Source organism: Mauremys reevesii, linkage group 1, assembly GCF_016161935.1.
Source record: "Mauremys reevesii isolate NIE-2019 linkage group 1, ASM1616193v1, whole genome shotgun sequence".
Classification (NCBI taxonomy): domain Eukaryota; kingdom Metazoa; phylum Chordata; order Testudines; family Geoemydidae; genus Mauremys; species Mauremys reevesii.
This window is the reverse complement of record NC_052623.1, coordinates 233,825,124-233,969,302: the sequence shown is the minus strand read 5'-3', so window position 1 is coordinate 233,969,302 and position 144,179 is coordinate 233,825,124. Positions and strand designations below refer to the sequence as shown.

The 144,179-nt window shown below is 38.8% G+C and overlaps 2 long non-coding RNA genes across 8 annotated transcripts; both read right to left on the bottom strand.

Moving 5' to 3' along the window:
- Nucleotides 1-33,406: 33,406 nt before the first annotated feature.
- Nucleotides 33,407-63,989, bottom strand: LOC120406299. 4 transcript variants are annotated; one of them, XR_005599205.1, is made up of 7 exons: nucleotides 62,234-63,989; nucleotides 53,658-53,723; nucleotides 50,814-50,934; nucleotides 48,403-48,619; nucleotides 47,756-48,041; nucleotides 34,745-34,860; nucleotides 33,407-33,630 (listed from the first exon to the last, which is right to left on the bottom strand). It is a non-coding gene; the product is annotated as an uncharacterized LOC120406299 (long non-coding RNA). The 4 variants fall into 4 exon arrangements; XR_005599210.1 differs by lacking the exon at nucleotides 50,814-50,934 and having other exon boundaries at nucleotides 62,234-62,288; nucleotides 63,270-63,989; XR_005599211.1 differs by having other exon boundaries at nucleotides 63,270-63,989.
- Nucleotides 63,990-66,366: 2,377 nt separating this feature from the next.
- LOC120406306 lies at nucleotides 66,367-90,089 on the bottom strand. 4 transcript variants are annotated; one of them, XR_005599215.1, is made up of 4 exons: nucleotides 85,275-85,389; nucleotides 76,333-76,405; nucleotides 73,907-74,054; nucleotides 66,367-66,626 (listed from the first exon to the last, which is right to left on the bottom strand). It is a non-coding gene; the product is annotated as an uncharacterized LOC120406306 (long non-coding RNA). The 4 variants fall into 4 exon arrangements; XR_005599216.1 differs by lacking the exons at nucleotides 66,367-66,626; nucleotides 85,275-85,389 and adding exons at nucleotides 69,237-69,539; nucleotides 90,027-90,089; XR_005599217.1 differs by lacking the exons at nucleotides 66,367-66,626; nucleotides 85,275-85,389 and adding exons at nucleotides 69,237-69,539; nucleotides 86,956-86,979.
- Nucleotides 90,090-144,179: the final 54,090 nt, after the last annotated feature.

Genomic DNA, 144,179 nt, shown 5'->3' with positions numbered 1-144,179 from the left:
GGGTTTTCATGGAATGGTTGGACTATTTCTTCATTTGTAATTTCAAGGAAAGTTGAATTTCATTGGTTAGCTGGTGGTGGTTGTTTTTAATAGAAGGCTATGGGCCTGATCCTGCAGGCTGTAAGTGTCCTTGGCTTCCAGTAAAGTAAATGGGAGTTGAGGATGCCCAGCACCTTTGCTTGAGCTCAACCTAAAAGCATGGTGTGGAGGTTCCTTATTGGCAGACTTTGCCTAACCTGTTTTTGAGTTAGCTACACTATTGCCTTCGATTGCTGATGCTAATTGGCAATGAACCACTTTCATACCTCACTAAATTCCACTCGAAAGCTTAATTCATGCTCATATTATGGTTTGGGGTGGGAGGTGGAAGATGCTCCTCACTTTCTCATCTAAACTCTGCAATCTTGTTGAAGTAATTTGTGTGTGCATTATGCTGCAAGATGACAGAAAAATGCTTGTTTTTTCCTGTGCTCCAAATCATCTACAAATTATTCCAGGTGCTGCTTGCATTTGTATTTATTATGAAAATGTGGGAGCAATTATAAAATAGTGTATCATATGTGATATAATGAAGGCTTTGAACATGTTCTGCAAAACATCCTTAACTGTTCTTTCTTACCAGCCTGTTCTTTAATGCCAAATATTAAAAAGGATACAGATCTTGGGCCATGGACCTGCAGTCAGTTGCACACATACATTGAATTCAATGTGACCACTCTAGTGTGTGCGTGCTTGAAGGACCAGGCCTTAATTTTTATAATTGAATGTTAATATTTTCCCAGTGCAAGTTTGAATGCAACACAATGCATGGGGTTGAAGTTGGAGGCCAACGCAGCTCCAGCTGGCAGAAGTTGAGGGCTCTGAGGTGACACTGCAGACTGCTTTAGGGTAGGATAGGGGCATACTTTGCCTTGCTCTTTTTAATCTCTTTGCCCAAAACATTAATTTGCATAACAAGCTCAAATGGAAGTAACTCCAGGAATGGTGGTTGTTGCATAGAGCATCTGAGGGTAAAATAAAAGGGCATTAAAGCCATGAGGAAAAATGCAAAGGATCCCCTATTCCGCACCAAAAATATTCTTCTCATCCACATAAAAAATGCAACCCACTGGTACCTAATTTTGTCTCCTTCACAGAATATGCTTTATCATCTTCTGTATTACTCTATGCATTAGTTTGGTCTTTTTCTGTGGTGAAAGATGAGCCCACAACTAATCTATGCAAGTGAACCACCCCATCTGTAACTATTATTGAGACTGAGACCTCGTCAAGGCCATTACAATAAAAGCCTTTGGGTATCTTTTGTCCCTTTATAAGAATGTGTAAGGACAATGATCATTTTAAAAAAAGTATCAGAGGGGTAGCCGTGTTAGTCTGGTTCTGTAAAAGCAGCAAAGAATCCTGTGGCACCTTATAGACTAACAGACGTTTTGCAGCATGAGCTTTCGTGGGTGAATACCCACTTCTTCGGATGCAAGTGGTGGAAATTTTCTGGGGCAGGTATATATAAACAAGCAAGAAGCAAGCTAGAGATAACGAGGTTAGATCAATCAGGGAGGATGAGGCCCTGTTCTAGCAGTTGAAGTGTGAAAACCAAGGGAGGAGAAACTGGTTCTGTAATTGGCAAGCCATTCACAGTCTTTGTTTAGTCCTGAGCTGATGGTGTCAAATTTGCAGATTAACTGGAGCTCAGCAGTTTCTCTTTGAAGTCTGGTCCTAAAGTTTTTTTGCTGTAGGATGGCCACCTTAAGATCTGCTATTGTGTGGCCAGAGAGGTTGAAGTGTTCTCCTACAGGTTTTTGTATATTGCCATTCCTAATGTCTGATTTGTGTCCATTTATCCTTTTCCTTAGAGACTGTCCAGTTTGGCCGATGTACATAGCAGAGGGGCATTGCTGGCACATGATGGCATATATTATATTGGTGGACGTGCAGGTGAATGAACCGGTGATGGTGTGGCTGATCTGGTTTGGTCCTGTGATGGTGTTGCTAGTGTAGATATGTGGGCAGAGTTGGCATCGAGGTTTGTTGCATGGATTGGTTCCTGAGCTAGAGTTACTATGGTGCAGTGTGCAGTTGCTGGTGAGAATATGTTTCAGGTTGGCAGGTTGTCTGTGGGCGAGGACTGGTCTGCCACCCAAGGCCTGTGAAAGTGTGGGATCATTGTCCAGGATGGGTTGTAGATCCCTGATGATGCGTTGTAGGGGTTTTAGCTGGGGACTGTATGTGATGGCCAGTGGAGTCCTGTTGGTTTCTTTCTTGGGTTTGTCTTCCAGTAGGAGGCTTCTGGGTACACGTCTGGCTCTGTTGATCTGTTTCCTTATTTCCTCGTGTGGGTACTGTAGTCTTGAGAATGCTTGGTGGAGATTTTCTAGGTGTTGGTCTCTGTCTGCGGGGTTAGAGCAGATACGGTTGTACCTCAGTGCTTGGCTGTAGACAATGGATCTGTGGTGTGTCCGGGATGGAAGCTGGAGGCATGAAGGTAGGCATAGCGGTCGTTAGGTTTTCGGTATAGGGTGGTGTTGATGTGACCATCACTTATTTGCACCGTGGTGTCTAGGAAATGGACCTCCCGTGTAGATTGGTCCAGGCTGAGGTTGATGGAGGGGTGGAAGCTGTTGAAATCGTGGTGGAATTTTTCCAGAGTCTCCTTCCCATGGGTCCAGATGATGAAGATGTCATCGATGTAGCGTAGGTAGAGAAGGGGTGTGAGTGGACGGGAGCTGAGGAAGCGTTGTTCCAGGTCGGCCATAAAAATATTGGCATATTGTGGGGCCATACGGGTGCCCATAGCGGTGCCACTGATCTGGAGATATATATTGTCAGCAAATTTGAAATAGTTGTGTGTGAGGATAAAGCCACAGAGCTCAGCAACCAGTTGTGCTGTGGCATCATCAGGGATACTGTTCCTGACAGCTTGTATTCCATCAGTGTGTGGGATGTTTGTGTAGAGAGCCTCTACATCCATGGTGGCTAGGATGATGTTTTCTGGAAGGTCACCAATGCATTGTAGTTTCCTCAGGAAATCAGTGGTGTCACGGAGATAGCTGGGAGTGCTGGTAGCATAGGGTCTGAGTAGAGAGTCCACATATCCAGACAGTCCTTCAGTGAGAGTTCCAATGCCCGAGATGATGGGGCGTCCAGGATTTCCGGGTTTGTGGATCTTGGGTAGTAGATAGAATAACCCTGGTCGGGGCTCTAAGGGTATGTTGATTAGTTCTGGTGTTAGTGTAGGGAGTGTCCTGAGTAGATGGTGCAGTTTCTTAGTGTATTCCTCAGTGGGATCTGAGGGAAGTAGCCTGTAAAATTTAGTATTGGAGAGTTGTCTGGCGGCCTCCTTTTGGTAGTCAGACCTGTTCATGATGACAACAGCACCTCCTTTATCAGCCTCTTTGATTATAATGTCAGGATGGTTTCTGAGGCTGTGGATGGCATTGCGTTCTGCACGACTTAGGTTGTGAGGCAAGCGATGTTGTTTTTCCACAATTTCTGCCTGTGCACGTCGGCGGAAGCATTCAATGTATAGGTCCAGACTGTCATTTCGACCCTCAGGAGGAGTCCATGTGGAGTTCTTCTTCTTGTGCTGTTGGTGGGAGGGTAACTGTGTATCCGTGCGCTGTTCAGTGTTGTCCTGAAAGAATTCTTTGAGTCGGAGACGGCGAAAGCAGGCTTCCAGATCACTGCAGAACTGTATCATATTGGTGGGGGTGGCAGGGCAGAAAGAGAGTCCCCGAGATAGGACAGACTGTTCTTCTGGGCTGAGTGTGTGGTTGGATAGATTGACGATATTGCTGGGTGGGTTAGGGGTACCACGGTTGTGGCCCCATGTGGCAGGTAGGAGTTTAGACAGCTTACAGTCCTTTTTCCTTTGTAGAGAGGTGAAGTGAGTAATGTAGATCTCCTGTCTTATTTTAGTGAAGTCCGTTTGTATGGAAGTTTGGTTATTGATGAGAGTCTCCAGGTTGGACAGCTCTTTTTTGATGTTTTCCTGTTTGCTGTATAGGATGCTGATCAGGTGGTTCCTCAGTTTCTTCGATAGAGTATGGCATAATCTCTCACTGTGGTCTGTGTAGTATGTAGATAGTAGTGGATTTTTTACCTTTAGTCCATTAGGTATGATGTCCATCCGTTTGCATTTGGAAAGGAAGATGATATCTGTCTGTATTTGTGCAAGTTTCTTCATGAGGTTGATGGATTTCCACTCCATACGGCTAAATGCAGTGCCTTGCATGGTGTCAAGTATCAGAGGGGTAGCCGTATTAGTCTGGTTCTGTAAAAGCAGCAAAGAATCCTGTGGCACCTTATAGACTAACAGACGTTTTGCAGCATGAGCTTTCGTGGGTGAATACCCACTTCTTCGGATGCAAGTGGGGGAAATTTCCTGGGGCAGGTATATATAAGCAAGCAAGAAGCAAGCTAGAGATAACGAGGTTAGATCAATCAGGGAGGATGAGGCCCTGTTCTAGCAGTTGAAGTGTGAAAACCAAGGGAGGAGAAACTGGTTCTGTAATTGGCAAGCCATTCACAGTCTTTGTTTAGTCCTGAGCTGATGGTGTCTTTTTTAAAAAAAGTAGTACTTTAATATAGACACACCCTGTCCCAAAGTGTAATTTAGTAAAATTCTAATACAGTTCACTAGAATGCAACAAAATTACTTTAATTTTGGACTAGTGTTACATTATTTACTCTAGGTTTGCAGTTATGTCATAGTATTTGGCTGCTGACACTCAAGAGGACTTTAATAGATGCAATTTCTGCTTTGTCTTTTGCAAATTCTCCAACTATTTTAAGATGGTGCACTTTTAGAGATTCTCAGATACTTTTGTGGTGTTTCCATGCTTTTATTATGGCTTTTTAGGTAAAGAAATGTGATGAAGGAAGATGGTTGTTCCCTAATGCATTCTGCATTTTGTGTCTGTCAAGTGCTTTTCTAAAGCTGTTTTTTCCCAGACTGTGTGTTTTGCATGGGTGGGACAGTGGGTTATTGTTAGCCTGTTAGACACAACTCAGTTTGAATACCCTTCAGTAGTTTGTGAGGCAAGTCAGCTCTATTTGCATTTGTTCCAGTCACAAAGGTTTATAGGTCAGCAAAGGCTGGCTGGAAAAATTCAACATGCCAATGCACTATTCTTCTATGGTTGTCAGGAATTTAAACGTGCTGATTTTTATATTTCTTCTTGGTCATGAATATATGATAGCACAGTCTGAAGTTGCTTTGTTTCTTGTGAGCTTGGTACCAGCTGGGACTAAGATGGAGGACGTGACTTGATGCCAGCTTCCCTCCCCCCTCCCCTTCTTCTTTTGCCCACACTAATCAGCAGCAAATCGAATGTCAGTACATCTGGAGGCAGTGAGAGGGCAGTGCTCACCAGTACACTGTATTACAGCTGAAAAAAGGATAACATTTGTCCTTTCAGAAGACATTGCACTAGTTTAATCTCCCTTCTATTATTTCCACTTTGTATTTAAATACATGCAGGTTACATCCCAAAGTGTTTCCTGTTCACCTAGGTACAAAAGCTGCATTCATCTCATCCTTTCTGAAATGACAGAGTAATAACAGATATATTCTAAAAATTAACATTCTAACAATAATTCACACTGCTACGTCCGTAACATCAAGTGCATATGAGGATGTTTAATTAAAATGATTTTAGGGTATGATATAACCAATTGCCTGATCTTGAGAAAATGGCTTGCAAGCAGATATTTCCAACACAAATGTAATAAAGTAGCATCCGCCAAAATGCAGCATTTGTTTGTTTGTTTTTTCACAGTGCTAGTTTTAAAGGCTGTTTAGTCTTTAACAGAAATGACAGTGTTATTTTTTTTATTTTAATAAATGTGTCTTTTACACCCCGTAATTTGATTTCTTAGAAGCTAAGTTTTGGAATTGAAATGTGTCATTGAACACATTTTGAAGGGAAGGTCTCTCAAAGAGGCTGGCGTCTAATATCCAGGGGTGCTTCGGCAAAGTTACAGTATTTCCATTAGTTTGATTTTTAAATAAACTCGAGCTGAGCTTATTGATTTCAGTTACAAAGGTTGTTCGTCTCATAGCTGTAGCTGGAGTTTTGAGATTTTTTTTTTACAGTTGTATAAAATGTGCTAAACCTGCTTTAAATGCTCTCATTTAAATGCAAACTGTACCCCCTCTCCCTTTCTGATTGAAAGAGGTTTTCTGCAAGACATAGACTGTTTTGAGTAAGAGGCTGCATAGACAAGGAAGGTTACATCTGTAAACTAGTGAGACTGTGGCTAAATCTCATATTGATGCCTCCATTTGAAACAGCCAAGAAGACCCGTTTACATTTGAATGTATGAATTGCTGCCAGGTTGGTGCTGTCTTTCATGTTTATAGATTTAAATTCAGCACATGGCTTTAACTCTTCAGCTGCACTAGCTACAAACAATTACTCCAAATAAATGTTGAGGTATAATCAGTTCATTGTCTTACCCATGCCAAGATGCATGCGACCATTTAAAAATATGGTTGAGAGTATTCGTTTAAAATGCTACAGTTGATGGAAGCCATGCAAATAACAAAACCATGTTTAAGATGGAAATTTGTACAAATACTAAACACTAGTCAGTTTTTGGCTGTTTTTACCTTGTTATCACATACAGGAGCTCATTTCTAGAATGTGACCATGATTTTATTTTTAGAATATTTTTAACTATTTGTTTTTGAACACTGAAAGGTGCATATTGCTTTTTTGACTTTAACATGCACTAAGGGAACTTTTAAAAGTTTAAACTTAAATGTAATCATCCTCCAAACTCAGATTTGAGTCCTAGCTTCATCACTGGACAAATAAACATTTAATTCAGATATGTGAGTGACTAGAATCTCGACATTGAGGCCTCATGGGAAGTGTGGATTGAGTCTCATTGGCCCCAGCTACTATTAAAGTTGCAATATGGACATAGAGGCATATGCTATTTTAAAATTTATAACTGCAGGCCTTTTACCCAATCCTGATTTTTTTCTTATATTTATGAAATATTCCCATATTCCCAATTGTATGTTTCATCCTTATAAGGATCTGTGTTATGACAGCCTGTGATATATGGATATTACCATACTTTTGCTTGCAGCTATATTAAATCCCACAATAATTACCATGACTATGACAGTGCCTCTTCTTGTTATAACACTTAAAATGCTTGTTTTCCCCAACAACATAGAGGGAGTAGAGTATTTCACATATGGTAAAACAATCATTTCATTTACTAATAATTTCATTTAGCATTAGTTTTAGATTCATGCAAGTGGTGAGATGGTGAGATATGTATAAAGTGTTCACTGTAATTAAAATGTGTTTTGCTAAATTAGAAAGTATGTCTGCACAGCCATATATTCTTGCTATGGTTTTAAATATTTTCGTAATTGTGGGTGTAATTCAGGATGCCGGAGGCTCCTTATAACTAGCTTTGGAAATGGTTTGAGATCAAAAAGAAAAGAAATCCAGACTGCGATCCAAACATAAAAATAAACTTCTCTCTGCTCACATATTAAAAAATTGTCTCTTATTCTTTACTGTCTTTAGAACCATGAGAAGGGCATCAATTGACCCGAAAAGACCCCTCATAAACATCATATAAATGATCGTAAATCGTATTTTTGTCTTAAGTCATTTCGACTCTACTGTGCAACCTGTACTTTAAAAGTAGCTTTCTTTGGCAGTTCTTTTACTCTCAAAACTCAAAATAATTCCTGCTCAGTGGATCAGATTTGCCAAGTTAATTACTTGGTATTATTCTTAAAAAAAAAAAAAGACATATATACACGTGTGTTTGTGTGTAAACTCCAGTGTTTTTAGAAATTTAAGGAAGCATTAAAAGTGAATAGTTTTATACCATGTAATGGCTCACTCATACAAAAAGTGTTGTTTTTTAATACACACCATTTTCTGGATTGGATCTGAAAAATACTTAATTTTTTAAGGCCTCTATATTGGAAAAATGGCTGTCATGTTCCTATCTCTTTCTCCATTCAGACAGGTTCGGCCAGTTACAAAACTCCTGGATTACTGCTAAGTGAAGGCTAAAATTGAAGGCAGACACTGTTTGGATGCCTGAGTTGCAGCTGGGTGCCCTGGAATTAGCATATCATTCAGAGGTTACCACCGATGCCAACAGTTTTTTTTAATGGGTTCACCCATGAGTGGAGGAGGGAAAGAACAAAAGCTGCTCATTGTATTTCTTGTGCCATAGAAAAAGGCAAGAACAAAACACTTAAACATTTTAATGTTTAGTTGAAAATGTATACCTCAAATGAAGTGCGTGTGTTTCACAAACATCAGGAGAGACTCCATAGTTAATACTGTGTTGAGCTTTTTGCTTTTCCAGAGAACAAATTTAAAAATCAGTCTTTTTTTCCCCAAATTTGGTCCTGATGCTCATTCTTCCTTGTCTCCCTCCAACTAAATGACCAGATTCATTGCTAACTCCAAATTTCATACACATGTTGTAATCACTTCTCAGAGGTAGGCAACGTTTGAAATTTTACAGTTAACTTTTGTTTTGTTTATTCCTCCTTATTCATCATAATGTTTCATAGGCATTAAGGACAACCAATGGATAGCCATGTATTTTCATGCTCTGATGCAGCCAGCCTGTCTACCCAGCTCCGCTTCTCCCATATACCCCACTCTTCCTGACACAGGAGAGGCCGTGGTCCTAACCCCTATGCAACCTGGCTCTCCAGCCTAGTGTTCTGGCTCTCCACAGCTCTGCTATGGAGTCAGGTCAGCCTCTTTTTCTCTGCCAGCTTGGCTATCAGAGTTGCAGGTTGCTCATATAGGTAGAGAGTGACCCATCCCAATTCTGATCCACCTAGTCTCCTGCAGACAATACGAGTCACTGGTGGGAGTCCTGGATAGCAAAGGTTTTTTGCAGCCGGAGCTACTCCATAGTGAAGCTCATGAGATGGAATATGTGCCTCTGCTGTGGAGATTAGAGCTGTGTTTGACAGGCAAATTTGCATGTTGCCTCACCCTTTCCATGCCCCCATTGCTTTTGCAAGGATGTGGTGGGAGACTTGCAGGCAAATTTGGCTGACAAACATAGAATCATAGAATATCAGGGTTGGAAGGGACCTCAGGAGGTCATCTAGTCCAAGCCCCTGCTCAAAGCAGGACCAATTCCCAGACAGATTTTTACCCCAGATCCCTAAATGGCCCCCTCAAGGATTGAACTCACAACCCTGGGTTTACCAGGCCAATGCTCAAACCACCGAGCTATGCCTCCCCCCACTGTAGGCACATCTCACCATCTCACACCAGAGAGGACCCTTGATCTGATGACCACAGTGCATGTTATTATATTTGCTGCCAACTATATTTTGAAAGCAATACACCCCAGTCATCTTAGTGAGAAAATAGTTCAGAAAAGCACAGGTGCACACCTGTAGTTGGTAAAAGTCAATATTTTAATAGCCATCCCTGTAGAGAATGGGTTGTGTTTTCATTTCCGTGCATGTGGGCCTTGGACACAAAATTGCGCTGTGTATTTACATGAGACTTCACACACAAATTTTTTGTCTGAATACTACCATATTCGAACATTACAAAATAAGAAGTACGTCTGAATAATGTAAATGGTGTGCTGGAAAGACTATACCAGCTTTGTCTTGTGTAATCTTACTTTTAAAACTACTATCATTATGAAACAGAAATGCTTTTAAAAGAGAACCTTGTCTCAATTCTGTAGAGATCTAAAACCTGAATTTTCCCAGCATTTTCTATTTGACATGCACAAAAATGCACAACTCAAGTCAAATGATGAAAGCTATAATTTAATGAAGCTATATACTTCAAACAAAACAACATATATATCACTTCAAGCCTGCATGTATATTCATACTTTGGTTATAAATACTCAGTACAGTATATTCTATACTTTGATATGGAAAAAATTAAAGGTTAGGCCTCTTTTTCAGGAGCTGTTGTGGAGAACAGTTCCCTTCAAATTGTTTTCTGTGTGAGACTGGATGGGCCTGCATTTTTTAAAAATTTAATTTGATCCAGTCAAAGGATGATGTAGGTAGAATAATAGTTAGATCTGGAAAAGGATGTCTTAGGCATTGCATTTATCTTCTGCTAATGAAGAAAAGACAGCCATAAGGAACAGTGGATGGACAGGGTTGGTACCGTTGTAGCCCACTGGATTTAACTTTTCCACTTAAGAAATTCTATCATAATGTCTGTTAGTTAGTACAGTTCTTGTTCTGTGTAATATGTGGCATCATGATGCCTTCTGTAAAGTATTGGGTAATAAAGAACTATTTATCCAGAATAATGAACTTGGGATGTGAGGGTGAGCCTAGTGCCTTAATGATATTGCATTGTGTAACACAGACACTCTGGGCTCAAAGCCTGAATGATTTGGCGGGAAGGCATTATTTTGTGGAAGAGCTTTGGTTGCTCCATTTGAGTTGTAAACCTGAGGAGCAAGTCTCATGCTTCCAGTGGGTCTAGAATTCTTCCTTGTGCTGTATAGAAGGACTAGTTCTGTGACCTGGTTAGATTCTGGTTTTCACCGTGGAGAGAATTGAAGATAGGTGTGGAAAGACAGGGTAATGTGGTTTGTCAGTGAATCAACAGTGTTGAAAGCCTCTGACCCTCCTTATTCCTTATATTGCTGTGGAACTCCAGATCCTTGTTCACAACAAGAGCTTGCTGCAGTGTCTTCAAAAGGACCCCATTTGTGGGAAGGTAAAAGCACATAGGGATTCCAAATGGTAGATGTGTAGGACAGGCAGGCATAGTAGTAAGTGAGGGCACCATCATCCCTCTAAATTTCATATTTTTAACTTTAGAAAGAAGCATTGCATTGATATTGCACTTGTTGTAGTTAGGAGTTGTGTATATGCCAGATGCAGGATTGAGTTAGATATTGTATATAGTACTCTTGGGGTTTTGTTTGACATATCCAAAGGATTTTCACTTCACAGGAAGAGTTGGTCCAGCAGGTGGCCAGTTCCGACGTCTTTGTATAAATTTGGGGTGTCTGTGAAAGGGAAGATACAATGCTTGGTGAAGCCTACTTCTGCCATGTACTGGAAGGAGAATTTTATTCCATAGGTTGGGTTAGGATGCTGTTCCTGGAGGAAAGATCAATTTTTCTGTTATCAGCTTAGTCCTTGTAGCTGGAAGGGGATGTTAGGTTAGGTTAATAATTACCACAAATAAATAATATTCGGTTTTTAGTTACCTTTGATAGCCATAGGTCTAAATTTTGCAACATTTCGTGTGCGTGTGTCATTTTAAATTACACAACAGAAGTGAAGTGAACTGAGCCTTTAGAAATGAAAGGTACATTGTGAGGCTTCTCTTTAAAACTATTCTCTTTCAAACCTAATGACTAAAAAATAAATTAATATGTTCTTTCCCAAAGGACATAAATGTTTGATAGTAAATGTATATATAAATTATGTATGAACATAAGAACATAAGAACGGCCGTACCAGGTCAGACCAAAGGTCCATCTAGCCCAGTATCTGTCTACCAACAGTGGCCAATGCCAGGTGCCCCAGAGGGAGTGAATCTAACAGGCAATGATCAAGTGATCTCTCTCCTGCCATCCATCTCCATCCTCTGACGAACAGAGGCTAGGGACACCATTCTTACCCATCCTGACTATAGCCATTTATGGACTTAACCACCGTGAATTTATCCAGTCCCCTTTTAAACATTGTTATAGTCCTAGCCTTCACAACCTCCTCAGGTAAGGAGTTCCACAAGTTGACTGTGCGCTGCATGAAGAAGAACTTCCTTTTATTTGTTTTAAACCTGCTGCCTATTAATTTCATTTGGTGACCCCTAGTTCTTGTATTATGGGAATAAGTAAATAACTTTTCCTTATCCGCTTTCTCAACATCACTCATGATTTTATATACCTCTATCATATCCCCCCTTAGTCTTCTCTTTTCCAAGCTGAAGAGTCCTAGCCTCTTTAATCTTTCCTCGTATGGGACCCTCTCCAAACCCCTAATCATTTTAGTTGCCCTTTTCTGAACCTTTTCTAGTGCTAGAATTTTTTTTTTGAGGTGAGGAGACCACATCTGTACACAGTATTCGAGATGTGGGGGTACCATCGATTTATATAAGGGCAATAATATATTCTCAGTCTTATTCTCTATCCCCTTATGCTTATAGACCTATATATCTGATATATATGTTTATATGGTATGAATTGATTATAGACATACCTTACAACAGTATACACCATCATATATCTGGTTAAGAAAGCCATGTGATAAACTGAATTTATCATGCGTCTTTGTTCACCTTAATCTTTTTCCTGCAGGACTACTACTAATGTTCCAAATCTCTGACAGGGATTTAGGGTCTGATACCATTTAGAGCTTTTGTACCCTTGGAGAGGCAGCTTTCCAGAGGGGGACACAACACTCTTGTTTCTAGCTTTTGAAGATCCTGAGATATCAGATTTTAAAATTGACATTTTGAGGAATTGGATCTATTTTAGGTATTTTAGAGGGTTTTTAAAGTTACGTCTTGCTCTGATTCCTGCATGGTTGGAATTATGATAACTAAGGCACCATGTATTACAAATGAAGAAACATAAGACATCCCAATAAACTGTTTACATCTAACACATTCCTAAAATATGTTTTCTGTAATATATTTGGAATATGCAGAATAGGTGGTGTTATGTTCATTTTACCAACACTTATTTGGAATGGCCTGCATAACTTATTTCTGACAACATCCCAAGCCCATGTCAATTAAAGCTTTTGTATTACATGACCACTGTGTGTGTGTGTGTAGTTGTGCATACACATACATATATATGGAGAGCTCCCACTGAAGGTTAATTGTTGTGTTGTTGCTGTGTTGGTCCCTGGCTATTAGAGAGAAAAGATGAGTGAGGTAAAATATTTTATTGGACCAACTTCTGCTGGTGAAAGAGACCAGATTTCGAGCTTACAGTGTTCTTCTTCAGGTCTTGAAGATTAATGAGAATTACTTGTTTAATGTCCTAATTGTGCCTTAGAAGCTCTTCCCTTTCAATGCAGGTGTGTATTATTTTTGGCTGAGGAATAACTTTAAGGGATTGTACGCATGTGTGTATTTGTGTCTGCAAAAAACATCTTTATCTGCATTTACAGCATGGGGTGTAATCTGATGTAGTTACTGATTGCAGAGGAGTTCCATATGATGCACAGCATCAGTAGATGGTCGATGCTATCAGACTTCATTGTGGCATGTCAGATGTCCAAACATTAGCCCAAGTAATATTGTTATCTTAGGCCTGGTCTACACTAGGAGTTTATGTCGAATTTAGCAGCATTAATTCAAATTAACCCTGCACCCGTCCACACAGCGAAGCTATTTAGTTTGACATAGAGGTCTCTCTAGTTCGATTTCTGTACTCCTCCCCGACGAAGGGAGTAGCGCTAAATTCGACATGGCCTCCCCGGCCGTTAACCCGGACCCTGAGTCAGGGGAAGGATCAGTCTGTAAGTGCTTTAAACATGTAAACATTTATTGGCCATGTCGAATTAGGCTAGGTGTGGATGGAATTTGACGCTAATAGCTCCGGGAGCTATCCCACAGTGCACCACTCTGTTGACGCTCTGGACAGCAGTCCGAGCTCGGATGCTCTGACCAGCCACACAGGATAAGCCCCGGGAAAATTTGAATTCCTTTTCCTGTCTGGCCAGTTTGAATTTCATTTCCTGCTTGGACATCGGGGCGAGCTCAGCAGCACTGGCAGCGATGCAGAGCTCTCCAGCAGAGGAGTCCATGCAATCTCAGAATAGAAAGAGGGCCCCAGCATGGACTGACCGGGAAGTCTTGGATCTGATCGCTGTGTGGGGCGATGAGTCTGTGCTTTCGGAGCTGCGCTCCAAAAAACGGAATGCAAAGACCTACGAGAAGGTCTCCAAAGCCATGGCAGACAGAGGATACAGCCGGATCCCAGCCCCAGACATGCCGCTTCTATAAGGCACTGCATGCCATTCTCGGTGGGTCTGCCACCACTGCCCCACCAGTGTGCGTGGACTCTGATGATGGGATAGTGTCGACGCCCGGTTCCTCGGAGATGTTTGTGGACGGGGAAGATGAGGAAGGAGATGAGGAGGACGAGGCAGTCGACAGCGCTTACAACGCTGATTTCCCCGACAGCCAGGATCTCTTCATCACCCTCACGGAGATCCCCTACCAACCCTCCCCGGCCATTAACCCGGACCCTGAGTCAGGGGAAGGATCAGTCAGTAAGTGCTTTAAACATGTAAACATTTATTTCTAACAGAACAGGAATATTAACTATGCAAAAAGAAGGTCTATATATATGGGGATAGAACAGAAATCCTCCTGGGAGATCTCCACGAAGCTCTTCTGGAGGTAATCGAAAAGCCTACACATGAGATTCCTGGGGAGAGCTGCCTTATTGGGTGCTCCGTGGTAGCACACTTTTCCGCGCCAGGCTATCATCAGGTACTCTGGGAGCATTGCCTCCACGAGCATGGCAGCATAGGCCCCCGGTTTGTGCTGGCTTTCACGCAGCATGCGCTCTCTATCTCTTTCAGTGATCCTCCTCAGGGTGATCTCGCTCGGCGACTCCTGCATTGAATTAGGTGAATTAGGGTAATGTTAGTATTGGGAATGCTTCACTGTTCCTTTGCATAACAATAAGCGTCGGTTTACAGCCATGTGGTGGAGGCTGCAGAGGGGCAGCATACAGGGATCTTTCCCGGGGACAGCCGCGAGGGGGTGGAACAGGGGCCGAGTTCATGCTTTCCGGATTGCCTGCAGCAGGAGGGCACTGCTATACATTAAGTTTTAAGCAGCCAAAAGTCTACAGCTTACCATGCCTGCCTGCTCCACGGATTCTGCTGTCCTGCCCCGCTTGTCTGATCTCCAGTGCAAGACCCCAGGCAATGAATGCGAAGGCCGAAAATTCGAACTTGTCCTGAGTGCGCATGAGGTGCTGTGCATGGTCTTGTTCACAGAGACAGACTAGACTATGTTCATTGTTCGCAAAAATGTATCTTTGTAAGGAATTCACTCCCTTTTTCCCATCACACAGCTGCGACTGTCTCCCGACCTGCCCCAGCATCCCCCTCACAGAGGCTGGCGCAGATTAGGCAGCGAAAGAAAAGGACACGGGACGAGATGTTCGCTGAACTTATGGGCTGCTCCCGAGCCGAGGCGGCACAGCAGACCCAGTGGAGGGAGAACATGTCTCAGTACCAGCGCTCACACAGCGAACGGGAGGAGAGGTGGCGTCAAGAAGACCAGCAGGCGACTCAAATGCTGCTTGGACTAATGAGGGAGCAAACGGACATGCTCCGGCGCCTTGTGGATGTTTTGCAGGACCGCAGGCAGGAGGACAGAGCCCCCTTGCAGTGTATCTGCAACCGCCCTCCCCCGCCACAAAGTCCCATACCCCCCTCACCCAAAGTAACAAGAAGGAGGGGCGCCAGGGGCCGTGAAAACTGTCACTCCACCCCTGTAGAGTGCTCAATTACCAAAAAGCTCTCATTCCCTAAATTTTGAGAAGTCCTTCCCTTCCTGACTCACCCAAGCCCCAATCCCAGTTTCATCCCCTAACTGTCTAGTTGATTATTAAAAATACTTTGCTGTTAATTACTGTTTCCGTCTTGTTCTTGTACAGAAGACTGTGTTTGAAGGGGGGAGGAAGGGGGTTGGTAATTGCATAGGACAGTCACCTTTACCAGGGTGCAGACACTGGGGCAGGATCAGCAGCAGGTCACACACACAGTACAGTCAGTAGGCACCCTGGTTGGTCTGGGAGGTGGTTTTCATGTTCTGTGTGGGTGGGGGGATACGTGACTTTGTGGCGGGGGAGGGCAGTTACAGATCATATGCAGCGGTCCTTGTCCTGGACCACAGAGCCACGCAGCAGGGGAATCTGTAACCGTTTTCACCCTGCCGCAAGGTCACATAGCCCCCGCACACAGAGTCCCGAAAAGGAGGGATGGCAGGCTCCGTTGAAACAACCAGACCGGCACTGCAGACTGCTCTAGGAGCAGGAGCCTGTCATTCCTCGAGTTTAGAAGCGGTCTTTACATCACTACACACCCTACCCAGCACAGTCTGTGTCCCAGTTTCAACCCTTTAACGCAAAGTCATTAATAGAGAATACGTTGTTAATTAACAATGTTCCATGTATTTTATTTTTAAACGTGTGTTGGAAGGGGGAAACGGGGTGAACGGGGTATGTAACTGCAGAGGATAGTCAACAGTAACTGGGTAAAGAAACAGGGGCAGGTTCAGCTTCTCTGTAAAGAAACTGAACAGTCACAGGTCACGCTGCTCGCTGAGGAACCTAGCTTTCAAAGCCTCCCGGATGCACAGAGCTTCCCGCCGGGCTCTTCTAATCGCACGGCTGTCTGGCTGAGCGTAATCAGCAGCCAGGCGATTTGCCTCAACCTCCCATCCCGCCATAAAGGTCTCCCCCTTGCTCTCACAGAGATTGTGGAGCACACAGCAAGCTGCAATAACAATGGGGATATTGGTTTCGCTGAGATCCAAGCGAGTCAGTAAGCTTCGCCATCTCCCCTTGAGACATCCGAAAGCACACTCCACCACCATTCTGCACTTGCTCAGCCGGTAGTTGAAGAGTTCCTTCTCACTGTCCAAGGCGTCTGTATAGGGCTTCATGAGCCAGGGCATTAGCGGCTAGGCTGGGTCCCCGAGGATCACTATAGGCATCTGCACATCCCCAACAGTTATTTTGTGGTCCGGGAAGAAACTACCTTCCTGCAGGTGTCTAAACAGACCAGAGTTCCTGAAAACACGCGCGTCATGAACCTTGCCCAGCCACCTGATGTTGATGTTGGTAAAACGTCCCCTATGGTCCACCAGTGCTTGCAGCACCATTGAAAAGTAGCTCTTTCGGTTAATATACTGGCTGGCCTGGTGGTCCGGTCCCATGATAGGGATGTGAGTTCCATCTATAGCCCCACCGCAGTTTGGGAATCCCATCACGGCGAAGCCATCTATGACGACCTGGACGTTTCCCAGGGTCACTACCTTTGAGAGCAGTAGCTCAACGATTGCGTTACTTGCATCACAGCAACCCCCACGGTAGATTTGCCCACGCCAAAGTGGTTCGCTACTGACCGGTAGCTGTCTGGCGTTGCAAGTTTCCAGAGGGCTATGGCCACTCGCTTCTGCACACTCAGGGCTGCTCGCATCCGGGTGTCCTGGCGCTTCAGGGCAGGGGACAGCAACTCACAGAGTTCAAGGAAAGTGCCCTTACGCATGCGAAAGTTTCGCAGCCACTGTGATTCATCCCAGACCTGCAGCACTATGCGGTCCCACCAGTCCGTGCTTGTTTCCCGGGCCCAGAATCGCCGTTCCACAGCATGAACATGACCCATTGCCACCATGATGTCCACGGTGCGGGGTCCCGTGCTTTGTGAGAGGTCTGTGCCACTCTGACACTTCATGTCCTCACCACGCTGCCGGAGCCTCCTCGCCCGATTTCTCAGCATCTGACTGTGGAAGAGGTGGATGATAAGGTGCGAGGAGTTGACAACGGCCATAAGTGCAGCGATGATCGCAGCAGGCTCCATGCTCGCAGTGCTGTGGCGTCCACGCTGTCACTCACCAGAAAAGTGCGCGAACTGATTGCCTGCCGGCGGGAGTGACGGTTGAATGGCGACAGTTACCCAAAACCACCCTTGACACATCTTTTTCCCCCAGCAGGCATTGGTTTCTCGCCCCAGAATTCCAATGGGCAGCGGGGACTGCGGGAACTGTGGGATAGCTGCCCACAGTGCCCCGCTTCCAATGTCGATGCTTGCCCCATTAGTATGGACTCACAAAGTCGAATTACTGTCCTTAGTGTGGATACACACGTTCAACTTTGTAAGGTCGATTCCACAAATTCGAGTTAAGTTAAATCAAACTACTCTGGTAGTGTAGACATACCCTTAGTTTATTCATTTTTCAAAAGGATTTTGAAACAGAAAAATGTATTCACTCATAAGAATAAGAATATAAGAATGGCCCTATTATGTCAGACCAAAGGCCCATCTAGCCCAGTATCCTGTCTTCTGACAGTGGACAGTGCCAGGTGCCCCAGAGGGAATGAACAGAACAGGTAATCATTATTCCCTGTCGCTCATTCCCAGCTTCTGACAAATAGAGGCTAGGGACACCATTCCTGCCCATACTGGCTAATAGCCATTGATGGACCTATCCTCCATGAATTTATCTAGTTCTTTTTTTGAACCCTGTTATGGTCTTGGTGTTCACAACATCCTCTGGCTAGGAGTTCCACAGGTTGACTGTGCGTTGTTTGAAGAAATACTTCCTTTTATTTGTTTTAAACCTGCTGCCTATTCATTTCATTTGGTGACCCCTAGTTCTTGTGTTATGAGAAGTAGTAAACAACACTTCCTTATCTACTTTCTCTACACCAGTCATGATTTTATAGACCTCAATTATATCTCCCCTTAGCTGTCTCTTTTCCAAGCTGAAAAGTCCCAGTTTTATAAATCTCTCCTCATATGGAAGCCGTTCCATACCCCTAATCATTTTTGTTGCCCTTTTCTGAACCTTTTCCAATTCCAGTATATCTTTTTTGAGATGCGGCAACCACATCTGCATGTGGCATTCAACGTGTGGACGTCCCATGGACTTGTATAGAGGCGACATGATATTTTCTGTCCTATTATCTATCCCTTTCTTAATTATTCCCAACATTCTGTTTGCTTTTTTGACTGTCACTGAACAATGAGTGTATGTTTTCAGAGAACTATGCACAATGTGACTCCAAGATCTCTTTCTTGAGTGGTAACAACTAATTTAGACCCCAGCATTTTATATATATAGTTGGGATTATGCTTTCCAATGTTCATTATTTTGCATTTATCAACATTAAATTTCATCTGCCATTTTCTTGCCCAGTCACCCAGTTTTGTAGCTCTTCACAGTCTGCCTGGGTCTTAACTATCTTTAGTAATTTTGTATCATCTGCAAATTTTGCCACTTCGCTGTTTACTCCTTTTTCCAGATCATTTATGATTATGTTGAATAGGAATGGTCCCAGAACAGACCCCGGGGAACACCACTATTTACCTCTCTCCATTCTGAAAACTGACCATTTATACCTACCCTCTGTTACCTATCTTTTTACCAGTTACCAATCCACATGAACTGGTGTCATGTTCTCTAATATGGTTGAACTGCTGTGGCTTCCTACTGTGTGTGTGCCGTAATCACTGGAACTCAGGAAGGATCACCAAAGACTCAGCTGAGTGTGTTTAAACTATAACTCTTTATTAAGAGAAATCAGCAGTATGAGTGTACTTGGCCTATGTTGGTTCTTTGTGCCTCCTTACTGTATCCCTGCCTGGAGAGGGCTCTGTAGGCATGAGATATTTTAGTACTCTTGCATATGTAATTTTAAAGATACAACACACAAGAAACTACATGTGGTGCTTGAAAACCAGTAAATCAAGACCCCCAAATTAAAACTGTGACTTACATACACTGCATACAGAACCAATTCTCTGATAGCCTACATTTTCCATTTCCACTTTCTTTTTCCACTTCCACTTTTCCCACTTCCTTCATTTCCACCCTTCTCCTAGTACGAAGCAGAGTATTCATCAGAGAGACTCTAACATATTCACAACAGTATTTACTGGGAGCACTTGTTTACTGGGAGCTCTTGGTGGTTACTTCTCAAACAGATAGCTCTTTAAAAGCTACACATTAAGTGGGAAGCTAGGCCGTGATGTTTGGGTGTGGCCAAGCTCTGCTGGGCCACGAACTGGCTGGGGAGGGAGTTCGAATCCCAGAGCAGCCGGAGGCTAGTTCAGCACTTGGTGTATGTTAGGGAAGCCTGAGTTTTGCATGGTTCTTTTCAGCAAACACCAAAAAAAATCTGTCAATGTGTATATATAGTTGTTTGTATTGCAGTAGAGCCTAGAGGGTAATGAAGAGCAAGCCCCCTTGTGCTAGGCACTGCACAAATAGATAGTCCCCGAGGAGCTTACCATCCAGTTAGAAAAGACAGAAAAAAGGTAAGGAAAAAGCGTCTTGCAGAGTGAACAGAGTGAAGGTTTAATTTCATTTTAGTTCCATGACTTTTTGTTCATTGGAGGGCAAGTGGAGTGAGGCTGAGGTGAAGAGACTGTCAGGGAAGGGACAGGAAAAGATGGGAATGAACAAGCCAGTCAACACAGGGCAGAGAATGTCTGGAGTTAAAGTGGTAGAAAATAGTCTGATGATATCATCAGTGTCAGTCTCAATGGATGCTGTTTCTGTATCTGCAGCTGCTGGCTGGAGAGTTTCTTTGCCCCTGGGATGAGCTGCTCCCTGGAATTTCCTTCCCCTCCACCCACCAAGACCACATTGGGTAGCAGGCACTACCAAAGGGGTCTGGCGGCCCTGCTGCGGAGAGAGGCGGTCACCCTGGAGTGTTCTGGTATCTAGTGTATTTGGAGATGTGCGATAGATTCAGTTTTTGCAGATTCATAGCATTATTTTTCTCTGTGATGCTGTATTAGCCCAGATTTTTAAAGCATGTTGCAATGCCTTTGTCTCATTTTCAAAAGTGACTTAGGCATTTAAGCACCTTCAGTGACACTTAGGCTCCTAAGTCACTTTTGAAAATGAAACATACACTCCTAAATCAGTTAGGCACGGCAGTGCTGAGCCGAGCAACACCTCAATACCTTTAAAACTCTGGGCCATTGTCTCTCATACATTTGAGAGTTGCTGCTGGTGCTCCATGAGTTTGTCCTCAGGGGGATTCTTTAACATGGAGGACATTACAATAGCTTTTGGAGGGTTATCTGCTCAAGGATTCCTGCTCCACCCATCAGTCTCTGGTATATTTGCTTGCATGTAGAAGTAAAAATACTGCTCTCTAATGCCATGTGAATGAGTTCCTGCCTCCTTTCAGCTTCCAGAAAGTCTTAATGAAAGGCTAGTTGTACAAGTACAGTGGCGACACAGGTTAAGTAGCCTGTTACTGCATGCCATTGTTTCCATAGAAACTGAAGGTTCCTGGCACACTGAGATGATGATGATGTCACATGTGTTGGATGACAAAGATGTTGCGGGTGCGTGTCACACACACAAATGGTAAAAGTTCAATACTTAGAAGTCAAGAAAACAGCCTGATATATGAAGGAAAACACTGTGTTGCATTTATATTTTTACAAACACATACAGTGCTCAAATAAGGGTGATAAAGAAGGAGGCATTTTTAATTTCTCTTGGTCCCCCCATGCAAACCCAGAATTAGAAATATCATTGATTACTGATCTAGACATTTGCACAAGTTGACCTTACTCAGCCAGGAAAGTAAAGGGATTGGCTCCTGGGCAATGCTCAAAGTGCCATATGTCAAGCTTCCATGGCTAGTTTTGATTTTAAATCATGAAGAAAATACTCTGTATTTTCTGCAAATACTGTGGACTTAGGTGATTAGCAGAAATACATCTGCTTATCTCAGTTCCCTCCTCTTTCATTTTTTTAAATCCCAAAACATTTATGGCCTGATTTTCATTTACACTAGGACCCTGTTACACTGTTCTGGCAGTATGCAGGAGCCTTAAAATAGGTATAAATGTAATTTATCTCCACTTTATGGTGTCATTACACTATCAGAGAAATAGGCTTTGTTAAAAGGGATATTTGAATTTGTACTCTCCTTTTAGTCTCTCTTTCTTATTCTGCCTGCCCAAAATCATTGAAACTGCAGAACCAAACAGCCCTTGTAAACCCTTTCTCCTTATTCAATTACTGCCACGTCCCTATTTTGGGATGGTGATCATTAATCAAATCGGGGCCGCCACTGTTTCCTGCATTATAACACTACAAAACAGCTGCAGTAACACAGGAGAGGTAGATAATGAAAATAAATTAAAGCTACGTACAAGGCTAATGCCAGCAGTACTGGCATTACTGTGTCAATGCAAAGGCAGCCAGTGGTCTTGTCCTTACCCCATGCTCTGACCAGATTTGCACATGAGATATTCTGAGATGGTTGACAAGAAAAACTATGACAACCTGTAAAGTGAATTTGTTGCTAATGAAAGATGCTAAATTGATGATACTGGATGAAAGCCAAACTAATGATGCTCTTTATCCCACAGAAGCAGCAGTTTGGAGACTGCAACCTTTCCCAGATTCCTTCATACCAGTGGGCCCAAATTCTGACCCTGAAGGACCACCCTTTGGGGCAAAGGCATAGTTTTACACTGAGGCTGCTAACACAGGAGCCAATTGTGTTCATGATTTTTGTTGTGTGATGATTAAAAACTCTTCTGCGACTACCAGTTTCACAGCCTTTGAGAGGCAGCATGGTCCCGTGTATAGGGGACTGTGCTGGGACTCAAAAGATGTGGGTTCTATTTCTGCCTCTGCTACTGACCAATTGTATGGCCTTGGGCAAGTCATTTCACCTCTTTATGGCTCTGTTTCCCCTCCAATCCTTTTTCTACATTGTCTGTTTAGATTATAAATGCTTCAGGTCAGGGCCTACCACAGTGGTGCCCTAATATCAGTTGGAGCCTTAAAGCATCACTATAATGCTAATAGTAATTAATAATAAACTACTGAATATATGGCAGCTGGTAACAGTAAATTTATTGCCAACACAGTCCAGGTTTGAAACAATGACATATATTGTATCAATCCTCTTCACTATCTAGTTAAACCTTCCTCTCCCTCAGTGACTTTAATAAGCGATGGATGTCTCTGAGTGGTACACATCTGAAAACATGCCATTTTGTGTTGAACCCACAATTCAAATAACACACACACAGCTATTTTGCACTAAATATTAATATTTTCTTTTTTGCACAAGTTTTGTTTATGTCTTTCATTTCTTCATTATTGTACTGTGCATCCAAGTTCTGACCAGGGAGCATTTATAAACATGTGTAAGCTTGTATTCCTTAATCACAAACACTTGTTTTTGAACCAGATGAATAACTGAACAAATTTTGAATGGCAGTGTTAGCCTACATCCACAAAAAACAAAACAAAACAAAAACTGAAGGATACTGAAGTTGGAATGACTGCTACCTGCAACAAAAAAAACATGGTTAAAGGTTTGAGCTATGTTATTGTGGCCATCTGTGCCAGATCTACAAGCAATGGATATCTGCTGGCTATATATTACCGGTTTTTCTATTTATTTTTTGATCTGATGTCACAGCAAATCATTTGTATTATATTATTGTATATTAGAGTTGAATGCAGAGAGGCATTATAGCAGAGAAGGGATTTGACTGCCAAGAGCCCAGGGGCTGGGCTGGCCAGTAGAGAGAGGCCTTACCCACAGCCCTGCAGGCAGGAATGGGTTAAGCTGGGATGGGGAAGCTGGCCAGCATCTGCAGGGGCCTGGCTCTTGCTGAAGTTGTCTAGGGATAGAAGAAGTTTGTGGCACTAGGCAGAGGCAGCAACAGGGCTGGCTGGGCTGCTCCACTCTGTTCCCTGCCAACCATGGCATTCTACAGACAAGCCAAGAGTTCCTGGTCCACAACCACGTGTGATAGCAAGTGTGAAAAATTGAGACACTTTTTTTCATGGATGGGAGGTATACTTGTGTAGATAAGACAAAGGTCCTAATATTGGGATGGTCTTGTTAATATCAAGACACCTGGTCACCCTACACAGGCACTGATTTCTGCATTCAGGTTTGGGCCGGTCTCAGATTTGGACAGGTCTGAGTGCTAATTGATTGGGCCATGGCCCAGCTATTTTTAGACCCCTGATTCTACCAAAAGGGGAAATGTATTAATTAACTGTTAGTTGCTAATGTTATTAAAACAACTGGAAAGAATCAGAGATCACTGTATATTTCCTTGCTTGGGCATACAGAAGTTTAGGATTCTAACACAAAAACTTTAAATTGAAGCTGAAGCAGTAGGATCCCATCAGTGGGTTGAATGCCTGTTACCTTTCGAAAACATTAGGATTTAAAAACAAAAAGCTTCCAAATGTAAGACCAGGAAATACAGAGTTGAAGTTGTGCTTCTCAGATAAGATACCTAAACTACCTTAACTCTGCCGCCATGCTGCTGTCAGTCTTCACTTCCTTGCATGTATACAGCTAAATCCTCAGCTGACGTAATTTAGCCTACTTCCAATGGACCTGCAGTGACTTTTGCCACCTGAGGACCTGACCCACAGTAATGAAAAGGTGTACCATAGAAAGCTGTTTTTTTTTAATATGCTTCTCTGATATTAATGGTGCTCTTTTGTCACTGCGCCATAAGTGCTGTAATTTCATAGGGTGAAATCCTGGTCCCAGTGAAATTGATGCAAGTTTTGCCATTGACTTCAGCGGGGTCGGGATTTCACCCGTGATCTGAGCTTATGAAGTTGTACATGGAGACATGTTAGTTTGGTGTCAATTTTGTATACCCCATCATATCCATAACTTCAGCCCTCCTTAGAAGCCCTAGCAAGTAGATCGTCTTGGCAGTTAGCCCTAAGGTTAACAGATTTTGGCTATTTCTGACCAAGTATTGGAGCAAATTCCAGACCCAGCAGCTCCCTCTTTTCTGTACTGAGGGGACAGACAGGTAGGTCTCAAACCATTTAGGGCTCTACAGATCAAAAACAATGTTTTTAACACCACCCAGAAAACAATAGGAAACAAATGCTGATGAAGGTTCAGAAAAGAATGCTGTTAAAGTTGACTGTAGGAGGAAAGTTATATGATGCCCAGGGTGCATCATGAAAAAATACAGACATCATTTACATGAGGTATTTCATATACTTTAGTGGGAAGGTGGGGCAGTGGAAAATGTTTTTTGAATAATTTATTGTTTTGTCTTTCATTAAATCTACTTTTCACCAGGTGTAACTTTCCACCTTTTTGAAATAAAATACACTTGAAGAACAGATCAGAGGAAAAAATTATTACACCCTTTTGTAATGTCTAAATATGCTTATTGGGTGAAATACATTGAAATATTGACAAAAAGCAGCCTGTTAAATTCAGGCTGGATACATTTTGCGTCGTTTCTGTGACTACTTACTCTGCTGTTCAGTATATCAAGAACTTACAGTGCCACAGCAATCACAGAAATGTATTTTGCTACTTGTGAAGTATACCTCAAGGGGGTTTCAAAATAACATGAACTTGTTTTCCCCCTTGCCATATAAAGTGGAACATTCCAACAGTGATGTCCTTTTATTCCTCATAATAAAACTGAGATTATACAATTTTAACCCAGTTCAAATGGGAGTTTTGACTGAGTAAGAACTGCAAGATTTTCCCTTATAAACAAAAATTCACTTCACCCCTTCTTGTCAACTGTTGGAAATGGGCCACATCCACCCTAACTGAATTGTCCTCGTTAGCACTGACCCCACACTTGGTAAGGCAACTCCCAGCTTTTCATGTGCTGTATATTTATACCTCCCTACTGAATTTTCCACTCCTTGCATCTGACGAAATGGGTTATAGTCCACAAAAGCTTATGCTTAAATAAATTTGTTAGTCTCTAAGGTGCCACAAGGACTTCTCGTTGTTTTTGCTGATACAGACCTTGTTGGCCTCTATAGTTAAGTAATTATAATTTTAAACAGCATATTATAAGCCAGTACACTGTGTTATTTAAAATGATGAGAGATGAAGAAAGGTCATATATAAACTTGCACAAACAGAATTGTATATGAAACCCTGAGTGATTTTAGAAATAGTTGCCATAGCTGCCTCCAGATAATTCAGATTTTCTATTCACTTATGTGTGTGAGTAGCTGCAGATTAAGTACAGCAGAATTTCTGTGATTGCCCTGAATGGGAGAGTTCTCTATAAAGGCAATCTATTTCAAGATGGCTTTGTCCTTCATAAGGCCGTATTATACTGAGATTTGACTCCACATTAGTACCTTTCTAGAGACAGAGAGCACACAGTTTTGCATCTGTAATACACTTTGTCTACAAGTGTGTTTAACTAAATACTGTGTTGCTTTGTGCTGAATAAACTGTGTGCTGTGAACTCTATTATGCAGAGCTCTGTAAAACCATTGCTGCTTCTATTATTTTGGCACTCCAGGAAAAAAAACCTCCTCATGTATGCAGCTTTAAATCTTTATATTCCAAGCATAACTTTAGTAATACCTTCCTGGGTTAGGTTGCCCTTTGGTCAGTATGTTTCCTCAGAATAGGCAGTGAAAGCCCCATAATTCTCACTAATTCTCACTTAACGAGGTTTCCTTATATAGCCATGTAACTAGACTTGGGTAGGTATTTTTTGGATTTAAAAAAATGCATCTTAAAATAGTGGGTGAGGAAATATAAAAGTGAAAGTAGAAAAACCAATAAGACATAAATCATTCAGTAAAAATAAGATCTAACACGAAGTATATTATGGTAGAGTTAAAGAAATCTTTAATGTATTGTTTTTCATCACCTGTTAGTTTTGCAAATATAAATTCAACAAGTTACAGCTCTTGGAAACAGATTTTGATTTGCAAGATTTATATCTGCATGTGAGAGCTTTATTCAGAAGTATATTTAGATTGGGAGTAGACCAACACAGATTTATTTTACAACACACAGGATACCAGGGGATCCCAGTACAAGCTTGCCCATGAGTTCCTGACAGATATAGCTGTATAAAAAAAAAGTAGGCAGAATGTGTTTGACCACTTGTTTAAACGTAAAAATAATGTTAGAAATGCTATTGAATTAACATTGATCTCATTACCTTTTCCTCTTCTTATCTCTTATTTATTTTATTTTAAAGTAATTCGGTAACAAATAACCTCTCTGGTCTAAAACAAGTTTGAAAGAGAGCTTTGTAGTGTCCTCTTGTGTAAAAAACTAATGACATCTGACAAAATGCGTAAACACTGCTTGTCAAGCAGTTCTGTGTTAGAGGTAAAGTTTATAAACATAAAGCCATATTTCAGTAACATCGAGGTTGTGTCAAAAAGCAGCAAAAGCCAGGAAATGCTACATTAAAGCTGATGCTTGACTACACTGGTTTAGGAATTATTTTTAAATACAGGAGGGGTCTTCCAGGATCATGGTTTTCCCCTCCTCCATTTTCATTAAGAGTCCCATATTGGACCAACCTGTCTTCCCAGTCAAGAATGGCTTGACGTAGCTTGCTCCAAAGATGGTTAAATGCTGTTCTTTGGTTGTTCAGATAAGAATAGGAGTTGATTTCAGAGTCTATATAGGTGACCAGATAGCAAGTGTGAAAAATTGGGACGGGTTGGGGTGTAATAGGCGCCTATATAAGAAAAAGCCCCAAATATCAGGACTGTCCCTATAAAATCAGGACATCTGGTCACCCTAAGTCTATGTGCCATCTCTACAGGGCTCTCAGCCACTGTCCACTAGAAGCAAGCTCAAGTAAGCTCATCACCATCTCCCGAATACTCGTGTTTTTGTTCATTTGCCCTCCCCACCCTCTTCCAAAATAAAATATACTGTGTGCATTGAACACATAATGTCAGCTTTAACTGTGAGTTCTCTTGCTTTCCTTGGTTGGTTCACTCATCAAATTTAATTTTCGTTTAATTACCAGGTTGAAGACTGATGAGCCAGTGTACCCTTTTCAGAAGAGCTGACTTTCAAAAATGAACACTACATCACAAACATACTAAACTTCAGTAATTTAAAAAAGAGAGAGAAAGGGGAAAAAAGCTGCTTTCACATGTAGGTCTAAAAAGGCTATTTTGTTCACTGGAATGTTTTCAGAAACGCCAAATAGTCAACACTTCAGTTTAGTTTGGGTTCCTTCATCTTTTTAAATCAGCTGCTTGGCTTGTGAGTGTCCGAACCCTAGAATGTAATTTGAACTTATTTTTTCATGAGTGAATTTCCTTGGAGATTTTACAGTCATTTAATAAAAGTAAAAATAAAGAAAAGAAATGTTGTAGGAAAGAGTATAACCTATTATTTGCTGAACATCAGAACAGCTCTTCATATAGTTGAATTAAATAATTTCCAGAACTGCTTTCCTCTAGACACACTGTTAGGATGGTGCAAATTTGCATTTAGCAAGGTTCCTTTCAGGCTCTAGGACTGGGCTATGGGCACTGGACAGCAATTGCAACCTTGTTGAGGAAACATTGGTCAACATTTTCAAACCTAGCTGCTTAAAAGTAGGCACCTAAATCCAGATTTAGACTCCTAAATAAAAATGGTCTGATTTTCAGAGATGCTGAGCACCCTCAGCTGCAAAAGTTATTCGGAGCTGCCCATGCTTATCAGGACACTTTTATTTAGGAACATAAATATGGAGTTAGATGCAAACTGTATGGAGCTATGTTTGAAAATCCGGGCCTGTGTCATGACACCTTTAGGGCAGAATATTGGCGCTCAGATGAACATTTGCCACACCACTGAAAAGAACAGTGAATCTGTTTGAAAATCATTACCCATCTCCACCCAGCTCTCCACACCTTGATTTAAGATCCCTGCAGTATGCAACATGATAGTCTCATCTAATTTCTTACTCTCCTATCCTTTGGGAAGAGTCCCTTATGCAAGTGCCTGCTGCCTGATTCCCTCTGCAGCCTCTTGTTGCAAGATCATTCTCCACATTCTTTATTGGTTTTGGATTCATCCACTTCCTTTCCTTCAGTTGTCCTCACATTTTGGGTTTACCCCCTTCTTAACTTTACGTCTGTGCCTAAATTAAAGCATTGTTATAATTTGAAACTCTTAAAGGTTACTGCAAAAATGACACCTTGGCATGAATGTTTGTTCAGATTTATATCAATAATTGATTCCCAGGAGCTACAGATACTTTTCTAAACCTAGACAATTTTTAAAAATATACAAAACATAGTACATCCCAACTAGAATATTTCCCTGAACTAATAACAAATCTCTACATCTAAACACCTCACTTCCCTCCATTAGCTCCCCTTCTCATAAAAGCTCAAGAAAACAGATGAATTTTGCAGTATGCTCTGACAGTGCAATTCACTCCACCTGCCCAAAGCCCAGATACTGAGGCTGTTTGTAGGTATGGTGCGAGGATGCTGGAAAGATGACATTCATCCTTCAGTCCAAGGTGAGAATGCAGAGCTGCTCCTCCAGGGAGGCAATAGCAATGCCTCCATGCTGTTGAGTGGGACACTATGGAGATTTCCAAATTTGCTGCTGGGCCACTTCCAACTGAATCAGCCCCACTCAGCTCACCCAAAACAGGTAGGGCATAGGCAGCAGCAGTATAAACTTCCTCATGGTGCCCTGCCAATGTACCTCAGTCCAGAAACACCACCTCTAGGGGTAAATAGGTGGTTACTGCATTCTCCCTATTCCTTCATGCTTTTCCTTCTGCTGAGATTGCCAGTAAAGTTGATGACAATTTGGCATAATAGTGTTAGGGCACCACTATGCTGGGTTCCCCCACACCGAGACCTCTTCCACTCAGTTCCCAAGAACTGAATACAACTCCAGTCTCGTCTCTCTGATTTCTTTATTTGGCATACTCTGAGTTGATCAGACTCAAGGTTAGGGGTGGGTATTGTGGGCACCACACAGCCAAAGCTACAAGCAAACATCTTACTTTATATGCATTTACACATTACATTGCATCACACTTTTGGAATTGGCTTGGTAACTTTGTAGGAACCAATCCCTATACAGCCTGCTCCGTCCATGCACGACTTACTCTTTACCTCATCTTTATGTTCCCAATTTATCTTATCCATTGTTATCTTGTTCTTTGTAAATGGTTCCCTGGGTATGCCCCTTCTAGCCTTAGCTAGCTCAGACATTCTGTCTTTTAGCTTATTGGCCTATTTACTTATCTTAGCTCAAACATTTCATTTTCAGCCTGCTGCTTTAGTTACCTTCCTAACCCTGTCTTCCAAGAAATGAGGCCTTCCCCATGTTTAATTATTCTTGTCAAGCCAGCCCTACATTCCATGGCTTTTTTCTTTTCTACATAATCATTTGTTTCATTTTCATTATACTCCCTCCCCCCCTCTCCTTTTTAAAGTGTATTACCCAGCAACACATTTCCAAGACCACAGTAGTTGTAGTCATTTGAACCACCATAAACACTAGCTTAAAGTACGAACCTCGGGGTGCAAGCTCACCATCTACGGGATAGCGCACTGGGGTGTAATGCCACAATATAAATTTGCTCTGTCTTTAAAGCATCCTCCTGTAATTTTAACTTTGTTTTTATTTGAATTACATTTTTAAAAACTGGTACAAAATATATTTTTCCATTTATCGCCACAGGAAATCTAAGTGTGAAACAAAACATATGTCAATTATAATAACAGTCCTGGGTCCATACCAGAAGTGGTCAATTTCAGCCGCCACTCTATGCTTGTTATTACTGCATAGGGAGTTTTTACTTTACCCAGCATCCCAGCATCTGAACCGTATAGTGCAGTCTGGAGACTGTTCTCCCAGAGTGAATTCACTCGGCAGGAATTCTGTCTGTAAGACATTACACCTGCACATGTGATTGCCCCCCCCCAGCTGCAAACAGCAGTCTGAGTCTGGGGGTTTCCAGACCTTACTGTTGCAAGACAATGCATTTGAGGAGGGAAAACAAACTTCTTCCACACCATATGAGCTGCCGTGGCATCACGTTTCACTTCCTGGTGTTGGAACGTTGTTAATTTTCTTACTCTGCACCAACTGATGTCACCTCTCTTATATTAAATATTTAACTTTTCTGTGGTGATAAGGGCAAGTTTTCTTGCTCTATATTGCTTAATGCTGCTTTTACTTTGTATTGCTTGTATCCCCCACATACGATACATGATATTATTATTAAAACACATTGACTTAACACCATACTTTTTTAAAAGCAATGACATTTAGTATTTTATATACAGTTAACAAAGCTTCAGTAATGAGTCCTTGGTTTAGCTCATTCAATGGATAGCTTTTGCTACCATCTTTTTTTGAAATGCTTGGTCATGTTCCCACAGCATACATGGCGCTCACTTTGTGCTGTGGGCACGTGACATGTCCATTAGTTACTGGACTGAAATCACCAGATTAACTTCACACAGACCACTCAACAGTCATTGGATGTAAAAACCTTTAGCCATAGTCAATCTGTGCTAGATTCAGACGGGGAACCTAGAGATGGAAGGCTCTATAGCCCATTACCAGTCCCCTGAGACATGACATAATCAGTATCGCTAACCTTTAACATTAAAAAAAATCATGAGTCAACCTCCCCCACCCACCTCCTAAAATAATAATTGTCTTAAAAATCATTTTTTTAAATGCCTTTTGGTTTCTGTTTATTTACCTTTTGGTTTTTTTATCCTTTTGAGTAAACTCTGATGATGTTTTCAAGCTTTCCTCCCTTACCATGAAGGCTAGACACTAACTTAAAAAAAAAGAAGAGCTGAGATTTTTGCATATTGGCCTGACTTTGGGGGCTTGCAGGAGTCGGCAATGCTGTGGAACAGGTTTTATAATGTTAAATGCTTCAAAGAGGCATATTTACACAGGCCCCCTACATTTAGTTAAAGCAAACTGCCAAATTAAGAGTATGAATTCAGGGAGGGGAAAGAATTATTTCAAATGAGCCCTTCTCTGTCCCACAGACAACTTTCTAGATTGTGCAAATAGTCTGTGTAGTAAGGGCTGCTTTGGAGGAGCATTGCCCCACAGAGATCACCTGGAGCTACCGTTGTGCTTGGGGAGCATACACACTGCTGCACTACTTCCCGGGGTGTTTTCTGGACACTGTTTTCTCCTGCTGAGCTGGCCAGCTCTCTCTGCCCTCTTTTGGGGCATTATGTTCCCCCAGCTGGTAGGAAGGGAGAAATCTTGGTGCTCCCTTGAGCTCCTGGACTGAAATTTTGCCTGGCCCTTATGGGGGTAGAGCAAAGGGACCATGGAATCTGGTGCTTAGGCTTATAATACTTCTGCTCCAGGCCTCCCCTGTATTTAATGCTTTGCACTACTCCATCTCAGCTCATTGTTGTCTGGCAAGAGAGACATCCATGAACGCTCCAGACACCCATCTAGCTGATGTAGGAGAGGTGTCGAAAGACCTCAGTGGCCCAGGAGCCCAATCCAGCCTAACTCTGCATAAGGAAGGATGATGGTTGGAGCAGTGAGAAAGTGAGAGAATAAGGGAATCACAACAGAGATTCCCTCCTTCCCTCCACTCGCTCACATAAAAAGCAACCAAAGCACATTCCTACTGCCACACTCTTCAATACACATTTCTAAAGAAGGAGCTGGCATGTTTTAAGTAACTGGTATAAAAAAAGCTGTATGCTCTATGACTCTGATGACAAACTCTGTAAGTAATGCATTCTCCTTGCTGTCCCAGCCGCCATTGCTTAGTCATCTCATCCTGGTCCTAAAAAAAAATGAGGAATCTGGTGATACCTTAAAGACTAACAGATTTTGGCTTTTGTTCTCTCTGAATTTGAATCAACCAGCTTCCTCATCCATGCTACTCTCTGGTGCCAGCTCAAGAGGAGTCACCATGACAAGGAAAATCCTTCTGAGCCCCTGGAGCCCTGGACTGGTGCATGTTCAGTCACTCTGTGGAACTAGTGTATGCCTAATAGCAGGCGCATGTAGGAGCTGTGAGGGGATGAAGCATGCTTAGTGAGCATGGAATATTCTGTTTCTAGCGTTGTTGTAGCTGTGTTGGTCCCAGGATATTAGAGAGACAAGGCAGGTGAGGTAATATCTTTTATTGGACCAACTTCTATTGGTGAGAGAGACAGGCTTTTGAGGACCTGAAGAAAAGCTCCGTGTGAGCTCGAAAACTTTTCTCTTTCACCAACAGAAGTCGGTACAATAGAAGATATTACTTTGCCCACCTTGCCTTGCATGGAACATGCTAATATTTTAGCCCGTAAGCTCTAGCACGTCTCTGAGGATGTGTGAACCACAGTTTTTCAAAGACATAACTTGCCCAGATTTGGACAGACTTTCATGGTGAAGTGAAAGGCCAGATCGTATAGGCTGGATAGAGTACAGAAAAGTTTGAAATTCCTTGTACCATATATAGGAAATAAAAGAGAAAATATTGTAAAATGTGTAGAGGTTGATTTGTGCAGTCTTAACACTATCAAGGTATTTTTCATTATTTTAAAATCATGTTATCACATAATTTATTAAAGTAAAAATTAGAAACCTGAAATTAAAACATGTTTTCTCTATGTGCACTGAATGTTTTATTATTATAGCCTGCTTATCAGTGTTAGGTTGCTACAGCTGATCATTGCTTTAAAAAGGAAAAAAGAGCATTAACACAATAACTTGGGGGATTGCAGAAGAGCCATGTACAATAAAACTTCACAATAAGGATCGCTTCTGGAGATGTGGCTGCAGTTTGTCATAAAGAAGAGTTTGTTCTAGCAACTACACTTTCTGTTAATTTTAACTGGTTTAGTTTATCACCATTCATTATTGCAATATTATAGTATTTAAAAATTACATGAACTCTGCAAACAAATACATACTGAAAAAGCAGATCACATTTTGAGCCTGCTTGCCTTTTATTTATTTATTTTATTATTTATTTATTGAAATATTAAGGACAAATACAAAGTAGTTGGATGCAACAAGTTGCACTTTGTATTGTACACCAGTCATCACTTCTAATAAACGAAGATGTCCAAAACTTTCTTGATGTTCATGTAGGCATGAATTGACTTCACCGATTTGCCCCAGGTAACTCTATGTAAAAAATAACCAAAGCATGCATAACAAGATTGCCCCAAACAGTAACTTCTATATAATAGTAATACCTTGGATTTGAACATAGGAATTGCTATGGCAGGTCAGACTACAATTGTTTATTTATCCCATACCCGATCTCTGTCATTGACCAGTTACCAAATGCTTCAGAGTATGTCTACGGTATGAGCTAGGGGCATGATTCCCATTCCCATGTATACATACTTGTGCTAGCTCTCATTAAGGTCCAAGTTGAGAATTGACCACATAAAGGAGACGGGCACCATGAGCCAAATGTAGATCTGGTGAAAGTGGGAGTGTTGGAGGTGCCTTGATATATACCAGGTCTGAATTTGATGTCCTATTTACTGAAGAGATGTTGTTCTTGTTTACTGATTTAGACTTTGTATAGGAGTTCTGTGTTCTATGGTGCTTAAAATCTTTATCTTTATCTGTATTTTAAATGGTCCCTATGTATCATCTGCCTAGCCAATTATAACCAGAATTCAGTCTCTGCAAATGAGTTTTGCAATATTTTCTTTGCCCTAAAAAGAAGATGGCTGGTATGCGATATACATTTTGGTATATGCCCTGCCTGCTTTATATATTCCCCACTCCAAACAAGGTGAGAACTAGTGTGATGTTTAGTGTAGTGCTAGAGACCCAAGGAACTCTCCTTTCCCTGTGGAGGCTGAGCACCAGAACATATATTCTTCAGCATGTTCTCCCAGAGCATCTGGTAAAATGAATCCATGGTGCAACCACATTTAGGGCAAGGTGGGGGAAATATTCTGGCATATTTAACTGGAGCTTTAGATGTGTGCAAAAGGAATGCTTGTGATTCTGAGTCTGACTGGAAAAGATACCCATTTGTTGCCAGCTATAGCCTGTAACAATCACATTCAGTGAAGGGATAGTTTGTAATAATGATGACGTTTCTGTTGTTAGCAATTTCCATAACTCTTTCCATTCCAGGAACTCAAAGCCCTTTACAAACTTTAACACCACACATGTGAAGTACTGTCATAATTGAAAATGATGATGAAACTAAGGCAGAGAAAGTTTAAGATATTTGTTCAAGGTGTCACAGTAAGTTTGTGGTCGAGCTGACTACCTTGTTCTGGTGCTCTAACTACTGTAGGTTATTTCATTTTCTCCTTTTGGGCATGGTCAGTCCATTGCTTGCGAACATCTATTAGTGTACTCCTGAAATGGATTCCTTCCTCCTGCCTGAAATAGAAATTGAGAAAAAAAATTGCGGTGAACCCAAACAACATTTCAATACAACACAACTCAATGTAGTGCATTTTCTAAAGGTAGAGAGAGGGATAAATTAAGACATGTATAGACAAAGGAGAGAATGTGTTTTCAGGGGAGATTTGAAAAGAGGTGGAAAGAGAGAGGCAGATTATTCCAGACGGCAGAAGTTGCAGAGGAGAAGACCATCATGACAGCACTGATGGCATGCTAGGTTAGACAGAAAGCAAATGCTGAATCAGCAGAGGGAGAAATTCCAATTGCAAAATGGTTCCAGGATTTATAAGCCCCAGGACTTCTGTGAATAATGGTATATCTGCAGTAGCAAGGTAAAGTCTCTCTGGAATCCTATGTAAAGTATCTGTTGGTATAGGTTATTCCAGAACAATTGGAGCGAGATATATGGGGAACATCGGGCCTTTTGGTCTTCATACAGACAATTGAGGATACAGTGTTTAAGTATGAATTTCAGATGGCTGTCAAATTTTACTCAGCGCCATAGCAGTTCACTAAGGGCTTGCCTCCAATTTGGTTTGTAATCATGTTTAAACTGACACAATGGTAAATTGTAGTGTAGACAAGGAACTGGCATTTGTTGCTAGTTGTTTTTAACTATAGGTTAATACATGATTAAAAAATCATAATGTTGATGAGGCTTAAGTGTATTCCTTGGCCCTGATCTAAAAGCTGTTTTAATCAACAGGACTCTTTTTCCATTGACTTCAGATCAGGTCGTTTGAGTGTTCTTAATTTGTACACCTGCTGTGTGACCAGGTAGGGAATTATTGGAACTTGTGATTAGCTCTCCTTCCATAAGCTGTAATGGTTGCTAGATTTATGTTGGTTATGAAATGTTGCTCCACACTAAAATATCTTGTTTGGATCAGTTCTGATTCAGTGCATGGTATTCTATATCAGTACTGCCCAGTTTGGCGCAGGATTTGATTTTCAGGAAGGAGAAGCCACTCTTGACAAAAGCGCCCTGATATGCAGATCTGCATTTTGTAGTAATTCCAATAAGTAATGTGCATAGAAGGACTTAATCTTGGCAGACTCTAATGGCTAGCATAAATTTATTTTTGTTTCTTTATCCCTTCCCTCTTTCTAAGCAGTGCACAGTCATAATGGTTTGTCTGTTTTCTAGTACTCTATCATTGTCTTACTAGTATTGTTCCTTTCTAAGGACCTGATTCAGGAAAGTACCTAGGAACATGCTTTAAGTAAAGCACATGTTTAAATCAATGGAACTTAAGCACATGCTTAAGAGTTGAAAAGGGATGGATTTACGCATGTGCTTAAGTGCTTTTCTGCACGGAGTCAAAATCAGTCCAGGAGGCATTAAAGTTTTCACTTTTGCTGCATAGTGCCATATACTGGTCAACAGTATTTCAATAGCATCAAGGCTGAATGAATACCCAAATGCTCAGACTAGGATGAAATTCAGGAATATCTGGAATCCTGTAGAAATAAAAGGGTTAAAATGTGAGCTTATGATGGGCAGGGAAATTAACACAGTAGCAACAGGGATCAGGCAGTGAGGAGAACTGAGATTTTTTTTTTCCAACATGACTGCAAAATGCTGAATCACACAAGTCATGTGACAAGAGTCTAAATCCAGCCACTGATGAGCTGGGATAGCCACGTGAGACATCTCATAAGATTCAACCATAGCCTCCCCTTCTATCCCCCTCAATGGATGTGCTACGAAATACTCAGATCTGAATGTGCTCTGATTACTATTCACAAATGTTCAGCTTCCCATAGGGACAGTATTAAAGAAATTGTATTCTAGAGGCATAACCCCAGTTTTACCCCCAGGTGCAGTGTGTGTAGAATCGTCTCAGAGACGGAGCTCATAACCTCTGGAACTCTGCAACCTCCCCTGGCCCAGCATGGGCAGGCTGACCAGGACTCCCTGGATTTCTCTCTTAGTAATAGTACAAAGTGCTGGATCAATCCAGCACTTGAATGTTTTTGGATGAAATGTTACTTACGATTTCAGTGGATGACTGGTACTGAGAATTATAGCCTTTCTCCCTAAACATCTCTAGCAGTCAAATCTGGAAATTGTATGCTTTTGGAAAAACAGAATAATCTGAAGTTTACACCCTAGTAAATTATTGTTAAATATTTTCACATCTGTATATGATGTGTTTATTACCTGCCATAGCTTATATTTAATGAGACTCTGTAAGATTCTGTGCACAGGTTAGTCACAGTGTTCCAGTATTAAATATTTTCATTGTCTTAGAGCACTCAGATGAGTTTAAATTATAAATGTTACTGGATTTTAATAGCAATATCTCTTTGCATAAAATAGTAAATAATCTTTTAACACCACTATCTGAAAATATTGTAATATACAGTCTTGCTAAAATCTGTAAGTAATTTTTTTTCCAAACAAAAAGTTAATGAGAAATGGACTGCAGTAAAGTCTCTTCGTTAGTACGTGGCTATTTGCAAAAGGACTCACACATCTGCTTAATTGCTGAAAATAACATAATTAATATTCATTTTGAGTTTCCCATAAGCCCACCAGAGCAAAGGATTCTGGCAAACTCTCTTGACATCCATGCATCTAGCAAACAAAGAGTTAAAGCAGGCAGTCTTTCTGGCAAGTAAGATTGAACAGAAAGCACAGGCCTTTCCTTTTTGCCTTTTTCTTCTTAATTAATCATACGCTGCTTCACAATTTAAATATGGAAATGGAAAGCCATCCGCAATTATTAATGAGCCTCCAGGCTGTCCTGTGGCGTCTCAAGACAAGCTGTGTCAGCCTGCAGAAAGCAGCATGGCATCTCCTTTCTGATGTGTGTGAAATTTATGTGCACAAAGGCTCCTCCTTATCTGTGCGTGAACTAAATAAATAAATAAAGGCTTTTGTTTGCCAGGCTACTTGCACATGACTGTTTTGACTAAACCACTCCATGTTATTTGTAGTTTACAGTGCTTAGAGACAAGAAGAAGAAGAAATCCCTAAACCCAGCTACCTGATTATGCTGCAATTAATGGGAATCTGTACATCATTCTGATTGTTGCTGAGATTTTTGAAGACTTTCTTTTAAAAAATAAAACAAAAGCCCCCAAACCTTTGCCCTTGACTGACACCAGCCTTACAACGGTAGGATTGGCATACTGCCAATTTCTCACCCGATAAGACAGGGCAGGAGGGTAGAGAAAAGCACTGACAACATGGCCGTTGTTTAGTCTACACTCTTAAGACCTTAATAGGAAGGAGCAATTCTTCAGTGTCGCGAAGGGTTTGCCAGTATGCATCTGCTGCAGTGGGAAAATTAAGGTGATGGCTTTTAGGATTAAAATTGCAGTATCCCCTCTTTCTGTTTTTATTTTGGTATGTGATCTACCCATTTAATACAGTGGGACTATATAAAAATAATAATAGCCAAGTAGTTATATACATATATTTTCAAGACCCTTTGTATCTGGAGGAGATTTGGGGAGAGGGGAGGAGGTAGGAAGGAAGAAAGACAGGATCGATGTGTGATGGGAAAAGGATAATAAAGAGCCAGGTGCAGTACAGTATGTTCAGTCGGTGATGTTTAGATTTTTTTAAGGCTTCCTATTGAGGTTAAATTAAAAAAGAGAAAAAGATGCAAGCAAAAGTCAGGTTTCTTATTTCAGCTACAGGTTTTCAAAGATGTATGTATTGTTCCCAAACCAGACTGTTTCTGTAGTGTGGATAAGAACAAATCATTCTGTATATTAGGAGAGCAGAACATTTAAAGATATGCCTGACAATTTTTTTCCTCTAGAATAGTCTGCAGTGTCATTGTGTGAAGGTAAAATCCTTATAGCTCAGTTACAAGTTTGCCATGTTAGATAAAAGCATGACTTTGTCTTGTTGTAGTTTCAAAGTGAAACAAACTGGAGCAGAGGCAATGATTTAAGCTACAGTGAGGGAAAAAAGGCAGGAAGATTGGAATATGATAAACAACATTGAAAAATGGCAGGAGAATAATGTTTACTTTTGAATATAAGGCCGACTGCCAGGTTGGCGCTGGTTTTTAGGTTAACAGAGGTTGGAGGAAGGGCCAGAGTGAGGCGTGGCTAAATGCTGTCAAGGAAAAAAACGGTCTGCAAATTGCTGTTCTCAGCTTTCCCCCCCCCTTGAAAAAAAGGCAGTGCTTCCTCTTAAGACTATTAAAAATTATGCAGAATTTTAACCATCTAGTGTACTGGATGCTCTTCCCTGATGTTGAGAATTCTGATTTTGCAAGAGGATAAATGAAATATTTTAAATGATCAAACTATTTTGAAGGTATTTTAAAATGTAATAAAAACAGTAGCTTTACATTTCATAAGAAATTATTTTAGTTTACTTTTGATGTGTTTGCCTGTGGGATAAAGTTTAACAAAGTCATTTGAAAAATGTATCTGTTGTTCTGCAGACAGCTATCCTGCTCTTACAGCCCTGCCACAAAAATCAATGGGGTTTTGCTGATTGAAAGAGAGGATTAAGAATAGTTCTAATAAACCAGAACATGATTCAGGCAAGATACAATAATGAAGGCTGATAATCATTTTCTTACTTTAATCAGGACATTTTTTAGAATCCGTATCTGACTTAAAGTGTACAATACATCCAGGACATATCTCAAGCAGACAACGTGACAAAGTCATTTCATACACTTGGACTAGCTGTTTATAGAAGTTTAACAAGTTCTATATTGTCAATAATAAAGGGCACAGCCTAAGAAACCCTTTTATTAACACATCATAATTCGCTGCATTTATGAATGCATCTAGTTTCTGAAGAAAAATATATTTCTAAATAGAGCTGAAATCTGAAATGTGGTATTCTTACATCCCACAAATTCGGTTAACTGTTTAAATTCTGCTAAGTGTGAATAAAAGATAAAATATCAGTAAATCAACATTTAGAGGAAAATTTAAGAAAATCAAAGGCAAGGTTAAAGCTTCATAGTAATTATTATTGTTCCACTAAATATTTAATAACACTTAATGGCGTCTTATACTTAAAATGAGAAAGAAACTGAGACTGTTATTACTCTTTGGAGACATAGTTACTTTGGAAACCCTTTAATTGTTTTCATGTTTTATTTAAAGAGCTGTAAATAATATGTTTTTGATATATTAATTGGTGATTTGTTTTTTGTTTTATTTTGTTACTGAGAACTCTATTTTCTTTACATGAGGAATCTACAATTTATAAATAAATATTAAGAAATATGTTTTCTACATAAAACTAATTTAGGGACCTCGTCTGGCACTCCTCTTTCTTTTGTAAAACCTCCATTGATTTCAAGCCTTGCAGGATCTTATTGGTGTTTCATTCAGTAACTAAGGTTTCTTGTGGCCCCAACTCATGCTTTAAAAATATTTTCTCACCTGTTAGCCATCACAGATTGTAAAAACTGCTCTTACTGGTCATGCAGGATTTTGCATATGTGTTAGACTGATAAAAAGTTGTCTGTTGGACTGCTGTTGTATAGGGAAAATAGCCCCTTTCCCCCCTTGATTTTAGGTGCCATGTAGAATTGTACAATAAGTTTGCTTCAGAAAGTGCCAGGAGAAGCATAATGAGGCAGTTAGTCACAGTTTGAATGTGGTGTTAGGGGAAAACAGTGCAGGAACTATGGGTTTGATTTTCAAGGGATAGCCCTTGCAACCCAAGTCTGCCTAGACCCTTCACTGGTATCCAGGCAATACTTAGACACTAAACTCTGGGTTCACTTTTTGTCAGGTGAACATTTTTGTCTGCTGAACAGTTTTTTTCTTAAAAGATCTCCTGTCCTTCTGTTTTTTCATTAACTCTTGGATTTCTTCGTCGGTTTCTTGCAGACCACCTTCGTGTATCTGAATGCAAACAGTATGTAGCAAAAGTCCCATTCTGACAGGGAATTTGGGGGCTAGGGATTAGGGAGGCAGGTAGGGGGAATGTTATAGTCACTGGTTAGGCAAAATACACAAAATACTGTCATTCCTTCCCCCGATGTGTACAGTGTTTATGTGTATCTGTAGTTTATATCTAGTCTATATATATAGAACTTATTTAAATTCTGTACTAAGTAGAAGAGGGGATTAAAGCAGAGCACTTCAGTATGCTGAGACCCATATGCTATTTTAGAGTTTTAAAGGAGAATAACTTGTACATTAAGAACAATTTATATGTAAAAGGTACAATATATGTAATGTTCTGTAATGCAATTGTAAACTTTTAGTCAGTAACCTTTTAGTATTTAAAAAAATAGATAAAACCATGCACTCCACTATAAATACGGAAAGTGGGTATAAAAAAATTACACTAGTTTTCTGTGGGGTTTAGAAATATATTGGAGGCGCTAAATAATATGCAATAAGATTTTAGGAATCTTTAAATTTGGCATGTTTGTGCATATAATTATATTTAGTATATATCTGCAGACCATCTCTTCATGATACATTCTTAACATTTCTGTTATATTGTCGAAGTGTATGCTCATTTTTCAACAATTAAACTAAAACTACAGGAAGCTGTGTATCATATATGTTTACATGGTTTGTTTTAAATCCAAACAAAGAAAAAGCAGTTTTTTAAATATATTAATGTTCACTGAGGTAATGATAGTTGAATATTAAAATCTTTATTTGTCCATTAAGTCACAGGAACTAAGATGGGTTAATTATCCGTAAGAATTGTAGGTTTGGTTTGTTACTGAATATTTGGAGTTGATCTTCAAGATACCTAGTTTGCCTGAGAAATTTAATTATATTTATTTAGTATTGATTAATAGAATTAAATGTAACATTACATACAGTATAATTTAAAGAAGATAAATGATAGAGTGCACAGTATTTTATTTATACTATTTTTTTAAAAATATATTCATGATAATTACAATAACATAAAACTATAATTTGAAATAGAGAAATGATGCAATACACTGTAACTTGTACCAGTGGCATTGTATGAGATGTTAGTTCAGACAAGATTTGGCCCATAACTTTGCTTTTATCAAGTGTGAATGAAACAAATTCTACCCTTATTTACATCCATACAACCTCATTGACTAAAGGAATGAGAATTATCATGTGCACTTATTAGTTTTCTGTATTTGGTGTCTGGGCTTCTCAGATGTTCTCTGGAAAGGTTTCTGGAATTATGAATTCCTTCAGTACCTATGGAATAGGGATCATTTTAAAATTAAATGATAGAAAAGGGGAGAGGGCCTCATTCTACTCTCACTACAGTGCAGCTCCATTGCTTTCATGAAGTTACTCCTGATTTAAACAAACTTTTTTTTTTTACTGTATTAATGTTCACTGGGGTAGTGAGAGTTGAATATTTTTTTAAACACAGTATGATTTACCTTTTGGTTAAATCAGTTACACAAAATCTGCTGTGCATTATAAAATGTAAATTTTCTGGTCTGATTTTAAGAAGTGTTTATCTTTTGCTGGGAAAAAAATGATGTTACTGCTGTTGCTGCTCTGGCTATTTATTTAGGTACCTGTGGTGTCTGAGTTCTTTTGAAAATCTGACCCATGATCATTACAAAATGAAAACCTGCTACAGTTTCTGCTATAGATGAAGTAAAAATACTTTTTACTAGAAACAAAGCAATAGGTCAAAATTCCTACTATAGCTTGGTGCAAATTTCTTAAAGATTGTCAATTGTTCTCGCTTCAGAGTGGCAGCTTCATTTACATTTTGTTTTTTGCCTCCTGATTTCTCAACTGTTTCACTAATTACAGAAAAAAAAATCAAAATGAGAACATTGCCAAGTTTTTTTTACACTGATAAGGAAGTGATTATTTATTGTAATTATCAAATACGGGACCAATGGCACACATGATTATTCCCATTTATTCCAGTGCAGAACTGTTGCAGGATCCTATCACTACATTAGCAAGTAATAAAACAACACTCTCTCCCTCTCTCTCTCCAATCAACAACCAAAATCTCCAGTCAAAATCAAAACCTTTAGTTCAGTATCTTCCTGAAACCATTTGCAGGAATATAAAAGTTGAGGGATTGGACTGAAAGAGAATTACATTTAAAAAGAAATATATATTAAAAAAACCTAGATTTTTTTCTCTCTCCATAGTGGTTATTTTAAATGTGTTCAGATAGGAGATACATTTTAAAGCTATTTGTCTGCAGTAGCATGAATTTTATCCCCTCACTATATTCTTCAGTACTACAAATGCCCAGGTAAACTTCTGATCTTGCAAATGTGTACATAAGTAGCTTTACTCATATAAGTAGGCAAACTGAAGCTGATGAAACTCCTTCATTTATATAGCTACTGACGTGTGTGTGTGTGTGTGTGTGTGTGTGTGTGTTCCAACTCTGCCCTATCTCCCTTCTTATGTTTGAACACATCGTCTCTTAGCTCTGTGTCTTTTTGTTCTTAGGGGAGTGCAACTGTGTGTGAGTTGTGGTCATGTATTATCACAGCTTGAGTGAACTGTTAGACATAAGACTGAAAGCCAAATGCAGCAAGTCATCCTGGATGTGGAAATATCCCAGTATGTCACACACCCTTAAATCTCTTATTGTTATAAAATGGCCCAGTGCAAATATTGTTTGGGGGAAAGTTAGCAATAATAATAATAATAAATTAATGTATTGGTCAATCAGAAACCATGTCACCATAGTTTACATTAATTCTAATTATTTCAATGCAAAATAAACTAAGAAAACATTAGTTTTTGTTAAATTCAAGTATAGAATCAATAGTGTATTGTCTGAAGCATCATCTTACAGGGATGTGTATGCTTCAGTTACAGAAGAGGAATTCAATAACTTAAAGTGTCTTTTCCCTTTTTCTTTAATTACCATTGGCCATGTAAAACATTAGAACACAGGAATTACTACACTGGATTGGGTCAGTGGTCCATCTAGTCCCATATCTTGTCTCTGACAATGCTACTACCAAACACTTCAGAAGACAGTGCAAGAAACCCCATGGTCGACTGCTTTAGAATAACGTGTCCAGATGGGAAATTTCTTCCTAGTCCATTAGTCAGTGGTTGTATTATGCCTTGATGCATATGGGTTTATATCCCTTCTAAAAATAATTATCCTATCTAACTTCTCTGTGGATATTCTCATGATCCATATAAAGGCCTACTCCTTTTTTAATCCTACTGAACTCCCCGATGACATATTGTGGCAATGAGTTCCACAGGTTAATTATGTGCTTTGTTAAACAAAATTCACTGTATACGTTTTTAGTTTATTGCCTTAATTGAATTTAATTGAATGTCCCAATGTTCTTGGAGAAAAATATATGAACACTCTATTCACCTTCTCTATCCCATTACAGTAATTTGTGTATCTCTGTCATGTCTCCTTTTATCCATCTCCTTTCCAGACTAAACAGTTTCAATTTTTCTGCTCTCTCCTTATATCGATATCTTTTGATTCTTCTAAATCATTTTTGTTGCCTGTCTCTGCACTCTTGTTACTTTTTTTTAGATAGTTGACAAGAACTAAAAACAATTTACCATTGATTAATATATAATGGAATTCAAACATTATCAGTACTACTTGCTGCCCTATTCCTTATGCAGCCTAACAATCTGAGTTTGAACCACTGCTGCAGAATGAATGAGGTTTTAGCTGAGCTGCCCAGGTCTTTTTCTTCAATGGTTATGCTTAGTTTAGATCCCAGCAATACCTTGCATTTGTCTTGAGTAACCTAAATCTGAGTCATCTGAAAATGTTGCTACTTCATTCACCCACTTTTGCAGACTACTACATAATATTTTAAACATTGATCTGAGTACAGATTCCTAGGGCATACACTGTTAAACTTCCACCTTATTGAAAATTGACCTTTTATTCCTACTGTTTATGATCTCTTAGCCAATTTCTAATTCATGACAGTATTCCCAACTCTCAATCATAACTATTCTGTTTCCTTTGCAGCCTGTTACGAAGCACATTTTGAAAGTCCATAAATGATATCATATTCTTTGGTTGAACTGGTAGAAGAAAGCTAGTAGGTAAGAGAGGCATATTTTTCCTTTTTGTAACCCAGGCTGCTTTCCCCTGATTATATAATCTTCATTTTGATATAAAAGTTATAATATTTTATAAAAATAATCTTTTTAGTCAGTTTACCTGGTAGTATAGTAAGGGTCACTTGCATGTAATTCTCAAGATCATCCCTAGTCTTTTTAAAGGATAAGTGCAACACCTGCTACGCTTTGGTATATTCACTGATATGAGAGACTTTTGTGTTAGAAACTCAGATTCTTCATTCTTGAGTGTCTTCGGAGTGTGTGTGTGTGTGTGTGTGTATAGATAGATATATATGCACCTTAACTTCTGACACTCTCTCTCTTTATTACCTGAGAAATTAGGCTAACAGAGTTTAAGGCTAGTCTGACTTTCTGTATTTCACAGGCCGCCTCACCCAGTTACCCCTGCATTGAGCTTGGTAACTTGTGTTTGGTTAAAGCATATCTTCCAGAAAGGTGTCTAGGTCTGGGGTAGGTGTCATCTGTGGTGGAGACTGGCACAAAGAATTTTTTAAGACAAGATTAAACCATTAGGCTCAGCCCAGAGTAAGAGGCAGTGTGGAAACTGCTCCATCCCAAAAATAGCCTGGGCAAGAATTGTCTCTCATTCAGTCATATTTTTTCCCTGGGTTTTCCTTCATCTGAGGAGGAGTATTTTATTTCTCTGCTTTTTGGGATGCAGCTTAACTCCCGCTCCCTCCTGGCCAGTGTGAAGGTGAGGGAGGGACTGAAAGCTAAAGCTCCATCCACTCCCTTCACACTTGCCTGCCAGGAGGAGTACTGCTGCTGGAGCCTGGCTAAGAAGCCGCGCTAATGTGGTCATGGAGCTGAGTGAGAGAGGGTGTGCTTACTCTTCTATGTGAGCAAATAGCTCAAGGTCATAATCAATATTTTGTGCAATGCCTTTTATCCACCTTATTCGCTCCCTTTATTTCCTGGTATTCCAGCAGACCTGCCATTTGTCTCACAGACTTCCTGCTTCCCATAGTCATCAGTAATTTGTTTTCTTTTTTTTTTTTTGGTCATTGGCTTTTTTAATCTTCATATTTCCTCTTTATGCTCCTAATTTCCATCTGAAATTTTACCCACAAGAGTTTATGCTACTTTCTACCTGCTTCACATGGACTGCACTTTAGTTTTTGGAAGAGGATACCTGTTTACTTTAAATAATCTCTTATACAATACATTTTTACCATATGTGGGTTTTTTCCCCTTGCCATCTTTCTTCTCTTTTAAGGTACGAATACCTTGGATTTTTTAACTGTGTTTCTAAGTTTTGCCTAAATAACCTTCCATAGTTATAAGCAGAATTCTTCATGTAAGTTCTGATTAATAATCAATAGCACAATATGGCTCTGTGATTCCATGTCAGTTATTTTAAAATACATAATGCATATATACCTTTCTGCTTTTCCCTAGCTGACTGTCTGTAGTCTGTTAAGGCTCTCCACCTCCACTCTTTTCTTTCTGCCTCCCTCCATAATAAAAGTATCAACATGTTTATATTGGATTCGAAAAACTAAATCACTGGGAGCTGTGTGCCTCCAGATTCAGTTGTGCAGGGAGAAGGTGCCAGACTTTCGCCCATCCATAGTGTGAAGTGTCTTGGAAGTTTCTCCTTTTACACTTGCCACTTTGAAGCTGCTTAAAACCATCTGGAGGCTTAGTTCCCAACAGCACAAGTGAACTGAAGGTGCTCTTCCTATTAAGCTTTCCTCATGTCAATGAGTCTTACTGCTCTAACAGGAAGAGAGAGAATAGACTGCAGCAGGGGTCGGCAACCTTTCAGAAGTGGTGTGCCGAGTCAACATTTATTCACTCTAATTTAAGGTTTTGCGTGCCAGTCATACATTTTAACGTTTTTAGAAGGTCTCTTTCTATAAGTCTGTAATATATAACTAAACTATTTTGTATGTAAAGTAAATAAGGTTTTTAAAATGTTTAAGAAGCTTCATTTAAAATTAAATTAAAATGCAGAGCCCCCTGGACCGGTGGCCAGGACCTGGGCAGTATGAAAATCAGCTCACATGCCGCCTTCGGCACGTGTGCCATAGGTTGCCTACCTCTGGACTACCGGTTGAGATGGAGGGCCTTAAGGCAATGAATGTGGGTGAAGGAGGGAACAGCTGTCATTATCTAGAGCAGGCCTGCACAACTCGTAAAGCAGCGAGGGCCATATTACTCCAAAGAAAACAGCTGAGGGCTGAAATACCCCGGCCCCGCCGAACCTCCCACCCAGTGCCGCCCAGCCCCCCTGAAACACATCCCCCACCCCAGCGCTGCCCGGCCCTGCAGAAACAACCTGCACCCCCTCAAGTATAAAGCCTCGCTGCCACTGCCCGGCCGCCCGCTCAGCTTGTTATCCCCCCTGAAATAAGGGGAGGGGACAAGGGCGACAGTTTGAAGGGATTTTCTGGAGCTATGAACTAAGGGGAGGGGAAAGGGGGGCAGTGTGAAGGGATTGGATGTGACTGTCCAACACTCAAACACAGAGGCCACAGCGAGCCCGGGGGGAGTGGGGAGGGGGAAGGTCCCTGGACCAGGGAAGGGGGCAGCAGTCGGGGCAGGGCAGGTGCAACACACACACACACACACACACACACACACACACACACACACACACACACACACACACACACACACACGTCTCCCCCAGGGATTTCCTGGCTACCCACAGACAGTTCAAACCCCTCCCATCTCCTGGATCACTACGGAGGCCACCCTGGGACCAACCAGCGCAGTAGCCACCCCGCCCCCAACCAAAGGGGGGGAATTGGAGGGAACCTCAGCGCAGTTCCCCCCTCCGCTCCCCTCCCCTCCCCTGAGCTGCGGCTCGAGCCCAGGCCGGGCGCCCTTCCCCTTGCTCGGCACTTACCGGCTCTGCCTCGTGCCCAGCGCTTCCCGCCTCAGCGGGCCCCAGAAGTGACGCACTCGCTGTACACCAGGCGGGGGGAGCGGGAGACAGACACACGTGTGGTTCTGGCCGTTAGGGCGGTTGGAGCGCGGTGCGTGTGCGCGGGGCTGTGAGGCGGGGCCCCCCCGGGCAGGGGGCGAACCCGGCAGCCCCACCCGCCGCTTGCCCGGGGGCCGCATGTTGTGCAGGCCTGATCTAGAGCAATATTGGAGTATCATGAAATGCATGGGCACCACGTGTGGAAAACCTTGTGAAAAAGAAAAACTTATTTGTGAAGCCTCTTGAGGCAAACTGCATCTTCCTAACATCCTCCCTCTATTCTATGGGGTAGCAGCCTCATGGAAGAAGCAGGAGCAGGGCCTGCAATGTGCAGATTAGGGTTACACAGGAAACTCTGGCCCCACCTTTGAGGTATGGAGCAGATATCTGTGAATTTTGGGTCTCTCCTCACATCTAACAGTTTGGCTAGCTAGCTCCTTTACGCAGTGCCAGTAGCTCACTCTCTCTTGAGATGGACCCTCCGAAACCCCTTCATGGGCATCTTGAATATCTAATGCTAATTATAGCCAAAATTAAAGTCTGGGTTTTCGCTGTGGTGTTTTACTCACTGTTATAGGCTCTTTACCAGTGCAAGTCCCCTGCCTGGCCTTGAATCCCATCAATTTCCATTGGAACCCAACTGTGTGAAGATTACTCAAAGAGCTTCTGTGCAATAGTGGAGCAGTGGGAGCATTGTGTGTAGGCACTGCTCCCCTCCATACAGTCTTCTCACTGTTTTTCCTCATACATTGGCTCCTCTCCATGCTGTGTAATTGATGGGAGCACCTGGATCATGATGAATAATATCACTATAGGATGTATTGTACTGCTGATGTATTGCAAGACAGGATGGTGTTACGTGTCTTAATGTACAATGTTAAGATATCCACAATACATTGAATTATAAAAATTCAGTGCTGTATAGGGCCCAACTCTATCAGCCTTATTCACCCTCTGTAGCACCTTACCACACAAGTAATCCATGATTTCAGTGAAACTACTTGTAAAGCAAGGAACTGTATAACATGAAGGCAGAAATAAGCTCACTGAAATTTAACTACAGAGTAGTAAATAATAGTAATATTTCTACATAGCACTTTTCACCCAGAGATCTCAAAGTAAAAGCTCTATAACGGAGGTATCATTATCCCCATTTTACAGATTGAGAAACTGAAGCACAAAGGAGGGAAATGACTTGCCCAAGGTCACCCAGCAAGTCAGTGGTAGAGCGAGGAATGGAGCCCAGATTTCCTGAGCTGTCAGTCCAGTGCTCTTTCCACTGGGCCACACTGCCTCCCATAAACATAAATACAGTAGAGTCAGTCATTAGTTCCATGGTTTGATAAGACATTGTTATCAGTAATGGCGTTCACATATAATGTTATAAATAAATATTAACATTTTGTAAAAGTTCATACCAAAAATTATAGTAGTTAATTTAGCCTGTGTAAGCCAAACTAGAAAGATGAGTAATTTCTAATATAAATTGTATTTGTCCTTTACAAATGAAATATTTTATATTAAATGTCTAGGTATTAAAGTGATGGGCACTTTAAAAAGACATAAGATGTATTAAATCATATGATACCAGACCAAAACGTTTTCAGTTACTTTTTAATAATTATTTTTATGATATGTGCACAATTTTACAAATCAACTCAGTACCTATCAAAAGATAATGGAGGAAAATTATATTTTTATTTAAAATACTTTTGGCTCTTTTAAAAATAAAAAATTGGATCTGCTAACAGCGCAGAAATGCACATATTTAAAAGATTATTTTTTAGATTTTTTTAAAAATGTATTTGTTGCTTTTAAAATGATATCTCATTGAATCTTAAGTGAATAAGGTATTCCTGTATTTTTTTTTTAAGTCAAATGATTTGGTGATTAAAGAGAGTTGCCACTTGCCTGAGCTACATCCCTAGGGATATGACCTTTTTAATCCTCTTTAGTTAATGTATTGGTGATCTTTACTTAGGCAAAGTAAATAGTGCTGTTCTGAACAAAGAGAAGGTCATGCTTCCTGCATTACACTCTGACCCAGGGGTCATGGCCTTTGTTCACTTCTCAATAGGAATTGCTCTCAAAGGGCCACCACAAAATGGAGAACTAATTTAGGCACGTGCTGGCATAGAATGGCAGAGTATCACATTTATTTCATGTTAAACTCTTCAATATTTGTACTTATACCAACAATAAAATACAAATTAACAAAATTGATTAACCCTTTCATTTACCAATATGTATGTAATTACTCCTTTTTCACTGTGATTAGCTTTGTCCTGGCAAAAATACATTGTTCAATTAATTCCAATATAACATCTGCAAGTGCTTTATTTCTCTGATTTGAAAATCTTACAGCAGTTCACATTTTTAAGTAGCAGTAAAAAAAATTGCAATTATTTTAACATTATTTTCTGAATTTGCTAATCTTAATTTTCTAATCAGAGATTATTAGATAAGAGAAAGTTACTGAATTTGTCTAAAAAGTGAATCCTAAAATATGGTAACTGAGATACTAAATCTGGACATTTGGGGCAGAGACCTTATCTCAAAATATGCACTGTTTTTCATCTTGCAAAGAAATGTGACAACGTACTCCGTCAGAAGATTTTATCACCTTATGCCCATGACATCCTCAACATGTACGGGATATACCGTGCAAAGGTAGTGTCCTTACTTTGTCAAAACACACATTGAACTCCCTAAATAGTGAAGGATCATGTGAAATGGAGTTGATGATGATGTAAAATGTAAAGGCTGGCGTAAAAGTGGACTAGATTCTTCTGTCACTTGCATTGGTTTTACAGCAATATGACTCTGTTTGACTTCAAAAGGTTACTCTTGATTTACTCTCAGTCTGAAAGCAGAACCTGATGCATCATTTTAGCTGCTTAATGTGACCACTGATCATTGTGAAATTTTTTTCAGGTACTTTACAGAGCCATTATTTCCTTCAGAAAAAAATATTTCATACATTTGAAAGATGTATATTATGTTCTGTTACCCACGTCCATCTGTTTCTTCTGTATGATATTCTCCATTCATCATTGAAATCGATGAAATAAAACAGTTAGATCCCCCAAAAATTACTCAACCTGTGAACACATATATCTTGAATAAAAATATGGTCTTACAAATGTTTCCTTCTTTCCAAAGATAAACCATTAATCTCTGATGATTTAACCAAGTTGCTTAAAACACAGCAGGGTTAAAATTGAGCACAAAGGAATAATAATAATAAAAAAACTTACAATGTTACATTTATAAAAATAAATAACAAACAGTATATAAAACTTTATGACTTTTCCTCCTACCTACAAGAATAGATTCAAGTGCTGGCTCAGGGCTAAAATATGTTAAAATAATTATTTACCCTCAAACTTTGATAGATCTAGTAGTACTGACTTTGATTCTCCACCCTGTTATGCCACATTTTACACCAGTGTAACTCCCTAAAAAACAATGGAGTATGCTGGCTATAATTGGTGTAACGGAGCAGAGAATTGCATCCATTATGTTGCTGACAACACTAGTCGAGCCTGACAACACTAGCTGCTGTAGTGTTTGCTACTTGTATTTCTACTGACTACAATTGGACCACTCCAGTAATAAGCCCTACACCTTGTACTAGGTGCTTGTATGTCTGTGCCATTAGCATACTGTGGGCAAATCTTGCTTGCATTTGTTCATGCCACCATGTTGGGGGGGAGGGCCTGGACCATAGTGGATCGTGTGTGTGTAGGGAGGGAAGGCCTGGACCGTATTGTTTCTCATGCAATACTGCGGCAGGAGTAGGGAGGAGGATATGGAGAGCCTGTGCAGAAGTTAGAGACCCACAATGTACTGCAGAGCACAATTATGCTGGGACTTCCAAAAAGCAGTTGAACAGGTTAGGTGCTTTGGGCAGGGGCTGACAGAGCAGTTGGAGCAGTGGATTTTCAACATAGATTTGTCAATTGTGCAGGATTCTTCTCCTTGAGGAGTGGGAGTGTACCAGTTACCAGGGCCAGTTTCTTTCAGATGCTGCAGACCTCACCAGCACACTCCATGTGACTGGGCTGTATGCTATAAGTAAGGATTTGCCTTTTGAACAAAGGAAAATATAGCCTGGAAAATGTAATGCTTCTATAAGATTGCAAATAATCTATCATTTATTATTGACTGCTCTTTTTAAAATTTTCTTTTCTTCAATTCTATCAACCTCAAATAAAAAGTTTCTTGTTTTTCAAAGTAAAGAACATATTTTGGGAATTGTATGTATTCAGATAGAGACAGTCAAATACTTTTAGGTCCAAAATTTGGATTGAGTAATAAAACAAAAGAAAATAAGATGATTTAAACAAAACCCATTGTACATAGAATGTTTATGATTTTTATTTGATTTTAATGAAAACCGCTCAGCTATGGAACCAAGCAAGCACAGCCTGGTGCTAGTACATGAGAACCGGCAAGTAAAACTGACTACATACAACACTGAAATGGGCAAATATCTTTTCTTTGTCCAAATGAAGTGAAAAATAAAATATTTTTAAATCATGGAATATAAATTAGATTTTAAAAATCTTTCAGTTTAATAACTGAGGCTTTCATAGAAATCAGAATTTTAAAAAATGTAGGTTATGTCCATTTTAAATGTTGCCTAATAGAAGGAACACTGTCAGATCAGAAATCATATATATTTAAATTCCTTCTCTGTGTTAACAAGTTATATTTAAATGAATATTGAAAATACAAAAAGTTACCTTTGCATAGAGGCAGTAATATTGTTTGCCTTTTACTGTATATTTAGCTTGGAGAGTGAAAATAGATGAGTGAGTTTCACTGTGCCTTATCGTTCAGTTAGTGATTTTTCATCTTTTGGTTCTAATGCACTAGGACAGTGATGCAATGTTTGGGTTGCAGACACAATAGGGCAGTGGTTCTCAACCTGCAGCCCAATCAGCACACAGCTGCAGCCCATGCAACATCCTCAGCATCATACAGGTAGTATTGGATGAGGCCCAAAATGATAAATAGGTTGAGGACCACTTCTTTAGGGAAATGTTTATTCTGAACAAAAAGAGTTCTAGAACTGGAATTTTTAGAAAAATGAAGGAAACATTTCTGTCAATCTTAGGTTTTATAAATGCTGCTTTCTTTTTAAAAACAAAAGTGGGATCCTCAGTTGATCTGACAATGTCACTTTAAGATTTGGGACTTACTTTTTGTTAGTAAACAAGTTTTTCTTCTATTAAGAGCTGTCTTGCAATTAACTTTAATTTTCCCAATAAATAATCTATCCAATATAATATATCTAGTAGTAAGGGATTTTTAATACATACTGAAAGATGCCACCTCTTAACCTTCAAAATGCCCCCACTCAGTTTGATGATTTTTCTTACTGAGATGCCTTCTGAACTTTTAACATGCTGTCCTAGTTGTTGATTCAAAGGTGGTTTTCACTCTTTTAGAAAGAACATTATCTCTAGCAGTGTGCACGAAAGTGACAAACACTCCATTACAAGTGTTAAGTTGATTCTGTAGTATTAGCATCCCTGTTAATGATTTAATCATCTCATATACATTGTAGATCTCAATAGCAAGGCTGGGTTTCCTTCAAGATAGCTGACATTTAATTGCCACTACAGAGATAGATGTTATATAAATTACAAAAATAAATATACATAGCACGTTAACAACGTTATGGTGTCAGAATTATTTCCGAATGTGATCTAGACAGTGAAACTTATGCAAGAGCCAGTCTTATTAAGCGACCTCATCAGATGAGACTCCCTTCTCAAAACAATCCCCAGATGTATTTAGTTCACTCTTGTTTTACCTTTATTTTGACGGCCAGCTCTATTATGCAACTGACTTTTGTTGGTCTCTTCAGTAGTTACTCTCACTGTAGTTGACGTGGAGAAAAAGGAAGGGGAAAAATGCCGTTAGAATTGGCATTTGCAAGGTTTGGGGTTTAAATACGAAAACTGCCGAGTCTGTTCATTTTTTTTGTTAGGGAGGTGAGGGATTTCCTTAACACCAAATTGCCTGGAATACATTTAGGCCTGTTATAATTGGGCACAATTCAGTTGAAATTAATGGAAATGTGTCGACTTTCCCCAGGGTAGAATTTGTTCCTTTGGCCTTTTTACCTTTTACTTATTTGAATTAAAATACTGCATGTGCACATGTAGCTGCATGTTGTATGTTTACATGTTCATATTTATTTTTCTATGAATAACAGACGTGTATAGGAAATAGCACAGTTCAAATGTGCTATTTATGTTTGTGCCATTACATCTCTGAAAATGAAATAGTATTCTGTACAAGTGCTGTCATTTCAGTTTTTTCTGCAGTAGGAGAATTACATCCTTGTATTTTCCACAGCAGAGATTCACCCTAAGCAGATCTGCTTTGTAGAGAAAAATAGTATACGCTATTCAAATGGCATTCTCTGCCAGGATAACAAAAAGACAATGTTAGTACCAGGGCCTATATATTCAAAGGCCAGTGTAGCATATAGTGATGTAAACACAGAATAATCTTTTTTGAGAGATTAAATTTTTTTGGACTGACCTAAATTCTCGTCCATTTATTGGCTATGCTCAGAATGAGTACAGAGAGGGTCAAACTGGCATGGGTTTGGTTAATTTTCCTATAAAAATCTTTCCATGTGTAAATAACAGACATGCACACACATCTTTCTGTGTGTCAGTGTCTGTATAAGTACAAAACACACAATACAATTTATCTTCTGAGGATCCACATGTTTAATTTCAATCTTGATATCCTGGTCTCCTTACACATGTAGAAAATGCATCAGTGTTGCCAGTGGAAGTTCTGTGCACAAAAGGAGAACTTTGTTGAGTTTTGTTGTGTGGAACTCAGAATAAAATTTTGTTCTGGATGTATAGGTGTGCAGTACCCCATTAGACAAAAATGTCTGTTTTTATGCCAATTGCCTTAATTGTTTCAGTGCTGCTGAATGTATGAGATCTCAAGTGCCATTAATTTAGATTAGGGGTAGGCAACCTATGGCACGGGTGCCAAAGGCGGCGCGCGAGCTGATTTTCAGTGGCACTCACACTGCCTGGGTTCCTGGCCACCGATCCAGGGGGGCTCTGCATTTTAATTTAATTGTAAATGAAGCTTCTTAAACATTTTAAAAACCTTATTTATTTTACATACAACAATAGTGTAGTTATGTATTATAGACTTATAGAAAGAGACCTTCCAAAAACGTTAAAATGTATTACTGTCATACGAAACCTTAAATTAAAGTGAATAAATGAAGACTCGGCGCACCACTTCTGAAAGGTTGCCAACCCCTGATTTAGATAATAGCTAAGTATACATATACTGTGGATCTAGTAATGAATGGGTTAAATTAGTGTCAAGGGTTAAAAGATTACTGATGTGCTATAATCGGTTACTTTGTGATGACATCAGTTATTAGCTTTTGGAAATAGTACATGCACAAATTCAGGTGCCATGTTTAAAAACTATTACACTCTTTATTTGAAATTGCCTAAGCTTACTATAGGTCAAAAACATTTCTGACATTTCATGGTAATATTCAAATGTTTTTAAATTAAGTTTTTAGTATAGTAAAGAAAAAAGTGAGGTGGAATTAGGACCAAGAAAGGGCACATTTGTATTTGTATTTTGACAAAAAATATTGTAAATTATATTAGTAATTTTTGTCATATTAGCAAAATACTGTAATTTATATTAAACAGGATTGTATACCCAGGACATGATACTGCAGGCCTTACACTAGGAAACGCCTCAAAAATGTGTGGGCATATATATATGTATAATTCTGTGTTAGTGTAGATATTCCATTGGTTAAATGCTGCATGTGTGTAAATAGATGTATACACACATATGCAGGATATATAGTGGATGTGTGTAAATACACACATACATTTTAGAAATAAAATATCAGCATGGTGTTTTGTTAAAGCAGTTTATGGTAAACTTTCCGTTCCTATCACAAAATTGATAATGATGTTAAAGGACAATTATGATACTAGTATTAGCATAAAAAGCTCTCTAAAAAGCAGATGTGTTTATAAATAAGTCAGAGAGGTCTATTTTTCTACCAAAAGTACTCACTGCCTTGTTGCCAAGAGACAAAAGGTGTTTCTGTAATTATGCAAGATTACTTTAATATGTTACTCATTTTCACTAGCTAACTTACAGTACAATTGTCTTGAAATTTGTTTGGTGGACCAATAAAATGATGGGATACCATTGCTATAGCTAAAATAAGTGTGTTAAAATAAAAATGTTGAAAGGTGCAATTTTGAATTTATCTTTTATTCATTTAAAATATATCTTATTGCAATTTAAGAGATGGATTTATGCCTAGCAGAAAATGGTTAATTTTTTAAATTGAGATTTTGCATGCTATTTGTCACGAAGGTCCACTGAGGGCCTTCAGTATGCTGAAAAGGAATTATTTTGAAATAACTGTTTACTGAATAAATCTGGTAACAGGTTTTCATGGCATTTTTTTTATTGATGATGCCAATTAATACATTTTATCAATTTATGTAACATAGCAAAAGTTTGTGGAAAATCTTCCTTACACCAACTGTTCTGTTACCTTTGTCTGGATTTTATGCTGCACTTACCTTTATTAAAATATCAAATACCTTTAAAGTTACATGCATGCTGATTAATTTTCAATAAAACTAAAATAAGAATTAATAGGAAACAATTTTTTTGCAATTCAGTTAAAGTTTGCTGCAATATCACAGAAGAATGGAAATTCTGTCTTCTTTTGGTATTGTAGCACATTTAAAAAAAAACATATACATATGCAACATTGATTTGTGTAATTAACGCTTCTTCCTATAGGACCATACATTTTTCACTTCCAAAATATAATAGGCTGAGTTGAAGCCTTTTGGCTAAATCTGCTCTCTGTTACACTGATGTGAATCCATCATTAGAGTCAATATCAACAGAGCTCCTCTGAATCTATACCAGTGTAACTCAGATCAGAATTTCATCTAGTATTCACATTTCCTATCTTTTTGGGGGTAATTTTTTCCAGTTCTTAATGCTCTTTATATGTTTTCTGTCATATCTGCTAAATGTGAAATATGTGTGTACATTTGTTAGAAATTGTATAGTTTTTTCTGTGTGGGTACACCTTTATATATTAAAAAAATCTGATCATATATGTGTATGTTATCTTATTTATTGAATCTCATCTCATACAGTATGAAGTCCATATATACAGTATGAAGTCCATTCATATATTCATTACTAAGCGTAAGGGTTATGATGATGGCTGAAATTGCTAACATTTGATAACATTGGTACATATAATATGACTAAGGAGAAAAATAAATTCCCCCTCTTATAATATAATAGAAGACAGAGTATAAAAATGATTGAATTACTATGGTGATCTTTGATTAATACCTAGCTTTCATAATTGCTGTCTGTGTTGAAAACTAAGCATAGCCTTTTAAAATTTGAAAAGATTTGTGGTTATTTTAAAGTATTTTTAATTAGGTAAAAATAATATGTATAATGGGATTATTTTTTCTCTTGGGATGAGGTTTTACTTCTTTGACAATATTGTGTCAACATAGTACTTGTTAGGAGTTTCTATTTGTGAAAAAGGATTTAATTCCACCACTACTAAATATTTTTTCTTTATAATTTCAGATTTGAGTTTCAACATTTTATACACCAAAGCTAGCTAGATAAAGTTAAAATGTATCTTGTGTATCATTTACTATAGTATAAATTGGCTAAAGAGAATATATGTTTACCTGAGCTTGGAAAGCTAAAGTTAAACATATAATATATAACAATATTAATAATCAATTTGCAACTGGATAACATGTTAAATCATAAGTTTGTAGAATCTTGCATAAATATACATATCTGTAAATAAACGAAGAATTATAATTATTTAATGTATGTTTTATTGTAATGCACATCCACATGTTACTGAAGTTTTCTTGTTTAAAGACATTTATAGTAATTGGTACTGTATCTTATCTTCTCATTTATCATTATAATTACCTTTGTTGAAAATTTTACTCCTCTCCTCAGAGAATTTACTATCTTGTTTGAAAATATAGGATAGTTTACAGTATAAAACCATTTTAATCCTGTTTTTGTGGATTAAAGCATATATATTTGCTATCCTATTGCAGCTTGTCACGCATTGTTTAACAGTGAGCTTTTTCTTCTTCAGAATTTGTTTCTGTAGGCTAGCTAAAACACCATAACATTTTAAGTAGAACTCCTGTTTAAATCAGTGGAGAGTTCTGTTTAAAAACCAATAACTTACTGTGGCCCTATGTTCACCAGTGATATCAGGGTAGAAATTTTGCCATAGGCATTAGAATAGAACAGAAGATATACAGCCTAAAAACTAGGTAATGTCAGTCACCAGTGAAGGTGTAAAAGTATTATTGTGCAGTATAATAGAGATCTTTTAATAATTCTAAGATATTAAACTTGGTGCATAAAATACGACATTCAGTAGCTGTCAAGATAGGTGGCCTTTGCACCATTTATTTCATCCCCTTTAATTGTGTTTTGATTGCAGTGGGGCTACTCAGTGAGTAAGGTAGGGTGGCAGAATTTGGCCCCTTGGTGTTTATTTTAAAAAATGTAACTTGTCTGCTCTATTTCCTTTATTTAAAAATCATAACAAAAAACATCTTTGTAAAACAAACAATGCCCCCTCAACAATCACTTGCTTTCAAAGGAGAAGTAGTAAATGCTACAAAAGTCCACTGCAAAATACATTTTAACAACTAGTAATGTCATATTTTATGCATGAAGTATAGTGTCCTGGAACTTGTAATGGATCTCTATTGTTCTGTATAATAATACATAGATGCCTTCACTGTTAATAGAGGTTGCTAATTCTTATACTGCAAATCCTAATATCTATGATAATTTTTATTATGTAGCTAATTTGGGAATATAAACCTATTGCAACTAAAATCTCAAAAATAAGGAAACAGACTTTTTTGTGTAGATTGACTTTTAATATTTTTAAACTATTTATTGCTTTCAGTGGGACCCCTGGCACTACTCAAATCGGAGTGAGCATGGTGGAAAGGACCTTCAGAAAACTTCAGAGCAGACATGTACGTTTTATATACATTATATAGAAACTTATATTGTATTATGCTATATTTCTTTCTATGAAAAGGTATGAAAGGAAATGACTTAGACTATCAGACAATGGCAATAATCCATACTGTAAAACTATATAGTCCCATCTCTACATTAAAAATAAACTATAGCCCATCAGACCATGACTTAATATATTCTAGTGTAAATGTGAAAAGCCATGTGGAATATAAAAAATATGCTGTTTAGTTACTGATTTAAATTTTAGTAAAATAAAATGTATCATGTGCTGTAAGAATTCAGCTATTCCCTTGTCCTCTAAAAATAAAAAATACACTGCTTTATATAGTTGCTTAGTTTCAAGATTAGCCCTCCATCACAAATATACACTGCTATGAAATTAGCAGACGAAAACTTTGCAGCATATTTATGGCAACTAAACAGAAGCCAGTAAGCAACATTTAATCTTGTGTTTTGATTCTATGCCTGTGGTGTGATCGTTCATCAATACGGTACATAGGACAAAATGTTGATACTGTCAGTTTTAAGCACACGGCTATGTACATTTAAAAATAGTTACAAAAGAACCAAAAATGTGTTGGTTAGCACACTTTTTAAAACTGCTAATGCAATGCACTGTTTAATGCTTTCTTCCTGAAAAAAAATTGTCCTCCTGCCAGAGTTTCATTTGTGTTGATACCATTTTAATGCCAAGTTTTCTATAAAACATTCCTGTTAAAATACAGTGTAATGAAGGAAATGTTTTTGCAAAATGGTTTATTATGTTTTGAAGGAAAATATCTTTGAAATGCATTCTTATTCAAGCCACCTTTACACATTCAGAAACACTTATTTCAAAATTGTCTTTATTTGGTGTATAGGTATTTAGGGGTCTTTTCTCCCCTGACTAAACTGCCACTGTTCCATTGACATTAAAGGGTGTTATACAAGACTAGGTCAGAATCTTATTAAAACAGGACTGTACAATATGTAAATACTGAACAGATTGTAAAATGTACAGTAATTTTGATTTTGTATGTCACCTTGAGTCTCATTGGTAAGACTGCTTTACTTTTTTAAGCTTTATTTTTAACTTTTGGTATGTATCTTTAAAAAGAAAAACCTTCTGTTATATAGGAAGCATTCTCAGTGTTGTCAGTTATGACAAAAATGAATATTTTTGGACATTATTAAAAAATATGTTTCTAAGACATGCAATTAAACCTTTCTGCAGAAACTTACTGTAGAAAAATAATTTGCTTGATTGGGTCAGCTTTCTCCAATTTATATGCATATTCATTTTTAATTTTATATATATATATATATATATATATAAAAATCAGAGGTAATTAGATGCTACCGATTATTACATATTCAGTTATTGTGTACAAGAAAATAAAAAAAGTACTGTTTCTTTAAATCTGAATTTAGTTTTGGTACCTCTACTGCACTGAACCAAGGTTAAATCTTTGTTTTAGGTAAGCTAAGAGCCTACTGTGAATTAAAAATATAAGCATACAAACAGAAGGGATAAAAGGAGGAGGTTTGATATTGTGTTTCCTACAGACTGGTCTTGTGATAAATGGGAAGAAAAGGTTATAAAAATATATAATAATGTTAATATCAAAATATGACCTTCATGTTAACTATTTACATTTTTGAACTCATTCATAGATAATGGACTTTAAAATAATATTTCCACTTCCTTTTTTTGAATCCTTTCTCCATTAAGAACAGAGTACAGAATTAAATTTATTTTGTTTGTCCTTATCTCTTCTAAACCTTATTTTTTTCTGTTCAGTGATCTAAAATTTGGTTACTTTCACTCTTATTTTAGGGTTATGGTAACAGATGTAAGGACTGAGATAATTCAAAAGAATGTTAAACTATGCATTTGCAGCCATAATTGCATAATGGAGATTCATTTTAGTCCCCCTCTCCTCCATCCCCCAAAAGTTCTCCCAGTTCAGATACAGAAAAAAGATGAGCTTAATTGTCTTCAGTTTCTTACTTTATCAAAAATTGGAAGATGGAGAAGAGGGAGATCTTTATTCTGACATAGAATGGACAGGAATTACTAATCAGATGTTGAGAAACAAAAACTAACATGCATTTAGAGAATTAACATAAGTGAAAGCAAAGGTCTTTGTATAATTTAGTCCAACCATTCAAAAAAATCTGAAATAATATTTGTATTTGTGTGAACAGTACAAAAATTGTTAGATACACAGTGGAATATAATGTGCTTTCTTTTGTGAAGGGTTTATAACTTTTGCTTGCGTGTGCTGACAAATGCATGCCACAGTAAATGTCATGTTATCTTCCACTGTTTAATGTTAGCAATAAGAAATTGGATAAAAATAGTTCTAATGTCCAATAGGTTTAGAGTCCACAGTTTATTTTTCTTTCAGTTTTTAACTGTCAGGAAGTTGTCTGAATTGATGGCATATGTGTCTGCACGTATGCACTCTGTATGCAATGGACATATCATTTATAAGCTACTACAGGCTTGGCTCATGATTCTTAAACATGATCTTATTTCAGCAAAAAGAGGGATAGAAGATAGTATTTGGATGTTTTGTCATCCTGTGTTGTGATAGTCACATAAAAATTTTGCATTGTGATTCCCCAAAAACAAATACTAAAAACATTTTATGGTTTCATATTGTTAAAAAAAATTGGTAAGGGTAGACCATAAAGCATATATTTGGCTTAATTAAGAAATATTTATCCTGATGAGAATACTAGTGGTTGAGTGAGCACTTTCTCAAGATTTTGAGGTTGTATGAGAAAGTTGGATATGAGCGAGTCTTTAAATATTTCAGTAGTCATTCAGGATGTAGCACTGCACAGCACAGCTCAGCTATGGCTCATTGTGTAGAAAACCACATGTACTTCCCTAGACTTTCTAGAGCTGGCTGATGCATTGCTTTAATAGATCAAATGTGATAAAAGTTATGTTTGAAAAAGGGAAGATGGTTTTCAGTATACTGCATTATATGTAGCAGGAAAATATGTACTGTCAAGTACAGTAGAGGCTGTGGTTTTAATTAGTGTAATATGGGTTCTTAGCAGTATGGCTTTTGCTAGTGAGCAATCAGGCAGAGTACATCCTAGGAGTTTGAATGGTAGTATCGGAAGCTATGCTGTCTTTAAACAATGTTAAGTATAAAATATCTTGAACCATTTTGATAAGTGACAGTAAGTCAGACCATTGAAATACTGTATGTTTGAGTCATTGAGTTTATGAAAAATGAAAATGGAACTGCCGTTTGGAAAAGCTATGACTTTAAATACCTTTACTCCATTTTGCAGGATAGTAAGTTTTTCAGAGAAGGCTGGAGAAAAGTCTCTGGGGATGGAAACCGATTGTTGCAAGGAAATAAAATGTTACATCTCAGCTTTCTTTTTTTCATCATATTTCTTTTCCTGCCACTATTTCCTAATCCATATTTTAAGGAACAAAACTTCATTAAATATTTTTATCAGGAGTATTTCATAAGACCATTGAAATATATTGTATAAACTTCTAATTACATGAAACCTCATAACTGGTTTAAAGTCCAGCCATGATAGAGATGATGGCATAAGCAGAATAAATATTAAATCAGAGGGACAACTATGGCTTTCCTTAACTAATCACCTAACCCTCTTTTTCTTATGGTAAAATTCTTTCAGGAGGAGGACACCCTCAGGTTGAATAGTGTAAGATCTCTTTTTTTCCCCCCATGGTAGGGCAAATAGAACATTTTGACAGCATTTTTGGAAGGAAAGCATATAAAACATTTTTGAACATACCAGTAACAGAATATATAGATATAGATACACACACACACATATATATTATTACAACAGGGAAAATTCATTGGTTGACTGAAATGGCGAGATGTGACGCAAAAGGACACTTGGACGGGTAAAAATGCTGATGGATGCCAAAGCAGGCGTACCAGGAAATGCTGTTGCTATGAGAGAAACACAGAGAGAGAGAGAGCGTGAGAGCAAGTTGTGGAGGCCTTATTTTTTACCTTTTGGTTACACCAGAGAACTGCAAACATCTCTAGTTTTTAGCAGGGAGAGGGAGGTTTTGGATGGGTATTTTCATTAGGATAAATTGAGAGGTGGGGAGAGTGAAGAGGAGCGGTACAGATTAATTTAGAGTATAAAAGCAGATGAAAAGTAGGGGGGGGTGCTGCATATACTAAGCCAGCGATCTGAGTTATGATAGATATACAAATTAAATACAGCAGATGAAGCAGCTTAGCATGTTATCAGTGCTGATGTTAAGACTTACAATTTAAAATAATAATTTAAAAAATGTATATAATAACCCCACCTTTTAAATTTATGAATTATCCAGCTGGTATACGGACGTCTCTTTTGTAACAGTGTTAAGGGGACTGCAATAAATTCATCTTATGAATCCATTTGCAAAAAAGAGGGCAAAATAATTAGCAAGGATTTTTTTGTCTTGGTTCTTCGGCAAGGAGAAAAAAAGTTTGTGCTATGAACTTAGCCTAGCAGATTCTGGAACTTGAGCCAAAAGGGGCAGGAAGTTGTTTTACAATAGAGTTACAGTGATCTGCCACAAATGGAAAAAGCCAAATGTTGGGTTCTGGGAAGAGGAAAAAATATTCTCCCTTCCCCCCCCCCACCCCTTCTTTTGCCCCCTCAATAAAAAGGAAAGTTCAACTGAAAGTTGTTTTTAATTGCTTTTCTAAGTAATGGAAAGATTATCTCACTTGCATATTCCACAGCAAGCATGAGGGAAAGAAGTATCAAAGGGACGTTTAAAAAAATGCACTTGGTAACTAGCAACGGGACTTTTGGCATGATTCCTCGAGTTTGCTTGAGGTTATGAAGGGGGGGATGGGAAGAAGAAAAGCAATTCTACGTAGTACATTTTCTTAAAGAGAGAGAGAGAGAGGAAAAACCTTATAATACTTATATTTTTTTAAAGGAAATGTGTGTTGATCCTCTAAAGCTGAATCCTCAGGCATTTGTAGCTCGTCTTTGCCGTCCGATGTGTTTTTGTGTGTGTGTGTGTGTGTGTGTGTAAGCGCTCTCAATCAAACAGCAATCATGGCAGCTGTTTTTCTTCCAGCACAGCAGTTGAGCTGTCTCGCCCAAATGCTTATCAGCTTTTGACTCTGTGCCAAGATAGTTATAAGGGCCAAGCAGCCTCAGCTTGGCTGTGCAGCTGGTTTAGAAGTAAGGGCATGAGAAAACAAAAATCACTAAGTTTTTGTCACATATAGTATTTACTTTTTCTAATCCCCATTTACTACACTGATTTTTCTGTGCTGCATTTTGATGGTGTTTATGGATGGCTTAATATTGTAACTATATTTTGTTTTATTGTTTTAGAAGGAGAACCTCATATTTTTTATCCCTGCAGATATTTTCTCATGAAAAAAAGCTGTAATTAAAAGATTAATTTGACGAACTGCCTTTTTAAACTTATTGTCACATTCTCCATGCATTAAAATTCCTTTGCTGTGTCTCTCTTCTCCCCTTTTTTCTTCCCCACCCCCGTCTTAAACACAAGACTGCATTGTATTAAAGAAAAATAGCTTTGCTGGATTTGGAGGCAAATGTAGAAGAGCTGAAGCAAGTGTTACTGTATGGAGGGGTGCTTAATTTCATTGTTGATGCTTGCTTGCACTGTGTGTGTATGTGCGTGCGCGCACTCGTGTGTGTGTGTGTGTGTGTGTGTGTGTCTGCGTATGATGAAAACTAGCCTGCTCACGCAGGGCCGTGCCTCTGTTTCATCATCAGCTCTAGTCTTCTCTGTTTCGCTAGCTCATATACTCCTCCTCTTTCTTAGCCAGATTGCTCTAGTCGCTCACAAGGGGGAGATTGGACTATGAAAAAAGGTTACTGCTGCAGCTTGCATTCCTGCTGCAAGGGCCTCCTCTTCAGACAGCCTTTGCCAGAGCAGAACTTTTCAAAATGCTACAAATAGGATCTTCTTTTTTTCTCCTTTATTTAATCCTTCTCCTTTTTAAAAAAAAAAACGGGACTAATTTTTCTTGTTTTCTGTGCTGTGCTTGGCTGTACAGTATATCGCAATGTTGAGGTTAAAGCTACAAGTATTTCTACCCACCCCCGCTGATACATTTTTTTTTCCGTCTTGGTTAAAGAAATTGATTTATTTGACTGAGCAATGAATCAGGATTTGCTAGTTTGTATGCTGTGAGAATGATGGCTTTTATTTGCAGTTTTTTTTTCTGAGTGCCAATGCCCTGTGCTGCTTATGGAACCAGCTTCTTTCTTTCTGTATATTTTTAATTGCTTCAGGTATCTGTGCCACATGAACAAGGATGGATGATAGCCCTCCAACCCCCTTGTAATCTGACCATGGCTGAAATGGAAATACTGCAGGGCTTTTTTGTCCTTGCAGGGTCCCTCCCCTCCCTTTCTTTCACTGTTTAGGAGGGGAAAGGGGTGTGCAGTACAATGCTGTCTCTGGGACAGGTGCCAGCTCCAAGACAAAAGGAATAAAATAGGCGGTAAACGGGGAAAATTAATAGTCAACAAAAATAGGAATTGTAAATGTGTAAGTGGCAACATTGGTAGAAGTGTTGTCGGCTACCCAGCCTTTCTGTTGAATTTTATCTGCAGATATTAAGCTAAAAGAAGAAAGTTTAGGCATACTTTTTTATTCATCCCCTCTATAGGCATTTGAAAAGATAAGGCGGTCTTTTTTTTTTTTTTTTTTTGGACTACTGAATTATTCATAGTGTCAGTGGTGAAGCCAGGACCATTAGCATGCATCAGACATGCTGTTTGTCTGTTTGCTAACATTCTTCATTCAAGACTTGTTAACTACCAGACAAGCTTAACACGCTTCTCTTTTCCCCCTCCCCTTCTCTCTCTCTCTCTCTGTCTCTCTCTCTCTTTCTCTCTCTCTTCCTTTCATGCCACCCCTTTAGTCTCCTATTGTTGTTGCTGGGAGCTGGCAGCCAGGGGTAGTTGTGGCAGGGAAAGCATGTGGATGAGAAGCTGGAACCCGTTGCTAGGTAAGGACCGCCTTCCCTTCTTCCAGGCCTGCATGCACTTGCACAATCAAGAAATGCCATGGAGCTCACTCAGTGTCTTCCATCTGCTTTTACAGGAGACTGCAGAACTGCAAGGTGAACACATTGGCATCCTCTCTCCATATCTGGTCCCTGAGGCTTGTTTCCCACCATTCACAGGGTAAGATTCTTTCTCATCATTTAGATGCATCTGATTGATATGCGGTAACGTTTCACGTTTATTTGCCTCCACAATGGAGTGAACAACTGGAGTAATTACCAAGTAGGAAAATTAAGTTTCAGAAACTCTTAGTGGATATCAGGAGATTGCCTTTTGACTACGTATTCATTTATTTTTAACCTGCAATACATATTGGACCATCAAGGTTCAGATTAATTTAAAATGATCACTTGCAGGTTATTAAGGACGCAGTACAGTTATTAATTTTTTTGGGGGGGGGGTTCATTCTTCCTCCCTCTCAAGTCTACTCCTCCATTCACCAGTCTGTTTAAAACCAGACAAAGGTCGATCACAGCGTTTATTTCTGAATGCAAATGTTCTAGGACTTGTGCCAGTCTTGCCTTCATTGATTACACTGTAGCTTCTTTGTTGAATGGCACTTTTTTATTTTCCCCCTTAGGTCTTTTTTTTTTAAACAGAAGGAACCTCAAACCTGAAAAGAAACAAAACAAAGTTGTGTGGTGCAAATTCAGATTTTAATTTTAATTACTAATAAGTTGCTAGACAATTATGTTCGGACAATTATAAAAATAGCTAATCTTGAGTTATATTAGCCTTTGTCGTGTGTGTGTGTGTGTGTGTGTGTGTTTACGCGTGTGCATACGTGCATTTATTAACTGGTAGTTTTGAATGTTACTCAGTGATGACCATTAGTAATTGCATCCCACTACAATTACATTTTCCTGATTGTCTTAGCAATGTGCATTTTGGCATACGTATTTTCTGCTTTCATATGTATTGTTTCTGAATGCTCAGAATTGTCCTAGTTTAGGGGACGCAAAATATGAATGAAGGAATTTATATAAGTATAATACTTTTATAATGTAATGCCATTTATAGATCAAAACAGCATGTGGATGTAGATGTTCTTGTCATAACCCTGAAACACTTAGTCAATTTGGCAAACTCTGCACAGTTAAGATATATCAGTACTATGAAAAGGCGGATATCATATTTAGTTTGTATTATTCATGCAGCCAAGTAAAATGTACATGTGCAAATACACGAGAATATATCATTGTTCTGCTGGAAAGAAATGTACTTCAAAGACATTTTGTGCAAAACCTATTCCTTCTGTATAGGCTTGTAACAGAAAATGCTTTCCTTTACACTGCAAAATATGACGGCTTAGTAAACTATTTTAATGTTGCTCATTTTTATTTTATTTGTGTCAGTGCATTTAAGTAAAAAAAAAACAAAAACAAGTAAACCTGAACTAATTTATTTTTTAAACAAAATTAATGAGAATGTAGCAACTGACTCGTGCAAAGCTAGTTTTAAATTCAGGCCACTGACAATATTGGATTGAAACAATCCACGTAATAGCATTGCATTTGTACTCTTTTATGGCAACAAAAAACAACTAATAACTTTTAGTAGTAAAGCTGATTAACCTCAAAACCAGAGTATGTATTGGTGAATTGTATAGATCAAGAAAGGAGTTCAGGAATGTATGACTCAATGGTAGAAAAGCTAAACTTAAATTCTTCGAAGTATTATTTTAGAGGCCTGTGTAAGTTCCATAGAACAGTGCAAATAGAATAATAGTTGGGGAGTTTTAAGCTATACTATTTGTAGTAGTTATAAAATCAGAAAATGATAGTTAAAATAAAATTCACATCAAGGGAAATTCAAACTGCTTCATGATACATGACCTTAATAGTTCTATATCTATAGAAGTTTTTTTTTCTCACTAGCTTGTAATACTGTTGTTGTTCTATTGTTGATAAGTATTTTTACAAGAAACATAAAATTATTTACAGTGAATTTGCTTGCATTGTTACATTCTAGATGACTCGCTATAAATTATAGATATGAAAAAGGTAATAAAAGCAGAATTATTGGTTTATTTCATAATGAAAATTTTCTTGCGCATGGTATGAATTGATTTAGTAAGGCATAAAATCATGTACTTTGTACATTAATCCAAAGAAGGGGAGATGAAAATGTATGCATTAGGTGGCTGATCTCATCCAACTTTTTAAGTTTCAAATTATTTTTGAGTAATATTTAAAATAAAAACCAGTGATTAAAAATTTCAGTAAGACCCTCAAATTAGTGCTATAATAGGAATTATGCTCAGGAGCTAAAATATTTAACTTGTTAAAACATTTTATATTGGACTGTGAAGTATTGATCTGTAGCTTGTGGTAGATGGATATAAAATGCAAAGATAATACCCTCCATAATTAAGAATATATCTTTCTTTATATCAATCAAGTTGTGCGTTTTTATATAATAGTTTCAGTTAAATCTTTTTTTAAATAATTTAAGGGTATGCTGTTGTCTATAACAGGTTACTAATTTTTTTTTTAATTCCTCCTAAAAGTGGTTTGGTTCATGTTGATAGTGTTGCATGTAAATGAGATACATACAAAAATCCCAGTATTCCCTTTTCAAATCCCACATATCCCATTTCAAAATATTTGTTCTACAAAATACTATTGATATATGGGGAGAAGAAGATGCAACAGCAAAAGGTAAATATGTCCTAGGATTGTGAGTAATGTGAAGTGCTGAACAGAGAGCAGATACTATGTAAAAGATTACGAGTAGATCGCAATACAACAAAATGAGCAAAGTACACAATACTTTACACAAATGGATGGATTATGATAGGGTAATTACTTTCAAAGGTAATAAATTGTACTTAAATCACTGAGAGCCAAACCCTGGTGTCCTTACTCAGGCAAATTTGAAATTTTTGGAATTTTGCCTGGGTGAGACCTGAAGGATTTGGGCCAGTATGAATTAAAGAGGGTGTTTTGATTTTGTTTTGGTTTGAGGCATCTCTCTGAATGCCTTGTAGTTCCTTGTTCTTGCCCATATTACGTATATAATATGATATAAACCCTAGGCTATTTCATACGGACATAGACAGAGACATAGAGCCCTGGCCTCTTTTGACACGTGCCAAATATTATTAAACATTCTTTAGAGACTAAAAATAAAATTAAAAAGGAGTGAAAGGAATATTTTCTTCCATCTAGATTTATTTTGAAGAGATTTGCATATAAAACATAGACACATTGAATCAGTGGTATGTTTTCAGTGACTTCCTCACAAGTGGAATGACTTCACTGTAATCTGCCTTCATTCCATGTGACACTGGCTCTTGTGACATAATCAAGCTATGGTGTCTCCAAGGCTGAACCACAAGGTTTAAAGTCCCTCCTGCACATAGTTGCTTAAGGTGTGGGCAGGTCTATGATTGTGACACCTTCTCTTCAGAAATCTGAAATGTGTTCTAATGAGGCATTTTGCTTCTTAACTGCATCACTTGCTCTCAGCTTGAAACAGGTGCAGGTAATCATCACTTTCTGCTAAACTGGCTGTTCTGATGGATCTGTAACAATGCAACACCATGTCACAATTTTAATTTTGATTTGTATAGTTATGTCTGGCAAAAACTACATTTTAATTAGAAACACCGATACATTTCATTCTTCAAACGGTACATGCCGTACAACTGAAGATGAAGAAACGTGTTCTGTGTGTGTTGATATACTATATCTGGTATTTGATTTGTGCAAAGATATTCATTCTGTTATTCTGCATGCATACAGCTAGATAAACTATTGATTGCAGCAAGAGCACTTAGACAATGGAGTAGTACTGATACCCAGAACCACTCTGGTAGGCACCGTCGACATGCATAGGTAAGTAGGTGCTGGCAAATAGGTAGATATAAAAGAGCAGGGCTAGATTTTTAAGTGCATGTGCAAACTTTTGCAAGCTTACATTAGCACAAACTCTAATGCATGTGTAAACCCCTGTTTGCTTATGCCTGTAATTATGGGCCTGATCTAAAATCTACTGCCATCCATTGACTTTAATGGGATTTAGATCAGGCCCTATGTGCACAAACATCAGGATTTAATGTATTGGCATTTGCATGCCTGCAAGTCAGTGGGCACAGTAAATCTGTTTATACGCCTGTTTGTAAAACTTACCTATATATTAGTGTTTGTGAACAAATCCATATATGATTTTCTAAAGAAAGAAAATCTTGTAAACACCGCGGCTACTCCTGCCTCAATGTAAGTCAGCAGCAAAACTCCCAGTGACTTCAAGTAGGATCAGGATTGTGGTAAAGTATGTCATTTAATTAGTAAGATAGAACAAAACTCTGATTTTGGCTCCCTCTCCTGATGGCCTTACTCATGAGACTACACATGTGAATGAGAGCTGCAGAATCAGGCCCTTTCATAGTTCAATCTCTTTTAAAGTATGTGGTTAAATCTAAACCTTCATTATTTTGGGTAGTCCTTATAAGAACCATTATTTTCTGAAGCTTAGTGCTGCTAATTACTTAATACTTACACACTCTTTCCTCTTCAATAAATTTGAAACTTGTTATGTCAGACCTCTGGAAACAAAGGGTCTGATCCAAAGCTCATTGGAATCATTGGAAGTTTTTCCATTAACTTCAGTGGGTTTTGGATCCAGCCTGTGTATGTAGCAGTTTTAAATTATGGTTCAACCATTAGACTGACTTTCTCTTCCCTTTCACTGTTTTCAGGAGTCTGGTGGAATTTATGCAGGAATGTCATTCCCAAATATTTCTTAAAAGACGTTATGTGTGTAAATTATAGTTCCCGAAATGATAAAGAGGAGAGGCACTGGGTCCTGACCTTGGTGCACTAAATGAGAGTTTTAGGAAGAAGCGGGTGAGGCATTGGGTTCTCATTAGGAACATAATTAAAGCTGTGGCTTCCTACAAAGGAATTCTTCATTTAAGTCAGAGAAATGTTTTTTAGAAGGATTCTAAATATTAATAACACCTTTGAATTACTGTTTATTGAATTTTGGCTGTCTATAAGACTACCATTACCTTAGCCAGTTATTTGCCGGAGAAACATCCAGCTCCTTCCTGATCTTGGAGAAGTATTCAAATGACATGCTTTTTTTTTAGATTTGTTTAAAAAAAAAGAAAAATAAATTGCCTCAAACACTGATCATAGTTTTTGTAAGAGAAAAAAAATTAAGAAAATATTTTTATTACAAGTAATAGGACTTAAATATTAATTGAGAAAGTGTTCATTTTCTATAGCTCTTGATTGATTATATATACACTGCTGACTGATAATTCCGCACATTGTTCTAGCTTGCTGAAGTCTTGTGTGTATTTAGCATGATTAGGGTGACCAGACAGCAAATGTGAAAAATCGGGATGGGGATGGGGGGTAATAGGCCTCTATAAGAAAAAGATCCCAAAATCGGGACTATCCCTATAAAATCGGGACATCTGGTCACCCTAAGCATGATGTACGTGCATATGCTCATGCACACCTGTGTAGTCAACATGGTATCTTTTCATATACCGAAAAAAGACAGGAATTTCTCGCCGTATTTCATGGAAAAATCAAGAAGAGGAAATACATCCTCATTTTTAGTGATCAAAAGTCTCATATGCTTTCTGTTTACATTTTTGAGAGAAAATGTGAGCTACAGTGTATAACTACAATTGCAAATCTGTTTAGATGGTAGGATTAGAAAAATACTTGTCATATGTGGTCTTGTTTTCTTTTTATTTCCTTATTTTATTTTTCCTTATTTCTGCTAATTTAAACAAAAAGGAAAACATACCGGAAAGAACTGGCTGAAAAAGTTAAAAAGAAAATGCAAACAGACTGATTTTGTGTCATTTTATTTACTTATTTTGGGGGGATGGCTGAATAGAAAAATATTTGGTAGTATTTTGGTATTTTGCAGTCATGGTACATCAAGCTACTTTGCATTCATAATTCAAGTCAGTATATGTCCTCTACCACCATGTGGGGGTTGGAATGATGTTGGATTTTGTTTTTGGTTTTTTGTTAAGACTGTCATTGTTTTTCAACACCAAGTATATTAGGTTTCTGCTTAAAACTCAAGTTTTCACTTAAAACTTAAGTTTTCACCTACCTGGTATAATCAACATGAAAAATTACAAATATTTGCTGTATTTTGAATTGATAATTAATTAATAATTTCAGTCTAGTAGGTGCTTTATTGATACACAAAAGCCTTTTAGACTTCTGAATGCTTTGGCAGCCTTTTGGTATTGTTTTTAATTGTTACTCAGTTAATGTGCAAAAGGATAGGGAACACTGTTTGATTGCATTCACAAACTCTTGGTCTGTATCTTTGTTTTTACATTCATACACAAAAGATTCTTATTTTAGAATTACTTTATTTTTCCTACTGTATACCACATCTCATTTTAAAAGTATTATTAATAATATAGCTCTTGTTCTCTGTTTGTTGTCATTTACCATCTTTTTTTTTAATCCTTATCCGATTTTGCATATCAACATTTGTTGCACCCAACAATTTATATTTATTGTCTGGTTCGTTTGTAGAAAAAGTATGTCTGGTCCTTTAGGGCCTGATCCAAATCCCATTGAAGTCAATGGAAAACCTCCAATGGATGTCAGTGAGCTTTGGATCAGAGTAACACTTATTTAAATTTAAATGATTGATACAGGAAACCTAAACTTGAATGGAGAGAGCATTTAAAGTGCATCTAACTAATATTAAGTGCTGTCTAGACTTACACAGTGCATATTGTGTCTGTATGGTTTGACTGATTTAAACAAAGGAGTGCCACCGTGCTGCTGTCTTGTTTTAGAGGACATGGCATCCATATTCTCCCTCCGCTAACGTGCATCTCTGTGTTGTAAGGTTCATGGTGTGGGATGAATATGCACCAAAATGGATGAAAACTATATTAAAAGGCCAAAGGAAGGCCTAAGGCCCCAAAGACCCAAGGGTCATATATTCTCATTATAAACTTTGCTGCAACTTTTTTTAATGCTGTGTGAAAGTTTAAGCTCTTCCATCTCTGTTACATAAACAGCATGTTTAGATTTTTTAAATTTAATTTTGAAATACATAATTTATCTGTTTATATAATCAAATGTTGCAAAGTTAATGACTGATTTTTTTCCCAAATGGATGCAAATTTCTCATTTAGAAAAATTCTATATTTAAATTATATAGAGGGCGGAATTATGCTGAAATGGTCACCTATATATTTTGTTTCTTAAATTAAGATTTACAATGATAGATTTAAGGTAGATTTACATTTTAAATTATAAATAAAATGATTATGCTGAAATTTCAGTTCGACTGGAATATCTTAATATTAATTCAAATAAAATGTAAGTTACCCCACTAGAATGTGTGTATCCTGTATCTGTGTGTGTATATGTGCATCTTTGCCATCATATATACACACATTTATATACATAGATCCACACGTATATGGACACACACACTTTCATTGTGTGTAAATTTAATTTAATTTGAATATTATATAATATGTGTGTGCATATACATGTATGTAAAATCATATTGAATATGTAAAATATTTATTTAAAATGGTAAGTCTTCGACTTACCTCTGGATAACCCATAAAAGCTCAGTTTTTCCTGTTTAACAAGTTAAAAATATTAATTGTCAGATATTTGTATTTTGGCCCCAAAAATCATTTTTAGAGTGACAATTTACAGGGTTAATTAAGCTTAAAGGCAAGGAACAGTTTGCTGGACCATAGCCTGGTATAGTGACCTCAACCAACATGGTTTATACATCCCTTTCTTGAATCTACAAAAAGAGGAATAATTTGGGGAGTGACAGCAGGTCAGCAGGAAGTTGTATCTGGTGTGGGAGAGCAGGCCATGACGGATGCAGGGTAGCACATCCAGTCGAGGTTTTGCTTCACTTAACTGTGAAAAAGGGATTTTTCATCCATGACTTCTGTAACATATGAAGGATGATCTCACACTTGTTGATGACATTGTACATCTGTATTCCATAATTAGAGAGTCAGCAGCATGTCATACCATACTCCATATATCAGTATCTGCAGCCCTGGCTAGTTAAAAAGAACATCAAGAATTAAACAGAAATACATTCTTTTCCCAAAATAGGTCTTCTCTTGTGAGTAAGGTAGGGCCATATTGCATACGGTTAAAGCCTATGGCCATTTACAAAATTCCTTGTTAGATACATGACCATCAAAATTCCATCCTATCTTATTGGTTTAGGTCTTCGTATTTCTGATATCTGCTGAACAGAATATAGTGAAGAGTACACAGAAAAGAGGATAAGTGAATAAGTATTAAATTCCAAAAAGGAATCAGAAACTGTAACTTTCTGTGGTCATATGGATGTTCCTCAGCAGAAGTAATCAAATCCAAAATAAAACCTTAAATAAAAAGCAGCTAATAAGCTTCCCTGGAGAGGAATTAATGAAAAATTCAGCACTTTCTAATTCTGAACACTACTTTAAAATTTCTTATAAAGAACAAACAAAAATTCTTAAAATCATCTTTGCATTTAGAGATGAATTTTGAAAGCTAGTTGGACAGTGAATTGTGCAGTTGGTTTCAGTTCCTCACTGGTTCACAAGACACACTTTCATCAACACAAAAGTCTACAGGTGATTTTGCAAGAGGTTTTTCTTAGATACATTTCACAGCATTCTGTAATGTTACAAATTCTGAGCACTAGTTTTTTTTAAAAAAGAAAAGCCATTGGTTACTACTGTACCAGTTACTCTAATAGGGTGAAATTCACCCGTTTCTCAAAGGGCCAGTTCCAGGCCTATATATCTTTTAAGTCTCACTAAAGTCAACTTATGTATTGCGTAGGCCATATTCTAGCCCTCTGCACAGGACCTAAACATGTAAACACTTATTACTGGGTAAAGTGCTTACTACTGTGAGAAATCTCACTGTCCCGTTGATTTCAGTGGGGCTGGTTGTATGATTGGGCCAACAAAGAGATTGTGGTGCTACTTTGAAAAACATGGTGAGATTTATTCTTTGCCATTCCAACTTCCATAAACAAAGTGGAGCACGCTAGTTAGAACCTGGCCATAATTTCACATATATGGGTGTGTTTGTGATCTGGAGGCATGAGCAAAGGGTTGGGAGTTGAGAGAGCCCTAAACTCTAAACCCAGCTCTAGAACCGACTCACTGTAGACTCAGTCAAGTCATTTCACCTCTCTACCTAAGTTTCCCCACCTGTAAAGTGGGGATAATAATTTTTACTTTTTGCACAGGGGCTTTATGAGAAATAGTTAATGGTTGAACATGCAGAGCATGATATATAAATGCTAAGTTGTATATCTTAGTGTGGTTTCTATTTATTTATTTATTTAGTGGAAGGAAAGGTGTAAGGTGTTTTGAAATGTGTGAGTGCAACTAATGCTCATGAAATTGAGAGACTAACAACATTACTTTGCACAGGGCTGCTAAAGTATCTCAACCTTTATCTCCACTACAGCTGCTATTCTAGTTCTTGGTTAATTTTGGGTAGGCACTTCCAGTCATACAAAAGTATGTGATGGTTTTGTGATGGGGTCTAAAAGAATACTCCTCTTCCTCCTAAAAATCAGTGTTAGTCATGGTCTAAAGTGGACTATGAAACCAAACGTTCATAGGTGGAAGATTAGTTGGTGCCCTTCCTAAGCTAGCATGTTTCTATTCTCCACCACCATCTTGTAAAATTATTCTGTTTTGTACATACATAAGCAGTAAGTGTGGTTACAAGGCATGTGGCATTTTGCACACAGGTACCTGAAATCAAAAATCTAAACCTAAATCAGAAGAGCTGGAGATAGAAATGATCTGTTAAATCACCAAATCCAATCCCGTTCCAGTGTAGAATAGTTCCTTCCGACTCATTAAAATACAGTATGCTGTTAACATTCTATTAAAGCGTATGGAAATAAATGAGATAATTGATTACAAAAAATGTCCTTTGCAGGATGCATTTCAAATGTTTCCTCTAGTGTAGCCATCTGGGAGGAAACTTGTTAAAAGTAACGTCCTCTGACATATTTTAGATCTTTTGTTTGCTGAATTTTTTTTTCCTGATATCTCCATTATTTTCTGCCTCGTATTGTAACCCATCCTATGTTTCCTGTTAGAAGCTGAACTGTTTAGTACTAGTAGAACTAGCGAGAGTTCTTGGTCAATACAGTATTGGCATTGTGTAGCAAATTACAGTCAGCTCAAATGAACAGGCTTCCTCAATCACCCTGTCTCCAGTTTTGTGTTGTTGTTTTTCTCATCAAGGGCACAGCTACACTCAAGAGTGCCTCCAGACACACATGTGGTGTATATAATTAAAAAACAGACTTACAGTGCTTAGAATTTTACCAAGTGAAGGGAGCATCAGTAGTTCCTCAGTATGTTCAGCTTCACGCCAGCAAAACCTATAATATTTTTAAGTTAGTGTTTAAGATTAAGTGTATTGTTAATTACTATTTTAACAACTAATTAATCTTTCTATTGAGCACGTTACTTACATCCAGATCCTGAAGACACTTGTGCATGTGATGTGGCTTTACACACATCAGCATTCAACTCAAGTCCAGAAAAATTCCCATGAAATCTACAGGATTAGCACTTTGCTTAAATAACAAGGATAATTTCAGTGAGTAGATAAAGAGATCTGTTTTGAGAATAGTGCTTCTTATATTTATAAACTAAAATATGGAAAGCCTATAGCTGGAATTTTCAGAAGTGTTCACTTATTTTTGGATCCTGCACATGAGATATCTAGGACCTGATTATCAGAGATGTTAAAAATTTTCATCTGGGAGCTTTGGGTTCTTAGTTCCTCTAAGAATCAGCTCCTATATGTCTCAGATTGGAGACTCAAAATTCTGAAAATTATAATTATTTATTTGTAATTTTTTTTTTAAATGGAGATATCCTATCTCCTAGAACTGGAAGGGACCTTGAAAGGTCATTGAGTCCAGCCCCCTCTTGCCTTCCTCAAGGATTGAGCTCACAACCCTGGGTTTAGCAGGCCAATGCTCAAACCACTGAGCTATCCCTCCCCCTGTTGTTTTACCAGTTACAGTTGCTATTATATTAAGAATTGTATAATACTCAGGTAGACAGCCCCTACACCTTAGAGCTTAAAGTCTAATTTGAGACCAGATGGAATAATGGAGCGTGAGAAATGTAAGGAAGGACAGGAGTGGGAGGATGAAGGCTATTAGTTTGGACTGTTCATTTGGACAGATTTTAGGACTGTGTCAAGGCAGCATGTTTTGCTTTTTTTTTTTTTGTCTCATTTCCACACTTGTCCTAAACTCTTGTATTTTTTTTAAATTGACTTTGCATTGCTTTTTCTTTCTTCACTCCTCATCTCAGAATACCCACAGATATTTCCAAAATTATTAGTAGGCAAGACTATGGCTGCACTGATTGTTCTAGCTCACGCATCTCCTATATAGTCCTCCTGCAGCTCAAATCAGAAAAGAAAACAAAGCTGTATTTTTCCCCCTCCTTCAGTTAGATGGGTGGAACATTCAAAGTGATCGGCTTGCTCCACCATGTTTTGAACTGGAGATCTGGAAACTCATTGGAATATAGTCTCAGAGGCTGACTGGCAGATTTGGAATTTGAACTTTATATTCTAAGAAACAGATACTGGCCACACCAGGAGTTCAGTTCCAGCAGTGATGAGATATTTCAGTTTAAGTCTACCACTGAATTAGATATCCAGTAAAAGGATCCAATAGACCAGAAATCTACAAATCTACAGTCATAGTGAATAATATACCTATTTCACTTTATTCTAATCAGCAAAGCAAAACTCTACTGTCATGCTACTACTGACACACGTAGTATGGGACTGGTAATTCAGTAACTTTCAAGATAAATTATCAGTATGACATGGTGAGGCATTTTTTAATCTTTTTATTCGAACAGTGCATACATATTCTATTTTCTGTAAAGTCCATTATGAGGTTTTTTGTTAAATAATGAAAGGCAATATTGTTTTGTGGGATGGGGTATTTAAATAAATATTTATCCTAAAACCATATATCCAATGCATTGTTATCACTACTTTTTATTGTTCTTGTTTAAATAATATGTCTTCTTGTGATTTTCTTTAAATAAGAAACACATTGGATATGAATTTTCATGTTCATATCAAGTGTTATTTTTAAGTTATACTTTTAAAAAAAAGCACACAGAAACTCAATTCAGATATATTCAGTGAAAGGCCTGAGCCTGCATCCATTGCTGATAAAGGCAAAACTCATTGAATTCAATAGTTGTAGGATCAGGCCCTAAATAACTGTCCAGTGGTATTGTGTCAGATCAAACATTGTCAGATATGTACTTTTCAACAAGCGACTGTTGAGTTTAGAGGGGAAAATAAGTCCATAAATAACTCTGGTTACATAGTTAGTCAGAATTTTATTTTTGGAGTCATGTACGGACTATTGTAATGCAATGCTATTGTATTATACTAAATTGTATGCAATACTATACTGTTACAGAATAACTTATTTAATTTGCCTCATCTGTGATGCAGTCTGTATTAAAGAGTTAAAGTTGTAGATTAAAATGTAGTTTTCAAGAAGAAAGAAACTGCAATAAAAGTACTTGGACTACTAGTTCTTCCAATGATTAATAGCAAGACTTGCTTGGAACTTAGTCTTTGATTTCCTCTGTTTAATTGTAGCCCTAAGTGAAATAGGGTTTTGATTTACAGAAAATGTAGAATTGGGTACAGAAAGTTTTAAATTTCAGTAACAATAAAATTTCCCACAATAATCATGTCATATTGTTTCAATTCAAAAGAGCTAAGGGTTGATTTATGTGGGGAAAAAACTATAGCAGCCAAGTTTCATATTAAAAACTTGAGAAAAAAATTAAATAAATGTCCTTCTTTTGACTAATATAAAAAGTTGATTTTTGTCTTATAATAAATGTAGCAAACACACATACACATACACAAAGTATACACCATCTACCTTAAATTTTGGAATAATGTGCATACTAATTAATTTCTAACCATTTACAAGTTTTGCAAAACTACATTTTTACTCTGACAATCAGTATGTTAAATTAACTAGAAAATTGTAATAGCATATATTAGAACAATGGTGGAAAAAATAGTAGGAGCCATAGAAAAAACAGCATCCTGAAAACATGATTTGAAAATTTATTTCAATAGCTTTTTGTGGGATATTTACATATGTATGGAGAGAATGATATATACTGTATGTTACTGAGGGTTTAATAATAATTAGGGCCTGTTCTAAAATTCCTTTTTGGGAGTTTTGCATGATTGGGCCCTTGAGAACATATTCTTGCTTCAGCCTGCTTTAGTTGATATTTTTTCATTATACTGTAATCAAGAACAATGATTAAAGTAATAATCCTAAGCTTTAGAATTCTAGATAGTTTAAATATACATTGAAACATTCAAGCTATTAAGAGCGAAATGAATTAACCTTAGCAACTTCAAAGCAAATTTTGGGATAAATCCGAAAGAATGCCCCTGACTTCAGTGCAGCTATTTCAGATTCATACCACTGTAACTGAGAACTGATTTGGGCCTTTGTGTTTAATTATATATATGACAAAAATAATATTAAAATAATTTTAGAAAATGATAAAATAATTGTTTGTTCCCATCACTTGGGTTTTAAAGTGCTACAGCACAGTCTTTTCTTGGAGACTTTTTGTTTGGAGTTTACAGTTCGAATAGTATCTTCTGTAAAATGATTTTCTGCTTCTATCACATCTGAATAGTGCCATTTGGCATAACCAAAATGTAAACTAAAAACATAAAATACAGAATCAATTAGAAGATTTTTAAAATATGATGTAGTACTGTACATTTCTTGGATAATTTAGTAAAGTAACTTTTTAAAATCAGGTAATCTCTGTATTTGTGCCACAGTCTAACAGTTTAATCAAGATACAAATTCAGAAACAGATCAGCACTGTCTTTTATATAGTGCCTCTAACTCCAAAGTAATTGGTACCAGATCTTGGTAGAGGAAAAGATTGCAATTTTCATCCGACCGGTACCAGTGGGTGTTTTTCCACATAAAAAGAGAAGATACAAGAGAAATTGAAAGGTCCAGAATATGCATCCTTCTATAACATACCTTTTCATCAGAGTATGAGGTTGATGAAAAAATCCATTTAATTCAGTATGACAGCATATTGTAAATAATGCATTTTACTTTGCATTCTTTATCCTTCCTTTCTGGTGGTGGTAGAGAATTTTAGTTAAGCTCCCCTTACTTTTAAGAATAAAATATACACTCAGAAATAGATAAGGAAGAAAAATAGCTTATGTGCTATTGTGATAAGAACATGGTCATTAGCAAAAATATTTTAATTGTTGTTTTTGTGTGTTAAAACATATAGTTCATTTCAATGTACAGTATAGGTTGTACAGTGTGCATTTCCAATTGTATGGTTTTTTTTAAAAGGAAGCATAACAACATTTATTTATATTTATATGAACATATATAAGCTATAGACTGAAAATGTACATTCTAACAGCACAGATGGAGTATTCTGTCATTAGAATTGTTTGTTGCTTGTTGGAACATGGAGCATATTTTTATCGTGGCATCAACAATTTCTAAGAACTGAGGTCAAAATAAGCAGGTTGCACTTGGATACAAGAACAATCTGGAAAATACCCTAAACTCCCTCCATCAGCATAAACATGTATTTAGATAGGCACACATTTTTTTATATCAAGGTCTTGCCTTTTATTTGCTAGAGTGCATGTGCAGTAGGTTTTAGATGTACAAGTATATATGTACACAACACTGCCTTTATTTTAAGTACCAAACTAAATTTATATGTGACACCCTTGCAATATTTCTCTAAGCATATGGATTTTTTTATGAGTAAAACAGTGGTGATGTCATGGTGGATGCAGAGCATTTTTAAATAATCACCTTGAAAATTATTCCTGTGGTAGGGATTGGATCCTGCAAACAGACACATACGTAACTTCATTTACACATGTAGTCATTTCAAAGTCAGTGGGACCTCTTGCGTGAGTAAAGGTAATTACAAGCGTGTTTGCAGCATCAGACTATTCATAAACTCCTATTGAGAGTGAAATTCTGACCCCTTTGAAATAAATGTGTGTTTTGCAGTTGACCTCGATGATATCAAGATTTCATCCCTAGTGTTTAAAAAAAGCCAAAAAAGTTACATATAATGGGACAAAGACTTACAAGAATTTTGGCTTGAGTAGGGGCATAAATCATTAAGTTTCTTCAATTCAGGGAAAGTTTCTATAACCACATTCATTTATAGCTAGCTACTAAGATTTGCCTATTCATGGTACAGTTATGTTTCTTTTCTTGGCTTTTAAAAATTATAAGTATAATTATCTCTTTTGATTATTATTCTGAGGTTTATGCATTTGTTCTAGCACGGGCATGCATGCGCACATAGTGTCCTTTACAATAAAATCAGTTTTCCCTGTCTCCTACACAGAATAATCTGATTTATATGTATTCAAACAGCTGTTACTGCAGGTTAACTATTTATGTGCAGTACAAATACTGCGAGAGATATGAGAATTTACAAAACTACCATGTTTATTTAAAAGAAAAAACAACTTTTTTGGATTCTCCGTTGTTACCAGCTTCTCACATTTGCCTCTAAAGTAATTTTTGATGCCAGCAATGTCTCCTGTGGACTATCTGGTGCCAGAATGGCTTTATCATTCCTCCTTACCTTCCATGTCCCTCTTTCTACCTTAGCCATCTCAGGTTTAGTAGATCTTCTGGAAAACTTTTTCATAAGTTCTTCTTATTTCACTTTTTATCATGCTTTCTCAGATCTTGACGCTATTGTTCTTTTTTAGAATTTTTCCTTGTGCAATGACAATTCTTGTACACCCTGCTTCCAGTTTCACCCACAGTCTCTCTCTCTCTCTCTCTCTCTCTGCCAGTTCCTGACTCTCAGGGACTTCAGTGACTGCGAATGTAGCTGCGGACCTGCCTCCTCCTTTATTTTTTTTAATTGTCTCTCTGAGCCCACTGCAGATGGTCTGTTCCTCCTACATAATAAGGAGGGTTTTTTTTCTTTTGAGGCAGGTCTCTGTGAACCTGACAAACAGATAGGCAGGCAGGGTTGAACCTGGATTTTTTTTTTAAAGAGCCTGTGGGGATTTTTACCAGATTTAGGAATTCTCTAATATCTTGTTGCAGCTTTCTAATAGCTTGGTAACAAAAGTAGGAATGCATTTGGTCCACCTGATTTTTTCAGTGGGGGGGAAAACATACATTAGCAAAACGAAGTTTAGGGGCAGCTTGAGAAGAAAAAGAAATGAAGGAAAACCATGCTAGGAATTGGTGAAAATCAGTTGCTGAAAGATGGTGGTCTTACAACAGAAGTGTAGTAGATTTTGCTAAATGTGTTCAGGGTTACTTTGGTGCAGTCTGTTATGATGGTATGTTTCCTTATAAGAGTGGTTCCTTCTACAAGTTTAACTACATTTTTTTATAATTGTGTATGTTAATTACTAAAATACACCTAAAGCATTGGAATTTCAAGCTTTTGTGCAGGAGCTAAAGAAAGGAGCGATGAGGCCCTCTTGATTAAACCACATCCAATGTGTCCTGTCCTTCCTGTGTAGCCAAACTGTCAAACTGTAGAAGGTTTAGGCCCTAAAGACCTATAAATACTAGGTTTGTAGATGCGTTGATGTGCCACCTTTATGGCATCTTTAATTTCTGGGTATTATAAAACCACCAAAGTTGCTGGATCTGTGGGCCTCTTTAGTGAGTGTGTTTACATGGAAGAGACCTATTTCATAGGCATTCATTGAAATGTCTTGCCATAATGGCAGTTCTGGCTTTGTGTTGTCTATTGAAGCCCCAGACTACTATACACAGCCTTTCTGATCTCAGCTGTTCCCTTTAAGAGAGGAGAATATGGAAATAACATTCTATCCAGGGGCAGTTTAAGCAGTTGATGTGACCAATGTGAGAAATGTGCATCAGTGTTAGAAACAAGGCAGTGTTCCTTGAATAGACAAAAGCTTAAAAATCATCAGAACAAAATTAGATTTTGTTAATAATAGGAAAAAATTTGTAAGATAATTGTGTTCCTTCCCTACTCTGTGTGTTAATAGACTAACAGGGCCATGCATTGGATAGTGACCGTTATATTTTAGAACTGGCTGTTGTACTTCCATGCGGGCCCATCAATCTGACTATGTGGATCACATTGCTGATCACATTGTAGGATTATGGCCATAATGAGCAACTACTGCTTTAGGATTTACTGAATTTTCATTTTTAAAATTAATTAATTAGGCTCCAGGTTAGTACAAAGACTCCTACTTTTAGAGATCTGGGTTCAAAGTGAAAATGGATTTCAAGGTCTGAACCTGCCATAGCAGACATTAATCTGTATCACGAAATTATCACACAGTTTGGCACAGTTGACATTCAGTGCTCCAGGCAGCCCCTGGAATTAAATACAGGATTAAGGTCAGACCCCAGACATTCATTCAAAAATCATGAGACTGGTTTAAATACCATAAGACGTTAATAATAATGTTGGGGTTCTTTTTATCTTCCATCTGGTTTTTGAGCCTTTAGCATTCACATTTTGAAACTTTTCTCCACAGCCATGAGGAATAGAGATTTGGGGGGGCAGGGAGGAGCAATAAGGCAGCTGAGAATGAAAGGCGTCTATTCACATGACTCCGGGAGCTGGGAATTTAAAACCAATATCAATTATTCTGGGAATTGGTAACACCATGATCAGGCTCTAATCTAGTCTAGTAGTCCCATACTTTTATGAGACACACAATCACCTAACAATTTTTTAAAAAAATCAGGCAATGATCAATGTTTGTATATTTCTAAAATTATATTTGAGTCTACTTTTGTTATCTGCTTGGTGAAGTAATTAAAGTATAAGATGCTGTTTTAAGGTGTTTGTAACTAGTTTGTTTGCTTTAAACTGAAATTAAACAAACTGCTACCATATAATTTGTCAGGTGAGTGCAATGGTATTTTTAAAAAAAATCTCAGGTCACCAAAAAAGGTATGCGGTGAGGTTTTCTATATTTATTTTAATCGGTCCTGTCTGAGCCTGTTCAGTTTTAAACCTCAGATTGTACAAGCACTGAAGACTAAATTCTACAAACCGGGAGATCCATTTGTGGATCTCCCAGTTGTCCGTGAATATCTGTGCATGAGCAGGGCAGCAACAATCAAGCTGAATTCTTCTCTGCTCACGACATTTGTGTTTGGCTGGGGTTGGGTTTCCACATATGCACTAGAAACAAGAATGAGTCTGACCCAGAATATCAGACCTGACTGCAGAGCTTCGGGAAAGTTTGAATTAAAATCCAGATCTAAGCTTTGTGACTATGTCCTATGTCTAGTTAAGTGTGATCATTCCTCAACCAGTAGCTAGCTAGCTTATCTGGGCCTTGCTTAAGCTTGTGGTGTTGATTCCAGGTTCCTTATTCTGGCTTCCTGAACAGGCTCCTTAGTAAATCTCTAACTTGAATTTACAGGGTATATAGTTAAAACAGGGAGAAACTATCATCATCAGAAGCCCAGTTGTTTGGAAGACCAGGTGCACAATAGATAATCCACAAGTAAAAGGTTATGCTGGACTGTCCAGCACAGCAGTAACAAGTCAGGTTTACTGTGTTATTTGACATGTAAGTAAAACAGATGTACTATCCCTTTCACATTGCTGGAATGCATGCCGCTTACAGTACCAAACAATACTGCTGTTCCACTTTACAGTGCAGATAATTTCTATTCTCTTATGTTTTCTCTCACACTGGTATAGCTAACTGGTTGAAATTTATATGCACGCTGGCTGATCTGTTGCTCTCTGCTCTATAGTATAACTACAATCTCCTGGGGCAGACTTGTCATTACACACAGTGTGATCACAAAGAGAGTGGGTGCAGTTAGAGAAAGATCTAGCAGTGTGTTAATAAAAGGCCTAATGACGAATAAAAATTCCCTACCAACAATACTTTAAGAATTGTTGCTTGTGGGAAATTAAAATTATGCACCAAAGAATACATGGTACATCCTACCTCAATGCAAGCTCTCAAAAATGGGGCCCAAGTTTTAAATGTAGGTGCCTATATAGCATGTTTGAATGTTCAGATTTGCACGTATGTGCCTAAGTGTATATTTGGGTATCTAAATGCAGCATTTAGACCTCCTATATTAGCATCCTTTTAGAAAATTCATCCTGTGAAGTTGAAAAATGTAAAAAATAGGTGTGCAGCATTTTCACTCTTACCAGAATCTGTTTTTTCAGGTATTGATGAATGAATTTCCATACATATTTTTTTAGTTTATTTTTGCTGAGAGGTGCTTTCTTTCTTTTGAAATTTCAGTATATTAGTCTGAAGATATGGGCACAACCTCCCTAGAAAGAACATGAAATTTATGGCACCATAATTATTTCTGTTTTAAACTAACAAACCACATCTCAATCTTCATGTAAGACACAAACTGAAACCTAAAATAAGGGAAGATTTTTTCATTGACTCTATCTGCAGGCATTCTGGGAAAGCGCCTTTGAAATTTTAAAGGTAAGAAAAGAACTTAGTCCTAAAGCAGAAATAGATAGCTAGTTTAGATGTATGATTGTAGAGTAGAGAAGGGATGGTTTGTGTATGCACATCTATGCCAAAGTGTCCCCTGAAGCAATTCCATTTAAGAAAACTATTGTAATTTTTTTCCACAAATGAAAAAGGAAGCAACAGTAATTCCAAAATTATTTCCAGGATATTCTCATGTAGAGATATTCATAGATAGAGATAGATTAAGATAATTGCAGAAATATTTTGCTGTGCAGTTTAAAACAGAAAATACATACATTCCCATTATCTTTATTTTGCAGTATTTTATACCAAAATAAAAAATGTTTAATCCTCACAAAAAAGTTTTAGTGCAGTATTAAAAAGTCTCATTATCATCACAAAACAATGCAATATATCCAATTTTGCTTATTTTACAACGTAGCAAAAAGATTTGCACTGCACAAGAGAATTACCCTTGCTTTGCTCATAGCATTTTTGTTTTAATTTTAATTTTGTCATTAATCAAGTTTAATGTCAAAATATACATAATTTGAACAGTAATAGCCATATCCATTTTTCTATGCTTAGTGAGTGAAATTGAACCCCCGTATTTAAGTCTATATACAGTGATGAGCTGCTAAAATCTTAACAACCGGTTCTCTATAAAGTTCTGATTTAAGGGATGTGCCAGAGCATGTATTTTTTTTTACCAGTAGGGTTACCATACGTCTGTATGTTCCCGGGAGGATTTTTTAAATTTTAAAAATTCCGCCCAGACAGCGATTTAAGAACCGAAAAGCCTGACATGTCCAGGAAAATACAGATGTATGTTAACCCTACCTAAAGTTCTTTTTAAAAAAGATGGGTCTGAACTAGAAATGAGCTCCTTTTCACATGTATGGGTCCCCACCACTCCCTTGGGGTCTGCTAGGGTGACCAGATGTCCCTATTTTATAGGGACAGTCTCAATTTTTGGGTCTTTTTCTTATATAGGCTCCTATTACTCCTCACCCTCTGTCCCGATTTTTCACACTTGCTGTCTGGTCACCCTAGGGTGTGCACATGTGTGGGTCCCAGCTGCTCCCTGCCCCCCTCATTGAAGCAGGTATGCAGGGTTACTGCCCTGAGAACTGCAGGGCACCAGTGGACATGGGGCTGGCTGCAGACAGGGGCATGGGGCAGGGCTAGCTGGAGGCAGGGAGTGTGACACGGGCTGGCTGCAACAGGGGCTGGCTGTGGGCAGGTGATGCAGACAGAGGCTGGCTGCGGGTGGCTGTGGGCAGGGGGTGGCTGCGGGTGGCTGTGGGCAGAGAGTGGCTGTGGCAGGGGCTGTGGCAGGAGACACAGACACTCACACTGGGGGAGCGGCTGGGAGCAGCCCCCCCGGGGACTCACCAGGCAGCAGCAGGAGCCCCAGGGCCAGAGGTACAAGGAGCAGCAGCAGCAACCGGGTCAGGAGGCAGCCCACATGGCTCCCGCAGCGCAGCGCCCCCCGGCGGCCGGGAGGAGGAATTACACCCTTCCCAGCCAGAGCCCATCAAAGCGTCCCTCGCAGGGAAGCCAGTTAACAAGCGGTTCTAAAACTACTTCTAAATTTAACAACTGGTTCGTGCGAACCGGTGCGAACCGGCTCCAGCTCACCCCTGTCTATATATCCGTTAAGTACTATTAGTTGTGACTCTCAACAAGACACCTTGTCCCACTGGTTCTTAGGTGCTGCTGAGCTCATCATTGCAATACATAACTGATGTAGGATCCTAAGTCTCATTTTACAAAAGGATTTAGGCACTAAGGAGCCAAAATCCCCTTAACAGCCCATGGGATTTAGGCTCCTATATGCCTAAATCCCTTTGGAAAATGAGATTAAGTTTTCTAAATCGGGCATTGCACTGCTGAGTGCTGCAATGCCTAAATACTTTTAAATATCTGGGCCTTTGTCTATCTCTGCATCTTAGGACTTCATTAATATATAGCGAGAGGGGAGGGAGAGAGAGAGAGAGGTTTCATAAGGGTACCCAGATTTCTCCATATTCTTGAATCTATTTCTCCCACCTATTACTCAGTTCATACATTCAGGAAAAACAAACCAAGAATCGGATCTTGTAAATCACTGTTGGGCATGGTGTATGCTACAGCTTGTGCTTCCATTCACTCCAATGTTAAAATATTTCTAATTATACCTTAGTGCTCATTTTGTATCTTCAATATTTTGGCCTTGGCAGACAAAGTAGCAATGTCTATAGATTTATGGACAATGGACTTATTTATAGCCAAACATAGATAAGAATCATACAGCCAGAAGCATACCCTCAATCTTTGTATACCCCCAGTTCTTGTTAACATTAATGGGATTATCCATCGTAGAAAGCATTGTAGTTGGTATTGTTTGCAGGATTACTTAATCGTTTCACAATATCATTCACATCTGTATATTTTATCTGGCTATCCCCACCTGTGTATCTCTAAGAAAAGGAGATGCATCCATATTGCTTTGCTCATAGCATTTTTGTTTTAATTTTAATTTTGTCATTAATCAAGTTTAATGTCAAAATATACATAACTTGAACAGTAATAGCCATATGCATTTTTCTATGCTTAGTGAGTGAAATTGACCCCCCGTATTTAATGGTCTATATTGTCTGATAATCATTCTGAATGCAGTTGGTAAAAATGGGAGCTGTACCAGTTATGGGTCCAGAGCTACATTTCTTGCACACCCAAAACCCACATTTATGTTAATGAAGATCCATAGAAATCTCTGTAAATAAATAAATCTGTCTGTAAATCCATTGACACTATTTCTCTGCCTTCCAGGGCCCAAATAGAGATTAAGATGAACACAATAAAACTAGTGGTGTATAGGAAGCTTGGCTTACAGCAGCATTAATTTCTCTAACATAAGCAATATTATACATGATTCGTTTTCTTGATTCAGTGTGTATGCCACCAAAGCCCTAAGTTTTGTGGGGCCTCTTTACTTAACAAGCCACTTCTCTCCTTGGGCATTACTGCAACAGTTGACATCAGCAGAGAGCCTGATGCTGGAACTCCTTGATCTATAAGAACGAGAACTGCTGTGAAAGCAGTCTCTGTGAGGACCCTTTGGCTCTGGATGTTAATTCCCTAACTCCACTTCATTCAAAAAAGCTTGAAGATGTTGACCCTTAGGTTACACTGTTAAGCCATATATTTGTGCAGACCTCTGAGGGAGTTTGTATGGGGCTTTGGATTTTTATTTGGTATGAATTTGGGTTTTGTGGGATTTTAGGCATGGAAATTTTATTTGTGTGAACTGGCTTCTTTCTGGTGATGAAAGGTTATTAGTTTGGTGTTTTTTGTCTTACTTGGATTATATTTTTAATTATCTGTTAGAGGTGTGTCTAGGCCCTGAGATTTGATGCTGTCTATACATTGCAATCAAATTAAGAAAAGAAATAGTTCACAATAAGAATCATGTTATAACTAGAGCTGTTTGGGCCTGAGGTAAATTTAGGCCCAAAGTGGGAGTATCTTTTTTTATTGAGAGAGTTGCAAAGTATACTGCTGCCTTTTGATATATGTTAGTCCAAAAATACACATCATTTTAAGGCAAGGCCAGAAAATAAATTTAAAACATATCTTTATTAGGTTTATTAAAAATGGGGTAATCCATTTTGAGAACTTCTATGCATAGGCCTTGGGTTGGCCAGCTACAAAATGTTGAATTTCAATCGGGGGGGGGGGGAATCTCTGGTAAGCAATAAAACCAAATACAATGCCCAGTAATGTTCCTAGAAATAATTAAAAAGATACTTGAAGGGAATAAATCTCCAAAATGCATATAGCAGGAATTGACCCATTGAATAGCAGACCAGTACTCTTTCTTTTTTTCATAGAATATCAGGGTTGGAAGGGACCTCAGGAGATCATCTAGTCCAACCCCCCTACTAAAAGCAGGACCAATCCCCAGACATATTTTTGCCCCAAATCCCTGTATGGCCCCCTCAAGGATTGAGCTCATAACCCTAGCTTTAGCAGGCCAATGCTCAAACCACTGAGCTACTCCTTGATACCTCAACTTTCCTAGTAACAATCTGATTGCTTGAAAAACTAGCCAGTGTTTCTGTGGTTAGATATATTACATTCAGTATTCTCTTAGTTCTAGATGCATTTTCTTCTCCAAATGGTTCCTCTAACACTTCTCTCTTGGGTATTCATAAGAAGCTTTTGCAGAACACTTCCAATCCCATTACTGTTCAATAAATCTTCCCTAAAATAAAGTATCCCTGAGTACTCTTGAGGAAAAAATGTTCTTCTATGCCTCAAGTTCTCTGCATAGGTGAAGTCTAGTCTCCCAACAATCACAAATTGAAACAGCATAGGATCTAAATAGAAGAGGAAGTTTGTGTAGCTGAACTTATCTCACCTGCTGTAAAGTGAGAAATGAGGCATTTTGAAAACAGCTGCAAACATAAAATCAGACTTACTTTGATCACTGGCATGTCAGCTCTTGGTTGCGCGGAGGCATGTGCTTAACTACCTAAACCAAGAATAAAAGGGTAGAGTGGGCGCAGTGCGTGCTATATTTCTTGCAAGAGAGACAAGGAGGGGTGAGGTAATACCTTTTATTGGATTAACTTCTGTTGGTGAGACAAGCTTTCCAGCTTACACAGAGCAATTCTTCATGTGACCTGAAGAAGCGTGATCTGTAAACTCAAAAGCTCGTCTCTCTCACCAACAGAAGTTGGTCCAATAAAAGATATTACCTCATCCACCTTGTCTCTTTAATATGCTGGGACCAACAACAACACCACCACGGTGTTTTTCTTGAAGTTAATTTAAATGTGTCTACAGCAGGAGATATGTTTGGTTGCACTGCTTTTCCTCTCAGCTGCAATTTTCTTTATAATTACACAATAAATTATATAATTTGAACTATTCATACCAAGAGCTTTGGACCCATCTGTGAAAAAGTAGATTCTTTTGTACACCAGGGATCTAAACTTGGCTGGTGAGAAATACATATGGAAAATGGACAATGCAGTTGATCCAATACTAAATCCCTCTGGCAAGCCTATCATTTATGTGCAGGCTCCTTTGCAGTCCACAGGAAATGACTGATAACCCTCTTTTGTTCAGAAAAAGAGCATGCTGGAATATAAATAGTGTAGGTAACATAAAGAATAAGGGTGTCCTCAAGTTATCTAATTTATTTTAAAGGTACTGGCCTGCCCATCCAACTTAAAGATGGTGATACTAAACCAGAATAATAATCCGTTGGTAACATAACCTATTATTAAGGTTTCATGACACTTCCCATTACAAGACTCTGTTTTCAGTTGCTTATAACTTTGCCAGATTTAAAGGTTTTCCTGAAATTTTCCATGCTCGGTTGTCTGTCACAAGCTGAATTGTTTTGGAAAACTTCAGCCAAAACAGTTTAGCTGTTTCCAAGACCAAGGCTAGGGAAAAATAGACTTAGTTCTGTCTTTTGCTAACTTTTGAGTGCATGACTTTGCAACCTTAATAATTTTCTTTTAGCATAGGGTTGTGGGGTTTTTGTAAACTTAAAACAGATCCTCTAAACATAGCTATATTGCTGCTCAGTAGTCTAATATTTTGTCTCCTACAAAGTAAGGGGAAAATTCTTTCTTTAAAAAGTAGAACTATGGTTCTCTCAGAATAGGGGGAAATCTCAGCTACTTCCAAAACTAGAGAAAACAGAAAGACTTTTGGGGGTCATGTTAAAGGGTTAAAAGAAGGAAAGGAACTTCATTTTCCAAGAGAGGAACAAAAATGAGGAGACATATTCCCTTGAAGTATCTTGATGGTATTCATACTATTTGCTTACAAACATTATATATACATAAATCACGAGTACGGATGCCAAATATTTCCACAATTTTGCAATCTCTTCAGTCTCTCCAATATCTTGTTTGTATAAATAGTCAATGGAAGATGATTGAAAAAAGCAAAACAGTTGTATTTTTCACTGGATGTGTCATTATGTTAGAGATCATAATTGGGAATTAATACATCCTGTGGCCACATTCCCAACAGCAAACATATTAAATTGTAGCAGTTTATTATTTTTAATAAAAGTCCAAGTATTCATTTTCTAGAAACAATGTTCTTATAGCCTGATCCAATGCCTATTAAAGTAAATGGAAAGACTCCATTGATTTTGATAAGAGAAGGATTGGTTATCAGAACTATCAGCCACATAGATGAACACAATTTGTTGGGGAAGAGTCAACACAGCTTTTGTAAAGGAAAACCGTGCCTCACTGATCTATTTAGAATTCTTTCAAGGTGTCAACAAACATGTGGGCAAGGAGCAAACAAGTGGATATAGTGTACTTGGACTTTCAGAAAGCCTTTGACAAGGTCTCTCACCAAAGGCTCTTAAGCAAAGTAAGAGGATAAGAGGAAGTCCTCTCATGGATCAGTAACTGGTTAAAACATAGGAAACAAAGGATAGGAATAAATATTCATTTTTTTCAGTGGAGAAGGTCCCCCAAGGCTCTGTACTGAGACCTGTACTGTTCCGTGTACACATACATGATCTGGAAAAAGCGGTAAACAGTGAGGGTGGCAAAGTTTTCAAATGATACAAAATTACTCAAGATAGATAAGTCCAAAGCAGACTGTGAAGAGGTTCGAAGAGATCTCATAAAACTGGATGACTGGGCAGGAAAATGGCAAATGAAAATCAGTGGTGGTAAATGCAAACTAATGCACATTGGAAAACATAACCCCAACTAAACATACAAAATGACGGGGTTTAAATTAGCTATTACCACTGAAGAAAGAGATCTTGGAGTCATTGTGGATAGTTCTCTGAAAACATATGCTCAGTGTCACAGCAGTCATAAAAGCTAACAGAATGTTAGTAACCATTAAGAAAGAGATAGGTAGTAAGACAGAAAATATCATAATGCTACTATATAAATCCATACTATATTCACCCACGAAAGCTCATGCTGCAGAACGTCTGTTAGTCTATAAGGTGCCACAGGATTCTTTGTTGCTTTTACAGATCCAGACTAACACGGCTACCCCTCTGATACTATAAATCCATGGTATTCCCATACCTTGAATACTGTTTCCAGTTCTGGTGACCCCATCTCAAAAAAGATATACCGTATATTCTCGTTCATAAGCCGAATATTTTTGGTAAAAAAGTGATGCATCAAAGAGCGGGGTGTGGCTTATAAACGGGTCTACACCTAAATTTGATGATTTTAAACTCTATGGAATCATTGAATTGAATATCTAATACATTGACATTTTGTTTACCTGAAGCGTCTGCAGGCATGGAGCCCCTCAGCTCCCTGTAGCTGCCATTCGTCACGCAGCTCCCATTGGCTGGGAACAACAACATTTGTGGACACTGGGAGCTGAGGGGCTCTGTGCCTGCAGATGCTCCAAGTAAACAAAATGTCCCGACCCACCAGCAGCTTACCCTGACGGGCCAGGAGGCAAAGTTTGCCAACCCCTGAAATATAGGGTCGGCTTATGAAAGGATCATAAGGTTTTTGCTATTTTTACCTAACCATCTTGGGGGGTCGGCTTATAAACAAACGGGCTAATGAACGAGTAATACTAATTGGAAAAAGTACAAAGAAGAGCAACAAAAATGATTAGGGATATGGAACAGCTTCCATATGAGCAGAGATTAAAACAACGGCCTGTTCAGCTTGGAAAAGAGACAATTGAGAGGGGGTATGATAGAGGTCTATACAATCATAAATGATATGGAAAAAGTGAATAGAGAAGTGTTATTTACCTCTTCACAAAACACAAGAACCGGGAGTCACCCAATGAAATTAATAGGTAACAGGTTTAAAACAAAGAAAGGGAAGTAGTTCTTCACACAACACATAGTCAAACTGTGGAACTTGTTGCCAGTGGATGTTATGAAGGCCAAAAGTATAACTGGGTTAAAAAAAGAATTAGCTAAGCTCATGGAGCAGTCCATCAATGGTTATTAGCCAAGATGGTCAGATGCATAACCCATGTTCCGGGTGTCGCTAAACCTTTGACAGCTAGAAGCTGGGGCTAGATGACAGGGGATGGATTACTCGACAAATTGCTCTGTTCTTTTCACTCCTCCTGAAGCATCTGGCACCAGCCCCTGTCAGAAGACAGGTTATTTGGCTAGATGGACCATTGATCTGACCCAGTATAGCCACTTTTATGTTTGTATGTTATTTGAAACATGATTGACACGTGTAAATGTCAGCTCTCTGCTCATGTCCACTTGGGTAACATGAATCATGAAGGGGATGAATCTCTTCTTAAAACAAAACTAAAACATTACTCAAGATAGTTAAGAAAGACAAGAAACAAAAGAACATTGTTACTTTATTGCACTGGAAGATACAATAGTGAGAGTTTGGATATTTAAGATGATTAATTTTGCATTTTGTCACAAAACCAAAACCTTTCATTCTATGAGATTATATGCAGAGTGTCAAGGATGAAAGGATCCAAATGAATAAAAGAATGTTGTCAACATATAATCGTAGTGTGTTATCCAACCCTGACATTCAAAGCGCCTAGATGTTGAAGCTTTGTATTTTATTTGCACCAGAAACCTGATTGTTAAAACCAAGAAGAGAAGTGATGGTGGTTGGGTATCCCTGACAAACATCACACTGAAGATCAAATGACTGTTAAATTATTGCTAACGTGCGAGCTGGGTACCCTAATGCAGATTGTTGGCACTGCATCTTTACCCAGCTAGTGAAACTAGAGCTAAATTAGTATCTGTGCAAAACCTAGAGCCAGTGGAAAAAAAACGAGAGCTCCCTTCCAAGGCATTCTGTTGGGAGGCCCTCCTCATCCACTTAGCTGCAGTGACCAATATTCATTATGAAACCTTCTCTCCCCACCTGCCCTCAATTCTTTCACATGGTAGAAGAAAGCTGGGAATGAGAAGGGTAGGGGAGCAGTAGAAGGAGGTTTCCTGGAAAACAAATGGGGGAGAATCTGTGAGGTAGCCACAACTGGGCCACCAAAAAAAGTGATACCCTCATTTACTGGGGGCTCAATTTATTGTCTTCACACTCTCCAAGCAGCTCGATCCTGTTCCAGTGCCACATCTTGTGCAGGACCAAGCAGCTAGTCCTGTACAAGATATGGCAATGGAAAAGGAACAGTAAACATTATTCTAATCTGTCAACCTGTTACTGGCAGGGTGCACACCCTGGTATCCAGGAAGCCCTGTGATAGCAGATTTTGCAACCTTTCTGAACTGACTCTGCCAAGACCAAAAATAAAAACTTTCAATTGATCTGGTCTGATTTTGTTTTTAGATAAAGTAGCATATGCTGTTGATGACACACTTCAGTTTATCAGCAAAATGATTTCTAAAGGTAAAATGTGGATCTATTATCGTAGGCATTAAACTCTTTAGTCATGAGGACTCTGCTATAGCCAGTAGCTTGACACTTATTTAGGTGTTTTGGAAGGCATACTTTTTTTTGGCAAATTACCTTCCAAAATAATTTCTTATTAGAATGGAATTGCAGTGCATCTTTGTAGGTGCCTGCTGTCTAGGGCCTATTGGGTTGTCATAATTTTTTAAAGAATCATTTGGGGATCAATTCTGTAAGGAAAGCTGAGAGATGATACAGTGAAGCAGTGTGGAAGTCATATCCATACAGAGGGCTTATCCACTCCCCTTCCACAGGTAACCACACAACGTCACTGCGCCAATGGTTAAATGAAAATATTCATCAAATGCATAGTGCGCTTTTAGCCTTGTTTTAGATGCTGAAAATGTTGTTTAGCATCTGAAAATGAGGAAATCAGCACTATGTGACCAGCCAGCTGTTTTTGGATTGTCAACAAATGCGCCGCAGATCAGCAGTGTATCTAGCTTCAGTAGCTCACAGAAGGATGGACATAATCTGGTAGTCCACCTGCAGCATACATTGACCCGTTCTGTACAGTCCAGGAATGAGCAAAGGCCTAGCTTTTTTGTCTTTTGTACTCGGGACTGAGAGAGAGAATTGGCAGATGAATTACCACATCCCCTGAATTGAGATTATTGAGGAGATTGTCTACAGACACCAACAGTAAGGAGGGTCAGGGTTCAGGGCGGGGAGGGAATCACACAATAATACCATCTCTGAAGTTTTCCAGAACATTGACTCTGCTGGAATACTAAGCAGTCTTTAAATCTTACTTATACAGTATTGCCATTGACTTCAGTGGGACTATTTGGTTGACTGGGGATTGCAAGATTGTGCACAAAGTTTCCATATTGTTGGGTTTTAGTATAAATCTCTGCTTTATCTTTTATGAGTTCTGTCTGAACACTGTGCCTTCTCCACTGAGGAGTGGACTATACTCCACCTTGTGAAGTCTTTGTTGTGATAAAACAAGTACCATACCTTGGTACAGGATCTCTCATTTCTGAACTGCAAAGCACTTGATTCTAACTTGTTCAGTAGGAACTGGTCAAGAAAGTTGTAACCTTGTTAAAAATTCCACATCCAAGAGAAAGGGCTTGATTTTTTTTAACCAAGCTTCAGTCCACTCTAATTTCATGGATGCAATTTTGCACCCTCAAATAATTGTGCCTACAGTTCACTATGAGTTCACTTTGAACCCATCTAATTACCTGATCTATGGGCATAATTATTTGCAGACTCCGAATTGCACTTGTAACATTAAAGAGCATTGCTGGAAATCAGGTCCCATCTCTTGGCCATTATAAAGTGTATATCTGTGCCACTTGTTCCACAGTACAACGCATAAGGATCTGAGTACCTTTCCGATAATTATAATATCCTACTTATTAAGAAAAACTTAAAACAACATTCATTAAGGTGAGGAGATAGTTTCTCAGTAGTTAAGGTTGAACCTAGCTTCCTATTATAAGACCACTTTTAGCCTTGCTCCATAATTTCAATTGCCGGATGTTTGTTCAGCAGAGGTTTGGTTTTGTTTTTTAAGTTTTAAGCAAATTGGACCAACATGTTTGCACTTTTTGAAAAAAAAAAAGTCTGTTTTTTGGCACGTATTTTCACAATGGTTTGACCTAAGAACTTCATGTTTGTTTTATTCCAGTGGTCCTTGTGAGGAGTAGTGCAAGTGAAGTGTTGGTTATTCATTTCTTCATATATTAACTGAAGTTTTCACATATGTAACAAATTTGGATGACCCAACAGCACCCTAACCCTCCACTTCAGGCAGGTACATACTTTCTAATGATTCCTTCTTCTAAACAAGGAAAAAATTCACAGCTCTGCATCTGTGAAGCAACTAATGTGAGCTGGAGGGAATGAAGGGGAGCTCTGTTTTTATAGAGTTTAGTTGCTTTCCAGGAGCAGAGCCTCAGTCTGTTTTTCAGAGCTTAGGTCCTCCATTAGAGCACAATTTCCCCTCAGCATAATTTCCCCTCAGATCCATCTCTCTCTTGTAGAGTTCAGGTGCTCCTCAGGGGCATGAGTAGTAGGGAGACAGATTGTCTCCTGCAGAGCTGAGGAGCCCTGCAGGAGAAGGAGAAATTGCTAGATTATTTGACAGATTTAAACAAAGCCTCTGGAAATTCCCAGGCAAAAAAAAAATTATCTGCAGTCAAGATTGAAAGACTTTGTCACTTTTACTTAAGCAAACTCTCTTTCAAATAACACTGCAGTTTTCTTGAACATGATTTTCAGAAAGCCTAGGAATTCAAAGTTAAGGTTCCACTTTAAAAAAATATAGAATATTTCAAAAGTTTTATAAGTCTTTGTTTAGCTCATCAAAACAATCTGAAGTTTGCCACATAGTGCCATCCAGACAATAATCAGACACTGTGAGATATCTTAACCTATCTATCACACATGTTCAACTCATCAGTAGGCTGATGACTACTTAAAGCTGTTAGGAAAAGCTCTTGGATACAAAACCAACAAAACTTCTGTCGTTGGTACAAGGAACAGAGAAGCAATGAAGAATGGATGATAGCCTAAATGGATGTAGTTAACGTGGTTTGGGTAACCGTAACTCTGTATTGCCCATTTACAGATGTGTTTGGGGACCTCAGCTTTGAATTTCCAGGCTTTCCAGTGTCTGTGTATTTTCTTGATCAAATTACTGTGCTACAGTACATTTTTGTTCAAGAACATGATAGATTCTTTCAGCCTTAACTGCAAGGTAATGAAGGTTTGTTTTTTTTCTGGACTAGGAATAGAATTGGGTTAGGTCTGCATTATCATTTTCAGTTTCCTTAATTATTTTAGTTTATGCCTTTAAGTTATTGGCACAGCAGCTAAAACAGATATGCCCTGGTTCTTTTCTCAAAGTATGTGCTTTTGGCTACTATTACTAGGTACTGTGGTTTTAGTTGTTTTGTTTTTCTTTTAATGAGGGATTGATGTAATTTTCTTACATGAACAAACACAAGTACGTTATTTAATTTCATAGACGAATCATCTGAGGTTTTCCAGTCCCTAGCTCTCACCTCGAAGAGAGCCTTTCTCTCAGCAAACCTAAAGCAAAACCTGCCATCTCACCAGCTCCATTGAAGTCACTTAGCAAGGCTGCAAAAAGTAGTGTACATGTTGTTTTGAGTATCAGAGGGGTAGCCATGTTAGTCTGGATCTGTAAAAGCAGCAAAGAGGCCTGTGGCACCTTATTGACTAACAGACGTATAGGAGCATGAGTTTTCGTGGGTGAATACCCACTTCATCGGATGCATGTTGTTTTGAGTTAATAGGCACCCGTCTACCACATTTTTAAAGGACACGGAACTATTTTTTATGCTGAATCTATACCGACATTTAAAATGTGTTAGCCTGTATTATATTTAGGGTGCTAAAGCAGTTGCACATGACTACACTAGTCATAGATGATATTTGTTAAAAACTGGTTTACAAAACCCACTCTGAAAATCAGGCTTCCTTAAAATGTCTTAGTCAGGCATCCAAAATTTCCAGTCACCAAGGTCATCAGATTTTGAAATCTACTCAGGCTAAAACAAAAAAAGTATTAAAAAATTATTTCAATCATTACAAAGGATCCTGAGTTCTTATGCCAAATTTTGTTATTTTAAAGTCATATATTTCTAACTTGTAAATGTTTCAGTGTGAAAGACTCATGCAGACAGTCAGGGAACCAACGGATTGACTCTACAGGAGAAGCAATGAAGCTGATTATACACAAAGTGAACAAATAGCAAAATATTTTTCTATTCACTTTCTTATACTGTGTACCTACATATTAGTTTTAACAATAGTAGATAAGAAAAATTCTGACAGAAGTGTGTTTAAAAAAAAAGTGTAATGGTGTCTCTTTAACATAGTGACAGGTTTCAGAGTGGTAGCCGTGTAAGTATGTATCAGCAAAAAGAACGAGGAGTCCTTGTGGCACCTGAGAGACTAACAAATTAATACATTTATAAATAAATAAATTTGTTAGTCTCTCAGGTGCCACAAGGACTCCTCATTCTTTTAATATAGTTGCCTAGATCCAGCTTTTAAAGAGTCAGTTATATACTCATGGGGGAATTCTGCACCAAAAATATAAAAAATCTGCACACAATATTTTAAAATTCTGCAAATTGTATTTGTCAAAATAACACTATATAATCATGCTAGTTTCAATTATTTTGGTAATTTATTTCAAAATACCTGTCAGCAAGTATGTCTGCAACAATACAGAGACACACAAAAATTCCCCCCGGAGTAGAGAGTTAAAGAAACCCCTATGACAACCCAGTTCCTGTTTCTCTGCCCCCTTCCCTCCCCACCCCAGCCCAGCTGGGGGGCCAGACATTCACACTCGCTTCCCCCCAGAGCCCAGCCATGCCCCTCCCCCAGACCAGACACTCACACACCCTTCACTCCCTCCCCCAAAGCCCAGGGATCCAGAGGGAGAAACAGCCTGATGGAGGGACCTGGGCTTGCACAGAGTTTCCTGCATGCCACCCTCTCCTTCCCTCAGGGTATGCTGGAACTGCTCTGCTGGGAACTCTCCAGTTCTCTCCCCCGCCCCCTGGCCTTGTCTTCTATTTGTGAGCTGGGCTCTGCTGGGTCCAGTGACCCCTAGTGGCAGTCAACATCTCTGCAGCCCATTTCTGTGGGAGGGAAAGGAAATTCTGCATGCACAACATTAATTTCTGCAAAATTCTGCATTGTGCAGTGGCACAGAATTCCCACAGCAGTAGTTATAACAGTTAAAGCAGTGGACAGTGTTGAAAGTTAAGAAAATGCACTTTCTATTTCATTAGCAAATAGCTTTGGAAAACCCTGATTCTTTGTACCAAAGAGTTATCACATAGCACTGCTGTTTGACTTTTGGTAGTGCTTAAAAAGTTACTTAAAACCTAAAAGTATGTGAAAAAAGCAAATAAACCATAGCATAATCAGCATATGGTGCTAAACTATCAATCTTGGTTGCATATTATGACTGAAATGCAGCTGATCTCATGAGGAAAATATTATTTGTGAATAAATTATGACGTAATTCACGGGGGGAAATCATTAGATTATTTGATGAATACCTTTTGGACACTGATAAGAGCTGACCAGATATGAAAAATGCATTTACAAATAAACTGTTTGCAACAATTATTTCAACCAGCTCTAGACTGAAGATTTGCTCTCTTAAGTCCTGATCCAATTTCTGTTGAAGGAAGTGGAAGGACTCCCATTGACTTCACTGGGAGCTGGTTCAGGCTTCTGGGCTCCATGTGTATACACATTGTGGAGGGTTCCCCCCGGGGTGACACCTGGAACTGGGGTACCAGTGAGCGCCTGACCCACCAGCTAGGGCTCCATCTGACACTGTACAGCTGTGACAAGCTGCAAAGCCCTCTAGCCTACACTTTCACCAGTATACATACAGGTAGGGACACACCCAGCTGCAGTTACATGCTGGCTCTCTGACCAGCCTCTGCATAGGAAGGCTACAGTTAAGGCCACTCCCAGCTCCCCAGGCGCACAGCCCCTCTGGAGTATAAACCCAAAATTATATCATCTTGCACTGCACAGAAAATTGTACAGCATAAGCTCATAAAATTCACCCCCTCACTCAATGCGGAGAGGAATACGCAACAGCATTTGCCCCGAGTTATGATTCCCACACACTTCACTCCAACTCACTGGTTTAGATAAAACAAAAACAAGTTTATTAACTACAAAAGATAGATTATAAGTGATAGCAAACAGATCAAAGCAGATTACCTAGCAAATAAACAAAAAAAATGCAAACTAAACTTAATATACTAAATAGATTGGATATGAATAGCAGATTTTCACCCTAAGAGATTACACAAGCAGGCTGCAGATTCTTAAGGGGCAAGATGCACTTTTTTACAGCTTGGAATCCTTAGGTGTTTCATTCACAGGCTAAAAATCCCTTTAGCCTGGGCCTAGCACTTTCCCTACTTCAGTCTTTGTTCCTCAGGTGTTTCCAGGTGTCTTCTTGGGTGAGGAGTAAAGAACACCAGACGATATCACTCTCTGCCTTTGTTCCCAAAGCTTCGTTCCCAGACCAGTCTGTGGAAAAACACTGGCATCCGAAGATGGAGTCTAGAGATATGTGGTCTCATCACATGTCCTTGTAGAGTCATAGCAGCCATTTCTCGGAGGCTGTCTGTAGAGTTCTCAGGAAGGCTCCTCAGGTGGAAGATAAGCTTCTGCTAAGGCCTATTGTTTTTCCTAATGGCCCATTACCCTGAATAGGCCCTTCCCCACCCATTATCTAGACTGAAAGCATCTTGTGCAGTGGGCGTTACCCAAGTGTAACTACATTTGAATACAGATGCATAGTCAATATTCATAACTTTGGATCCAAAAATGATACATGCATACAAATAGGATAATCATATTCAGCAAATCATAACTTTTCCAATGACATCTCACATGACTTATCTTGCATAAAATACATGATAATTATGTCATAATCATATCATCATCATCATATCACTGTGAAGTATATGGGTTCAGTGTCACACACGTTATTTACTATCACTTGGAAAGGAATCTTATTCTTATTTTGAAATTTGAAAAAACAAAATTGATAAATAGTTTTTTGTTAAGGAAGTCCCCACACACAGGCTTTTAAAAAAATAATTCTGGCTGTCTCCTGACTATAGCATTGCATAACCCTTCTAGTGTTGTGAAATTCACCCAAATGTCTGTGAACTTGATTTTTGGAAAAGTTCTTCCTAGATGGTCAGACTTTAACAAATTCATCATCTGTAGTGTAATTCAGGATACTGTATGCTCTTCTGTCTCCTTGGGGCCAATTTAGATAGCTACAGTTTTGTTTTTAGGCTAGATGAACTATCAGAGGCTACATATGGCTGTGGAATGTGGTGCCTCATATAAAAAGTCTTTATAAAAAGAACTAGGAACTTTACTTCTATGAACAGCAGATGTGAGAGGCAGCTATTTCCCAAGAAGCTGCATGTTACATAAGGAGTTTAAAGCACCCTCTCTATTCTGTATTTGTTGTAATAAACAGTCACATTCATAATCATTAAGTTTTATTTAAAACAACATATTTTAATTAATTAAAATAATATTTCCTATTTAAAAACATTATCCCATTGAGGCTAAACATACATACGCAGATATGCATTGTGGCATTATTGTGCATGGAAATATTGAAACACTTGTATAGTGATACAGAAGGAAATTAAATATGAGGGGGAAAAAGAATCTGATATGGCCTAATGTTTTCAGTCAGTAAGCAGGGGCATAAAGGAGCAGTTTGCAGGCCTGTGAATGAAAAGGGGGCATGTCCATTTCAGGTGTAGGTGGAGCCAGGAACCACTAAAGCTGGCAAGATATTCCTTCAAGTCCCCCTGGATGTCTCAGGCCATTACCTTCCACAGCATCCCTCTCTTTTTTTATTCCCATTTTATTCTGTAAAGATGTGGGTCATTTGCTCTTGCTGTTGAAATGTTGCCACCCAAATAAAACCAGGCAAACAGGATTTCTGGAAAATGAAGTATAGTATTTGTCTTGGTAACCTGCTGGTGGATAAAGTGTTTCAACTCAGAACATCCATTAATAAATGTGAAAATTTAGCTGGAATAAATCATGGGTTATACAATTTGTCACATGTAGATTATAAGGAGACTTCAATTAATGATGTACATTAAAAGTGAACTCTAAAAAAGTCTTTCACTATTTAAAATTATTAAGTAATGCAGTTGCCAATAAAACCTTTACATTTTTACCTTTGCAAGTATTTAATGTTACCCCAGTATTCGTGGTATTTATTGTAGCAACATTAATTCCTAGCAAAGATAAAATTGTAAAGAATGTAATGGTGACCACTGTACATTTAGCATTGTTTATACATTCAGAGTTTGTGTCTGAGGAAATATAATTAGGAATTATTTGCTAGCTTTCAAGAAGAGCAATAATTCTAAAACTGAAAGTGCTGATGTAGCTCCCATTTGGAAGCCCAGTTAAAATTAGTTTAATTTTTTCTCAAAAAATGGAAATGCTAAGTTCAAATACTAGTATTATTTAATGAACTAACTGTGCTCTGACACTGGACTAAATTTATGCTTTCTTTGCATTAATTTGATTTCCAAAGTATTAAAGTTAATATAAAAGGAAAATGTTAAGGGTAGGATATTTAATGAAGGAGGGAAACACAAAACTGAAGTCAAAACTGTGTATTATATGTCAGAGAGGGCACAATATGAAATAGAAAAATACTGCATGTGGGAAAACACAGCACAAAATGCACTTGTCCTCCTTGAATCTGCTTCAGAATGAATATATTTTTCTTTATTTTGGTTCTTGGAGAGTGGAAAAATATTCTTAGAATCTTATATTGGGCTTTTGGCTGAAATGTGGTATATCAGTAATTTATAGGCTGAAATCCTGACTCCATTCAAGTTAGTGGGACCAAGATTTCACCCAGAGATTTTTAAGGCCATGAGGGATCACTATAATCATCTACTCTGAGCTTCTCCATAACACAGGGCATAGTGTTTCACCCAATGATTCCTGATATCTGATATGTTCTCTGTCTAGGAGCTGTGTCCTGGGAATAAGTTATGGCAGGACTTCCATCTGTAACTATGATAAAGCCGGAAAGGGCATCTTGTGTTGCCTAGTTCATCTCCCTTCCACTGTTATCTGCAAAAGTAAGACTGCTATAGAGAGGCTGGCCTTGAATGCACTAGCCTGTTCATTTTAAATTTGTGTTTCTTATCTTAAAGAGTGTGAGTAAGTATGGCCCGTTAAAACAAAGAACTAATAGTACTGGTACATAAAGCATTGGTACACTGAAGCAGTACATAACGAGGACAGGCATTGGGCACACTTCCACGCAGAGCTCTCTTGATGCATCCCAGTCCACATCTGGAACACCTCTTCTCAAATGGACTGCTTAAAGTGCCAGAGTGAGCGGTGGTGGTTTTGTAGACAGGACAGAAAAGACTGCTACAGGTTTACACTTGTGACCTAAACCAGGATTTAATAATAATTAAATAATTTCATTCCAGGTCTCCAGATGTGAAAGTGTATTGTGCTACTCCACTGCACCACACATGAGATGCAGTCAATAAAAGCTAGATATTAAAACAAAAGCTTAGATGTGACTTGGGAGACTGTTGATCGTTGTGATAAGGTACAAAACCTTGTTCTACGCGTCCTGTTTTTTAAGGAGGAACTCTCTTAATAATGAAGAGGTGATATCTGACCAGAGAAGAAAACTCAAATACCCTATTTAAACCACAAGAACCGTCCCTAATTAAGCTCAGCCTTTCCAAAAGCCCCATATGGGTCTTACCCTGGGTTAAGATTCCACCAGATTTGTGCTCTTTGATGCAGTTCTGGGCAGCTCATAAACCACATCCTTCTGGCATTTCCTTCTCTTTTGTACTGAGGCTTTGTCACAGAGAGAGGCAGTCCCTCAGACAGGCAGATCCCAAGCTGTTTAAGTCTTTACAGTTCAAAATCAACACCTGTATCTCCACCCTCAAACTGATAAATATTCAGTAAAAATTGGTGTCATATTCTCATGGCAACCTACACAAATTAATAAGTGGGGGCCAGCATACTGTACTCAGTTTAGTTTCTGGGTTAATTACAGTGGTCTAATCTTGAGGTGAACAGGGCACAGATCACAGTAATGACATCCACACTTGAAAGAACCAAACACAATCCTCAGGTCAGACAGATGGAAAAAGTATGGTCACGGCAGCTGTATAATTCTCTAACAGTAATTGAGACCCTACAATACATTGATAATGCAAACAAATGGAAAGCACACGTGCAATATAGGAGGCAGTTTTATAATACGTTTTCTGTGACATCTGGTTGCTTCCTGCATCTTATTAGCATCATCTCAGTCATAACAGAATTGGGCTTCTGACAGCTAACCTAGTTCTCTATGAAACACTGTAAAGACAATCAAGAGTCATGTCTCGCTTGGAAAAGATTGAGGTATAGACATGGGTGTCATCAGCACAATGGAAATGTGATAAATCATGCCTCCTTATTTATCTTACTGACACACCAAACAGGAAGGGGAGCAAAATGGAACCCTGCAGAGCCCACATGAGAGATTCCTTAGGACAAAAAGCAGTGGCCCAATCTAACTTATGGGATCTCTCTGAAAGAAAAGAAAGCCAACAGTTCTAGGAGTCATAGGCAAGTCTACAATACCTCATGATTAGCTGTGCTGAAGGCAACGGATACAACTAAGCATCCCACCACAGCCACCTGGTCTTTACTCATCATCAGGAGGAGATCAATGCGAACAATATAGTCTCTGTGGCATATCCGGATCTGTACTTAGATTAACCAAGGTCAAGGAGACCTGAAGAACCCAGATACTTTGAGACAGTACTTTCACAGACAATAGAGTTGCTTATTTATTTATTAAGTCCAAAAGAGCCACGTGATGCTTTACATTTGTAACTAAATCCATTTTAATTGGAATAATTCAAAAATAGCACCCCAAAATGCCAAAAAAAAATCTGAATCCACATTTACAAAAACAAACAAAAAAGTCAAATTGATGCAGTAACAGTTGACTACTTTGAAAAAGCTACCAGAATATGCCTATTTTTAATCTGAATTTGAAAATTCATCTAACATATCTAACTAACTATTCATCAGGCATTTGGATAAGTGGGTGTCTTGAAAAAGGACGCTTCACTGTATTGGCAAGGCCAGGTGCTGTAGTTCTGTAATACTCATATTGGGAGTTTATTTCTGGCTTTCCTAATCCTTGATCCTGCCATCAAATCTGTTGGGTTGCAAAAATCCATCCACACAGATCCAAGTGCCAGATTATGGCCTTACTTATTTATGGTCCAGTCTGGAAAAAGTACTGTTCTCTGTGTAATAAACGTAGTTCTTACCAGAAATGTGAAATTATATATAATTAGGGCCCTACCAAATTCACAGTCCATTTTGGTCGATTTCATGGTAATAGGATATTAAAAATCATAAATTTCATTATTTCAGCTATTTAAATCTGAAATTTCACGGTGTTGTAATTTTAGGGGTCCTGAACCAAAAAGGAGTTGGGGGGGTGTCACAAGGTTATTGTAGGGGGGTTGTGGTTCAGCTACCCTTACTTCTGCACTGCTGCTGGCAACAACGCTGCCTTCAGAGCTAGGCAGTGGAGAGCAGCGGCTGCTGGCTGGGAGCCCAGCTCTGAAGGCGGAGCTACTACCAGAAGCAGCACAGAAGTAAGGATGGCATGGTATGGTATTGCCACTCTTCTGCTCTGCTGCCTGCAGAGCTGAGCTGTCAATCAGCAGCCACCATTCTCTGGCCGCCCAGCTCTGAGGGCAGCACAGAAGTAAGGGTGGCAACACTGTGACCCCCCTGCAGCTCTCTTTCGGGTCAGGACCCCCAGTTTGAGAAATGCTGGTCTCCCCATGAAATCTGTACAGCATAGGGTAAAACATACAAAAGACCAGATTTCATGGGCTGTGACACATTTTTCATGGCCATGAATTTGGTAGGGCCCTATATATTATACTTGTATGTGTGTTTAAAGATGATGGTCCTACTAAAATATTTTTGAGGCCAAACTGAAACTCTGATTTTCTTGCATGGTTTTGAACTGCTTTTCATCTGACCCACACTAGCCTGCATGAGTAGCTATTGATTTACAGAACTAACTAAACATTTTTTTACCTTAAAGGACTAGAACCAGAGATGAACATCTGGTTTACACATCTTGCAACCTACTGTACGACCATAGTGTTTTGCCCACCTGCAAACTCACTATAGTATTATTCAGTATAAGACCTGCCATACTGGGTGAGACCAATGGTCCATTTAGCCCAGTATCCTGTCTTCTGGCAGTGGCCAATGCCAGGTGCTTCAGAGAGAACGAACAAAACAAGGGGATTATCAAGTGATCCATTCCCTGTCATTGAGTCACAGTTTCTGGTAGTGAGAGTTTTTAGGGACACCTGGAGCACTGGATTACTTCCCTGATAATCTTGGCCAATAGTCATTGACAAACCTATCTTCCACAAACTTATCAAATTATTTTTTTAACACAGTTATGTCTTTGGCCTTCACATCCCATGGCAATGAGTTCCACAGGTTGACTGTGTGTTATGTGAAGTACTTCCTTTTGTCCTTCCTGCTGCCTATAAATTTCACAACTCAATTAATATTACAACTGATTTTATATCCCTCAGTGGGCTCTATCCATAAAAAAATCATTTGTAGTTGGATCATATTAATTTACACAATATTTTGCACATTAATTGTATGCATTTAATTTAAAATAACACTTTAATGGAGGACATACGTACCATAAATGAAATTTTAGTAAGACTAGAATTTGATACTAAAATCAAACATGGACATTGCCAAAGTCTTTTTTGCTCAGATGTAAGCTGGTGACATGGCCAGCATCTGAGGATTTTGTAGAGGCGTTATTCACCTGGGTACTAATACTAGGCATCACCATTTTATTATTTGTAATACCATGGTGCCCAGACCTCCAGTAGGGTCCGAGACAGGACGGGGTCCCCATTGCTGTACAAACATACAGTACGACACAGTTCCTGCCCTTGAAGAGTTTATAGTGAATTAACTTAATTTGCTGTTGTTTTTGTAATTCTCCCAATTAGAAGTTAGCAGAGCTAAACAGTTTCTGTTTATGGGTGAAGTTGCTTAATCTATTTTTATTTTTCTTAATCAATATTAGTTTACTATTAATATTAGTAAACATTTAAACCATGGTGATGCCTGAAGTCAGTTCAGCAGCACCTGAGTTTTGTTTTAAATTTGGTTTCAATTGATTCTAAATCTTCACACTTATGACCTTAAACCATCAAATGTTCAGGTCAAAATGATGCAGAGCTAAGTTTTGGCTGTTTTTCATTCAGAACTATAAACTGCAACCCAAATTTTTATTAAATGTAACCTAGATGCATCAAAATTTTCAGAAGCCTCAGCAAACTTTTCAGGTTTTGAATTAGTAACAAAACCTGAAACAAGGTGAATGTGTTTTTGGCTTTTCTTATTAAACTCTCATTCAGCTCTGCTTCTCAAAGGTAACACAGAAGACAAATATCTGTCACTCATCCTACACACTTTTCCAGACAGGAAGGATGGTCTTGTGGCTGAAGCACAGGATGAGGAGTCAGGTGATGTCTATTCTATTCCCAGCTGTGCCACATGCTTCCTGTGTGACCTTTGATAAGTCACTTGATCTCTCTGTTTCTCAATTTCACTATATGCAATATTGGGATAGTAATACCTCAGAGGAGGGCCAGTATATGGAGGATTACTTTATTCATATTTGTAAAGCACTTGGAGATTCTCAGATGGAAGGCTGTATAGAAAGGCAAAATATTTCCAGATGTTCTTTGCAGTCTGGAACCCTTCCCAACAGCTAAGAAATTAAATTTTATCTAGAGATGGACTTAACTCACAAACGTCTGATAAAAGTTCAGCCATATTTGGATATGGTCATGCTCCTTATGGGGACTGGGTGCAAACTGTAATGTTATAATCCAGGCCTCAACTTCCATGAAATTTGGGATTATTAGTGACCAAGATTTTGCTTGTCTCATATTATCATGGGAGAAAAAGAAGTGGCAATGAAAACGTGCGGGTTTGAAACAAACAAGCTTTTATTAAAAGCTGTCTTTAAAACTGAAGATCTATATAAAGATCAGAAAATCTACTGTAATGGCATATTTTATTCTTATATAAGATAATATTGCAGTTTCTTTTTCATAGCTGACATATTATAAATATTAGTGTATACAATATGGTGTTTGCACATTCCCATGTTATGAAAAATGCAGAGTAAAGTTGTATGGTTTGATGCGGTTAAAAACACATATTTTCCCAGGCATGTTGATTACATAGGTAGATGTTTAGCTAGTTTTACCTTGAGTGATTCACTGGCTTTTGGAGTTGTGTGTTTCTGGGACTGCATAACTCTAATACAACCAGTGTTGGAAGTAACCCAGGGCTGAGCCCTCAGTAGCTCATGAAGGGGCCCCCTCATGATGAGAGGTCAAACTAAACAAAAGCAGAGCTCCTACTTCAGGCAGTTATACTCCAGGAAACTGCACAATAAGGCCAGGATTTCACCCTTTATGTCCATAGTTCTATCTTTCTTGCTTTTTCTCATGTAAGTGTCACAAACTATTCATAACAGATAATGGAGAACTTTTCTTTAAACCTTGGCAGGTGGTCAAGATTTTCAAAAGTGACCAGTTATTTTGGGGTGCCTCAATTTTTGGTTACAGTACTTGAGACACCATAAAGGGGCTCAGCACTTTCTAGAAATCAGGCCTCTCCTTAAGATGTCTTAAATGGTGCACCCAAAAAACTGAAAGACCCATCATCACTAGTCACTTTTGAAAACTTGTCCTATTTCATTCTTTATTTTAACAAATGCTTTATATAAATACTTGTCTGTTGACTCACCAAAATGTTTAGTTGCACACTTTTTAATAATTTTTCTGCTTTCATTTTTATGGGGTAAATGAGGGGGGGAACTTACAAAGAAGAAACAAATTTCAGTACCAACTTCACCACACAAACCTGTTTATGACTGTTCAAAATATGTATGTTTCCCCCTATAAATTAATCTTACTTCATCTTTGTAGATATCCCATAAACTCAATCAGTTTTCAACCTACAGAAACCTAGAGGGTTAGTGTTTAAGCATCAGAACTTTACTCTTATAAAAGAACACAAGGAGGCACACATCTGTAATAACACTAAAAAGAAACCAAATCTATTTATGTATGGTTTATTATTATTTACCTAACCGCTAGTTCATTGGCATGTAGATAATTTCTTCAGTACTTTATCTTCCTATTATGTTTTCCAACACCAATCTGGCATCATTAGATACTCACCCGCAAGCATTTTAAAGATTTTTCCACAGAGCCATAAAACTACACCTTCCTCATTGAATGTAAAATCAAGTACACCTGTAATAACAAAGCAGTGGAATACCATGCATCTCTTCTTAGATATTTAACTGCATTGCAGTGGAGCTGGGGTGGCTTGCTTTCACAGGCTCAGTGAAATTAAAGGTCATGTCCTAGTGTTATGTCTTCCTGTTTAAAATGAATAGAGTATAAATGTTTATCTCAAGTAGAAGTGAGAGCACAGTCTACATTTGTGACATGCTCTCCAGTTCCCATTTTGAGAAATTGTGCAGAAAAACAGCTGCATGTCCTTTCATATCCTTCTTTTGCTATTAAACATTTATATTTTTTATTTCAGTTCTGTGCCAGTTTTCTTCAGCCTTATGGTCAGACTTTTAGTTAAACTTTAAGTTAGTGCTGTGAAGATTTATAGTGGGTTGTATTGTTTTCAAGAAAAAAAGAAATCCAGCAGTGAAGTACTGAGAATTCATGTACAGAGTTGTACAATATATAGTTTCTTTGTGTTCTGCCAGTATATATTCCAGAGTTTCGAATGTCCTGAGGCTGAGTAGTGCTAGTTGTGCAGAGGAAGGACCAAAGTATACAGTATATTGGCTTCCCTCTTGCTGTTTTTGGACAATCAGGTCTGCTTTCCATTTTCTATGATGTTCCAATATAACTAAATCACATCGACTCTGTAATGGAGGTTCCTGAGATCCTGGACTTCTGTTCAACATAAAAGAGCAAAGTAATATTTATACAGTATAATATTTTGATTTGCTAATGAGCTGTGAGGTGGGTATTATCCCTAACTACTGTGCAACAAGAAGTATTTCTAAAACATGCATCAACTTACTCCTTCTCTGAATCATTTTAGATAACACTGTGTTTAGTTTCTAATTAGAATCTGTGGTGTGCTAATACTTCTGGATAGTGTAAGTGATTGACATTCTGCATTCTAGTGATGAGTGTCTCAGCCAGAACAGATGACTTAAACTCCATAGTAAAGTTACTATAAGACTGGTTAGAAAAGCAGCAAGCCATGCTGGAGAGACTGACTTGCAGTAGTAACATATATTGACTGATGTGGTTTTGTTCTGAGGGTTATGGGGGAGTGAGGAGTCTAGCCTTGAATAGTTTATTAAAATAATGATGTCACAGTCACCAAGGGAGTAAGAGAGAAATATTTCACTAAAAAAGTCTTACACGTGATATTATGTGGATTTTTTCTTTAGCAGCCCTTTTCTGCTATATATATTTTTAGGGTGGGACAAAACTGAGATAAGTTATGCATTTGCAAAACGTTGCTCAGGTTTCTTGTAATACCAAAATCAAGATGGTTTGATCTTGTTTTAGCCCTGTTTTGTCTGAATCTTTGCATATTGAGTTTAACCTTAAGGACACAATGCCCTGCCTCATCTTGTAGGCTATGGCTTGATGGACGGTGCCTGAGTAACGTGTGGTTTTGAGTAGCTCTATATTTTTAAAATTGCGCTAGTTTGTTGACTTATCATTTGTGGCTGTATTCATGACAATATTTTTTATGATGCAATTCTTCTCTGAAAAGTCACTTAGTAAAAATTACATTGTAGACTCCACATTTATTATGTCTTATTGATTCTGCATTAAATTTGCTTAAATGTATAGGTAAAAAGACATTTTTTCTAATTGGCAGTCCTGCAAACTCAGCTGGCATCTGAATGTCAAGCTGGGTTCTTTCTGTTTCATGAAGAACATAGTTGTATCTGTGGTATTTATATTGCTCCATTATCATAGTATCTGAGTGCTTCATAATCTTGAATGTGTATATCCTCACAACACGCCTGTAATGTAGTAATCTTGTTCCCATTTACAGATTTCTTTTGCAGGGTATGCAAAAAGAGCCTTGTTTCTGTTTGGGCAATTCATGTTTAGGATGATTATGTTTGCTGTATTAGCAGCAAGTTAAACAGGGAAGGCAGCTGTAACAACACCCTAACAAGATTTTGTCATGTAAGCATGATAAAACCTATCATCTACTCGTGAAATGTGAGTGTAAAGCAGTCTAAATCCACTATTTCCATCCTCTCCAACCTTGTCTGCTTCTTTTAAAAAATTATAAGAAGAACAGATACTTCTCTTCCGGACATGAAATCATGATTGAGAGGGCTATATTTTTAGGCAATGGTAATCTCACAATAGTAAAAGGAATTTTCAATGATTCTCTGAAGTATTTGTATAGTTATGTAGAATCCCACAAGAAATCCATCCAGCTTACTAAAACTTCTATAAGCTGTACAACTAACACTTTTTAGTCAATTGTACTACTCACAGAAGTTGCATTTCTGTAAGGATGATAGGAGTTCAGTATTTCAGTGCATTGGATATGTAAATGGTGACCGTGAACAGACTTCAGGGCTCATATTAAGGGACATTGCTTAAATACTGACATGTTGCAGCCAAGTGACTGAAGAACATAAGACCTGAGATATTGAATCTTTAAAGCTTCCTGAAGCACTGTTATTTTACAACTTTATACTGCATTGAAGCTTTAGGAAATTTGAAAATCATGCCATTACATATAATCTCTTATCTGACCCAATTATATTTGGCATATGTTTTAAACATGTTACATTACAAGCCAGTAATGCTTTGCTTCACACAGGTAGTAGGATCTTTAACTGAAGATGAAACTTCCATTGACTTGAGTGGGAGCACAATCAGGTCTGTTGTGGACATATTTTGTAGATCAGGTCACTTTCTTGTATTCCCGTTACAGCGGTAATTTTTGCTTCTGTTTTATTTAATACAACAACTGGCAGTTGGAGGACAGTTGCAATGAAAGGACTGGGAACATTAAAACAAGGGCTTTTGATGTTTTTTCACTGTCAAGGTAATTTTTTATATCCTAATATTTTATGCAGTGGTTGCCCAAGGAAACAAACACATAAAATCCAATTCTGCACCCACTGAAGTCAGTGGCAAAATTCCTATTGGTTTAAATGGGAGCCCTGGATTCTGTTTCGGTCAGAGCAAAGGAAAAATATTAATCTGTAATACTATGTATATGTATGTGCATATAATCTGAGTTAGGTATGATCTTCCCTTCTGTATTTAGAGTAATTTAGTCCTTGATTATTTGCTTTGGGAACCAGGAAATGGCTGATTACTAAAAAGAGCTATAACAAGTATCTACTGAAATGTCTCAAGGAAATTTGTATTTCTCCAGACAGTTGTAAGAGATATTCTCTAAATAAGAATTTGCTGTTTGTAGAAAGCTAGCCTGGCTTACTGCTGCATAGAACATTTACAGTCAGGACTTGGTAGTGAGCAATTTGTCCTTCCAGCTCAGCAAATTAGCTTGGAGAAAAAAGAAAATACGTGCGCCTCAGAAAGAAGCAATCCTATCAAGTTAACTTCTAGTAAGAAATGCTCGTAACTGCAAGTTCTGAATGCAGAATAATCATGTAAGGAAAATGAAACTTAGATTCTTCCAATAGAGGTGTATGTTACACAACAACAGAACATGTAGTCCCTTTTTTAAATGAAAAGTTGCTGTGAAAAGAGTAAATGAGCCTTCTGTAGCACGATCAAGTTCAGAAAGGGAATGTGCTGTGTAAGTGGAATTACAGTGGATAAAATCTACAGGTATTTTACTTTTGCCACTCTGTCTTCTGCTAAAATCCCACTACCATAGTACCTATGTTGGCCTGCTCAGCTGCTCTCTCATTCAGAGGTGAAGTGTTTCATTGGCACCAGGTCAGGAAAGAGGAAGAGAGGGCAGGGTAAAGCATTTTCAAAATACATATCTACAACAGAATTGATAGCATGTTTGTAGACAAAGAAGGACTTTTTGATTCAAACAGTAGATTTTGGGGCTTCTTCTACATGGTACCTGGGCACCTCTCATAATTAGAAAGTTTGCTCTGTTTTTGAATATAGTAGTATTTTTGGAGCGTAGGGTTTGATAAACAAGGTTGCACTGTATTATATCAACATGTAATAAAGCCAGTATTAGGCTATTTAAACTGTATGCAGAGAGAGATACATAGAGAGTGCTATGACCATGTGCTATGGTTATATTTTTGCCTTCTAATATTTTGTGTCTACATTATGGAGCTTGGAGAGGAAGGAATTTTTGAGAGGTTACAGTTTGGAATTTGAGGGTAGATTCCTGCAGTGTAAAGCAGAAGAAATTGTTAGTTACAATATGCATTTGTATATCCTTGCCAATAAATTAATTTGCCTTGCATGAGGAGTGCCAAAGCAAATCACAGGTTGACTCATGTAAATTTGAGGGAAGGAGTATCAGTGTTCCCAGTAAACTGGCAAGTCCCTCTTGTATGATGACCCATTGGATCAGTTTGGCCTTTGGGCTTTTCCTCTACTGGACAGCAAAACTAATGTTGCTTTAGAGGCTGTTGCTTATATATTTTTCAACATGCCTGAAAAGGCACATGAAGAACAACTCCAACACTGGAACTTTGCCTGCTTTTGGTATGGTTGCAAACATGAGGATGAGATATACAACATCCACACAATGGCAGAATCCCTAGCAGCAGGAGTATGACAGTCAATACAATTATCCATCCACACTGGAAAAGAAACAAGAGGATGTGGATGTGGTTTAATTAGGCTGCAACATTATTCATTTATACTAACTGGGAGTACACAGCAACAAATTGTACAGTGCAGAGAGTATGGGGTTGGCTCCCCATCGATCCAGACGCAGAAGCCCTAAGTCCCCTTCTTTTCTGAGCAGTGTCTCTCTGGGTGTTCCACTTCAGGTGCACATATCCCATGATTGGAGATTTTCGCTAGCAACGTCTGTTCACCCAATGCATGCACCCTACACATCCTTGTGCCCCATTTTGAGGCAATATAGGGCTGCATGGGCAAACTGCCTTCACTTTCTTCTCAACCACCTTGGCCTGGGAAGGAGCTCTGGTATGTCTGACTTGAGCGTGCCTCATCTATTAACATTTTAGTATTAGTTTAGCTTAGTATAGTTGTTAGTTTGGTTTTACTAGTGAAAGTGCAACATATTTTTCCTTTGTCCTCCTCTTGGGAAAGCATTCCTGGCTTTCCAGGATTCAAGCACTTCCTCACTTGCTGAGACACCATCCCTGTTAGCAATGGCCTCTCCAAGTGCATTCACTACCTGGGAGTACCGCACATTCCACAGAAGTGTAGCTTCTGTTTAGCCCTTAAGTCCAGGGCTAGAAGAAGAACTGAGAGAGCAAGCTGAGGCTTCTTATTATGCAGTGCTCCCTTCGCCCTGCTTCAGAGCCAGGTCAGGAGAATCCCCCTGTACATCAGTTTCCAGGCAGATCCAGCAAGCTGCTGACATTGGCTTAGACTGCCTCAGAAAAAGGAAGGTTTCAGAGACTTCCAAAGGTCCCAGGAAGAGGAGCTCTGACTCACCTCGCAAGGAGTCTGCTCTTAAAAGATCTCAATCTCTCACTAGGTCTGTGGTCTCAGAACTGTTGACTTCTCTGTCCAGTAACATTCAGGCTACAGGTTTCTCTAGTACCCGCAGAGCCAGGAAACCCCATAGATATTCTAAGAGCAAACAAGACTCTGAGAAATCTTTGGTACCATCTGGGTGTGTCGGAGCAGCAAGGAGAGACGTTCCTCCAGACCAGTACCACCAGACACAATCCTGCCTCTGGTACCCACCTTGAGGAATCCCTGGGTACCGTGTAAATCAAAGCATCCACCTCTGTCGAAGCCTTTGTCAGAGCAATCTAAACTTTTGGTACCATTCACTTTGAGAGTGATCATCATTCCATTTGGTACTTAAAGAATGTTGGTACTCAAAGGACTTAACTGTAGCATAGGAACTGTGGTCTCCACTGAACATAGGTACTGAATGCCTCTCAGTACTGAGACTCGCTCAGTCACTGGACATTCATCTGTCACCAGTACTTCCTGGCTCGCCTCCACTTTCAGCTTGGCCTCCTTTCGGCCCATTCAACTTCCCTATTTCTGTGCAGGGGTCTCCCACTCACCCACTTCTGTGTTGATCACAGAGACAAGGAGGAAGCCCAGAGAAGTTACCACAAATGACGGGAACAAATTTAATGGATATCACCTCCTCTCCTGTATGGAACTCCACACTGGGCATACTGGGACCCTGGGGCTGCTTACAGACAGCAGTTTTTGAGGGCGCCGAGCTTAGCTCACTGGAATGATAGGGAGACGTAATCTCTACCCACTTCAGACCATTCTCCGGCAGGAGGAGACATTCGAGACACAGGATACTAAGGCAGATAAGCTACCCCTCAAACTGCAATCATCTCATCATCACCAGACAAAGTGGCAATGCTCCCGCCACTGTCTGTGGCCAATGACTTTAGGCCAAGATCTCATTAAACAAGTGGCAGACTCACTTCAGATACCACTCCAGTAAGCAACACCAACCGGAGTATTTTCCCAAAGTACAAAACTCCATGGCCAATGCCCTCAGCAGGTACTTTTCCAAGGACTATTAATGGGAATTGGATCCATGAATCCTAGATGAAATATTTCACATTTGAGAGTGCCTGGAAGTGGGCATCTTTGCCACCACTACAAACAGGAAGTGTCATCTGTTTTGTCCAAGAAGGGATCTTGGCCTCCAATCCCTTGGGGACTGCTTCCTCCTTTCTTGGCTAAAGGGCCTGTATTACATTTTTCCGCCAATACCTCTAATTCTAAGTGTGATGAACAGAATCAAGCAGGACAAAGCCAGGATTATCCTGATAGTCCCAATGTGGCCAAGACAAGTATGGTATCCTTACTTGTTTTGATTGTTCGCTGGACCAGCAAACAATCTTCTGTGCACTCCTTGTCTCCTCTCACAAGACACCGGCCAAGTGCTTCATACCAAACTGGAACTTCCCTTCCTCAAGACATGGCTCCTTTATGGCTCATGGGGATAAAATCTGCTTGTTCTGAAGAGGTACAGCAGATGTTATAAAACAGCAGGAAAGAATCTAACCATAATAATTACCTACAGAAGTGGAAATGATTTAGCTATTGGTGTGAAAATTCACACCTGAATCTTCTTCACTTTTGCTTATCCTGGATTACCTGCTACAACTGAAGTAAACAGGTTTATCAAGTAGCTTGATCAAGGTTCATTTGGCTGCAGTAATAGACTTTCATTCTCCAGTTAAAGGGTTTCTCCATATTTTCTCATCATACAATAGTAAGCTTCATTAAAGGACAGGGGAACCTCTTCCATCAAATATAGACCACCCCTCAGTTTGAGACTTTAATCTAGTTCTCAGAGGTCTCACAAGACTCCCATTTGAACCCATTTGAACTGTTCATATGAAACCACATAGCTCTAGGACAGGAAGCTTCTTTCCATACCTTAGAAGTCAGAAGAGCATTAGCCTTCCAAAATTTGTATGTTAGGTGTTGTCCAAATTTTGCCTGAACCAGACTATTCATTTACCATTTTTTTCTGTGACCATAGCTAGCTATAGCCTTCTATCTAGATAGGCTCAAAGCATTTTGGAAGTCTCCTAAACTTTTTATCTCCATTGCAGATAGATCTAATGGATCCACTGTTTCTACCAAGGTGGATTTCAGGGTGTATTATCGCTTGCTATGACACTGCCAATGCCCAGCCTCCTGCTGGGGTATTAGCCCATGCTACAAAGTCACAATCAATGTCTATGGCCCTACTTAAAGATGTTCCAGTAACGTAGATCTGCAGAGCCACCAGATGGTCTTCAGTACATACTTTCTCCAAGCACTGTGCCTTGTTCCACACCCTCTCCTTTATCTCCCCAGTTCTTCTACCGTCTCACAGCTTAGGTCAATGAGGTTTATAGCTGTTAATAAGGGCAGAATTTGGCCCTAAGTAAATAAAATGCTCTGAGAGCCCATGTGGTGCTAAGATGTAAAGCTGTTTAGTATACTGCTTGCAATAGCTACTTCAGAGCCATTACACGATATCGTGGCTTATATTTTACAAAGAAATGAGTGGTATTGAGAATCCAATTTGAGATGCCTTAAAAAGGCCTGATCTTTAGAAGCTGCTTAACACCCTCTTTAACTCCCCTTAAACTCCCCTTGAACTCAGGTTCAGCATCCACAAAGTGAGGCACCCAAAATCACTTGTCCCTTTTGAAAATTTTAGGCCTGTGTGAATGTGTGTGACAAATCCAAAATAACAGACATGCAATGAAAGCCTTTTTGAAAAGTACTTCACATGCACGGTAATTCTTTTAAAAAGACATTTTAAATATATATGTTTGTTTGCAAATTTAGAAATTACCAAAAGCAAAATGTGTTTTGAAGGAATGAAAAGAAAGCTCATCATTAGAGAACCAGGGTAGTTGAAGCTGTGAGTTGATGCATCAGACTTTCACCACTAAAACTGGATTTAAATTAGACCTAAATCATGTGTGACCTTTGAACACATAACAAATCACTGTACTACAGTCTGTTATGACTGGCACTTGCTGATGAGGAGAGGTCCAGACCTGGAGTAGCAGGTGTGTTGCAGATTAGGATTGATGCCCATTGGGGGAGGCCATAAAGTTCCTGTTTATATGGCATCTGCCTGTAACTAGTGCTGTTCAGCTTGAATTAGCACTAAACTTCACCCAACTCTTTTTTTAAAAAGGTTGAAGAACCTAAATATTATCCACAATTAATAAATTTCCCTTTTCTTGGCATTTCTGTAATTTAGAATGATAATTAATTGATGATAGTAAATGTGTTGGCAAATATTATTTAAAGATAAGCAATTATAATAATCATGATTTTTTTTTAAAAAATGTTACAAGTCATAAAGTGATACCTTATGTATACAGTTCCTTCTGACACGGGTAGATCCATGCAAACAATCTAAGAAGGTTTATAATACATGGGTGACAGTTGCGCCAGACAGATGGCCTAATGGCAGTGGGTTTCACTGATGTACCAGTGATAGTAGCAAAGTTGACTTGATTTCTGAGGCAGCCATATCCAGACCAGCCATCAAAAGTATGGTCACGATGGCACAGGACCCACGGATTGATGAGAGAAAAGTTTGGAGGGAAAAAAGACATTAAAGAATGGAGTGGAGAAAGAAAAACAGAGGTGCACATGAGGACACTTCCTCCCCTCCATTCTTCTCCAAATCTGTGTGCAGCTATGATAGAGATATAGTCAACTAGTCTTTGTCTAATATATTGATGAATTAATCCTTTTAAGAAAAATTAAGCAGACAATTCTTAGATACTTTATAGAGAGAACACGGAACTCTTCTACAGTAATAGTAAACCTAATAGCTTCTACATTGTGCTTACTTTCACCTAGTTAAAGAAATCCTGCACAGATCATTACACACACAGGAACAGCAAAGAATCCTGTGGCACCTTATAGACTAACAGACGTTTTGCAGCATGAGCTTTCGTGGGTGAATACCCACTTCTTCGGATGCAAGTAGTGGAAATTTCCAGGGGCAGGTTTATATATGCAAGCAAGAAGCAAGCTAGAGATAACGAGGTAGCTAGCTTGCATCCGAAGAAGTGGGTATTCACCCACGAAAGCTCATGCTGCAAAATGTCTGTTAGTCTATAAGGTGCCACAGGATTCTTTGCTGCTTCTACAGAACCAGACTAACACGGCTACCCCTCTGATACTTGACACACAGGAACCAAATTCTCTGCCGGTTTATTCTAGTCAATGTAGCAGTACCAATTTACACTGACAGAGTATTCGGCCTCTTCATCAAAGTAACTCAGAGGAAGACTTTTGTCTGGAAACGTGAATCTAGAATGGAAACATTTTTATTTAGAGTTAGGGTGACCATACATCCAGTTTTGGCCAGGACAGTCCCTTTTTTAAGGCCTGTCCTGGCCATCCTGACTTTTTTTGGCAAAAGTGGGCATTTGTCCCGTTTGATCTTGCCAACTTGATCAGTTTGCCAGAGCAAAAGGGACAAGTGCCCACTTTTGTCAAAAAAGTGGGGTGCAGTGCAGTCAGAGAAATGTGTGGGAGGCGAGCGGAGATGCCAGTCCTGTGCAGAGGGGGAAACAGCCGGGAGGGTTCAGCAACCAGCAATAGCCTGGCGGGGGGTGGCACGGTTCAATCGACCAGTGATAGCCTGGCGTGGAGGCCAGCAAGGTTTAATCCATCAGTGATATCCTAGTGGGGGGGCCAGCAGGGTTTGAATGAGTGGCCCCGTTTTCCATTTGGGAAATATGGTCACCCTAATTAGGGTTGAGTGTATTTTGCTAGAATCCAGATGCTTTAAAGAAAACATCCTTCTCTATGAAACAACACAACTTGTTTAGAGTTTCTTGTTTATCTGCTCCACATGAAATGTTGGGTCAGTGAAACAGACAGTAGCGGGGACGGAACGGTATTTAAATATTTATTTTATGATATGTCGGCTTTTGCTTTAGATCTTCTTTAAATTCCTACCAAAGTCACATTTACTAAGTTTGCTTTTTCCCTTCCCCACAGTAAGTCTGTCTCAGATTGCACCCAAAAAGATGCAGTAGTTATTTGGCAAGATGAAATCAAGGCACACAAAGAAAAGGCTTCTGAGAATCCATTGAGAGGCTTTCAGGTATTTCTGAGCTCACTATACACACTAATACTCTATGCATGGTTTGGGGCACTGTACAAGCACATATGGTAATGAGCTTGAAGAAAACTGCTTCCATTAACTCATGAATAGTGATGATGAAATACAGTATAAATGAATGGAAATACCATGAAAAGGAGAAAAAACTAGGGCTATTTAGTCTAAATACCCCTGTGTATTTTAAGATTCTTGTTATGATTATTGTTTTACTTAGGGTGACCAAATGTCCTGATTTTATAGGGTCAATCCCAATATTTGGGGCTTTTTCTTATATAAGCACCAATTACCCTTCCCCCACCCCCATCCCAATTTTTCACATTTGCCATCTGGTCACCCTAGTTTTATTGGGTAAAAGTGGTGCCTTAAAACTCAACAGATTAGGACCCCTGTGGATATTCAATGATATCTATGTATACTTACTAGCTGAATACATTTGTACCACCTTTCACTCCTATGAGCATAGCAGAGGCATCACAGGAATGGGTGGATCAGCTAGTCTCTTTTCTGACTCTCACTTAAACAGAGTTCACTAGGTTCCCTGTTACTAACTAATGGGCCAAGTTAGTGCCCATTGAACACTGTGGAGATCAGGTCCTAAGTATAACAAGGGTTTGGAGCTTCCCAAGTTAAACCAGTGCATTAAGGTGAAATGCATTTCAATACAATGGCCTGTGTACCACCTAAGACCCAGCTTAAAACTGTGCATTAAGGACTTCCGTGGGGGTTTAAGTGGTGCAAAGGCATCTGCACTGAGGTGAATTTGACCCGTTAGTGCACAGTCAACTGAATGGGAGTTAGGCAGTTGCAGGACTTCAGGCCCTAGAGCAGAGGTTTATCATTAGGATATGAAGGTTGTGCCAGGAGTAAGCTGCAAAGAAGTACCACTGGTTGTTAACCACTGGATTATACCAAACTAGAATTTTGCTTTACTGTTACTAATAAGGAAAAGTTGGGTGATCATTTTGAAACAGTAATCTATTCAATCCGCGTGTTTTATTCATAAAATAAGAATAGTAATAGTGACCCTATTTTCAAAGCTCTTTGAGATCCTGAGATGAAAGGTGTGCTATATAAGTGCAGACTCTAACTTATTATTATTGATATTCTAAATATAATAAATATAATAAATATTCTAAGTAATCATTTTTGAATAAGGTTATATGCTAGAAAATTAGGCCCAAATCTTGCTCACATTTTCATTCATGATTAACTAAGCTCAAGTGAATAGCCTCATTGTAGTAAATAAGACTGCTCACATGATTAAAATTAAACCCATGTGTATGTTTTTTTCAGGATCAGGGACTTAGATAGAACATACAATTAATCAGGACAATCTCAGGTTGAGGACAAGAAACAAAAGAAATTGACAGTTGATTCTATAGTATTATTTTTAAGCCTCATCAAGATTCAGAAGGAATTAAATGTGTGTGTAGCACTTAGTGAAGTTTGGTTATTGATATTGAACAATTTACTTCTTGAGTGTCTCTTCAGTGCAATACACAGAGTCAACTGTTTTATACAAAAGTAACATAAAATGATTGCATGAACTTCAAGTCAATAAGGAGTGCGTAGAAGATCAGTATTTTACTAAAAATTTCAACCTTGTATTCTAAGTACAGTGTTCTTTTTTATTAGGTATTTTAAACAAAACAACATACTTCATAATGAAGCGCAGTTAAGATATGTTGCTAGTATCTAAAACACACTGTAATGAAAAAGTTGTACCGCATATTGCCACCTAAGAAGCATGCAGTAGTATGTATTTGAAGGCTCACACCATGTGTAATGTAGGAATCAAACAAATATTCATAATCAGTTAGTATTGGAATGCCTGCTATTTTTTGTATTCATATTTTATTGACTATATATGGAGGAAGTGTGCTCCCGTGAATATTGTATTGGGCTTGAAAAGATGACTTGGATACTGTTTTTGGTTCTGCCACCAATATGCTGTGTCACTTGAGGCAAGTTACTTCATCTCTCTAAGCCTCAGATTCCCCATCTCAGAAATGGGAATATTGATACTTACCCTCCCTTTGTAAAGTACTTGAGATGTATAGATGAAACTGCTATATAATATTATTAATAAAAAATAACCCAGAACCCAAACATCCACTGTGGAGTCCATTGTCATCCTGTGGAAGGTGGAACTCAGTATTGTCTTCTTGCCCATCTTTATGGGCAGCATTCACCCTCCTTTGCACACTGGGACTTCCATGACTTTATACCACAGAGCACAGTGTAACTCCTGTAACTCCTTGGCTAAAACGTACCTTCTTTGGCAAAGCATACCATGAGGCTTCCTTGGTATTGTAGTCATTGCATGTCAGTTATTGTGGATCTGTCACACACTGGGAGTAGCTGTTTCACTCGCCTAAAGGTGAAAGTGTTCTGGGATTGAGACACCACATAATACCATGGGTTGATCTGAAATCGGTCTGGGATGTCACCCAGTTCCCTTCCTGTGATCAGAAGCTTAAATGTATCAAGACGTGTTATTTTATTAAAATACCAAAAATATTTTAAAGAGTAAGATTCTCAATCAAAACCTGTTGAAATAAGGGACAGGCAGAATGGTTCACTTGGCTAGGCAATGGACTCAAATTCACGACACCTGGGTTCTACTCCTGAGATTGCTACTGACCTGCTGTGTGACCTAGGGCAAGTCACTTCACCTCTCTGTGCCTCATTTTCCCTTTCTATCCTCTGTCGCTCTCTTCTCTGTTTAGGCAAAATTTAGACTTTGGGCCAGGAGCTGTTCCTCACTATGTGTCCATATGCCCCTGGCAGGATCGAGCAGTAATTTCAGTTGGGGGTCTTCAGGGACTACCATATAGAAATAATTTAAAATAACAATACAGAACAAATTGAGAGTGAAAGCTGAACGGTGAGCACTCCATCCATAATTTACCCAGTTTTGCTAATATAAGAAGTCTCAGGTAAACCAGGCCATTAATACTATAAAGCTCCCTACAGCCTGCCAGTATTTTTACCACTAAGTTGTCTAACCCTCCTCAGAGCAGATCTAAAAAATAAGGTGTTAAAAATGCCAGAGACTTTAAGAGCTTCCTCTGCACTCTCACGCCCACTATTGGAGTTGCACCCATGTTAGCACAGTGAGCAATTGTTGCCAAAACCCTCTAGTGTAAACTTTGAAAAGGAATACTAGAGTATTATAATTTTCCTCAAGTGGCTTGATTATATCATGTCTAAATCAATCTTAACTGTTGGGCCTTTATTTATAAAACATTATTCAGTCACATGTCAATTACAAAGTGATTATAATGCAAAAATTACTGTACGAATCATCTCTGTAATTTCTTGAGTAGAAGCTACAATTTGAAGCAGAAAGAAAAAGAGAGCCTTGAACTAACATTGTTAACAATAAACATGAAGAATGTTGTATGAGAATAGCCAGTAACCTAAAATAAAACACACACACCATATCTACAAGTGGTAAAATTGGTTGTCAGTTCAAGCACAAAATAATTTGCATGATTAATTTCCAATGTTACTTAATATGCTATGAGAGGATGGTTACAGCACTAGGAGATTTGTTATGTTTGAATTTTGACTAGTGATCAGGCCAGCACATTAAAATTATGAGTAACATGTTACTGCAGAAAACAAATTACTTTTTTCCTTTCAGCAAAAATATTAGTTAACAATATTTGTCATCATGAACAGTTTTTATTTCTTAACTGTATCTCAGTATCCATTTCTCTAAATAAAATACAATTATGATACAACAAGATTATATGCCCTGTTGTTCTGATTCACAACAATTTACTTAAAGTAATTTTGGGACATTAATAATTTACAATGAGTAGATTGTCACCCCATCAGTGCGTTTTATTTAAATCACTTAATATTCCTAAAAAGATTATTGGTTTTCTGAACTGTTGACCTTAATAACTGTTCCTAGTTATTGTGAAAAACCCCTTCTAGTCCTAAATTATCAAACCCTTGCTCAACGTCTTTCCAAAATAACCTGCACTAACTTTAACAGTAGTTTGCTAGTCTCAAAATTTCATTGGTTGCAGGACTCCTCCAATTATATTAACAATAAGAACCTCTTACAAAGTCCGGAGTTTAAAATAGTGTAGCGGTGTTGATTTACGTGTTAAATTGTGATCTTGCTTTGGAAATTCCTCTGATGAAATTGTTTAGCTAGCATTAACATTTAGTGTATGCCAAAGGTGCCATTCCTGCAAAATAGCACAGATCCCCACCCCTCTGCAAAGTCCACTCACTAGCAGATCCCACTGCAGAATCAAATTTTAAAGATCAGGAGTCAGATTACAGCCCCTGCTGTGGCCCCTTTACAACATTTGGGCCGCATAAGAGGGCTACAGAGTCCCTCAGGAGACTACCACCAGCAGAGGAGTGTAATAGCATCCCAACACTGTCCTCCACAGCAATTCTGGGTTTTGGAGCAGCTCAAAAGAAGCTGGATAAAGCTTCTATAAACTGAAGGCTCTAATTTTCATTGGGGGTCATGCTGGTATCCACAACAGCCTGGAATTCAGGAGGCACAAAATTAAAGCCATCTTTGCCTTCTGAGAGATGCAGCACCGAATCTGGCCTCAGATTTGTATCATTGCTGCTGGCTTCCACAAGCTTCTCAATCCAGACCTCTTTTTCTCATCTGTCTCCATGTGGTTGCATTTCCAATAGGACCTCTATGTAAAGCAGGAAGTTTGGTTTAAGCCTTAGGAGAACTAGAATAAAAAAGATATGAGTGGTGGGACACCAAACTTAAAAAAGTTAGATTTCTCCCCCTAAATTTCTAAAAACAAAGAAACATTAGCCAGTGTTACTTTAACTTCAAGTGAAATAACTTCACTGAAATACCTGACCCTTGGCAATAACCCTGCCTTGCCAAAACCTCAGAAAAATGCTTTAGATTTAGATAATGGAAGGTAATTTTTAACATTTTAAAGAAACTATTGCATTGTTTAGACCAAAGACGAGGCAAAATTCTCATCTTCAGTCTAAACAATGCAGTCTTTTCCTTAAAATGTTAAAAATTACCTCCCATTACCGAAACTGAAAGCATGTTTCCAAGTAATTGACTAGCTCCTTTGTGCTGCACTGCAACCAAAGCGTTTATTATGGACAATAAATGGCAATATTGATTGCCAAGTCTACTTAAAGGCAATTTCAGTTGATAGAATTATAATCCATTATAAAATCCAGCATTTTAAAATTTCTACCTAAAAAATAAAAACAAACTCTTAACTGTCTTAAAGTTTATTAAATGGCACATACTATTTGTGATATCTCTGTGTCCTCCTTCCCCCATTTCCCATATTTTTAATCAAACCCTACTGCCCTTTATTCATGGTTCAGACGGTCTGTTCAGAGAAGTATAAAAAAGTTTGGCTATTTAGCTCAATCTGTTGAGTTTGCAAAATTAGATTGGTAGTCTTTTGAGAACAGGCTCTCTGATGAGATTTTTGGTGCCATCTGCTTCTGGTGATGCTGGGAATACTGCGAGAGAGACTGAATTGTCTTTCTCGTGTTATTCTGTCAGTTCTGTTTTCTTGTCCTTTCTAGAACCAAGAAGTGAATTATCGGCGAAATGTATGGCCTGTGATGATCATAATGACCCTTTCTGGTCTTAAAAATCAGTGAAAGTACAGTGTTATGAAAACAAAACAGAATTGAAATGGAACACTTGCATAATGAATAAAACTGGTTGAAATTTCCTAAGTTTTCAATTATTTTTGTCAAAAAAATTATTTTCAGTGAAAAGGAACACCTGACATTTTTTAATAAAAAGTTTTGTTTAAAAAAATGCTTTTACACCCAATTATGGGGCTATTTAGAAATGTTTGGACAATGAAAAACTTTTGAACAAATTTTTAAAAAGACAGTAAAAATTGTTGAAAAATGCCCTTAACATTTCTTATTAATTTTTTGACTACCTGTAATTAACATTTATTCAAACCTAAAATGTCAGGCTGAGATTGAGTTTGGGGTGATGTTTCCATTATTTTATTACAGCCAGTTTAACTATTTCTAGTCATTCACTATCTCACTGTGCAGAAGAGTATTGTGCAAACTCATGTAGAAAGGATATTGATGTGGTAAAAAGGATATATTATGGAAATTAGCAACAAGGGATATAAAGGCTCGTCAATATTTTAATTATATGGGGAAGTTAAGAAATTAAGTTTATTCTTCAAGGTCCTCTGTGCATTCCCACTAATAGAATTCATTCCTCTGGTGTTGAGCTGTGGAACTGTATAGAAAAGCCAGGTGCACTGGGGAGAGTGTGCAGTAGCTAGGATGCACTTGTGCTAGGATGACATCATCAATTCAGACTACATAAGGGAGTGCACTCCTCTTCTATACACTAGGCTCAATATCAGGCCTGAGATCCACCTCTCCAAAGCAAAATAGCATTAGCAGCTGACATGGTCCAGCACTGCAAGCTTCATCTAGACAGTCTGCAGCAGTACTGAAATCTCTATCGGCACTGCCACTGGCACTGCAGCCTCCTTTGGCACCTTTAAAGTCGACATCATAACCAAAAGGCTGTTGCTGCTCTGATGCAAAAGAAGACTACATGTTCCAGAGAGTCCAAGGAGGAGATGAGGAGGAAACATCACTCTGCATTTCTGCCACTGGCACATGTTTCCTTTGGGGACTCTTTACTGGTTGTCACGCTTGGCACTCAATCCTCAAGTCAGTCTCTGTTGCTTAATTATATAGCTACCTGACCAGTGCTAATACCTCTGACACAGTCGATTTCTCCTCTTATCAGAGAACACCGCCCCTCCATTGATGCTATTAGCATTGCTTCTGTTACTTGACTCTACACAGTGATATTCACCTCTGGCTTCAAACCAAAATATCCCAGAAGAACACTGGATCCCCTCAGAACTGGCCATGAAAGTTCCACCAGTCCAATCTGGAGATCCCATTTGGCTTCCTTAACCAAAGACTCCATTGGAAATGGAAAGGTATTATGCAGGGCCTTCTTCAGTTATTTATGCAGCCCTGAATTTGGAAGTCCATAATCTCTCTGACATAGTGACAAACCTGACACAGCGATATTGTCTTTGGCACCGGCGTTAATATATGACACCTCAGATTCAATGGTGAGAGAGATGGTCACTGGTATAGCTCTGAGAAGATACTCTGGCTTCAAAATCATGCCTGGCTTCAAACTGAGTCAGAAGCCAATTAAGGGACTAACTTTTGAGGGCTCTGACCTCTTTAGTGGTAAGTGATGCTGGAAAAGATCAAGACTAAGGACTTGTCTGCACGGGAATGCAACAGTGTGGCAAGCCAGGGTGTGAATATATAGTGAACTAGCCTGCTGTGAAGTAATGTCCTGTGTGGACACTTTTATACAGCAGTGAATGTTTCAGAGTGCCGCTTTGACACATTGCTGTTTAAAATGGTACTTCATCAATGGGCACTTTGGAACTTCTATTGCACTGTGGCAGTGTCCACATGGGATTTTACTGCACGGCAAACTAGTGTGTTGCAGAGTCACACCCTGGCTTGTCGTGTAATAACATCCGATCTAGACAAGCCCATAGAGAGTCACCTACCAATTTGCATCTGTTACTAAAGTTTATGCTGGTCATCGACTATGGATTAAAACAATGCAACAGTGATACATATGGCCTACAATGGAACGATTCAAGGCTATTCGATCTAGACGTTGCTGATGACATTGCTCTTGTCAATGAAGATGCCAACGGACTAAAAAAATTCACAGACTAGATAAAAGTACTAATAGAGAGATAGGTTTGAGATACAATGCAAAGAAATGTAAAGTCATGTTAATGGTGACTACAGGGACAGAAATCAAAATTGAAGAAGAGAAACTGGAGAAGGTGGACAATTTTACATATCTTGGAAGTACCATCAGCCAAGACAGTACTAGTTCTGAGGAAATAAGAAGAATCGGGAAGGCAAACACTGCATTTGGAAGACTCAAAAACCTCTGGCAACTCAAAACATCTCCCTCAAGACAAAACTGAACATGTACAAAACAATTATTATCGCCATCATAACATATAGCAGTGAGACATGGCAACTTACCAAGAAAGATACACAAAAGCTGGATGTATTTCATCACAAATGTCTGAGAAGAATATTGGGAATAACATATAGAGATAGGAAGACAAATGAAGAAGTCAGAAAAATGACTGGACAAGGCACCCTCTCACAAATAATCTACAAAAGAAGACATCAGTGGCTTGGACGTGTACTGAGAATGGAAAAAGAACACTTACCAGAAAACGCAAGAAGAAAAAGAGGAAGACCGTGAATAACATGGAAACGAACAATTCTGAACTACATCAACATGAAATGGGAAGATTTGGAGAGAAGGGCACTTGACAGGCAAGGATAGCAAATGTGGGTAGCCCAATGTGCAGCAAAACATGGGATGGATTAAGGGCTAATTGAAAGCCATATTACACAGCCTTTTGGTTTCAGAGACAGTCTCCCACTGCTCAACAACAACAGAGTCTCCAACCTGAGAGGTGATATGAACCTTCAGCCTCTTCTAAAATGGCTCCTGTAAAAAGTACACAGTATAAAAGTAAGATCCCTCACCATATGTTATCCTTGCCATTAGCTCCCAGACATCACTTTTGATAGGATGCTTCACAGCCATTCGGTTCTGATCTCTCTTTCCTCTTCAACATCTGGTATGAGATTATTTTTGATCACTGGGTGTTAGATAACATCAGAGATGGTTACTTGATCTGGTATCACAGAAGGCTCCCTCAATTTCACAGTTTCTCTCATTATAAACTCCTGTTGGAGGTGATAGGCTCCCTTCTTTTAAAGGGTTCTGTAGAGGAGGTTCCTCAGCAACACCAGGAAATAGGTTTTACACCAGATGTTTTCTAATATCCAAGAAGGGAAACAGTCTGAGACCCATCCTGGACCTCAGAAACATTAAGAGATATATAGAAACTTCTAAAGGACATTTTCCTGGCCTATTCCCTTGATCCTCAGAGTCAGTAGGGAAATCAGACCAGACAGAGCCAATGTTACCCTGGTAACACCAATCCAGTGCCAACTGCTCTGGTACGTAGGGTTGCCAGTTTTGGTTAGACGTATTGCTGGAGGTTTCGTCACATGACATAATCTTTAATTCCTGGAGACTCCAGGACAATCCTGGAGGATTGGCAACCTTTCTGATACACTGATTTCTTCCAGTTGTTCAGACGGTCCACCTTCTGCTGCTTCCAGACCTCGTCTTTCAGCGACAAGGGAGGATTCTTCATCCCAACCCAGAGACACTTCATCTGGCCCTGAACTCTTCTGAAAATCTGTCCCCTCTTGTCTTGCCCAAGATCACACAGAAATTCTGTTGCAGAAGCAGGGAATGAATCCAGATCCTGGGTCCTAGTGCCTTAACACAAAACCAATCTTTTATTTATTTTTTTAAAAGAAGCAAGACTTTGAGAGAGAAGGAAACAGCTCAAACAGAAATAGGATGCTATTGTGTTTGTGGAGGGGACCAATGAGAACAGCAGAGAGGTTTAAAGAGGATAGGAAAATGCCATGAGCACCTAGTGGTCAGTACTGAAAGATGGGAGCCACTAAAGGGGAAATCAGAAATATCTGAGAGCTGCCAAAGCGTGAAATTACTATATAATAGTGAACGGCTGTTGAGCAAAAAGCAAAAGGAAGTAAATTGTTGGGGTAATAGCCATAAGAAAATGTCAAGATACCAGAAAAAAGTAAGCACCAGAGGGACAATGGAGTTGGCCAAAAATTACCATGTTCTGTACATGAGAAGGGACATTGGAGGCTATTTTTGTCAGCTAAAATAGAAATAGATTAAAATTTCAGGTTGGTAAAACATTGTTTTTATCAAAATAAATATTATTACAATAGTAATCAAAACTAAGCTTTTAAAATCATTGACTTTATGGGCATTCATGGGAATGCCCAATATCATAGTTAGAACTGATACAATGTTAGAAATATCTTAGCAAAGACAAGATGTAAGTAATTCTAGAATTAGGATTCTTTCTTGCAAGTGCTTGCTGTGTTTCAGACAGGTTAAAGCGGAGTGTTTTTCTCGTTCTTGGAACTGACACACAGAGTTTCTATTATGTCTTATTAAATGCTCTGTCAAGTTTGAAAATCTGCAAAGCTAAAATAAAAGCAATGCCAAGAGAAGAAGCATTAATACACTTTAATTTTCCAGCTTGCTCATGTGATGAGAGCTGGGGGGAGGAGTGGGGAGGAACCAAAGTTCAATGTATTAAATAATGCTGTTTTGGTACTTTATGTGGTTGAAATCAGAAGAAAAAGTCAAATTAATAGAAAAATCCTGTGTTTTTGTTATGTATCCAAAACAAAGATTGATTTGCTGATACTATTGACATACTTTGTATATATTTGAAGAAGTTCCGCCTAAAACAGAAATCACACGATGCACTCTTTTTCCATCTTTATTACAAAACAAAGGGTAACAGTCATTCTGTAGCGTCTTGTGAGTGTAATTTCACCACATGACACCTTCCTAAGAAAGGTGAGCATTATTCAATTTTACAGATAGGAGAGCAGAGGTGCAGAAAAAATGACTTGATCAAAAAACGAGTCTGTGGCAGAATTGGGATAAGAACCCAACAGTCCTGACCCCCAGCTACTCTGCTAATGACAAATAGAATATCTTATAGCAGAGAAGAGTGCAAGTCATGTTGTTTATTCATACCATAGCAGGCATCTCATTCAATATACTTTGAAAATGCAGAAAAAGAAATTTGGTTATTTTATGCATCTAGTTGTCCTAAGTCAGATCGGGGTGCAGTTGTGCTAGGCACATAATAACAGACCCCACTGCAAACACTTTTCAATCTAAATGGAGACTAGAGAAAGGGAGGGATAAAGATATTCTTTTAAACAAATGTATACATTTCTATGGGAATACCAATGGTGGGTGTGCGGGTGTAAATACCAGTCAGTGGGACTTAAACACATGGTCAAAGTTAAGCACATGCTTAGGTGCTGTCCTGAATAAGGATGCAGTTAAATGTGCTTTAGTGCTTTCCTGACATATTAACTGGGAAGGGGATGTTCCTACAGTCATCTTATGTATCTGTGCCCCTTTTACCAAAAATGTAGTGTACAGTACAGTATTTAAAACCTACTAAAATCTCAGATGATTTAACAGTGCCCATCTTCTCTATAAATAAACAATATCTGACCTATGTACTCTGGACGACTATCAAAGACTCTGGCAGGACATCAGACAGTCACTTAATATAACTTTCCAGCTATTTGTGGAACTCTGCCTCAGTGTCACTGGGAAACAGAGTTGGAGATTACAGTTTGGATTTTCATTCTCCTTCTGGAAGCCATTTCAGTTATGCAGTATGTTATGTATCTTACTGTGCATTTATAGCTTAAGGAATTATTTGCAGATGAAAATAGTTCTGGATAAAGCAGAAATGGATGTAGAATAAAGAAGACATTATAGCTCTAACATTGCTTTAAGTTTTTGAAATTAAATTTACTTTTAATAGCCTTCATTTTCTGTGAAAATGGTAGAAATAATAAATATAAGAATAAAATTATCGCGTAGTAAAATGCCATGTAGAGTGCATAATAAAATATTTACATGAACTTGCAAATACTATTTAAACAGTTGTTGTCATGTTAAAATTATATATTAAAACAAAAAACATCCCTATCCATTTACTGTGTTACTAACAACCTCTTAAATTATTAAAAATGAAAGTATTTTTATTTAAAATTAGATTTATTTTTCATTATGTACTATGTGTTTTATTTTTGCATTTCTTTCTGCTTGAATGATTAAAATAGAATGGAATAGGCTCAGTTTTGTTTGTAGTTTCTAGGCATATCACTTTCAGCTACTCGTGCATATTAAAATTTGACAGTGTCCGCAAACATTGTAGGAATATGTGTGGGTTTTGTTAATCCTTTTTTTGTGTGAGTGTAACAGAGTTCACAACCCACCCCTCTTCCTGGGGCCCGCTTGCTGCCCCAATAAGTCTCAGAGAGGCTTCAGGGTTGTGCAACACCCATGTCTTTATTTACCTACAGTTATCCCACCACCAGTGTCTATCTATTTACAAGCTTTACAGGATTATTCAACCTCTTTTACAGGGAGAGGCAGCCTCCAGTTCCCTCCCTGACTGACTTCTCTCTGGCTGCCCCTCACCTTCTGGCTCCCTCCCAGCTAAGCCAGCAGGTGTTGCCAATCCTCAGGCCGGCATCAGGTCTTTTCCATCAGCCCCATTCTATTTCCCCTGATTGGAGATGACTGGGCAGGGGCTAATTAGGTGCTTTTGCACCAGCACCCTGCTACAGTGAGATTCAGGTCTCAATTACATGGGAGTAAATTGAGAGCAATATTACTGAAGTCAATGAGCCCGACTGTCAGTGAGCCTGAAATATTTTCAGTTTTTCCCTTATGCTAGTTTTACACCATATTAGCTCTTTGGCTTTGATGAAGGTACATCTGTTTTACACTGCTATAATTAAGGAGAATTCGGCCCAACAGAGTTAAGTGGGCATAAGCCCCAATTGAGAGGTGAATCAGTACCCACTGTTTGTTTTTTATTCATGGTAATATTTCTTATGAATAAGGCCCTACCAAAAACACGGTCCATTTTGGGCAATTTCACAGTTATAGGATTTTAAAAATCGTAAATTTCATGATTTCAGATATTTAAATCTGAAATTTCACAGCATTTAACTGTAGGGCTCCTGACCCAAAAAGGAGTTGGGGGGGGGGTTGCAAGGTTATTGTAGGAGGGGTTGTGGTACTGCTACCCTTACTTCTGCTGGTGGCAGCGCTGCCTTCTGAGCTGGGCAGCTGGAGAGGGGCAGCTGCTAGCTGGGAGCCCAACTCTGAAGGCAGCGCCACTGCCAGCAGCAGCGTAGAAGTAAGGATGGCATGGTATGGTATTGTTACTCTTACTTCTGCTCTGCTGCTTTCAGAGCAGAAGTAAGAGTGGCATGGTATGGCACTGCCACCTTTACTTCTGTGCTGCTGCTGGCGGGTCACTGCCTTCAGGGCTGGGCGCCTGGCCAGTAGCCGCCGCTCTCCGGCCACCCAACTCTGAAGGCAGGTCAGGGTGGCAATACTCTGACTCCCCTACAATAACCTTGTAACCTCCTGCCCCCGCACTCCCCTTTTGGGTTGGGTCCCCCAGTTTGTGAAACACTGGTCTCCCCCATAAAATCTGTATAGTATAAGGTAAAAGTACACAAAAGACCAGATGTCATGGTCCATGACATGTTTTTGTGGCCGTAAATTTGGTAAGACCCTACTTAGTGGTTTTAAATTTTGTCTAATTCAGCCTAGGCCTTTAAGCTTGATATTGCTTGCCTGGGCCTCTCAGAGAGAGAGGAAGAGAGGGGAAGCCGATTTGATTGACTTTCAGGATGCAGATCAGCATTCAGGCTAACATGACTAGTTGCTGTTAGTGGTAGGATTGGAAGTTGTTTTAGAGATGGGGCATGGTCATGGCAGTGACTTCATTTGGTTGCTGACCCTTTTTTAGGGAACTATCATGGTGACTAGCCAGGGAAGACCATTGGGACATCAGTGGGGCTACTCACATGGGTAACTTTACTCACTTGCCTAAGCATTTTCAGAACCAAGTTCTTCGTGTTATTGGTGAAGATAAAGTAAAAGCATTTTACTATGCATGAAATGTGGGCCTCATCCTTTCAAGACTGGAATTCAGCACATACAGGGGCAGAATCAGGAGTAGAATTTAGGAGTCGCTGACTCCCAGTGGCATGTGCAGTTCCCTAGTCCATACTGACACATCCTTTGTGAATATATTAATCCTGGTGCATATAATAAAATATCTGTAAATTCAATGTCATGCCCTAGCAAACATAGCTGAATGTTTCAAGTAAAAGCAACACACAGCACAAAATAATAAAGATGCTGATTTTATTGTAGATGGAACTTTATTTGTACTTTTGAAAGTCACTGGCCTTTAGACACTTTTATTTTGTTAACTTTACTGTATATACACAGCACAATATATTTGTTGAGTCATCTTATTTAACAGACTCTGACTTTTTAAATGTCACTTCCTCCCTATCTCCGTGTTTCTTTTCTGGCTTTCTTCATTCGTACACATATAGTGGGATACCAAAGGAACTTGCACTTTGGGAGATTATGATTATTTTTAATGACGATTGTTTAAGGGAAATCAGAAATTGAAAACTGATTTAAGATTTTGTCTTAAGCTTTAGCAGTCATTTACACTGTTTTGCTGTTGAATTAATTCATGTGTAGTTGGAAATTACCGTTGAAACAAAACCTCATTTCATTTGTGTGTGATATTGAAGGGTTTTTTAAGAGGGTAAGTTGGCCTGTGTTTTTCTGAGAGTCTGTGGGCAGTATATTGTTGGCCAGCTGATGGCAAGTTCTGGAAAGAATACTTCTCCTACAGAACCAGGACAGATTTTTCATGTTGCTTTGGTGAGTGGTTTTCATGCAAATAGAATTTTCTTTTAAGATTCATAGATTAGAGTTGGAAGAGACCTCAGAAGGTCATTTAGTGTAACCCCCTTCTCAGAGCAGGACCAACCTCAACTAAATCATCCCAGCCATGACTTTGTCAAGCTGGGACTTAAAAACCTCTAAGTATAGAGAGTCCACCACCTCCCTAGGTGACCCATTCTGGTGCTTCACCACCCTCCTAGTGAAATAGTTTTTTCTACTATCCAACCTAGACTTCCCCCACTGCAACTTGAGATCATTACTCCTTGTTCTGTCTCTTCTGTTTTCTTGCAGATACTGGGAACCCTGTGTAGGGCTACAAGTATATACATGTATTTTGTGAACACTAATAGTTCTGGTGGAGTTAGACTCGATAAATGCTACCATTATTTTACTGTTATATAGTGACACGTTACCCAGGTTATACTCTCAGGGCAGTGCACTGTACTTCCCATGAAGAAGCACTTACATGGCCCATAGAAAATAATGAGAACATATTTAAATGTGATGCCTCCCTTATAAACTAGTATTGCCTGGGAAAAAGTTAAACTGACCAGGAAATTCAGTTAATTCTTCTGTAGATGTATGCCTAGGCACAAAATTAGCGGCATGTGAGAACTAAAAGGACACTGACCGCTTGATTTTTTTCCCCAACTAGAATAATTAAAAAATCAGATTTCTAATGTTTGCACCCTTTAAATAGCGTGGCCTGTTTTGTTTTTCCTATCACGGAGTAACCTGATAGGAAAAAGTGCTGTCAGGTGTACATACTGAACTAACTGAAACAATAGAGAAATCCCCCCCATCACAACCACCAATAACTTCTTTCTGTTATGGTAATCTCAGGGATTATTTGTAACCATAAGAGATGCAGTTTTTTGGAGACAGAAAGGAGATATTTTGAGTCAACAATATCCCTTTGTCTGGCTATGCCGAAAGAAGGACAGGAGACATTTGACATGGGTTTAATCAGGCCGCAACTTTATTATTAGATGTCTGGGATTCCCGGCAGATAACAGTGTACAGTGCAGGCAACCCAATGTTTATTCCATAATTACCCAGAGGTCTTTGACCAACTCCCACTCTTTTTCCCTCCAGGTCCCTCCAACAATTCCATTGCCAGGATTTTACCATCCACCCGCCCCTTGTAGAAGGATGAAGGTGGGCTATAAGAATGGGTGGTTGGCTCCCTGCCGTACCAATCATAGGAGTCCCCAATGTTCGTTCCTTTACTGAACACCGCTTTTTAAATCCTTTTCCAAGCCATTTATCTGGTCACTGTACCTTCCCTATGGAGAACCTGCACTGGACATCCACCACAAGGAGGCAACAGCAATTAACTTGTCTGCCACCTACCCACACCCAGTTGGGTTCCCAGACATCTTCTAATGCTGTCTTTTATATCCGTTAAAAACATGACAGCACGCCAGTTGGACAGGTGAACCACATCCTCCCAAAACAACTCTGCTGCCCCATATACTATGCCAGGGATGTGAAATAACTGCCCCTCCAATGGCCCCAAGGAATTTGGCCACCTCCCTGTTCACATACCTCCTTGCCTTGTCCATGCTGGAGGGGCTCATGGCTTCCCGCCAGGCCCTGTGCTGAAGCATGTCTGACCAAACAATGTTAACTCCTGGAAAAAGTTCAAGGATCAGCCCCAAGTGCTGCCTTGCTCTGAGCATTAGTTCCGCCCCTTGAAGCATTCCCAAATGGTTTTCCCCAAGATGCACCATAATTATATCTGGTGACCGCTGACTGGCCCGCACAGCATATGGCAGTGGTATTAGTTGATTCCATAACATGCCCCTCCTTGCATGCCAACTGAGTATCGCTTCATCACCAAAGTCCAGCTGCAAACCCTCGGGCAACCTGTATGCGTGCGTATGGGCCCAAAAGACAATACTGTGCCCGCAGATCCACACCACCGTCTGTAATGAGATTACAACAAATTAATGCTGCCCTGATTCTGAATGAGTGGGACCAAATTCATGGGCTGGCCACCCCCAACCTCATCAGCCCCCGTCTTACCATGATAACAAACTGATGTGATGTGAAGGGACTCCCATCACCATGTATCAAAAGGGGGCCGTCCCCCTTCGGCTGTATCATCCTGTAGGCCTTCAAAACCTGAACGGAGCTGACCCCAGGCTCACCATCCTCCCAGAGGATAACAGATTCACCCCGGCTGACTTGATTGGTCTTTGACCTTCGCAAGTGTAGTATCACTGAATGCTAATGCTATTGTACATCATGCAGTTCCAAAGCCCATCCCATAGAGTCACTACCAGACCCAGATACTAGCTCACTGATCCTGAAAGCACCAAAAATTGCTATCAAGAATGCTGCCCTGAACAAGGCCACCTCCTGTCTACTATGACTACGACTCCAAGGATCTGCATGAGATCCCTGAGCATGTAAACTGTGATAGGATGATGGGAATCCACCCTGGGGCCACCAGTACGCGACCACCAAGCCAAAACCCATCAAACTAAAAAACCATTGCAAGGATCAGGATAGCCATTTAGCCTACTGACAAATGTAATGGCAGAAAGGCAATTCAAGAATGGGGAGGATGCCAGTTGACAGGTTGCCAAGGACAGCATGTACCAGAGCACCTGTTCCTCTGCAATGGGCCATATTGTGACCAGCCTTCCTGATCCTGAAACTGCATGAAATCATTAAAACTTCTCTCATAGCTCTGCCACGTGCATGGAGCAACCAATCTCCACAGTGACAACCATTCTACGTCCAGGTTCCATAGCGCTAGTGGCATCTGCCCGGGTTCCTGGCTGGCTCCTGGTGCCAGCTCCAGAAATCTGTAGACCTGAAAATGAGACAAGGCATCTGCTATGCCATTATCAACCCCAGAGAGGTTATGAAGCAATGTAAATTCCCTGGAGCCCTTTGCACTGCTTGAAGCTCACCCCTTGAACCAGCTTGCATTGTGTCACCCACGCCCCATTCATACAGGGCCTAACCTGCAGGTGCCGTTTGTTCTACCCTGCGTCCTGTTGCACCATTGTGGCAGGAAAGTGCTGTATGAGAACCAAAACATGTTTTGCAATCATGCCTGAATGTACAGAATGTGCAAAAAACAACTGCTATGATTAAATGCATGCCCTTAAATGTATTTTAAACCTGCATAGCTAAGGAAGGCAGCCTTAGCAAGACCCTGTCCCATGGCTGTCCCCAGCCATTGGAAGAACTTTAAGTTAGGCTGTAGCAGCCGTGCATTAACATGCATCTGCTTACTGGAGTGTGTCCCCCCAGATGAGCTGAAAAGTTTCTGGCCAACCCATTTGATACCCCATCATGTCCATACCCCAGTGTTTTTTTCCCTTTTTTTATGCCTCAGAAGAACCACTATTGCCCACAATCCACACCGTAACAGAAAGCACATCTGACTTCATTGTTTGCTAGGAGTGAAAAATTAGTAAAACATTTTTCATTCATTGGCCATTTGTCTCTTTAGTACTTAATTGAAATCCATTTACCATTGTCGCTGTGTTACCAGTAATGTACAGTTGTAAAGGCAGGCTGTCATCTTAACAAAGACAATTCCATGATTCATATTACTGAAGATTAATACAGCAAATTGCACATCATCTTGCTTTGTATGTATGTGCATAGATAGATAAATACACATTAGGACCTGCTTACAATGAATTGTGATATAGTGAAACTCTGTATAGTGAAGTGGAGAGAATTGCCTGGTGTAGTTTATTGCACCACATTACACACAGATTGCTGGTACAGCATTATACAAATAATTATATATACTCTGTAAACCAAAATATATGAGGGAAAGAAAACAGAATAGACTTTGGCCTGCTTAACTTGACAGTGTAATAGTTTATTCACAGATTACTAATATGTGCTGGTCCCTATGTATATTTCACTAGGGCTATGCATGTGCTCCAGGTGCCTGATACTGGAGAATTCTAGCAAGTAGTGTCCGTTGGTCCACACCTACACACTTGCTCTTCTTGTGGTCCATGCCAAAAGTGTAAGCGGTAGTGAGCACCAACGCCTTTCCAGTTCCTTCTTACCACTGCCTGGCCTGAGTTGGAATCTCCGGTGTCCGGAACTGATCCTCCTTCTATTTGAGTACTGCTTGTCAGACACCCACAGTAGAATACACATAAGGAGTGGCACGCATAGAAAAAAATGAAGTTATTGATCCTTCGTAACTGGAGTTCTTGTATTCCTGCCTTGTATTCCACTACCCACCCTCCTTCCCCTCTGCTTCGGTCCTCTCTGATTCGTGGTAAGAGGAGGAACTAGAGAGGCGTCAGTCCGCACCACCCCTTATACTCCCGGCACAGAGCATAAGGAGAGCAAGGGCACAGGCACAGACCAATGGACACTAGAATTCTCTGATCTCAGGCACATGGAGTGAATGCATACCCACCATGCCATACAGATAGAGACCACGCATTTTGAAATACTCCAGTTACGAAGGGTAAGTAGCTTCCCTTTTTGGAGAGGGGTTGAATGTGTCTGAAACAGTATTTGGAACGCGTATTTCATTTTGAAGAGTAAATACTATTTCTCTCTCTTAAAACAAGTGCCATAGAGCACTCTGTGAAAAATATTTCATTATTTATAGCCATGCCATGCTGTACCTGCCCACAGGCACTGACAATCTGGGAGAGATATGTCCCAGGTTCTCTGCAAAAGAGGGTAATTTTAGTGACACCCCACTCCTGATCATCTGACTCATAACTATCCTGGGCTGCATTTTCAGTGCAATGCCTGGAGAAATAGCCAAAGTTTTATATATTTGGTGCCTGCTGCAGCAGCTGTTTAATGTAATCTATGGTGTGTATATAGCAGTACCACATGAATTAAGACCCAGTTTCACAATTGTAACTCCTATTGACTTTGAGGGCAGAATTGGGACAACTGTATGTAATTTTAGTGGTGGAGAATATGTACTGAACTTTTCTGGAACTTTTTTGCTGATTTTGCTGATGTTGTATTAAACAATTACTGCAATGCTATTTAATGTATTTCTTTAGTACTGTCCTAAGTCTTGCTTTTAAAACTATATATATACATACATATACGGAGGGAGAAGTAAGAATGCATTGCTTTGGGGTTATTTACATCTGAAACACTCTCTTTAATAACTCACACCTGAGGGGGAACACAAAAAACATGTGGTTAATACATATAGTGTATTGATGATGTACTAAAGAGCTCTATTTTCTCTGCCAAAAAAGCTCTGCATATCATTACCAGGAATTGAAAGTGTCACAGATTCCAAAGCAATAAATGCATATCAAACGCCATCTGATAACTGCATTTTGCTTTTAATTAAAAGGTCTGTTTGAACATGTTTGGCCAATTTTGCTGCTGACATACACATCTCCAATCTAGGCGTGCAACTTGTTTGTGTCAGCAGCAAATTTGGCACATTTTCTAAAGTTCTGAAGGAATGTCACTCCTGCACATAACCCTCATGTGTGAAGAATCAGAAATGTGTTTCTGCAGCACTTTCTGAAGGTATACAAAGTGAGAGTTTAATCACCAAAGGGGTAAAAGTGTTACATCCTGGATATATTTACACACAAGACAATCAGAGACTTCCATTAAAGGTTTTTGGCACCAACTCTTACCTTCCAGCAGATGTTTTTTAAAGGTAGTTTGCCATACTTAAGTTGTTTATGATATAAAGAACCATTATTATAACAGAAGTGTGAACATGTCTTTATTTAACATGTGTAGTCCTAGTTTCTTGTGACTAAACCAACCTTAGCTACAATTTTGCAACAGAAGAGAAGGGAGGTTGATTTTTTTCACTTTGGTTAAAATGATACTCTATCATGGCTAGATTCAGATTTGGCAATCCAGAGGTGAAATATTAAATGTGTTTGCACCATAGCAGCTGAGTTTTAAACATTACTAGGAAGGAATTTGATATGTGATCATTTCCAGAGCATGAAGTATAGTGTATAATCTATTGTTTAAGTTTCAGAAGGTAAATGATCCTCTTTTCCCAACAGTTCATGTGATTTCTTTATTTTAAATATTTTTGATACATCACTTGAAAACCTAGAAACTAATTGATCATGAAAAATAGAATGTGAAACTAACATCATTATACGAGACAGAATATTGTACCTTTTCTGTGGAATCTTCAGTTCCTGGGCATTGAACAGTTGTTGAATTGCTGATCAAATTCCACTGTAATGATGGACCTCACTTATAAAAGATAACGGGGGCACATTTAGTCCATTATGTCTAGCATATATTGTAGAATGATCTGGCATTTTGGGCTGATGTCCCATCTGATCTTACTACATCAGCACAGTTGGGCCACATTGGTACTTGCATCAGGACATTACATTTGGATGGGAATCTTTCAAGCAACACTTAGGTGTGGCAAAAATGCTGTAGTTAATTCTGACTGTGGAATTCTTCCTTTTGGGGAGAGTTTTGTGAATTATTAACAATGAAATTCAGAAACAACCAAATTTAGCATTTTGTTTCAAATTCATGAAGGTGGACCAATTTTGGCAGCTTTTCATTTGAAAATAGGATAGAAATCAAAATGTGGACAGGATCTAAACTCTGATGCTTCTGGGCATGCATTAACCTTTAAGGGAGGAGGGGGTTGATCTTTTTTTTCAGTTATTCTAAACTGCCTACACTTACTTGCACCTTCCACTGAATTATCTGGTACTGGCTTTATCAGAGGGGGATGACTGGTGTGATCAAGTGTATCATTTCTTATGTTCCTATAGACACAGAGGATAAAAGTAACTCTGAGAAAAATTCTCTCTTTTAATTTTAGGCCCTCAGAAGTTGTACCAACCAGAATCCACTCTCAACTACCTTGGGCATGTGCCTGCTCTGAGGTCACAGATAACAAGAGGAAACTGATTTTATGTTAAAAACATACTTTTCTACTTTATTAAAGGTAAGGCATTCTTTAAAAAATATTTTAAATAAATAGTCGATTGTTCACATTTTGATCAATGTTCATACTTTTGATAGAATAGAGAATCAAACGCAGTACAGTCCTGCAGAGTTCAGTTAGCTTCAATATCCTGGTGTAGTCTAAACTTCTGTAAAGCTTTGAAGTCCATTAATTTTGCATTCTCTTTTTAATTTGGTACTGTGCACCACTCTTCTCAGGCTATTTGCTTTCAGATCTACATTATTTCATTTCCATTTTTCAGTTACAACATCCTTCTTGTTAAACCTGCATTACACAGCTTGTCAGGAGGAAGGTTCTTGTATTAGAGATCAATTGAATAATGTCTACTGTTTGAGGTGTCTCTTGTTGTTTTGTCTGTAGCATTAACAATCATATATTGATTGACTGGAACAGTAGGTATGCAGATAACACAAGTCCCAAGGCATGCTTAGTCCTTGCATATTCACAGTTTAAATATGGGTTGCAGGCTCTTAATCTGTTTCAAAAGCCTTGGCTTTTTAACATGGTATCTATTCGTTATATAATTCTGTGAGTATTTAAATCTGTTGTTATTTTGTGTCTCATGCTAGTTTGTATCTGCATATTTCACTCAGAACTTAAGAGTTGCTTAATTTGTACTGAAGGAAAACTAACAGCATAATATATTTAAGGTGGAAATCTGAGGCCAAACTTTTCATATATACCAGGGGTCAACTTGGATTCCTAATCATATTTTTCAGAGAGATTGTATCAATGTATATACAAATAATTTGTTCTTGTATTTAGAAAACAATTTCTAAAGAGAAAAGGATGCTGTACGATGGAGCATGGGTCCTCATCATTTTTTTTATTTTCAGTATTCTAAAGACTATGATGAGACAAAAGCCATTCTCTTAGTTTAGTGGCTAGATCAGGGAGCTTGGAGTCAGAACTCCCCATTACATGATCTTGGGTGAGTCATCTGAACAACTCTCTGAACCTCATTTGCCATTCTGTAGAATCAGTATAACAATACCTATCTCACAGAGATGCTGTGAAGCATAGTTAACGTGCAAAAGCTTCGTGATCCACACATGAAAGGTGCTGTGTGTGGAGTATTGCGGTACTAACTAGGCTGGGCAGATTTAACATGGAATTCCATGGTACTGACAGCCATAGGAGCAAAGTTTGGCTTCCAGGGTTTATAGACTGACTAATCCTTGAGGCCAGAAAAACCTCTTTGGCTGTTCTTTTGTTGTCCTCCTTGTGTGGCCGCTCTCCATGACAGTCCCACAGGGCCCTGTCCTTGGCCCACTCCTTTTCAATCTCTACAGCCTTTCTCTAGGGGATAGTGTGTACTCACATTGCTTCAGTTACTATCTTACACCAGTGACTACAAAATCTACCTCTCCACTGCTGATCTGTCCCCCTCCGAACAATCTATTCTTCTTACATCTCCTTCTTACACCTCCTCCCTCCTTGACATGGCTTAACTGAACTCTCTCCCTTCATCTCAAATCCTTCTGGCTTCCCCATTTTGTCTGTCAGTGTCAACAGTGCCATCATCCTCCCTGACAAAAAGCGCCATAGACGGTGACTCATCTTTCACTCCTACCCTTTTTTGCCCACACAGACATGTTGTGTAGAAATTTTGCCACTCCTTCCCCATGACATTTCTCAGATCCAATCTTTGCTCTCTTTCCACATCTAAAACTCTCTTGAGTACTGAGGCTCCTCCTCATTGTCCTCAATCCTGATTGGGCCATTTGGACTCTACCACCGTAGTACAAATAATAAAGAAAGAATGCACATTAACCACTACGTCTTACCACTATCGTGTGTAAAAAAAACCCTAAGGGGCAGATTGTATCTCGTGTATTGGAAGTGGGAGGGGAGAGGAGACACAGCATGTCCCCTTCTCACCTGATCTGTGCCCCAGGGCAAGGACCAGACACAATTCTAGTTCTTATGCTCACAGCGTGTGAAGGTTGCTCAGAGCTAGTTCTGACTGTTGCAATAGCCTCCTCAAAGAAGGTTTCTGCCACTCAAGCCCATTAACCAGTAGAGCTGGCCACACTTGAGAGGACACATTCTTTATGCTGTGCAAAGGTGTTTACATGTTGCACCCTGCTCCCTTAGAGCCTCTGAAGGCATCGTGCCTACCTTAGCACAGTGCTTCCTGGAACTGCCAAAGGGTGCAAGGTATCTCAGCATCCCCCATACTATGGGATGTGCCAAGAAAACCTCTCACACATACACATATATGCTAGTCTCTGGGGTAAACTTACTTTGTCAAATATACTGTACATCCTTCCTGACCTTCTCAAATACAAATGATTCCAGACCA